At 44.6% G+C, this 144,179-nt stretch overlaps 1 protein-coding gene across 1 annotated transcript; it reads right to left on the bottom strand.

The window, feature by feature from the left end:
• Window positions 1–17,804: 17,804 nt before the first annotated feature.
• MXRA8 (matrix remodeling associated 8) lies at window positions 17,805–90,424 on the bottom strand. Its single transcript, XM_040427915.1, has 10 exons — window positions 90,083–90,424; window positions 48,333–48,356; window positions 43,633–43,938; window positions 42,108–42,209; window positions 40,874–41,335; window positions 39,135–39,293; window positions 38,786–38,816; window positions 37,799–37,875; window positions 30,492–30,569; window positions 17,805–18,574 (listed from the first exon to the last, which is right to left on the bottom strand). Exons 1-10 carry the CDS (start codon window positions 90,129–90,131, stop codon window positions 18,549–18,551), a joined length of 1,314 nt encoding a protein of 437 aa, XP_040283849.1. The 5' UTR covers window positions 90,132–90,424; the 3' UTR covers window positions 17,805–18,548.
• Between the last annotated feature and the right edge of the window lie 53,755 nt (window positions 90,425–144,179).

The raw sequence follows: 144,179 nt of genomic DNA on the forward strand, positions 1-144,179 counted from the left end.
GGGGGGGAGTAATTATAGATCCAAAAAAGCCATAATGATCCATATATCCATTGATCCATCCATTCATTCAACCAAAAAGAAAAACTTTACCAGAAGAAACTTGGATTATTCTTTTTGGATTACTAGGAAAGTTCTTCAGAACTGGTCCCATCTGAACTCTGTCTACCTTTGACCCGGTAGTCCCAGTTTAATCGCTAGGGCTCCGATCGGTTACCATGGCAGCCAAGACGCTACTGCAGTCCTGGCTACCATGGTTACTTAGCAATTTTAGAAGCATTATACTTACCTATGATGTCTGTGACCGCCCGGGCGCTCCTCCTACTGGTAAGTGAAAGGTCTGTGCGGCGCATTGCTTATAGCACACACCTTTCACTTACCAGTAGGAGGAGCGCCCGGCCGGTCACAGACATCGCAGGTAAGTATAATGCTTCTAAAATTGCTAAGTAACCATGGCAGCCAGGACTGCAGTAGCATCCTGGTTGCCATGGTTACCGATCGGAGTCCCAGCGATTAAACTGGGACTCCGATCGGAACTCTCCGCTGCCACTAATGATGGGGGTCGGCCGCACTGGCCAACAATGTGTTAAATGGGAGGGAGGGGGGCTGGCCACCAATGTGTTAAATGGGAGGGGGGGCTGGCCACCAATGTGTTAAATACAAGGGAGGGAGGGTGGGCCGGCCGCTCTGGCCACCAATGTGTTAAATACAAGGGAGGGAGGGGGGGCCGGCCGCACTGGCCACCAATGTGTTAAATACAAGGGTTTGGGGGAGGGGGGGCCGGCCGCACTGGCCACCAATGAGTTAAAAACAGGGGAGGGAGGGGGCTGCACTGGCCACCAATGAGTTAAATACAGGGGGGGGGAGGGGGGTGGTTTGATGGGTCATAGGAAAACAGAGTCAAGGGATAACAGTTATTTTCCTGTATATCCGTGTTTTTATTGTTATAGCCTGTTTGACAACAGAAGATCCTAAGTTTCTCTTGGTATATGAGTCTGTTTGTTAAGAGTATGACACTGGTTGTCATAAATCATTAAATCATACTGTGCTGATCAGATAGGGGTGTGTTAACACCACCGTGTGGTACATTTTGGGTATTATTTTATAACTTCACCATTTGTTTTGCAGTTGTATTGTTTTTATATTCTTTGTTTTAAGATAAACGATTATATATTTTTGCATATACAATTGTCCCTTTGTTTCACTGCTTGCACAAATCAAATTAAGATACCCGATAAAAAGAACTTAGAGGCGTGTTTATGTCCGCCTGAAGGATAATATAATTTTTTTATTTTTTTATATCCTCTCTTTTATATGAAGATATATGACAACCAATATCCATTTACTATTACTGCCAGAACATGTTTGGTGTAGTAGTTTCAGCCCAACTGGGCAGTCAGAGGTTGCAGGCTACAGAAATATAGCAGAGTTAGTTATAAAGCCATTGATAGGCCAATGAAGTATTTTACCATATGAAGGCAATACAGTAACATTGCCCAACTCTCAGCCCCCATCAGACCTCACTCTGAGTCTGAACTCACCATAAATGTGGTGAGCAATTATGAAGACCTTTTTTTTTACAAATCTTCCGGACCGGCTTCTTCGCGCGCTCTCCCTAAAACTTTTGCGCGCCTTCTCCCTGCTGCATCTCGGCGTCGTTGTGCGCCTGCGCAGGGAAACGCCATGTCCGGTGCAGCCGCCCAACAGGAAAGGACGAGGCACGCCGCACCCGCACGGAGAGAAGACTCAAGGGAGGGTAGGGCTGGCCTGGCCTGGCACTACAGCGCGGAAACACAACACTGGGCGGCTGCCCGGGTTATACAGGCACAGGCAGGCGCAGCACACAGCATGGGCGGGGCATATCCCCTTACAGTAATAATGGTCAGATATGTGCCCTCTTCACAGTAGTAATGCATGCACGTGCCATCTCCCATAAATAATAGCCAGATATGTGCCATGCTTTATGGATAATGCTCCAACAGCAGTAAACTTTGGAGATCCTATCAATAATACAGTTGTGTTCAAAATTATTCAACCCCCAATGCTGTAAAGGGTTTTAGAGAATTTAGTGTACATTTGTAATTGTGTTCAGAATGAAACCTTACAAGGACTTTTTAAAGAACCAAATGCAACTAAAATGACATCAATTTTTTTTGTAATACAGTATTAATTTTTTTTTGTGATTTCTTCATTGACACAATTATTCCACCCCTTAAAGACTACCACTCTTAACCACCTCCGGACCGCCTAACGCAGATTCGCGTTCCGGAGGTGGCAGCGCTGCGCACAGTCACGCATATACGCGTCATCTCGCGAGACGCGAGATTTCCTGTGAACGCGCGCACACAGGCGCGCGCGCTCACAGGATCGGAAGGTAAGCGAGTGGATCTCCAGCCTGCCAACGGCGATCGTTCGCTGGCAGGCTGGAGATGTGATTTTTTTAACCCCTAACAGGTATATTAGACGCTGTTTTGATAACAGCGTCTAATATACCTGCTACCTGGTCCTCTGGTGGTCCCCTTTGTTTGGATCGACCACCAGAGGACACAGGTAGCTCAGTAATATGTTGCACCACTACACTACACCCCCTCCCTGTCACTTATTAACCCCTTATTCACCCTTGATCACCCCTGATCACCCCATATAGACTCCCTGATCACCCCCCTGTCATTGATCACCCCCCTGTCATTGATTACCCCCCTGTAAAGCTCTATTCAGACGTCCGCATGATTTTTAAGGATCCACTGATAGATGGATCGGATCCGCAAAACGCATACGGACGTCTGAATGGAGCCTTACAGGGGCGTGATCAATGACTGTGGTGATCACCCCATATAGACTCCCTGATCACCCCCCTGTCAAGCTCCATTCAGATGTCCGCATGATTTTTACGGATTCACTGATAGATGGATCGGATCCGCAAAACGCATACGGACGTCTGAATGGAGCCTTACAGGGGCGTGATCAATGACTGTGGTGATCACCCCATATAGACTCCCTGATCACCCCCCTGTCATTGATTACCCCCCTGTAAAGCTCCATTCAGATGTCCGCATGATTTTTACGGATCCACTGATAGATGGATCGGATCCGCAAAACGCATACGGACGTCTGAATGGAGCCTTACAGGGGCGTGATCAATGACTGTGGTGATCACCCCATATAGACTCCCTGATCACCCCCCTGTCATTGATTACCCCCCTGTAAAGCTCCATTCAGACGTCCGCATGATTTTTACGGATCCACTGATGGATGGATCGGATCCGCAAAACGCATACGGACGTCTGAATGGAGCCTTACAGGGGCGTGATCAATGACTGTGGTGATCACCCCATATAGACTCCCTGATCACCCCCCCTGTCATTGATCACCCCCCCTGTAAAGCTCCATTCAGACGTCCGCATGATTTTTACGGATCCACTGATAGATGGATCGGATCCGCAAAACACATACAGGCGTCTCCCTGGAGCCTTCCAGGGGGGGTGATCACCCCATATAGACTCCCTGATCACCCCCCTGTCATTGATCACCCCCCCTGTCATTGATCACCCCCGTCAGGCTGCATTCAGATGCCCGTATGATTTTTACGGATCCACGGATACATGGATCGGATCCGCAAAACACATACGGACATCTGAATGGAGCCTTATAGGGGGGTGATCAATGACAGGGGGTGATCACCCCATATAGACTCCCTGATCACCCCCCTGTCATTGATCACCCCCCTGTCATTGATCACCCCCCTGTAAGGCTCCATTCAGACATTTTTTTGGCCCAAGTTAGCGGAAATTATTATTTTTTTCTTACAAAGTCTCATATTCCACTAACTTGTGTCAAAAAATAAAATCTCACATGAACTCACCATACCCCTCACGGAATCCAAATGCGTAATTTTTTTTAGAGATTTATATTCCAGACTTCTTCTCACGCTTTAGGGCCCCTAGAATGCCAGGGCAGTATAAATACCCCACATGTGACCCCATTTCGGAAAGAAGACAACCCAAGGTATTCCGTGAGGGGCATATTTAGTCCATGAAAGATTGAAATTTTTGTCCCAAGTTAGCGGAAAGGGAGAAAAAATAAATAAAATCAATTTCCGCTAACTTGTGCCAAAAAAAAAAAAAATTCTATGAACTCGCCATGCCCCTCATTGAATACCTTGGGGTGTCTTCTTTCCAAAATGGGGTCACATGTGGGGTATTTATACTGCCCTGGCATTCTAGGGGCCCTAAAGCGTGAGAAGAAGTCTGGGATCCAAATGTCTAAAAATGCCCTCATAAACATAGAATAAAAGGAATGTGGGCCCCTTTGCGCATCTAGTGCTGTAAGAAAAGTGTCACACACTCTGGTAATCGCCGTACTCAGGAGAAGTTGGGCAATGTGTTTTGGGGTGTCATTTACATATACCCATGCTGGGTGAGATAAATATCTTGGTCAAATGCCAACTTTGTATAAAAAAATGGAAAAGTTGTCTTTTGTCGAGATATTCTCACCCAGCACTGAGTATATGTAAAAGACACCACAAAACACAATTGCCCAACTTCTCTGAATACGGCGATACCACATGTGTGACACTTTTTCGCAGCCTAGGTGGCAAAGGGCCCACATTCCAAAGAGCACCTTTCGGATTTCACAGGTCATTACCTACTTACCACACATTAGGGCCCCTGGAAAATGCCAGGGCAGTATAACTACCCCACAAGTGACCCCATTTTGGAAAGAAGGACACCCCAAGGTATTCCGTGAGGGGCATGGCGAGTTCCTAGAATTTTATATTTTTTGTCACAAGTTAGCGGAAAATGATTATTTTTTAATTTATTTATTTTTTCCTTACAAAGTCTCATATTCCACTAACTTGTGACAAAAAATAAAAACTTCCATGAACTCACTATGCCCATCACGAAATACCTGGGGGTGTCTTCTTTCCAAAATGGGGTCACTTGTGGGGTAGTTCTACTGCCTGGCATTCTAGGTTGCCCAATGTGTGGTAAGAAGTTTGAAATCAAAATGTGTAAAAAATCACCAGTGAAATCCGAAAGGTGCTCTTTGGAATATGGGCCCCTTTGCCCACCTAGCTGCAAAAAAGTGTCACACAGACAACTTTTCCCATTTTTTTATACAAAGTTGGCATTTGACCAAGATAATTTATCTCACCCAGCATGGGTATATGTAAAATGACAACCCATTCCCCAAGCTTCTCCTGAGTACGGCGATACCACATGTGTGGCACTTTTTTGCAGCCTAGGTGGGCAAAGGGGCCCACATTCCAAAGAGCACCTTTCGGATTTCACCGGTCATTTTTTACACATTTTGATTTCAAACTCCTTACCACACATTTGGGCCCCTAGAATGCCAGGGCAGTATAACTACCCACAAGTGACCCCATTTTGGAAAGAAGGACACCCCAAGGTATTCCGTGAGGGGCATGGCGAGTCCTAGATTTTTTATATTTTTGTCACAAGTTAGCGGAAAAGGATTATTTTTTTAATTTATTTATTTTTTTCCTTACAAAGTCTCATATTCCACTAACTTGTGACAAAAAATAAAAACTTCCATGAACTCACTATGCCCATCACGAAATACCTGGGGGTGTCATCTTTCCAAATGGGGTCACTTGTGGGGTAGTTATACTGCCCTGGCATTCTAGGTGCCCAATGTGTGTAAGAAGTTTGAAATCAAATGTGTAAAAAATCACCAGTGAAATCCGAAAGGTGCTCTTGGAATATGGGCCCCTTTGCCCACCTAGGCTGCAAAAAAGTGTCACACAGACACTTTTCCCATTTTTTTATACAAAGTTGCATTGACCAAGATATTTATCTCACCCAGCATGGGTATATGTAAAATGACACCCCAAAACCCATTCCCCAACTTCTCCTGAGTACGGCGATACCACATGTGTGGCACTTTTTTGCAGCCTAGGTGGGCAAAGGGGCCCACATTCCAAAGAGCACCTTTCGGATTTCACCGGTCATTTTTTACACATTTGATTTCAAACTCCTTACCACACATTTGGGCCCCTAGAATGCCAGGGCAGTATAACTACCCCACAAGTGACCCCATTTTGGAAAGAAGACACACCCAAGGTATTCGCTGATGTGCATAGTAAGTTCATGGAAGTTTTATTTTTTGTCACAAGTTAGTGGAATATGAGACTTTGTAAGAAAAAAATAAAAAAAATCATCATTTTCCGCTAACTTTGTGACAAAAATAAAAAGTTCTATGAACTCACTATGCCCATCAGCGAATACCTTAGGGTGTCTACTTCCGAAATGGGGTCATTTGTGGGTGTTTGTACTGTCTGGCCATTGTAGAACCTCAGGAAACATGACAGGTGCTCAGAAAGTCAGAGCTGCTTCAAAAAGCGGAAATTCACATTTTTGTACCATAGTTTGTAAACGCTATAACTTTTACCCAAACATTTTTTTTTTTTTTAAAGACATGTAGAACAATAAATTTAGAGCAAAATTTTATATGGATGTAAAGTGAAAGTGAAAATGTCATTTTTTTGCAAAAAAAATCGTTAAATTTCGATAATAACAAAAAAAAAGTAAAAATGTCAGCAGCAATGAAATACCACCAAATGAAAGCTCTATTAGTGAGAAGAAAAGGAGTAAAATTCAATTGGGTGGTAAAGTTGCATGACCGAGCAATAAACAGTGAAAGTAGTGTAGGTCAGAAGTGTAAAAAGTGGCCTGGTCATTCAGGGTGTTTAAGCCATAGGGGCTGAGGTGGTTGAGAACAGAGGTTCATTCAAGTGTTTTCGATCAGGAATTGAAAACACCTGTGGATGTCAAGGAGCAGCAATCAAGCATAATAAGCACCAATTAGGCAGATTAAAAGGACTGTGATACTCAGCTCCTTCTAGACATTTACTGGTGTGTTTACAAACATGGTGAAGTCAAGAGAATGGTCCAGGAAGACAAGAGAAGAGGTGATTTCTCTTCACAGGAAGGGCAATGGCTATAAGAAGATTGCAAAGATGTTAAACATACCAAGAGACACCATAGGAAGCATCATTCGCAAATTCAAGCAAAGGGCACTGTTGAAACGCTACCTGGTCGTGGCAGAAAGAAGATGCTGACTTCGACTGCTGTGCGCTACCTGAAGCGCAAAGTGGAGAAAAGTCCCTGTGTGACTGCTGAGGAACTGAAAAAAGATTTGTCAGATGTGGGTACTGAAGTTACAGCTCAGACAATAAGGCGCACACTGCGTAATGAAGGCCTCCATGCCAGAACTCCCAGGCGCACCCCCTTGCTGTCTCCAAAGAATAAGAAGAGTCGACTGCAGTATGCCAAAAGTCATGTGGACAAACCACAAAAGTTTTGGAATAGTGTTCTGTGGACTGATGAAACAAAATTAGAACTGTTTGGGTTCATGGATCAACGCTATGTTTGGAGGAGGAAGAACAAGGCCTATGAAGAAAAGAACACCTTGCCTACTGTGAAGCATGGTGGGGGGTCAATCATGCTTTGGGGCTGTTTTGCTTCTACAGGTACAGGGAAGCTTCAGCATGTGCAAGGTACCATGAATTCTCTTCAGTACCAGGAGATATTGGACGAAAATGTGATGCAGTCCGTCACAAACCTGAGGCTTGGGAGACGTTGGACCTTTCAACAGGACAATGATCCCAAGCATACCTCCAAGTCCACTACAGCATGGTTGCAGATTAAAGGCTGGAACATTTTGAAGTGGCCATCGCAGTCACCAGACTTAAATCAGATTGAGAACCTCTGGTGGGACTTAAAGAAAGCAGTTGCAGCGCGCAAGCCTAAGAATGTAACTGAACTGGAGGCTTTTGCCCATGAAGAATGGGCGAAGATACCCGTAGATCGCTGCAAGACACTTGTGTCAAGCTATGCTTCACGTTTAAAAGCTGTTATAACTGGAAAAGGATGTTGTACTAAGTACTAAGATTGAATGTCACTTGGGGGTTGAATAAAACTGATAATGATGTGAGCACAGAAAAGACATTTGTGGTTATTTCATTATAAATGTTATGTTATATTTGTCTGACTTACAAGTGCCTCTTGATTAATTGTAAACAAGATGACTGAAATGATCAAATCAATGTCAATGTCAAACTGCCAAAACACTCAATTTCAGTGGGGGTTGAATAATTTTGAACACAACTGTATACGTTAGCCCGATGTGCTAATTTATTCCATAAGATACTCAATGCGGGACTTACATGCTTAATGTAGGTGGAACGCACGCCGACTATCAAGATGGCCGTGCGTTCCACCGTTAACCAATGGCCAATCAGTGCCGTGGACGTCATCACCCAGAGCTCAAGTCCGGTCACGTGAGGCGTCTAGATATGGCCGTGCGTTCCACCGCAGTTCAATCAAGACACTGCCCCTCACCGCTGTCAAACCGTGCAGTTAAGAGGTGGCAGTGTCCGGATACTTAAATCAAGAACCTCCGGAGGTTCCAGAGCGCGGAATCGGACAGACTGAATATAGCAGAAGCCGGCAAATGGAACGCACGTCCATCACAAAGATGGCCGTGTGCTCCAAAGCCCGAACCCGCCCGATTCATGCGGGATTCCATTCCGTGTGCAGAGGGTGTATTAGTAGATTCAATGCCCCATATTAGGGGCATGAATATGCTGGCACAGGGCTAAGTGAATATATATATATAGCCCCTAAAGGGGGATAACACGTCACATAAAGGTCAGGACTGGTAGGGACCGCATAGTTGTCCAAATGGTGCCTCCATAAAAATAAAAAAAAATACTGATTGCAGTAGCACCAGGGGAGGGGGGTTCTTTCTGGTGTGTCAGTGAACTTTCTACTGTTTATTGTCATAGAATAAGATTTAGAAAGATATAGATCAAATAGGCGCTCAGATGAAGAGAAGCCCTACAATATTGTGATGACACTTCATGTGTCGATAACGAATTCTGTCACAAGAGGATAGAATTTATGCAGATTAGGGGTTACCCCCAGGGCCCAGAAACAAAAGAGCATGGTGATTCACAAAAAGCATGAAAACGTTAGTTGTTCATTCAGGCCTCCTGGTGATTGCGACCGGAACCGGTAGATCCACTCTGTTTCCTTCTGGAGGGTCCTCCGTTCCCAGTCGCCCCTCCTAGGGGAAGGTCTGATCAACTCTAAGGCTGAGAATTTTATTAATTGCGGATCCCATTGTGGACTTCCCACATATGGTTCGCTATGCGGGTCTCCTTCTTCTTTCTGATGTCATTAATATGTTCTAGGATGCGCCTCCGGAACTCCCTAAAGGTTTTGCCCACATAATCCTTTGAGCATGTACAGGCGAGGTAGACCACCCCTTTGCTCCGACAATTAATGAAATCTCTGACATCGTAGGTTTTACCCATAACCGAACAGGTATTAGTCTTGGAGTTTCTTATATGGCTACAAGTCATACAAGACCCGCATCGGAACGTGCCCAGTGGTTTTCGGTCAAGCCACGTTCCTTCCGGAACTGGTCGCGAGTAGTGGCTGTGGACTAGCCGGTCGTGAAGGCATCTACCCCGTCTAAAAGTGATACTGGGTCTGGAGGGGAGTACATCTGACACACCCGGATCCATCAGGAGGATCGGCCAATACTTGCTGATGATGTCCCTAATCTCCTGATTCCTGGTGTCAAAGGTTGAGATGATTCTGATGATATCACCATCTTTCCCCTTAGATTCCCTTGGTACCAGGAGGGTGTTCCGTTCACAGGTGGCTGCATTTTGGAAGGCGTCCCTCAGGACGTGTTGTGGGTAGCCCCTCGTTCTAAATCTATTTTGTAGTTTTCTAGATTCATGATGAAAGCCCTCTCGGTTGGAACAGTTTCCTCATTCGCAAATATTGTCCACGAGGGATGCCTTTCTTCAAATTCGTTGGGTGATGACTGTCCCAGTGAAGTAGGCTATTTGTGGCAGTGGTCTTCCTGAAGGTGGAGGTGACAAGATTGTCCCCAATTTTTGTGACTCTGATGTCTAGAAATGTCAAGGACTCTGGATGGAATTCAGAGGTGAAAGAGAGCCCCAGCTCGTTGATATTTAGAGCTTTAACGAATGATTAAAATTCCTCTGCACCTCCGTTCCAGATGATGAAGACGTCATTATAACACCATGTTATAAGGGAAAATAATAATGATCGGGTCTCCATCCCGATCGTCTCCTAGCAACCGTGCATGAAAATCGCACCGGATCCGCACTTGCTTGCGATTTTCACACAGCCCCATTCACTTCTATGGGGCCTGCGTTGCGTGGAAAATGCACAAAGAGGAGCATGCTGCGATTTTGACGCAACGCACAGGTGATGCGTGAAAATCACTGCTCATCTGCACAGCCCCATAGAAATGAATGGGTCCGGGTTCACCTCACGCATTGCACCCGCGCGGAAATATCGCCCGTCTTAAAGAGGCCTTACAGAACTGTTTCGGTTCAGCAATATCCTTGGGATGTCTGGCGTGAATCGCTTTCTTGAGGTCATGCCACAGCATCTCAATCGGGTTGAGGTCAGGACTCTGACTGGGCCACACCAGAAGACGTATTTTCTTCTGTTTAAGCCATTCTGTTGTTGATTTACTTCTATGCTTTGGGTCGTTGTCCTGTTGCAACACCCATCTTCTGTTGAGCTTCAGCTGGTGGACAGATGGCCTTAAGTTCTCCTGCAAAATGTCTTGATAAACTTGGGAATTCATTTTTCCTTCGATGATCGCAATCCATCCAGGCCCTGACGCAGCAAAGCAGCCCCAAACCATGATGCCCCCACCACCATACTTCACAGTTGGGATGAGGTTTTGATGTTGGTGTGTTGTGCCTCTTTTTCGCCACACATAGTGTTGTGTGTTTCTTCCAAACAACTCAACTTTGGTTTCATCTGTCCACAGAATATTTTGCCAGTACTGCTGTGGAACATCCAGGTGCTCTTGTGCAAACTGTAAACGTGCAGCAATGTTTTTTTGCACAGCAGTGGCTTCCTCTGTGCTATCCTCCCATGAAATCCATTCTTATTTAGTGTTTTACGTATCGTAGATTTGCTAACAGGGATGTTAGCATATGCCAGATACTTTTGTAAGTCTTTAGCTGACACTCTAGGATTCTTCTTCACCTCATTGAGCAGTCTGCGCTGTGCTCTTGCAGTCATCTTTACAGGATGGCCACTCCTAGGGAGAGTGGCAGCAGTGCTGAACTTTCTCCATTTATAGACAATTTGTCTTACCGTGGACTAATGAACAGCAAGGCTTTTGGAGATACTCTTATAACCCTTTCCAGCTTTATGCAAGTCAAAAATTCTTAATCGTAGGTCTTCTGAGAGCTCTTTTGTGCGAGGCATCATTCACATCAGGCAATGCTTCTTGTGAAAAGCAAACCAAGAACTGGTGTGTTTTTTATAGGGCAGGGCAGCTGTAACCAACACCTCCAATCTCATCTCATTGATTGGACTTCAAGAGCTAATTGGAGTGAGCTGTCAGCCAACTGGAGATGTCATTAGTCTAGGGGTTCACATACTTTTTCCACCTGCACTGTGAATGTTTACATGGTGTGTTCAATAAAAACATGGTAACATTTAATTCTTTGTGTGTTATTAGTTTAAGCAGACTGTGATTGTTTATTGTTGTGACTTAGATGAAGATCAGATCACTTTTTTTGACCAATTTGTGCAGAAATCCATATCATTCCAAAGGGTTCACATACTTTTTCTTGCAACTGTACTTTGCCTGGAAAATAGGCTAGTGCAAATGATTACTGCTGGATGGATGTATCATCCATTAGGCCTCATCCACACGACCGTATGTATTTTGCGGTCTGCAAAAAATATGAATAAAATCCGTGTGCATTCCGCATTCTGCGGAACAGAGCAGCTTGCCCATGATACAACAGTACTATCCTTGTCCATAATGCGGATAATAATAGGACATGTTTTATTTCTTTGGGGAACGGAAATACAGAAACGGAATGCACACGGAGTAACTTTTTTTTTTTTTTTTGCAGACCCATTGAAGTGAATGGTTCTGCATACGGTCCGCAAAAAAAACCGGAACGGACACGGAAAGAAAATACGTTCGTGTGCATGAGCCTTTAGTGCTCGTCCTCCCTGAATATTGGGCTTTGTAACTTAACTTTACTAAAACTTTTTGTATTCTGTGTTTTATTATCTCTCTTTGCCAAACATTATATCTATCCTGTGTATAATCCCAAGCATTTCCTGGCCAACAGGTGATTTTGACCATGACACCTGTTGCACAACCAAAGATCGCTATGTACCAGGGCAGCCGTTAAACTGAATGGGCTTTGAGTGCAAATCGCTGCCATGACCCCAGAATCGCAGAAAATCCAGCAGTGTTGGATTCTTTTGCAATTCTGTGGTTGCGGCTGCGCTGTGACTCCAGCTCAATGGCTGCACTACAACACAACAATGTTTGGTCATACAACAGGTGTTGAGGCCAAGATTGCCATTTAGCCCCAGCTTAATGTGTGTTGAATTTAACCATTTGTTGATGGAGCTCAACTACTTTAAAATTTTCTAAACACAAATCATCATTTATTAAACTGCACACTACAAGGTCAAAAAATCTAAAGCGTTCATCAAAGTTTATTTTCAGATCAAGCACATGTCCATCTACAGTCTTTGTAATTTCACAAATGCAGTCATTCATATATTTGACATTACAATCTTATTTGGTTGTTTTTCTGCTAATGCCTGTTATATTGATAAAGATATAATAAAAATGCATACAAAAAAAAATCTGAAACAAATGTATGTCCATATTTAAGAGTGGATTCACACATGGCAGATTTTATGGCAAAAAAATTTGCACTATGTACTTGCTGCCAAAACTATTTCAGCATCAAAATCCGGCATGTGTGAATCTACTCTAAAGCCCCAATTAGGCCTCCTGCACACGAACGTATTTTTTTGCGGTCCGCAAAAACGGGTCCCGTTTTTCCGTGATCCGTGACCGTTTTTTTCGTCCGTGGGTCTTCCTTGATTTTTGGAGGATCCACGGACCTGACACCCGTTTTGGTGTCCGCCTGGCCGTGCGGAGCCAAACGGATCCGTCCTGAATTACAATGCAAGTCAATGGGGACGGATCCGTTTGACGTTGACACAATATGGTGCAATTTCAAACGGATCCGTCCCCCATTGACTTTCAATGTAAAGTCAGGAGTCAATATACCATCGGATCAGAGTTTTCTCCAATCCGATGGTATATTTTAACTTGAAGCGTCCCCATCACCATGGGAACGCCTCTATGTTAGAATATACCGTCGGATTTGAGTTACATCGTGAAACTCAAATCCGACAGTATATTCTAACACAGAGGCGTTCCCATGGTGATGGGGACGCTTCAGGTTAGAATATACTAAAATAACTGTGTACATGACTGCCCCCTGCTGCCTGGCAGGCGCTGCCAGGCAGCAGGGGGCAGCCCCCCCCCCTGTAGTTAACACATTGGTGGCCGCCCCCCTCCCTCCCCTGTAGTTAACTCATTGGTGGCCAGTGTGGCCGCCCCCCCCCCCTCCCCTGTAGTTAACTCATTGGTGGCCAGTGCAGGCGGCCCCCCCCCCTCCCCTGTAGTTAACTCATTGGTGGCCAGTGGGCCCTCCTCCCCTGTAGTTAACTCATTGGTGGCCAGTGCGGCCGGACCCCCCTCCCTCCCCTGTAGTTAACTCGTTGGTGGCCAGTGGGCCTTCTCCCCTCCCTCCCCCTCCTAATTAAAATCTCCCCCCTATCATTGGTGGCAGCGGAGTGTACTGATCGGAGTCCCAGTTTACTCGCTGGGGCTCCGATCGGTAACCATGGCAACCAGGACGCTACTGCAGTCCCGGTTGCCATGGTTACTTAAGCAATTTTGTAGAACCATTATACTTACCTGCGAGCTGCGATCTCTGCGTCCGGTCGGGAGCTCCTCCTACTGGTAAGTGACAGGTCCGGCCGGGAGCTCCTCCTACTGGTAAGTGACATGACTGTCACTTACCAGTAGGAGGAGCTCCCGGCCGGACCTGTCACTTACCAGTAGAGGAGCTCCCAGGCCGGACGCAGAGATCGCAGCTCGCAGGTAAGTATAATGGTTCTACAAATTGCTAAGTAACCATGGCAACCGGGACAGCAGTAGCGTCCTGGTTGCCATGGTTACCGATCGGAGCCCCAGCGATTAAACTGGGACTCCGATCAGTACACTCCGCTGCCACCAATGATGGGGGGGGGGGAGATTTTAATTAGGAGGGAGGGGAGAGGGCCCACTGGCCACCAACGAGTTAACTACAGGGGAGGGAGGGGGGCCCACTGGCCACCAACGAGTTAACTACAGGGGAGGGGACGGCCGGCCGCACTGGCCACCAATGTGTTAACTACAGGGGGGGGGCCCACTGGCCACTAATGTGTTAACTACAAGGGAGGGATGGGGGGGCCGGCCGCACTGGCCACCAATGTGTTAACTACAGGGGGGGCCCACTGGCCACTAATGTGTTAACTACAGGGGGGGGGCTGCCCCCTGCTGCCTGGCAGCACCTGCCAGGCAGCAGGGGGCAGTTATGTACACAGTTCTTTTAGTATATTCTAACTGAAGCGTCCCCATCACCATGGGGACACCTCTGTGTTAGAATATACTGTCGGTTCTGAGTTTTCACAAAGCTTTTATGCAGACGGATCTTCGGATCCGTCTGTATAAAAAGTAACCTACGGATCACGGACACGGATGCCAATCTTGTGTGCATCCGTGTTCTTTCACGGACCCATTGACTTGAATGGGTCCGTGAACCGTTGGCCGTGAAAAAAATAGGACAGGTCCTATTTTTTTCACGGCCAGGAAACATGGATCACGAATGCGGCTGCAAAACGGTGCATTTTCCGTTTTTTCCACGGACCCATTGAAAGTCAATGGGTCCGCGAAAAAAAACGGCACAACGGCCACGGGTGCACACAACGGTCGTGTGCAGGAGGCCTTACACGGCAGTCTTTTGGTCGGTGCTTCCCATTAGTGATTGTGAGCCAAAACCAGGAGTGTAGGCTTCACAGAGATCAGGTATAGTGGAATGATCTGAACCCGTTCTGTGTTTAGAGCCACACCTGGTTTTGGCTCTAAATCACTGATGGAAATCACTGACCAAAAAACACTGACGTGTGTACAACCCAAAAGTAGCAGAAATACATTGTATTACTACAAACAAGTCACCAAACCAGCGGCGCATAAAAATAATTATAGCTATATAGCATAAACCAGAACTGTGCTGGTTAAGGGTACTTTCACACTTGCGTTGCTGGATCCGGCAATCTGTATGCAAACGGAAACCATTTGTAGACGGATGCGGATCTGTCTCACAAATGCATTGCAATACCGGATCCGTCTCTCCGGTGTCATCGGATATATTTTTTTTACAGTTTTAAAGGTCTGAGCATGCGCAGATCGGAAGACCGGATCCGTCAATGCTGTGTTTTTTTTTTCTCCATCTAAATACCGTAAAAGGACTGATCTGAAGACATCCTGATGCATCCTGAACGGATTTCTCTCCATTCAGAATGCATTAGGATAAAACTGATCTGTTTTTTTCAGGTATTGAGCCCCTAGGACAGAACTTAATACCAGAAAACTTTGATGCAAGTGTGAAAGTACCCTTAGGAAAGAACATGTTAGAAACCATGTAAATAGCTGTTTCTACTGAATAGATTTTGTACATTGCAGTGATTTATATCTACGAGAAAACGCGAATGTTCTTAGGTACTTAGATTTGATGGCCTATTCTCAGGATAGATCATCAATATCAGATCAACCCAACCACAACCTGACCCATTGGCCGCTATGTCGCTGTGCCTGCAGCTCAACTTTAATTCAAGCGTGTTGGAAACTACACAGTGGATGGAGCCTTCAGAAGATGCACACTTGCTTGGCTGTTCTCAGAACTCCATAGAAATAAATGGAGCATGCTGGGAGTCGTAGTTTCACCACAGCTGGTGTGCCAGAGGTTAGCCATTACTTTCCTAGCCTAACCCTTCAAGTATTCCCCTTCACTTTCGAATTTAAACAGTTTCTCCATCTAAATTTATCTTTAGAAAATTCTATGGCCTGAGACGACAGCAAACACTATGGGCACCAAATGATAATGACACTTCCTATGGAATCACGCCTTGATATTTTGTAAGAAAAACAAATGAAGATATCTGCCCTAACGTTTTAAACATGATCTGAAGCAGGTAAGCAAAAGCTATTTTTCTCCATGTGAAGGCCCCATGCACACAACGATACGTTTTGCGGTCCGCAAAACATGGATACCAGCTACAGTATGTGCATGCTGCCATTTTTCTTGTCCGCAAATCATTGTGTGCTGTCTGCATTTTTTCGCGGCCCCACTGAACAAAATTACAGTCGTGCACATGGAGCCTAAAGGAGTTATCTCTGGCCTTGGAGATGACAACACCTCTCGTCCGGAACTGTGCCCCTGGACATAAAAAAGCAGACTGACCTGACCAAGGCCACACCACTGCTCTGTTCCTGGCCACTTCCAGTCCTCACAGAAGCAGCAAAACAGCTTGGTCCTGTGACCACTGCAGCCAATCACAGGCCTCAATGGTCACATCAGTTTAAATGGTACCTCACAGATGTGATGGCTGAGGCTGGTGACTGGCCATAGCAGTCACAGGACCCAGCTGCTTCCAGGTCCTGTAGGGACTGGAAATATATAATATTGATGATTTGTCCTGAGGATGTCATCAATTTCATGAAGCTGGAATACCCCTGTAAGTCTAAGGCCTCTTGCACACGACCGTATGGCTTTTTCAGTATTTTGCGGTCAGCAAAAAATACGGATGACGTCCGTGTGCATTCCGTTTTTTGCGTAACGGAACAGCTGGCCCCTGATAGAACAGTACTATCCTTGTCCGTTATGCGGACAATAATAGGACATGTTCTATCGTTGAACGGAAGGCATACAGAGTTTTTTTTTGCGGATCTATTGAAATGAATGGTTTCATATACGGAACGCAAAAAATGGAACGTAAACGGTAAAAAAAAGTCTGTGTGCAAGAGGCCTAAGGGAGTGAAGAGTCTGGTATATTTGGAAGCGGGTCAATAAAAGGTCATCTGACAGTTACATCTCCAATGACTTTGTATTCCCCTGAAATCAATTGGTGTGTCTAATGCCATTGGACATGATGCTTATGGTGTTTTTTAGCCTCTATGTAGGGTAATATGCTTGGCTCATTTGCCAGTTATAATCTTCTGGTGAATGGACTGCAAAAAGAACTGCAAAAAATCTGTCTATTCTATCTATAGCCTGAGCTTGAGTTGTGGCTAGACCAGCAAGCCCTACTATCCATCAGAACTCAGGCTAATGGTTTCCAAGTGTTACTGTATATTAAACTGATCACAAACTGTAACCACTTAACTACTTCAAAGGTTTATAATTACATATAAAGTGGTTCCCTGGGTCTTAAATATTGATGACCTATCCCCAGGATAGGTCACCATTATCAGAATGTGGGGGTTTGACTCCTGACACCATGCAATTCATCTGTTTGATGGAGTTGCGGCGCTCAGACGAGTGCCATGTGATCTCTTCACTGTACACCAAGCATTGTATAGTGGCAGCGCCTGGTATTGTAGCTTCACTTGAATGGGACTGAGCTGCAGAAAGGCTATGATTAATGGACGTGGACAAGCCAAGGAAGAGGTCACAGCGCTTGCCCAATCACCACAACCCCATTCAACATGGGGGTACCAGGAGTCGGACTCCCACTGATCTGAAATTGATGACCTAGGGATAGGTCACCACTATTTAAGTCTCAGAAAACCCCTAAAGTCTACTTGATATGAGCTTTATTCTGTATGTTCCTTTCTTTTCATTTGAGCATTCAATGTACTTGATTCAAGAGTAGAAGAGAGGGCTCTGGAAACACTTTATGCTCGTGGTCCCACAGTGATGGAACATTTTTCCCCGTTACCGAGTCCATTATAATTTACTCATTTTTATAACATGGCTCCATGAACTTCAACTACAAATATTCCTACAAGTCAACTTCATCTCTTCTGGGTTCTTATTTGTAAAATAGAGAGAAGAGCGAATATAATATTATAAAATGGCAGTCATGATCCTTTGGAGAATCCCATACATTGTGAATGCAGCTCCTTAGAGGGGAGTTTTCAATAGACTCTACATTAAACCTATAGACAATACTGGCATACAGACTCCTTCACAATGCCACAAATGTTGGTTTCATGAAATCCCAATAGATCATTAGAAGGCGTTTCCTGCTTCTTATATAAGGCAGCTCTACAAGCTATTGCAGCAAGCCATTACTACATTATCTTTTAATATGCTACCTGTAAATGTAATCATTTGCTTGAAATCCGTCTCTTGGACGTTACCACAGATAGAAAAACGGGAGAAGACAATGTGTCCATTTCATCATAAACGTCAATGTCTTTGTGAAAATGGTGCCACCACTTGGAACAGTGATCTGAATATACAGTAGCGCACGGCGGAAACGCAGGCAAAAGTAACAGCTTGGATGAAGACACAAGAGGAAGTGTTAGGGGCCCTCTTCCCAAGAGAAGATGGAGCTTCTGGGCCAGCCAGTAGCACAAGGAATGTCCTATTTACAATATTCTTTGCGAAGTTCTGTTGAGAAAAGATAATCAAACTATTATTTTATGGTTCAATATCTTTTTATTGAGATATAAGATACGTGGTAGCATAAATCAAAGAATGCTTCATGAAAATGACAAGTATGAGGAGTAGATCCTCTAAGGCAAACAAATTACAAAGCATGTAACAATAATTAGACCAGTTTTCTGAAATCTACATAGGTGGTCTCAAGGCTGATATTATCACTATAGAGAACCTAAGAGACCATCAAACTATTATTTTAATGACTGTTCCTGAAAAATAAGCAGAACATTTCACTTATTAGCTTCAGCCGTGCGGCAATCATTTCCATTTCTCTTACTGCAGAGAATTCTTTCAAATGCTGTTACTGTAAAAACGCTTTCCAAAACTGTTAGGCCTCTTTCACACGGGCGTTGCGGGAAAAGGTGCGGGTGCGTTGCGGGAACATGCACGATTTTTCCGCGCAAATGCAAAACATTGTAATGCGTTTTGCACTCGCATGAGAAAAATCGTGCATGTTTGGTACCCAAACCCGAAGTTCGGGCTTGGGATCGGTGTTCTGTAGATTGTATTATTTTCCCTTATAACATGGTTATAAGAGAAAATAATAGCATTCTGAATACAGAATGCATAGTAAAAGGGCTGGAGGGGTTAAAAAAAAATATATATATTTAACTCACGTCAATCCACTTGCTCGCGCAGCTCGGCATCTCTTCTGTCTTCTTTTTTGCTGTGTGCAGGAAAAGGACCTGTGGTGACGTCACTCCAGTCATCACATGGTCCATCACATGATCCATCACCATGGTAAAAGATCATGTGACGGACCATGTGATGACCGGAGTGACGTCACCACAGGTCCTTTTCCTGCACACAGCAAAAAAGAAGACAGAAGAGATGCCGGGCTGCGCGATCAAGTGGATTAAGGTGATGTGAGACAGTGACAGGTCTCACTCAGGTTAGAGGCAAGGAAGGGGTGGATAGTGCGGTCCACACCCCTGTTCCACCACAGGTGAGAGAAGCAGGAGGTAATCAGCCTGGCATAAGGCACCTCCCAGGGTGTCAGAAGGGGGGAGTGTGTTACCTGTGGACAGAGGCCTGGAGGCTCTGTCTGTGTGGTCTCAGCTGGGCAAGGCTGAGGGACCACAAGGCTGGGAGACAGCCTGGAGTTGGGGGACGCAGCGACGCCTGGGAGGGTCGCAGGGCCATAGTCAGGCAGACTACTGAGCCCCAATCCCCCACAAGAAATACTGAACTGGAGGCAGTGGGCGTACTGTGCTCTGTACAGCCAGGAGGCTGTGGGACATTGGCTGATAAAGCCGCATGAGTTCACTGGGTGTGAACTGGGACCTAGGTGAGTCAGGAAACTTTATGTTTAGTTAGAGCCTGGACGGGCGAGTGTTTATTATTTTATGTGGATGTCACATGTGTTAGGTGAAGCTGCGACTTCATGATAACCTGTATTAGTTGGAGTGTGCACAATAAATGCACGGTTTGGACCTGAAACCTGGTGTCCTAAAGGTGTATCTGTGAGAATGACCCCCGGTGAAGAGCTAACCCCCCCACAATTGGTGTCGGATGCGGGCAGGTGTCCCTGCTGATAAGTAAAAGTGCTGGAAGCCTGCTAGTTTGCAGAGCAGAGACTGCTGGTATTAAACTGGATTTTTTTGTTTCTGTGGTGCAAACAGTGCAGGATTTAAAGGGCCAGAAGCCCAATACAAGAGACTGAGCAGTGGAAATGGCTGCAAAATGGTATAGCCCGTGGGAGAAATCCTGCGAGTTAGTGATCGGCGGAATCCCGCTGGGGGTCATTCTAGACTCCCGCCAGCAAGTGTCTCGGGTCCTGCCTGAAATTCTGGACTTTGTGACAAGGGGGCCAGAGACAAAAACTACGGTGTCACTGACCTTTGTGACTGACTATGGCTCTGTGCAATGGGAGCTGTTAAAATGTGAGACACTGGAAGTGGAATTTGTACTGGGCAAGGACTTTCCATTGTTTGGGCAGTTGTGGAGCGGAGTTCCTGATAAAAGGCAAAGATATGCCGTTGCCAAGGGCAACTGTCGGGAAGACAAAGAGGTGGAGAGTGATGCGGTTCTCAGGAGTGCATATCTTCCCTGCCACTGTGTCCGGAGTCCTGGAGAGGGACTGCGGAGGTGCAGTAAAGCTGTTGCTAGGAGCAACCAAAACCTTGATGAGTCTGCGGGAGAGAATGTCACTGCTTTACCAGAATGGTTGATTACAAAGGGTAAGACTGTTCCTGTTATTAACGATGTAGCAGAGCCAGTGACAGTGAGCCGGCGGCAGGGGATACCTGCTGGGCCGGTAGGTAATAAGTCTGTGTCTGGACAGGCGGATCAGCCTGCTGTGATTGCTCCCTCGCAGAAATCTACAGGGGAGAAGGTTTCTGTGTTACCTCAGTTGCCCATGACCAAAGCTAGTTTTGGGATGACAAGGATCCGGGATCCCATGCTAGCCCGGGTAAGAGATAGCACAATATTGAAACCTGAGACTGGTAAAATATTAAAGGTGCTGGACAGTCGTGCGGATAAGGACTATCCGCTGATTTTCACTGAGCGTGAGACTCCAATGAGAACAGAGACTGATGAATTTGATGTTACAGATACGCTCATGCATGAGGGAGTGTTGGGCCGTGATATCGGTTTGTTGCTGTGGGGTAAGGTAGACACTTCTGTGGTGACAGTGATATAACTTTTCCATTGCAAATATGTGGTGACAGTGATATAACTTTTCCATTGCAGGTTGTGGTCAGGGGAGAAGCGCCCCCTGGTGGTAAAAATGTGAATGATGATAAAACTTTATTTTCTGCATCTGCTATGTTTCATGAAGCGCGATATGACGTATGTGCTGTGACCGATAGCAACCCAGAGAGTGAAGCTACCATGTCAAGGTCCTGTGAAACAAAGGTGGTTACTAGTAGCGACCAGACAGCTATATCTGACAAGATGAGAATTAAGTCGGGTGACATCAGCCTAGGGTCTGAAGCCCATATCCAGACAGCTGTAGATGACCTGACACGACAGTACAGCTGCAAACAGGAGGATGATCTCTCTCTCTCCTCACGCTCCCTAGAAACGTTAGAGACGGGACTAGCTGTCTTCACAGAGCAACTGAAGAAGGCTTCAGAAAGGGCAAAGAAGGAGAGCCAGAAAGAGAATGGTGATACTCCTACATCTGCTGCAGCAGAGCCGAGCAAGGAGCAGCTGGAACCGGAGGCCCAAAGGCGGGGCACTTCCCACAAGCTTGTGCAAAAAGCTGAAAAGAAACTGCTGAAAAACATGTAGTTGGCGGTTCAGCCCCTGGAGAAACAGGGTGTGACATACAAAAAGGTGGAGAAAACCAAGAACAAACTTCAGCGAGGATTGGATGATCTGATGGTGGACCTGGACCACCAGAAGCAAGTTATGTCTAATCCAGCGAAGAAACAGGAGAAGTGTGACTGGCTCCTAGCTGAAGAGAAATACATCTCGGCTCGATATGGTGAAAAAAGTGACCAAACAGAGACTGATGCTTGGGAAAAGGAGACCAAGGCCCTCTCCTTGGCTAAAGCCCTGGAAGAAGTGCTTGAGGAGCATGCTGAATTGGAGAGGCTGAACAAGCAACTCAGAGCAGAGACTGAAAATCTCATGAGCTTAAAAGATGAGTTGGAGAAATCTAAGTGTGCTCTCGAGCAGCAGGTGGAAGGTGAGAAACCTGAAGAGGAGAGTTCTCTGGAAGACGTCAAGAAGCCAGAGCCTGTTAAAAATGGGACTGGAGAGGGTGGCACTGTGGTGCTGGCTGTGGCAGAGAAAATGGAAGATGCTTCTGCTAAACCAGATGATGGGGCTGATGTGGATGCCGAAGACCACAGACCCATGGTAGCGTGTAGTGCAGCGTACTCAAGTTGTGTTTAATAGTGTTTCTGGGTGTAGTAGTGCAATAGACACTAACCTGAGACGGCTGACTCTCTGCATAGGCAGGTGATGGTAGGAAAATGTTCGTGACGCCAGTGCCAATTAAACGGTGGCACGCCGTTTGCTGATAGCAGGAATAAATGAGGAACACCGTGATGTTAAAACAGAACTCCAACTTTAGTAGTTTTCATAGAGACATTAATGGAAGCACAGTTCCTTTGCATACAGTTGATTTTTCAATACGGTCGATGCAGGCAATACAGATTGAGCAAGGTGACTACAGAGTGTTAAACACACAGGACTTGCAGTACAGGAGCTTGCACTCTATCTCTGACTGATCCTGGAACATAGCAAATCTTCTCCAAGGCCCAATACCTTAACTCTGGCGTATATCCTTGGTTCTCTCTTTATAAAGTACCTCCTCTGTTATCTTGAGTACCTCTTGCTTTTCTGCGCTTTGCCTCTGTCTCCCTCTGCTTCCTCAGACTCTAGAAGCTTCTGAACAGTGGTCTTCCTGCTTCTGCATATATATATATTCAGGAGGGGAACCTTCTCCTTGGATTTGGAACCCGGTTACAGGGACTGCCATACCCTCTCCTGGTCCGCAGGCTTCAGGCCTGGACTTGTCTCTGACATAGTCTAAGCTCCAGCTTCAGACTACAGGCTGCAGCTTTAGACAGACACTTAGACTAGACTCTCTTAGACTGACCTTCCTTTCCCTGACTGGGCCTTATATAAACTAGGGCTCCCTAGCTCCCTCTAGTGACTAAGAGCTGGAATGACACCCCTAGCAGGCCTGTACATGCAAGTTTCACAGTAACAGGGAAATACATAGCATTACATTACATGACATTTTTTAAAACTGACATATACCAACTTCCCATAATTAAGGAGGGACGACAGCACTCCAAGTGACACTTTTGTAGTGACGGGTATTACAGTCCCCGTACACTACATACCCCACTGCTTTAAGCTGAGTACGACCTCGTACTCCATCAGGGCTCGCCCAACTGGAATCTACCTGAAACAGAAAAAAGAGACACGCAGGCATACATACATGTAATTCATCTGCATTTACATTCATATCAGGTCCAATTGGCAAAGGTGAAGTGTGGTGACAAGGGGCGTCGTTCTCTTCTCTCAGGATAGTGGATGGAACTGGGGCGCTGACCTGGCACAGCGTAACATTAGAACCAGGATAGTCCATGACAATGAATAAGTCCATAATAGAACAGCAAAATAGATAAAACAGTATAAAAGTTCTTGGAGGCTCAAAGAACAAACATGAGTCCGTACCCAGGTTACTTTCCTATAAATCACAGAGGTTCTCGTGCGGTGGAGTCCATCTCTGGGCACATTCCCTTTTAAAAGAGCAAAAAAAATCTCAGAGGCTCAGGTTCTTTTGAGTCTGTCTCCGCGCACGGTTCCTTAGTATGAAGTTGCACAATAAAAGGACAGCAAAGACAAGTGCTGTAATACCCCTGATCAACCTGAAAAGGGGGTGAAGGGTAAAAGGTGCAACTAAGGAACAGGCACAACTTGGCGTGGGGGTAGCAAAAGCAGGCAGGAGGTCCTGAAAACAAACTTGGCCTTGTTGACTTTGTGATTTCAGTGGTCAACACCTACCACTGAGCCGTGGATGAACTGGCAGCCGCAACAAAGGACCAGGAAACGTAGGACTCCTGTCCTGGAAGGGTTAACACCATATTTCTTCAGTGAAATAAATCAAAGGCCTAGCAGGCTGATTCACAGTGGCATATCATAACCACTTGGTTCCGCTGGCAAATACGGCCTGTAGTAGTCCTCTACAGGAGGATGGGCCCACATAACTGCATTATGGGGCAGCTGCAAGGTGAAGGGGCCCCTAATAGGTATTGGCCCCCTGGGCCCAGGGGTAAACCCTTGGGTGGACCGTACCGGTCCCGGCATGATAATGGTGGGATGGAATGGAGCGGTTACCGCCGCCTCAAGCGGTCCAGTGGGCTCTGCGCAGCTATTCACAGCAACAGGAGGCCTTCTTTGGGGCACTGACGGAGCGGTGGCAGCAGAAGGTGGTCTACGGGTGGTGACAGGCACCCTTACCTTGTCCTTCTTTGGCGACGTCTGGATCCTGGCGGTCGCGATCTTGCGCAGCTCCCGCAACTTCTCCTCCAGCCGGACAATCTGTTCACCGATGCTCCCTGTGTCAGAGTCGCTGTCATCTGCTGGCGCCGCCGGCGCAGGTACAGTCACCGATGGCGCGGACTCGGCCTCTGCAGGTTCTGGCGATGCATCGGGTCTCCGACCCCTCCGGATGTTCTCAAAGGTATTTCGAAGTCCTTTTAAATTTTCCATCTCTTGCATGGTCTTCTCCCGACGAGGCAGCTCGGGGGAAGGGTAAGGGCTCACCCATTTTTCCAACACGGTTGGCTGCCAGAAGACGTTAGGCCCAATGAAGGAGCTCCGCTCCTGGAAGGCGTGATGGGCCGGCTCTGGAGAGCGTTCAGGTTCCCGCTCGCAGCCAGAGTAGTCTTCTTCTTCTGCCTCCCAGTCCTCAGGTACTCGCTTGGGACGGGTCACGGCAGTGGCATAAGGGCCTCTCAGGCTCTCGGCAGGGGTGAACTCCACTTCCTCTCCCTCGCGGAGGCTGTGCTGATAGGAAGGGAGGTAGTCTCTCTTGACAGACCTTCTATTAACGTATAGGTCTCTGCCAGTCAGATAGTCTTGGATGAACCCATAGCCACGGGTTTTGTCAAAGGACACCACCACTCCCTTTCTCCTTTCCAGGCGGGGTTGGGTGTCGGTGTGTCTTTCATGGATAGTCTTAGTCAATTCTTCATAGTAGATCTTGGTCTTGGTATTCCGCTTTATAGCGGCCTCCCGGATCTCCGCCATTAGTGAGGACCATTTGAAAGAGGGCTGAAAGAAGTCTCTCCACGAGCCATAGCAGGGCTCTGGTTCTTTCTCCCTTGGGCGGCAGGCGGGTTTCTCCGGTCCCGGAGAGTAGGCCGGTGGAGCCTCCTCTGGCTCTACACCAATATCAGACATCTTTGTAATCTCAGGTGTGGACGTTGCAGCAACGCTCTGTTCACTTTCCAACATGCTCGATCCTTCTCTGGAGAGCGATAGGGTCGCGTCAATTAAAGCAGCCAGCTCCTCCCATTGCACTGGGAGGCCGCCCCCCAGGTATTCCAGTATATGGAAGGCGGTGTCCATGCTGGCAGACATGCAAATGTCCAGATAAGCAGTGGCGCCTGACCTTGAACTCCTTCCCGCTTTTTCCTCAGAAAGACGCCAATTTTTCCCGCCTTTTCGAGATGAAGATGACGCAGCAGCTATTTCAGCAGCCTCAGCGGCCATCTTTGGGTATAAACGCTGTCCATTCACTGACAGCAAGCAGGATTGTAAAAAGTCCACAAAACCACACTCCAATGTGGCGATTTTCTTCCTCTTGATAGCGCAACACTGCACAGCGCTTTTTAGAGGTTTTTGGTACACTTTTGGTATGATTTTCAGTTCACAAAGTCCACTTTAAATAAACAGGCAATTTGTCACTTTGGTCACAGGGCAACTGTATAAGGCACAAAGTTCACGCTTCTTGCACTAGAAAGCGTGCGTATCCTGTTCGTGACGCCAAAAGAGAGGTGCAGCGTACTCAAGTTGTGTTTAATAGTGTTTCTGGGTGTAGTAGTGCAATAGACACTAACCTGAGACGGCTGACTCTCTGCATAGGCAGGTGATGGTAGGAAAATGTTCGTGACGCCAGTGCCAATTAAACGGTGGCACGCCGTTTGCTGATAGCAGGAATAAATGAGGAACACCGTGATGTTAAAACAGAACTCCAACTTTAGTAGTTTTCATAGAGACATTAATGGAAGCACAGTTCCTTTGCATACAGTTGATTTTTCAATACGGTCGATGCAGGCAATACAGATTGAGCAAGGTGACTACAGAGTGTTAAACACACAGGACTTGCAGTACAGGAGCTTGCACTCTATCTCTGACTGATCCTGGAACATAGCAAATCTTCTCCAAGGCCCAATACCTTAACTCTGGCGTATATCCTTGGTTCTCTCTTTATAAAGTACCTCCTCTGTTATCTTGAGTACCTCTTGCTTTTCTGCGCTTTGCCTCTGTCTCCCTCTGCTTCCTCAGACTCTAGAAGCTTCTGAACAGTGGTCTTCCTGCTTCTGCATATATATATATATATTCAGGAGGGGAACCTTCTCCTTGGATTTGGAACCCGGTTACAGGGACTGCCATACCCTCTCCTGGTCCGCAGGCTTCAGGCCTGGACTTGTCTCTGACATAGTCTAAGCTCCAGCTTCAGACCACAGGCTGCAGCTTTAGACAGACACTTAGACTAGACTCTCTTAGACTGACCTTCCTTTCCCTGACTGGGCCTTATATAAACTAGGGCTCCCTCTAGTGACCAAGAGCTGGAATGACACCCCTAGCAGGCCTGTACATGCAAGTTTCACAGTAACAGGGAAATACATAGCATTACATTACATGACATTTTATAAAACTGACATATACCAACTTCCCATAATTAAGGAGGGACGACAGCACTCCAAGTGACACTTTTGTAGTGACGGGTATTACAGTCCCCGTACACTACAGTAGTCTATGCCTGGAAGACGTCCCCTCTGCATACAAGGCCTTCCAAATAGCCAGCAGCCTGCTGGGGAAGAAGTACGAGGAGGTGAACGATCAGTTTTCAGATCCGGGCTATTACAATGGGCTGTATCTCCTGACTCCTCCACAAAATGAGAACAGGGTCCTGGGTGAGCCTCTGGAGAAAATGACAGAAGACGAGGAGTCTGCTGAAGACCCTGGTGCCTCCTGCCTCGATGAGAAAGAGGGGGAGGGGTTAGCAGGGCAAGTTTATGGTGCCATGTCCGAGAAGGATGAGAAGGCGGTCAAAGAGACTGGAGACTTCAAGAAGACAAAGACTGAAAAAGTTAAGGCCGATATGTTAGTTGACATGAAGTCCCCAGGTTCTACAGAGACCAAAGTTAAGCCAAAGGGAGCCGCGGCCGAAGTGGAAAAAGCCGCTAAAGAAGCAGAGGTCTCTAAAACTGTCATAGTAGCTGGAGTAACTACTGTTGGAAAGAAAGAAGAAGTGACCCAGATGCACGTAAAAGAAGCGAGTAGGGGCAAGTAATGCTCTGCTGAAGGAGCCCTGCAAAGCAAAGGAGAAAGTGTCGGGATATGACCATGACTCGGAACAGTTCAGGCAAGAGCTGCAGCAGTCCAAGAAAGGACGTGAGGCGCATGTACAGGAGCCAGAGGATCTAAAAAGAGAGAGAGAGATCAAAATATACAACAGCGCATCATCATCACTTGGGAAAGAGTAGGAAAAGAATATCTGGCCATGAGATGGGCACATGAGGCATTTAGGCAGTTTCGGTTAGGCAAGATGTTGGTTTTGGTGATAAACCAAGCTCTGCTGGCGTGGGTCTGGCAGAACAAAGGGAAGGTACGTGTCACCGAGGTTCCTGGCCTCGGTGAAATAAGAACTGGTAATTTTATGTGTCAGCGGCAGCTAGTGCTCGCTGACACTGGGTTACTTAGTGTGGCTGTAAAGCCAATCTGGGCCGGTTCTTATTGGGAGCAGCCAAAGAGCAGGGTGGGTGGCTGTTCCCCACGTCCAGGCCAGGTCGATACCCTCTCACCAGCCTCCCGTGGTTATGCAGGTGTTCACCCTCACGGGCTTGAACAAAGGGGGGGGATATGTGAGACAGTGACAGGTCTCACTCAGGTTGGAGGCAAGGAAGGGGTGGATAGTGTGGTCCACACCCCTGTTTCACCACAGGTGAGAGAAGCTGGAGGTAATCAGCCTGGCATAAGGCACCTCCCAGGGTGTCAGAAGGGGGGAGTGTGTTACCTGTGGACAGAGGCCTGGAGGCTGTCTGTGTGGTCTCAGCTGGGCAAGGCTGAGGGACCACAAGGCTGGAAGATAGCCTAGAGTTGGGGGACGCAGCGACGCCTGGGAGGGTCGCAGGGCCATAGTCAGGCAGACTACTGAGCTCCAATCCCCCACAAGAAATACTGAACTGGAGGCAGTGGGCGTACTGTGCTCTGTACAGCCAGGAGGCTGTGGGACATTGGCTGATAAAGCCGCATGAGTTCACAGGGTGTGAACTGGGACCTAGATGAGTCAGGAAACTTTATGTTTAGTTAGAGCCTGGACGGGCGAGTGTTTATTATTTTATGTGGATGTCACATGTGTTGCGACTTCATGATAACCTGTATTGGTTGGAGTGTGCACAATAAATGCACTGTTTGGACCTGAAACCTGGTGTCCTAAAGGTGTATCTGTGAGAATGACCCCCAGTGAAGAGCTAACCCCCCACAGTGAGTTTAATTATTTTATTAATTTTTTTAACCCCTCCAGCGCTATTGTACTATGCATTCTGTATTCAGAATGCTATAATTTTCCCTTATAACCATGTTATAAGGGAAAATAATAAAGATCGGGTCCCCATCCCGATCGTCTCCTAGCAACCGTGCGTGAAAATCGCACCGCATCCGCACTTGCTTGCGGATGCTTGCGATTTTCACGCAGTCCCATTCACTTCTATGGGGCCTGCGTTGCGTTAAAAACGCACATAATAGAGCTTGCTGCGATAGCATTCAGTATTTTTGCAGACCCATAGACTTCAATGGGGCCATGTCCTGATTTTCACGGACAAGTATAGGACATGTTTCATTTGTTTTGTGGAACCATGGAATAGAAAAGGGCCCCATAGAAGTGAATGGTTCAGCATCTAATCCGCAAAAAAACGGATCCGCATTTTTGCGGATAGCATAAGGCCGTCTGAATGAGCCCTAAAGGGGTTATCTAGTTTAGACAGCCCATTTCCATATACTCTACTAGAGAATACTGATTTAATAGATGAGTCAGGAGTGTCACATGGGTTGGCCACGTCTAGAGGATTTAGACCTCATGCACACGACCGTATGTATTTTGCGGTCCGCAAAAAAATATGGATGACGTCCATGTGCGTTCCGTATTTTGTGGAATGGAACAGCTGGCCCCATATAGAACAGTACTATCCTTGTCCATACTGCGGACAATAATAGGACATGTTCTATCTCTTTGCGGAATGGAAATATGGACATACAGAAACGGAATGCACACAGAGTAACTTCCGTTTTTCAGGCAGACTGATTGAAATGAATGGTTCCTCATACAGTCCACAAAAAAAAACAGAACTGTCACAGAAAGAAAATACGTTCGTGTGCATGAGCCCTAAGGGAAAGATCTGCTTCTGTTCTGTGCTTAGAGCCTCACCTGGTTGTGGCTCAAAATCACTGATGGAAATCACTGACCGAGCACTGAGATGTAAATGACGCATTATGTTACACGTATGCCGTTCGCCATAATTTGCGGCTTACGCGGCCTAAATGCCTTGATAAATGCCACTCTTTGTGTTTTTCCAAATTCCCTTTTATGGGACTGTATGGGATTACAAACAAAAATGTTTGCTTTTCCCCCTTAAAAACAGCGCTGTAGTCCATGGGCTGTGTTTTGCATTACAGTTCAGTCCCATTTAAGTGGATGGAGCAGAAATGTCAAACCAGACACATCCCATGGCAATGTCTCATATTTTATGCAAATTATAGCCTTCATATGGCTCCCATAATAACAGAGTTAAATAGCAAATCAAAATCTCGTTTGCAACAGTTATGTAATACTAAACCCATTGGTGTTGCATTGTATTATCATTAACCAAGATCAGGCTTGCTTTGAAAAGACTGCAGATTTCTTCTTTCATCTTCGATCCGTGTTTTTGGAGCCCACGCTCTATAAAATTTTTATCTGATCCCTGGCCAGATTCCTCCTCGTTTGTCCAGTGTGTCCCTGGAGAATGAGGTTTGTACATGTCTCCTCTAACTGTGGATTCCATGTGCTGTGGACATGTATTTACTTATTTCTCAGGGGCTGCCTTGTTGATGTAGCGGCATGTACCCTGTCATAATATCCGAGCCGCCAATTAGTGGGATGAGAAAATGGCAGTGTGACCTCACTTACCAAGGTCTAAGTCAATGTTCTTTGGCGTGAAGGTTCTTTCCATGGAGGCACGTTCCTTCAGTATGTTATTTTTGTAATCTGCAAAGCAGAGCAAAAAAATATTTTCAAATGCTTTTTGACTCATATAGAATTCTTCAAACAAATTTAGAGCAAAAAAAATAAAAATATTTAAAAAAAACTTAGATTGTGAGCCCCATTGGGGGCTTGATGCTAATGTCTGTAAAGTGCTGCGGACTATAGTAGCGCTATATAAGTACGTAAAATAAATAAATATAAAATAACTGTTAGTTGATACATTTAGGGTCCATTCACACGTCCGTTGTTTCTTTCCTGATCTGTTCCGTTTTTTGCTGAACAGATCTGGACCCATTCATTTTCAATGGGTCCTGAAAAAAAATCAGATATTGAGCTGTCCGTTTTTTTTCAGGACCCATTGAAAATGAATGGGTCCAGATCTGGTCCAGATCTGTTCAGCAAAAAACGGAACAGATCAGGAAAGAAACAACGGACGTGTGAATAAGGCCTAACTCTGCTCCCACATCCTGTATACTAGCATCTTTGTGGCTATGCAGAGTATATGGCAGTGGCATTGAAAGCACCTGGCACAAAATTCAGAACATGAGCAGCACAGCAAAAAAATTGCGTCAGAAGCCTGGGCTCCAAAAAAACACGTCAATCCAATGTGTCCACATTAGGAAGCAGCACACCAAAAATCTTCTCAAAATCATTAATTTACCCAATGAACAGCAACATTTCAGTCCCTCCATGAAACCAACCTCTATGGAGTGCTTGACAGCAGAGATCACCACATTCAATTATGTCTTTGTCACACCCCTCTCCCAATGCCCCAGTAATCTTAACGCTACCTGAACACTTTACGGATTCCGCGCATTTCTCTGCTAGGATTCTTGTGCGGAAAAACTGAAGCAAAATGTGTAAGATTAGACAAATCTCAATGACACTTTGGGGCACATTTATTAGGACCGGCATTTTAGACGCTGGTCTTAATAAAGCCCTATAGCTGGCGGCGGATCCCCGGAGTTATGACGAGGCACTGGCCTCTTCATAACTTCGGCGGATCCTCCGCCAGTTCTAAATGTAAGAGAGCTTCCGAGCTGTTTTGAATTAAGACCCTTTTCTACTAAAACAGGCGTAGAAAATGGTAAATGCGGCGGGCCGGCCGGCCCGTCCCCTTCCCCGCCCATGCCACACCCACAATTTTAGACCTGGCGTGAGTGGGGAGAAGTCGCAGAGTGTGACGCAACTAACCATTGGGTCACAATCTGCGCCTGAAATACTCCAAATTTAGGCATATTTCAGATTAATAAATGACCCCCTTTGCTTTTTCGTTCCATCTGGAAATCGACCAGATGACTTTTCTTTGAGTGGAATTTACCCTTTTATGCAAGGATGAGATCTGTAGCAAAACCGCATCAAATCCGCAAGTAACATGTTTTTGGTGCAGAAATGCACGCACTGAGATCCACACAAAATTTCTGGGAAACAGCCAGTACCTGTGTGCAGGTAGCCTAAGGGCTCATGCACACAAAATTGTGCCGCCCGTGCCATGCATTGGGGACCCCAATCCATGGGCACCGTCCATGTGGCCTACGCTGACACATGCGGAGCCATTCAACTTGACATGAGAACTTGGTGTTTGCACTTCCATCTCCTTTTCATGATCCTAGCATTAATTCCTCAAAAACCTATTTGCTTATATTGTAGGGCCTACAGTTGGAGATCGCTGTGTAAGATGGTGAGGGGTCTGGCAGAGAACCGCCTGACAGAGGAATGGTGCAACAATCAATGGACCACAGGCACAATTCATCTTTACTCACAAGAGGCACTAATACATAATGATTTTAATCAGCTAACAGAGCTGTTCCATTGAAGTGAATGGGGTGGAGTAGTTGTAATTACACTGCCTGCCATTTCAATGTCAATGGCGAGCAGGTAAACGGTGAACAGATGGCAGCACTCGTACGAGCGCTGCGTTCTCTTCTTACGGCTGATTGTCGGGGGTGCCGAGTCGGACTCCTGACGATCTGATATTGATGACCTATCCCGAGGATAAGTCATCAACAGGGCTGTCTTTAACGCGGGGCAAAAGGAGCAGCTGCCCCGGGCCCAGTTGCTCCTGGGGGGCCCAAGGCAGTTGCCTCTTGAGCACCACGTGACCCGGTGGGGGGGTGGGCCCACAGCCCCGCAAGTGCTTTTTTTTAAAGCAGTGGCGGGCCCTCCCTATATGTTAAGTGCGGCTGCGCTGCGCTCAATGTCAGCAAACCTACTTAACTCTACCTCTAACTACTTCTTCCCCTCCGTACTTGCGGGCTGCCCAGGTGTGAGTTCATTGCGCAACCCCGCGAGAGCAGTGAACTCCCACGGCGGGTCTCGCGGGAGCACGTGCCGATGGGGTTGCGCAACGAACTCCCGGCTGGGCAGCCCGCAAGTACGGAGGGGAAGAAGTAGTTAGAGGTAGTTGAGTTGATTTTTTTTTTGGCAATGTATGCACACACCGGCTTCACCTCGAGGGGGAAGGGGGGGGGCGATGATTGGGGGATCTGTGGTGCGGCCGGCAGTAACTCTGAATTCAGAAAGAAAGAATGGATAATGCGCACACACCGGCTTCATACCTGGGTGGGGGGGGCGTTGGATGATCTGTATTGCAGCCCGAACTAATGTCTGAATTCAGAAAGTCAAATTTTCTAAAGAGCACAACTGGGTGGCACTGCCCAAAACTTCCTATGCCGGGTTTTTCTCACTACAAATGGTGCTCTGCCTCCAAATCACAACAACTTATGTCATGAAGGAGAAAACAAATGTGGGCGGCACTTGCCAAAAAAGTAGCTTCTTTATTCAGACATCATTATTGCAGACATCAAACATTATTGTTGCAGACATGGAGCGGACTTGGAATAGCGCAGGCAACAAGGATCGTGGCGACGGCCGTTTCGCGCCTCAGTGCATTGCATGCTAGGGTGTGGAAGGCGGGATTCAGGGGGCCCAAGTAAATATTTGCCCAGGGTCCAATCAATATTAAAGACGGCCCTGGTCATCAATATAGGAAAAGCGGAGAACCCCTTTAGAGCGTTAACACAGCTTAGGCAAACATTTTCTCAGGATATGACAGTCAACTTAAAGAACATGTCCACACATTTTTATGGTTGCGTACTAGGCACACCCCACATCTGCATAAGTTCCTATTATGCATTATAGATGCAGCCAGCCTGAGCTGGGCTCCATGAAAGCGGCCATTGGTGGTATGGATGCCCTTGCAATAAGACATCATATAATCCTCAGCCTGTGGTTGAAAGGTTGTTTCATGCGTCTTCCCTATCCACAAAATAAAAAACATTTCTTTCTGTAAAGTCGCATTCACACAGTCAGTGTTTGGTCAGTGATTTCCATCAGTTATTGTTAGCCAAAAACAGGTGCGGGTCAAAGATACAGAACAGATACAAATAGATCTTATCATTATACCTTATTTCTCTGTAGCCAACACTCCTGGTTTTGGCTCACAATCACTAATCAAAATCACTGACCAAAACACTGATGTGTGAAAGAGGCCCAAGGCCTATTGCACACGGCCGTATGGCTTTTTCAGTGTTTTGCGGTCCGCAAAAAACGGATCCGCAAGAAATACGAATGACATCTGTGTGCATTACGTTTTTTGCGGAACGTAACAGCTGGCCCCTAATAGAACAGTACTATCCTTGTCTGTTATGCGGACAATAATAGGACATGTTCCATCTTTGAACGGAATGGAAATATGGAAACGGAATGCATACGGGAATACATTCAGTTTTTTTTGCGGACCCATTAAAATGAATGGTTCCGTATACGGACCGCAAAAAACGGAACGTTAACGGGAAAAAAAAGAACGTTCATGTGTAAGAGGCCTCAGGCCTAGCTCACACTACAGTGATTTGGTCAGTTATTTATATCAGTGATTGTTAGCCAATACCAGAAATGGAGCCTCCAAAGTGCTCAGGTATAATGACAAGATCGGCCCCTGTTCTGTATTTTTGACCCACTCCAGGTTTTGGCTAACAATCACTGATGGAAATAACCGATCACACACTGACCAAACACTGACTGTGTGAAAGTGGCCTAATGGCTTATGCACAAAAACATATTTTCTTTCTGTGTCTGTTCCGTTTTTGTGGACCGTATGCTGGACCATTCATTTCAATGGGTCTGCAAAAAAAAATGGAAGTTACTCCCTGTGAATTCCATTTCCGTATGTCTGTACCACAAAATGGTAGAACATGTCCTATTATTGTCCGCATTACGGATAAGGATAGGACTGTTCTATTAGGGGCCAGCTGTTCTGTTCCACTAAATACGTAATGCATACGGACATCATCTGCATTTTTTGTGGATCCGTTTTTTTTACGGACAGCAAAATACATACGGTCGTGTGCATGAGCCCTAAGGCCTAGTTTACAATTCAGTGTTTTGGTCGGTGATTTCCAACCAGAACCAGAAGTGGAACCTCTAAAGCAGGAGTGCACAACCTGCGGCCCCCAGAGCTAAGATTTGCGGCCCCCGTCCTCCTAGACAGAAACACAGCTGATCGTAAAATCAGCTGTGTTTCTGCCCGCAGCGCCACACAATGGATCATTACAGCTCCTGCCCCTGCACTGTAGCAGGACGGGTCGTCGGCTGTCAGTGACAGCGGGGGAGCCGAGGAGAAGGTAGAAGCAGTTATCAGCGCTTCTGCCTTCTCCTCACACAGGTGAGCGCTATGTAGGGTGGACCCGGCTTGGCGGCAGAGGAGCGCAGAGCTGCAGGGTTAGGAGACCTGATCAGCTCTGCCTGTGTACAATGCCCCCACCGCAGGCTGGTTTCCCCTGTAACTGGGGCTCCTTTAGATGCCCCAGTTACAGTGGAAATAGTGCAAAAAAAAGTCTGTGTCCCCAAAGGTCTTTCAGTGACCTCTTGGGGACAAATTATGGGGAAAAAATATATTAAACAAGTAAAAAAATAATTTGAAAAAATATAATAAATCACAAATAAAAAAAAAAAAATATGATGTGGCAAAAAAAAAAAAATATAAAAAAAATAAAATGCAAATTAAAGGAAAAAAATAAAAGGAAAAATTGCTAAGTAAAAGAGTGTTCACTGCCCCCTAACAGTCTTTTTATGATCCCTTGTCATTATATGGCAAAAATATATTTGAAATTTAAAAAAAAAATAAAAATAATTAAAAAAATAATAAAATACAAATAAAATTAAAAAAAATAAAAAAGTGCAAAATAGTAGTGTTCATTGTCCCCCAACAGTCTTTTTATGACCTCTTGGGGGAGATATTATGTGGCAAAAATATATTTAAATAATAAGTAATAAACCAATTATAAAAAAAAATACAATAAAATATTATTAAAATACAAATAAAAGTAATAAATAAAAGGGAAAGAGTGAAAAATTCACAAAAAGTGTCAGTGTCCCCCCAAAGGTCTTTTTATGACCTCTTGGGGGATATTATTTGTAGCAGAAATATATTAAAAATTAAGTTAAAAAAGATAAAAAAATAATACAATACATAAAAGAGAAAACACCCACACCAACCAAAACTGTTGCCATTATCGCCCATGTGAAACTAACTATACATATAAATATAACAAAACGACAGACACAAAATAGGGAATTAATTATAATAATTTATTTTGGTGTCACTTTGCATATTTAAAGAATAAGGAGCTATAGTTTGAAAAAAAAATACTTTTTAAAAATGTTTTGTGCAGTTTTCCCCAAATAAAACTAAAAAATAAATTATAAGGCCCTATCTGTCAAGGGAAAAATTGTTGCAAAAATTATTTTGGTAGTCCTAACACATAAAAAAGTTACAACCGTTCGAACCACCAGGTGCACAAAAACACAAAAAAGTGTCTTTTCAGGCCTGGTTATTAAAGTGTTAACCAATAAGCGCTTTCCCCACTAGTAAGAGAAAGTGATTACTGGTTATTGCAGGGCGACTGTAACTGGCAGGAGGCGGTAATAACCAGGGAGCACGGCCTCTGCAGTGAGGGAAATCACTGATTTATGAACAAGTTCCTGCAGCGTGACCCCTGAACCAGAAGATGCATACTTACCTGCTCCATGCCGCTCTGCCTCCCTGCTCCATGCCGCCCTGCGACTGGCTGCAGCAGTGACACGCTGCTTGTGGCCACATCACCGCTGAAGCCAGTGATTGGCTGCAGAGGTACATGTGGCCATGCACTGACAGGTGTAATCAGCGCCGGTAGCAGGTAAGTATAACTCTTCGGTTTCAGGGGCCATGCTGCAAGAGCTTGTTAAAAATAAATTTTTACTGGTAAATCCCTTTAAGCCAGGGGCGGATTAGCCATAGATCTCACAGGGAAATTTCCCGGGGGGGGGGGGGGGCCGTCTGGGCCCTCCTCACGGCCGGCCAGTGAGAGTTTTTGGTGATGTATAATGTGCTACAATATGGTATTGCTGGCCCGGACTTCCATCAATTTGTACCCGACTACAAAACGGGGCCACTGTTAGTATTTTTCCAGGGCCAGCAGCGAGATACTCAGGTCAATTACTAGAAACACGTCTTCATAGGGACACTCACTCATGATAACTGGCGGTATAATCGTGCCGCACATCTCTCTGTGATCAGGGATGTGCTACTGATAGTCAATGTAACTAAATGAAGGAGGAATGACTGTAATAGCGATCATTCCTCCCCAGTCACTTTACATCGGCCTGTGTACATTGCGGCCCCTTGAAATAGAGCGATGTGACAATGTGGCCCTCGGACCAAAAAGGTTGTGCACTCCTGCTCTAAAGAGATAAGGTGTAATGGAAAGATTTTCACCTGTTCAGTGGTTTTGACCCACTCCTGAAGTGTGAACTAACGCTGGGTTCACACCAGAGCGTACTGAACGTACGCTCTGTATGCGCGATTGTATGGGCGTTTGCAATCACGCATACAGAGACAAGGGAACGCCCAGTGTCGCGCGTTCCCGGAAGTCTATGTACGGGAACGCGCGACACTACGCCCCAAAGAAGCTCCTGAACTTCTTGGGGCGTCGGGCGTTTTACAGCGCGATCGTACGCGCTGTAAAACGCCCAGGTGAGAACCATACCGATAGGGAAGCATTGGTTTCTCCTTGTTGAGCGTTTTACAGCGCGTTGGAACGCGCTGTAAAACGCTCAGGTCTGAACCGGCTGTAAGCCTAAGAAGGTTCTGTCTGCTTGACTGTAAGCATGGTATAACATATTACAGATCTGTTCTTCACTTAAGAAAAGTATTTTAACACATAATTGAATTGCACATTATTATTTTTATTTACCGAATCGAACGTCTTCCATTTTGTATTCAATAAGGTCAGGAGGTCTCAAACAAATTTCCTTCATGTTAACGTCTTTCCTACAAAAAAATATATACCGTAGGAACATCAGTATCACTTGATAGAACACGCACAATTTTCTTTAAAGGGAGCCTGTCACCTAATCTGAGCGTTTTAGACTGCTCAGATCAGGTTATAGACTCTTTTGACCCTTATTACAATGGTACCTTTCTTTTCTGTGTCCCTCGTCGAGATCATGAAAAATAAAGTTTTTAAAAGTATGCAAATAAGCTTCTGCAAGTGCCAAGGGGGCGGCGTTACTGTCGCAAGTGCCCAGGCCCCTCGGCGATGTGCCCAGAAAACCACACGTATTTCAGCCCTCTGTCCTGCCCTTCTTTCCTATTATTACCTCCTCCTCTGCCTCCCAGATCTCGCCCACAGTAGGCCCACACATGCGCACTGCTTTGCCCATTATGGGCAGAGGAACAGCTTTTCATATTGCGCATGCGCCTGCCAACTAAAGAGCACTCCGCTGATACTTGCCGCCCCGCCGCCCTCTGGTGCTGCTCATAACTTCCGCCGGCTGGAGGTAGAGGAGGAGATAATAGGAAAGAAAGGCGGGCCAGAGGGCTGAAAGAGGTTTGTTTTTCTGGGCACATCACCGAGGGGCCTGGGCACTTGCGACAGTAACGCCGCCCCCTGGGCATTTGCAGAAGCTCATTTGCATATGCTTAAAAAGTGTCTTTTTCATGATCTCGACGAGGGACACAGAAAAGAAAGGTACCATTGTAATAAGGGTCAAAGAGTCTATACCCTGATCAGATTAGGTGACAGACTCCCTTTAAGGGTGTGTCCACATAGGAAGGAATTTGTGCAGGAAAAAGCCATGACATCCACAGGAAAATCCTCATTTCTCTCCTTTACAGCATTAGGATATTAATATTTCTTTTTCAGAATTTATCTATCAAGTAATAAAAACGGCATACGTACCGTTGAGATTTATTCAAGTTATATGCATAGCCTAGAAAGAAAAGAAAAAAAACAACTTTTTTTGACAGTTCCACTTTTTGGAGACTATTAAGCATTACACTGCACTGAAGAATTTTGGCACAATTTGCATCATTCCAATCGACTCATGCACCTTTTAACAATATTGATTTATTTTCTCTAGTATTTGTAGATTGCAGCCAATATTTGGACTTGGTTACATTGAAAATGATCTTTTCAAGCAGCATGTAGAGGTACAACGTATATCCTTGTACATAACACCTCAGACACTTGGCCCCATGAGGCCGCTCGCCTTAGGAGCTACGTGTCACATCTTGGAAGTCACACTTACCTTTCTTGCGATGTCTGCGAGTGATGAGGATCACAGCTGTGAGGAGGAGAAGGAACAGGGAAAGGGTTGCCAGGATATATCCGAGTTGTTGGAAGAAGTGATGTCTGTTTTCTGGAATTATTACATTGATCACTTTATGTTCCCGGATGGTATTGGAATCTGCGGATATGAAAATTAGACCTTAGAAATCAGTGAGAAAGAAGGGGGATCTATAGCATGGATGTACTATCACACTATTCTCTTAGACACCCATGACATTTATGGGACAGGGTGTTAAAGGGGTTATCTGCAAATTAATCCTGTGGATAGGTCATCAATATCATATTGTCGAGGGTCCAAATCCCAACACAACAGCTGATCAGCTGTTTCGGGAAGCGGTGAGTGCAGAAGCCTCTTGGGATCTTAGACCCCTTTCAGACAAGCGATACGGATTAGGTCCGGATGCGTTCCAGATGCATTCAGTTAAAAATGCGTGATTTTGCAAGCAAGTTCAGTCAGTTTTGTCTGCAATTGCGTTCAGTTTTTTTCCGCGCGGGTGCAATGCACATTGATGCGTTTTTCACGTGCGTGATAAAAAACTGAAGGTTTACAAACAACATCTCTTAGCAACCATCTGTGAAAAATGTATCGCTTCTGCACTTGCTTGCAGCCCCATCCACTTCTATGGAGCCAGCGTTGCGTGAAAAACGCAGAATATAGAACATGCTGTGATTTTCACGCAAGGCACAAGTGATGCGTGAAAAACAACGCTCATATACACAGACCCACTGAAATGAATGGGTCAGGATTCAGTGCCGGTGCTATGCGTTCACGTCACGCATTGCACCCGTGCGGAATACTCGCTCGTGTGAAAGGGGCCTTACCAAACAGCGCTAAAAATCGTATAGCAGCTGTGCTTCGTATTGCAACTCAGACCCTTCGACTTGAATGGAGCTGAGCCTTAACTAGACCATGTGACCGATGTACGGTGATGTTAGATGGCCTAGGAAGAGGTTTCAGCGCTGCATTTGTCTTTTCGGAAAGTTAATGAATAAATTCTACAGCCAGAGTGCGGATTCATCCTCGTATAAACTCACCCCCCATTCCCCACTGCATCAAGCACACACGTCTTGTCAGTCTCCCACCACTTGCATTTAGCACAAAACCAAAGGATTAAGCATGTTGAACCCACCATGTCCAATCCTTCTGTTTACTGATATTTGTTACATAGCTGTTAAGGTTGGAAAAGGACAAAAGTCCATCAAGTTGTCATGGGACAGTTAGGAAACCATCATATTTTAGATAGTTGGTCATCCCTCCGAAAATCAGTGGGTTCAGCTAACTTTCTTGTATTGTGTATGAGCACCTTAACAGTGATGGATTAAAGGGGTTGTCCCATCTGGGCTATTTATGGCGTAACAATAGGATATGCCATGACAATAGGTGCAGGTCCCACTTCTGGGACCTCTGCTATCTCAAAAACGGAGCTCTGAAGTGAACAGAGAGCAAACCGTGCATGCATAGGCACCATGGCATTTGCCGCTATAGGATTTCTGAAAATAACCAAGCGCCATATATTTTCAGAAGTGTCTTAGGGGTGAATGGGGGAGTGCCTGCGCTGGCTTGTCTTGCTCTCCATTTACTTCTGGGAATAGCTAAGTGCTTCATTCAGCTATTTTCTGAAGACCCATAATCATAAACGTACAGTATATGCCATAAGTAGATTTTTGTTACACATTTTGAATCATATGGTATATTACCTGCAGCAGGTGCTACGATAGTTTTCTTGGGTTCTTCTATTTTTGGGGGTTCTTTTGGTGGATCATAGACAGTTAAGTGAAAAATCCTGCGTTCATGGAGACCACAGTAGTGATGGTGTAGATGACAGGAGTAAGTTCCTTCATCTCCTTTTGTCAAGTCTGATATGAGAAGTGTGAAATCTCCATAAGCAAAAGCCATATCAGTCACATTCATTTTCCTCCTGATAAAGAGGGGACCATATGACCTTTTCTCCCCTGAAGCATACATGTCAATCAAACGGTCTGCTTTGTCATGAGAGATTCCTGGAGCTTGACGATCCCAATGCACCACTTGCTGGTCTTCTTCACGATGTCGGTCAGTCCATATGTGGTTCCAGTTCTCACAGGGAAGTACAACATTGGATCCAACAAGTGCAACAACAACAGCCTTTTCGCCATCCCAGTACATCTTCACCCTACGTTCTGAGAGAAGAAACATACACGATATCCTTGTAAAAGTACGATTATGATGTCTACAGCCGGTTTAGTCATGAGTCAGATACAATATCTCAACAGTGACGGTAATCCTAACTTATTCTGTCAGGCATTCAATGCTTGAGTGCAAGGAACTAACAACTGGAAGTATGGTGCACCTGCTAACAGAGCCCACTACTAAGCTTATCTTAAAGGGGTTCTCTGGGATTTTAATATTGATGACCTATCCTCAGAATAGGTCATGAATATCAGATCAGTGGGGGGGTCTGACACCCGGCACCCCCGCCGATCAGCTGGTTGAAGAAAAGGCCTCCTTTGTTTGTTTACCTGCTCGCCATGGACAGTTCGGTGGCGTGGAGGTATAACTACTGTACAAGCCATCCCATTCATTTCAATGGGACAGCTCCTTCCTATACAAGTGTATAGGAAGGAGCTGTCCCATAGAAGTGTATGGGATGGCATGTAGTTACACATGCTCACCGCTGCGCTGTCGACATCAAGCAAGTAAACATTGAAGGGAAGGCTGCGCTCGCATGGAGCGCGGACTTCTCTTTAACCAGCTGATCAGCCGGGGTGTCGGGTTTCGGACCCCCACTGATCTGATATTGATGACCTATCCTGAGGATAGGTCATCAATATTAAAATCCCGGAAAACCCCTTTAATGTGAAAAGGGAAATATCCCGATACTACAGCTTTAGTGTTGGAAAGAATGCATAAGAACTTGGATCCTGTGATGGATCAGTCCCTGTCCTTCCTTACCTGACTTTGTGATATTCAGCTGGACCCTGACCGTCTCATCCAGGTGACAGTAGTGATGATGTAGGTTACATGAATACAGTCCTTGATCGCTCATGGATACAGCTTTATGGAAGATCAAAATATAGTTGTTATGGTTAGTTGTTAATTTTCAGATATTTCTGTACTAAATAAATTTCTCAAATTAAAAAAATAAGTAATTTTTATCTAAAGGTTTATGGGTTTAGAACAATATGTCTGTTTTCTTCAACAAACAAAGCCATTGAGAAATACATGCAATACAACACAAAGTCACCACATCTGAAGACATCCACCTTGGAGATTATTTCTTTTTATATTGGATTAAAAACAAAAATGACTGCTGTTATGGAAACGGTCCGTGCCCACTGCCACTCCTCTCTGGCGGGTGGGCATGGCCTCGGCCTTGCTTACTGCTTCATAGTATCAAAGGCTCTGGCGTTCTGGTCTTATCAGCGTCTCTCTCTCCCTGATCCAGCCACTGCAGTAACACTGTCCTCCCATGCAAGTTGAGGCCTGCTTCTTGCCAGCATGCATCACACAGCCTGTAAGGCTGGTGTGTTCTCTCTTAAAGGGCCACTGTGCGCACCCTAATCTTCCCCAACCAATGGCTGCCTACCCTGGGGTACTTAAGGTGCCTGAGCAATAGGTTCATTTGCTTGTTCTGTGTACTGATTTCTGCCCCATTTCTGGAATTGACCCTTCGCAGCCTGACCTGACTTTAACTTGTTCTACATGCTGACCCTGAGCTGTCTGCCCTGACCTTTGGGTGTTTACTGGACTACAGTTTCACCTGTTCCCTCCACAACAATATCTCTGTGGGTCAGCTGTCACTTGAACACAGAGTACTCCAAGAGGTGATAGCCTGGTGATTCCCCTGCAGCGTCCAGACCTGTACAGGGTTAGAGGATGAAGACCGGGGGGCCACTTAGATAATGCCTTAGGAGCAGCCCCAAGCCACATCTGTTCAAGTGACACAGCGAATCCACATCCACTTTGTTATAACAACTTTCTTCCAAAAATACACTACACTTGCCTATAAGTTATTGTCTGGTATTGTGACTTAGCAAAGTCACACACAAACTTTGTACAGATATGTGTTAGTTTTTGGAAAAAAAAGTCCTACCACCTCCAGTCTCCACAAATTTGTTGACCTGACTGGCATAAAACCTTTTTTGCTAATCTGTCACCTAATTGTTGGCAAGGCAATGGGGTGATGTATGAAGGTACCATGTCAGTCTGATCATTAGCGGCATCAACCCAGTCCTATCAATAATGGAAATAGGTGATCTAGGTTTATAAGGAGGTGCCTAAAGGAGTTTTCTGGAAGTTAAATATTCATAACCTATCCTTAGGATAGGTCATCAATATAAGATCATTATGGGTCTGACTCCTGGTACCCCCATCTCAGCTGAAAGAAGGAACAGCGGAGCACCCAAACTAGCTCTTTTTGTACTCTGTGTATTTTGGGCAAAATAACAGATTCTTTCAGGATTAGATGCTGTCATACCTTTTATCACTAAAGAAAAATTGCCACTTTGGAAGGCCGAATTTGACACCATGATTCGTCCTTGGTTGTATCCACTGTAGATGCGTTGATCCCCTGCAGAAAACATGTCCAGAAGACGCTCTCCTCGGTACACTCCTTGACTGCTGTAGAGATCCCAGTGTACAACTCTCTGCCTGTCTTTAAGGCTGTCCTGTGTCCACACCATGCGGTTACTGTGGCATGATAAATGAGTCTGGGACCCAGATGGTGCACTGATGTTAGATACTGATATGACCACACTCTCGGGATTCTGTTGGCTGGCAGGCACTATAGAGACAATATTGAGGAATTAGTTCATTAAGATGTTTTGGTCTGTCTTTGTATGCAAGGGTAATTATTGCTTCTACCACTGGAAAACATTTCTAAATTAGATTCAAGTCTGCATTCTAGAGAGTACTTCTGTAGCTAATAGCACACACACGTTAAAGGGGTTATCCAAACTTGTAAACACCTCCCTTTCCAATATCTGGGCCCCTCATGCAGAGAATACTTACCTGGTCCCCAACGCCTGTGTCCTTCCGCATCCTTCCACAGACACACTGCATTTTCCTGTCATGCAGATCATAATATCTGGCGACGGAGGGTGCAGCCAATCGCAGGCCGTGCAGCCGACCTGCACCCCTTGCGTCATGGGTGACGTCACTCGTGACGCAATGGGGCAGGTCACCATCGTGGCCTACTATTGGCTGCGCGCCCCTGTCGGCTGATGTTGTGATCTGCTTCACAGAGATGCAGCGACGGACAGGGAGGGATCCGGAAGGACTCAAGTGTCGGGAACAGGTAAGTATTCTCTGTATGTGGGGCCTGGGCATTGTTGGGGGGGGATGGTTTACAGGTTTGGATAACCCCTTTAGGAAACATTAGAAGTTCTGTGCCCATTCTAGAGTGTCCAGTGCACTTTGTAGTAAGCTAAGACAACTTCAAAACGCGCTAATCTCTCTCTGTTATCTATAAAATCTTGAGTATTGGCATGCACAATGAGAGCTTGCCAAGAGCTGACCTGAAGCTAAGGGCACATTCACATGGCTGTAGTGCCACTGTGTCCGGGTCGTGGACTGCAAACCGCGGGTCCACAAAGCACAGGCACCAGCCGTGTGAACTCTGCATCATGGTGCAGACCCATGGACTTCGCTGGGTCAGTGATCTGCAAGGTACGGCGAAAGATAAGACTACCTTTTGCAGGGTGGAGTCACGGACCCAGAAGTCCACGAAAACACGCAGAAGCCCTTACATGGGCTTTTGGGTCCATGCTTCCATTTCACAAAAGATAGGACATGTTCTATCTTTTGCTGTATATCTTGCAGATCGCGGACCTATTGAAGTCAATGGGTTTGCACCATGTTGCGGAGTTCACATGGTTAGGGTCCATGTTTTGTGTATCTGCGGATTACAGTCGGCAGTCCGCAACAGGGGCACGGCGGCACCACGACCATGTGAATGGGCCCTAAGTGACTGTTTATTAACTCTGTATACATGTTATCTCTGCTTATTATCTGTAGACAATTACATATAGTGCTTTATTTTTCATATTATTCACTAAAATCACTATTAATCATTTAGCAATTATGTGTTAGCCTGATGTCGTTTTACAGTGGATTCTGGGATACGGGATAAATTAGTTGCAACCTGATTCTCCTGGACTCCAATGCAAAATCTGTGTCAGAAGGGCCTCTGAGCTCCCTCAAGCACCAGGGCCAAGGTGATACTGCTACCTCTACACCCTCTACAGTTACACCTCTTTGGTTTAAAGAAATTGATAGTTTTTTTTATGGCCAGGCTATGTTATGGGCCAGTGTTCGCCAACCTGTGGTAATCCAGCTGTTACAAAACTACAACTCCAAGAATACCCTGACAGCCTGCAGCTATCAGAGCATGATGAGAGTTGAAGTTTTGCAACATGACTGCTGCAGACTTTGCACATATCACTGCTACTTAAAACAGTGCAGTGCATTTTGTACCCAGATTTTCTTGCTGCACATCTAAAATCAATGGACTTTTGACAGTAATTTTTGACCGTGGATGTCAATGCATATGTCGGTGCAAGACATCACTCGGCTATAAATAATAGAGATTGGCCCCATTAGTGAGAGAACCCCTCTGTCAGCTTAAAGGAATTTTCATGTACAGTACTATCCTCAGGATAGGTCAGATCGGTGGAAGTACCGTTACCCCCATCAGTCTACTGACCCTGGAAACGATACAGTAGATGGAGCCGGAAGCACAGGATTCTGTTCACTGTGTATTGGTTGTGCTGTGGTACTGCAGCTCAGCTCCCATTCAAGGGAACGCCTAGAAACTACACAGTGGACAAAGGCTTCCATCCACTGTGTAGTTTTTGGTGCCGGCAACTGACCGAACCAGCTGATCAGTTTAATATAAGGCTACTTTCACATCTGCGACATGGAGATCCGCCGTCTGATCCAGCAGAGAATGCATGGAATTGCCCGGACACAAACCACAGCATGCAGGTTTGTGTCCAGACAATTCTCTGCATTTTTGCTAGAATGCGGCTGGATCTCCAGCAGACCCCGTGGGGCCGGCGGGCATTCGGTTTGCATCTGGCAATTCCAGTTCCGCAGATGTGAAAGTAGCCTTAGTTGTGTTGGAAACCCCCCCAGATATTCTATTGATGACCTATCCGAAGGAATGTTCTATGTTGGTTAATGCCGACAACCCATTTTAAATCCATATCCTGACTTTCATAGAAGAGGTTAACATCTCTAGGAAAACGTTCCAGGTCTAGCCAAGCTATAAAAATACTGAATTTGCCAATGCACATACTTTTGCTTTCTTCATCAAATTTTATTCCTGCAGTTATAAAGAAAAGATTTGGAATTGAAAAAGCTTAATCTAAAAAATCCTATGGAATTTCAACTACAAACACTACAGGACTGTGTATAACAAAGTGAAACAGATGGGTATTTGGGCTTTACGATGACTGAGTCTCCACCGATGCATAGAAGCTTCCTCTCAATTTCTGGTTCCAATTTAAACCTGGACACATGGCCAAAAAGTATTTGGAAAGGGGACTGGTAAATATGCAAAAGGTGGCAGGTCCCATATGAACTTTTGATATCAAACCCCTTCTCAAAGCGGATCCAGTTTTATTCACTTCTAAATGGGACGATAGATTACAAAAAACATTAAGGCACTTGCCATTTCTAGACAGTTATTTTAAAGGGTTTCTGTCACCCCGCAAAACTCATTATTTTTTTTTTGGATAGTTAGATTCCTCATAGTGCGATATAGTAGAATATAATGCTCTTACTTACTTTCATGCGGCCGATTCTTTATAAAACAAACTTTTATAATATGTAAATGAGGGCTCTACCAGCAAGTAGGGCGTCTACTTGCTGGTAGCTGCTGCAGAAATCCGCCCCCTCGCCGTGTTGATTGACAGGGCCAGCCGTGATCTCCTCCTCTGGCCGGCCCTGTCAGTAATTCAAAAATCGCGCGCCTCGCGTCATTCGGCGCAGGCGCTCTGAGATGAGGAGGCTCGTATCCTCAGCACTCCCTCAGTGCGCCTGCGCCGATGACATCACCGAAAGAGAAGACGTCATCGGCGCAGGCGCACTGAGGGAGTGCTGAGGAGACGAGCCTCCTCATCTCAGAGCGCCTGCGCCGAATGACGCGAGGCGCCTGATTTTTGAATTACTGACAGGGCCGGCCGGAGGAGGAGATCACGGCTGGCCCTGTCAATCAACACGGCGAGGGGGCGGATTTCTGCAGCAGCTACCAGCAAGTAGACGCCCTACTTGCTGGTAGAGCCCTCATTTACATATTATAAAAGTTCGTTTTATAAAGAATCGGCCGCATGAAAGTAAGTAAGAGCATTATATTCTCCTATATCGCACTATGAGGAATCTAACTATCAAAAAAAAAAAAAAAAGAGTTTTGCGGAGTGACAGAAACCCTTTAAGTTCAACCCATATAATACCACCATATAGGCTCAGGATTAGTCATGCCATATTCGATTTTGCAATATTTCGCGAATATTCGATTGAATATTTGTCTTATATTGGTCGAAATTGAATATTCATCATTATTCTATTTATCACAAATAATATGCGATTTAATTATTTGCGTATTGAGATTTTCTTTTAACTGTATAAGGCAACTTTCCTATTGGTTGGCTATGGCTATGGCTAATATGTGTATTTTACGAATATTTGCTATATTGCTATATATTTTTGTTTTAGAATATTACGAATATTCTAAAAAACAAAGTTATAGCAATATAGCAAATATTCGTAAAATACACATATAGACTGCAATTTAGCTAATATAGTGCTATAGTATTTTTTTTTTTGTCTGATTTTTTTTTGTCTCTTAAGTTCAGATTTGGAAAAAATGTACACTATAAAAAAAAATACTATAGCACTATATTAGCTAAATTGCAGTCTATATGTGTATTTCACAAATATTCGCTATATTGCTATAACTTCGTGTTTTAGAATATGACGAATATTCAAAAAAACAAAGTTATAGCAATATAGCGAATATATTCGTTATTTAGAATATTCGTATTCTCTATTCGAATATTCGCGCTCAACACTACTCAGGATGATATTACAATGTACCCTTTTCACATCACTTTTGAAAAGTGTCCAAAATATGAAGCCAATGTGGGATCAAACCAGTATTTTAAGGAAGGTTCTCACCTGAGTAGAGATATGCAACTGGACCTGAAAGGAAAAAAAAAACAGAGAAGTGTTAGGCCTTTTGTGTACATTTATCTCAAGTTTTTTACAATACATAAAGGGGGTTGTCCGGGCTTTTTTTTTTAAATCAGATACATTTTTATTATTTTGTAAAAATTAACAATATCATTTTACAAAATTCTTGTGTCATATATTATGCAACACAGTGCAAAAATACTCATTGTACAAAACAGGATATTGTCCGGGCTTTTAATATTGATGACCTATCCTCAGGTGCCGGGTGTTGGACCCCAGCTGGTCAGCTGTATGATGAGAACGGCATGCATGTGCACCGCTGCTGTATATGGCAAAGCAGTAGCAGAGCAGGAAGAGAAACGGGAGACGGCACTGCTCGTGCCGTTTCCTCCTACAGATTTCACGCTAGATCTTCAATCAAGATGGCGGCAGCTGGCTCTTCACGATCAAATGGATGAGGGTAATGGATTTATTTTTTATTTTACACTGTATTACTGCTATTAGATGCCGTGATCATGTATAAACACGCATTTGAGGGGTACAATGACAGGGAGCAGCACAATCACCGCTCCCTGTCATTTCATCCACTATTTACATAGAAATGTGCTTTGTGACGAAGTAGTTCGTCACAAAGTAAATTATTTTCTAAAATTCGGCAAAGCATCTCTACTCATAATACTTTACTGTGACAACCAGAGACGTAACGGTAAGCTCCCCCACTGCAAAATCCGTAACATAATGGGCTATTTATAATACTGGTGATTTCCTATGTAGTAGAGTGGCCCTTGAGTCTTCATCACGCACCAAGGCCAGGTGGGCCTGCTTCCCTTTAGCTATTTCCTGGCTACTCCACTGAAATCCATATAAATCGTCACAGTCACTTTTCAGCTTGTGCTGTGTACATCGGGGCCAGTCATAAGGAGACAGATAAAGTGTCAACCTATTTACAGCCGGGGACGGACACAGCTCTGCTCCACCTGCCTCCTTTCACTCCCTGCACAATGAATACTGCATATGGCACAGAGCATGCCCACAACACCCTCCCACAGAAATCAATGAAACATTTTTAGCTTTAAATTTATAAAGCCCGGATGCTGGCTTTAAAGGGAACCTGTCATGTGGATATTTGATTATAATCTAACTAAATTATATACAATCATTAACTACTAAAAAGTGCCTTAGATGTATTCACTTACTGGTGTGACAGATGGTTACCTCATAATATACACACAAAGATGCCGCATGCTAATGAGCTGATTTGAGTCCAGCGTGATGTCATTGAGTCCAGCGTTTATTTCATTCAGAACTATAGCCATTCCCCTGCCCACCTGCTGCTGATTCATATGGAAAATAACTATCAATCAGCAGCAGGTAGGCGGGAAGAGTCAGAAGCTCATAAATATTCATGGCTCATCATTATGAGCTGGAGCTTTTCAATACAAGATGTTGGCAGATTGACTGGGTCAATTAAAGAAAGTGACCCAGCATTTTGCTAAGAGAATCAGTCACTTATTTATGTTGCCCTTAGTTAGGACACCATAAAACTGGTGACAGGTTCCCTTTAAATTGAATGTCTGCAGTGGTTACTTTGCCATGTGCTGCAAGTTTATGATAAAATAATATTCACAGCTGCAAGAAACTGAGCTTTTACAATGTTAGGCTCAGCTGCCAAAATGTAGGGATGTGGTTGTAATTCTGTGGAGGGCAGAGTGGGCTGTAGAAAGTAAGATGATGCTGTACATTAGCTATCCTATAATTATATTTCATTAGCATTTTTCTGCAATGTGCTTACACTGCTATAATAAAGCATTGGGAAGACCGAGACGTAATAACAGAGCAGTCATTAACTGCTGGTTGTATAAGGAATGTCAATATGTATAGAAAAGAAAAAAATAGTGTTGATTCCTATGGCAACCAATTTGAACACAGTACTCAGACTCCTAATTGGTGCCATTGAGACCTTTATATGAATAGAAATGCAGGTCTTGCCTATAGCATCTAATCAAATTGCAGATATAATTCCTCTAGTTCATTTCGGGGAATGAACATAGTGACCTAATTGGCTGCTATGGACCATACCAATATTGTACTCTTCTTAATTATCAATACTGTTTAAGAAAAACTGGCCTTGTTACCTGTAGCAACCAATCACAGTGCAGCTTTCATTTTTCTAGAGCAGTTTGAAAAAAAACGAAAGCTATGCTGTGATTGGTTACTAAGGGCAACAAGGTCACACTTTCAATTTTAATAAATGAGGCCTATGTTTTTATTTTTCACCCTTTACTATATGAAATGGAATTGATTTGGATATATCTGTAAATGAAAATACTCAATATGAGTTTCAGGAATCTTACAGGATAGGCCATCGATACAAGATCAATAGGGTCCGACACCCTGCACCCCTGCCAATCGGCTGGTCCCAAGTAGCACTGCTTCCATTGAAGTGAATAAGAGCAGCGCTACAGTGACCAGCTCCATCCACTAGACCAGTGTTTCTCAACTCCAGGGCGCACCTGCCGGTCATGATTTGACAATATCCCACAGAATGAATACCCCCTTCAAGCGACATCCAGTTTTTTAAATCTGACGTGTCAGTTTATCTGGTGATAGCTTTGGAACACTTTTACTTATCCAAGCTATTCTGAGATGGTTTTCTCGTGACACATTGTGCTTCATGTTAGTGGTGAATTGGTGTTTATGCGTTTTACCTTTATGCATAAAAAAAAATCCAAAATTTGCAGAAAGTTTGGAAAAATTAGCTATTTTCAAAATTAGAATTTCTCTGCTTTTAAGACGGATAGTGATACTTCATAAAATAGTTATTACTACATATTCCCCATATGTCTACTTTATGTTGGCATCATTTTGTAAATGTCTTTTTTTTTTCAGGAAGTTAGAAGCAAACCCACTTTTTTAAGGACAAGTTCAGTCACTTTGTGGGACTTACATAGTGGAATGTAACAATAAGACAGCACTACTCACTGGATTTCCAGCTGTTCCAGTCTGTGGCGGTGCCGGTAGAGTCGAATCCCGGTCTCTTGGTCCCCGTAAACGTCAGAAAATGATATAAAGCCATGGCACTCCGATAGATATTGTTCTTTTCCTTATTTTATTGCACCTAGTCACAGCAACGTTTCGACCTTGCGGTCTTTATCAAGCTCACAATACAGTACCACCATAGTGAACATTTAAATACCATTATAGTACCTCTCATTGGTTACATCTTTCCCCGCCTCGTTAACCCCTCCTGCTTCTCAATCTGCAGTTACACCTTCATGCAGTTACTTATCATATTCACATACCGTGCCCCATGGTGCAGGAGCATCCCCTGGACTTTCATTCTCAAATTTCCTTTCGGCAAATTCTAAACGATTGGTGTCCTTCTATTCACAATGTGCATGCGTCCTGACATCATCCCACACTTCTGCCCTAAGGCGAACACTTTTTCTGGGTCCCGTCATCTCGCGGTTGTCTAGACACACCTCCGGTCACATGACCCAATCACCTGACCCCGTGTCACTATGACGCTGTATCTCACATGTTCTCTGCCGATCACCTGACTTCTGGTTGCCCAGTTACCAGATGCCAGATCATATTAGCAGCAAACCTTCTGGGAATCCACCAGCTAAAAATATACTTTAGACAGGGAGACAATGCGATCACTCCGGTATCCCTGTGGTCAGGGTACATCAATTTGGCATTCCTTTAATACTGTACCTTTAATGGGGTTTCAATGAACAAGTACCAATAGGCAATGAAATGATTCATAAAGAAATGATGACATTGAAAAATGTGGGCCTATTTCTAAAGAGTGATTTCCAGCCTCCTATATACAATAAGGCTATTGAGACCTTTGTCTCCCTTGTCAGGTCGGGGGTAGAGAGACTCAAGAAACATCCTGGGGGTCTTAATATCTCAAACCTGACGAGAGGTGAGAAGGTAGCTTTAACATCATTAAAGAACAGGAAAGAAATAACCATCAAGAGGGCAGGAGCCACTGTGGTGATGGATACTGAGAAATATAAATCAGAGGTTATGAGACAGGAACAAGATACAGAAGTTTACAGACCATTGAGTCAGGACCCGAAATGGGCTATTACACGCAAAATCAGGTTATCGGCAGATAATGCTTTTGCAAATGACCTGATAGATGAGAACTTGCATACCTATCTCGTACCACAGAATCCAGTGACTCCTCTACTATATGTCCTCCTGAAAATACATAAGGCATTAAGGGACCCCCCTGGACGCCCGATAGTGTCAGGTATAGGGTCCGTATTCTCCAATGCAGCCACCTTCCTGGATAAAGTATTAAGACCATATGCAGTAGAGGCTAAATCCTATGTGAGGGATACTACCGATTTCTTATCTAGGATTAGCACCATTGGATTTGAAGAGGAGGATGTGCTGGTATCTTTTGACGTTACCAGTCTCTATACCAGCATAGACCACTAGACCACAAACTAGGCTTGGAGGCAGTTTCTATTCCATAGTCTGATCCCTCTAGGGCTTTCTTTGTGTCCCTACTAGAAATTCTGCTGTACTGTAACTACTTTCTGTTTGAGGACTTGTTTTATGAGCAGTGTCGGGGTACCGCAATGGGGTCGGACGTGGCCGCGACATATGCTAATATATACATGTCCAATTTGGAGGAGTCATATATATATCAGTCCGCCCTCTACACAAATGTGAGAGGGTGGATGAGGTATATAGATGATTTTTTTGGGTTTGGAGTGGTACTGTGACTGATTTACATGCCTTCCATGAATATGTCAATCAGTTGCACGATCAGTTAAAATTTACTAAGGTTTTCGCTACAGAATCCCTGCAGTTTCTAGATATATTGGTCTATGTTAAGGAAGGCAAATTGGAGACCGATCTGTTTATTAAACTTACGGATCGGAATAGCATGTTACGTTTCGATAGTGCACATCCTAGGAGGAAACTGGAATCCCTACCATACAGCCAATTTTTACGAGCCAGAAGAATAGTGTCAGAGGAAGACCTGATAGATGACAGATTACAAAATATGGGACAAAGATTCAGGGATAGGAAGTATCCCAAAAATTTTATAGACCGACATCTTGAGAGGGCTAGACACAGTGAACAACAGGGAGAATAAAAGAACATAATTCTATTTGTGTCGACATATACGAGAATGACTAATAAGATATCTGATATATTGAGACACAACTGGCATATTCCAGGGAACTCAAGTCTCCCGGACGTTCAGGGAGTCTCCCGCTATTAGATAGCGGCTCCCTGACGCCCGCAAGTGAGACAATAGGTCCCGGAATCTTTCCAGCACCTGGAGCAGTGTTTCGTCGCGTGTGCACTTACAGTGCAAGAAGAAGCCGATGCAGTTCGCAACGGCGCATCTGAGCCTGTGCGCACGCGCGGGATAATGTCAAAGAGGGGAGGGAGGGGAGGCAGGGAGAGGCGGCACTGTCCTTTCCGACACCTGTAGCATGTGCAAGAGGAAGCCGATGGCAGTCCGCAACTAACTGGATGTCTGGTCTCAAAGAGGGGGGGAGGGAGGCGGGGAGAGGCAGCACTAAGAATCAGTCAGTGACTGTATTCCAAAGGGGGAGGAGGGGGAGGGGAGAGGCGGCACTAAGAATCAGTCAGTGACTGTATTCCAAAGAGGGAGGAGGGAGGGAGGCGGGGAGAGGCGGCACTAAGAATCAGTCAGTGACTGTTTGCCGAAAAGAGAGAGTGTCGTGAGGCAGAGTCAGTGACGCAGTGACTATCAATATATATCTGATCACTCAGCAGTAACAACTGAGCTCAGCACCATGGCAGAATCAGCAAGTAAAAAAAAGAAGTACCAAACACACTTAACCCCTGACTACACTAAAGTGTACCCTTGTCTAATAGGGGTAAAAAATAATGAAAGTGTAGCTCGCTGCACTGTTTGCAGCAGTGATTTTTCAATTTCCCATGGTGGGTTAAATGACTTTAAGAGACATGTTGAGGTGAGTAACTTTAATTATGTGTGACACTTTACCGTTAAAGGGCTTCTGTCACCCCCCAAAACTCATTTTTCATTTTTGGGCAATCCTTATTGGATGACTATCCCACGCCTGCACCTTACGTGTCTTCATTCGGCGCAGGCGCTCTGAGAGAAGGACGCTCACTTCCTCAGTGCGCCTGCGCCGATGACGTCACCTCTAAACCCGAAAGAGAAGACGTCATCGGCGCAGGCGCACTGAGGAAGTGCTGAGGAAGCGAGCGTCCTTCTCTCAGAGCGCCTGCGCCGAATGAAGACACGTAAGGTGCAGGCGCGGGATTTGAAATGCTGACAGGGCCAGCCGGAGGAGGAGAGCGCTCGCTGGCCCTGTCAATCAACAGGAGGAGGGGCGTTTTTTTGAAAGGAGGATGCGGCGGCTACCAGCAAGTAGACGCCCTACTTGCTGGTAGTGAAGTCATTTGCATATTTTAAAAGCTTGATTTTTTTATGAAACGAAGCCACAGACCAAAGTAAGAGCCCTATATAGGGAATAGTCGTCCAATAAGGATTTTAATATGCACAAAAATTAGTTTTGGGGGGGTGACAGAAGCCCTTTAACCCTTTAGGCAAAAAAGGAAAAAGAGTCCTTGGTCAGACTCTTTTTCCTTTTTTGCACCCATGTTATAATCCATTTTAGGCCTGAAAATTAGTTCAACCCCCAAAACATTGTATATTTTCTGAAAGCCAAGACCCTTTAGAATAAAATAGTGGCAGTTGCAAATTTGCATGTTGCACGATATTAGCGCAACGTATTATCAAAACCAAAACGTTTTTGAAAAATGCACTTAAGTTAAATGTAGTGCCCAACACACAATAAAATACAAATAGTTTTTACAAGATATAAAAGATAAGGTTATAATGAGTAAAAAGATACCCAACATGCACAGGTTAAAAATGGTGTGCCTCCGTGAAACTACGACAAAATTCAATACCCCCAAAAAGTCCATTACATAACACAATATAAAAAGGGTACACCTTATGCTTTTATTTCTTTTAGGGACTTCAGCATATTAGGAAGGCTAAGCACAGGGAAGGCTGCTCAAGTATTTCACAGTTCTTTTCAGCAGAAAACCAAAGTCTGACAGAGAAGTTCACTAGAGCTGAGGTATACTTTACATCTTTCGTTGTTGAGCATAACCTGCCATTCCAGGTGTGTAAGCACACAGGCAAGCTATTCAGGAAAATGTTTCCTGATTCAGAAATAGCAAAAAACGATGCCTGTTCATCAACAAAGACAGCAGCTATCATGAACATGGCACTGGAACCTGAATGTTCAGAGGAACTGTACAAGTTCATTAGGATAGAAAAAAGACCATATAGTATTTTGGTTGACGAAAGCAATGATATCATGTGTGAGAAGGAATGTGCCATTTTAGTCAGGTACTACCATGAAACACAGGGTAAGGTAACAGTTGGATTTGTAGACATGCCAGTGTGCAATGATGCCACAGCTGCAAATATATTCAACTCCATTGCATCATCCATGCATGACAAAGGCCTTGAATGGTCGAATTGTGTAGGATTTAGCAGTGATAACTGCAATGTTATGATTGGCAAAAACAACTCTGTATTGTAAAGAGTGAAAGCACAGGCCCCTCATATTTACAGTGTTGGCTGTCCAAGTCACCTGGTCAACATTTGTGCCAAAACTGCGGCTAAGGAGCTTTCAATGTCACCTGAAGAACTGCTCATTGACATCTATTACTACTTTGAGAAAAGTTCCAAGAGAAGAGAAGACCTAAAACAGTTTCAAGAGTTCTGCAATGTTGCCCAGCAGAGAGTACAAAAGCATTGTCCTACCCGCTGGCTTTCTTTAGGAAAAGGTTTGGACCATCTGCTCCACCAATGGCCAGCTTTTCTATAATTTTTTGAATCAAAAAGTGAGAATCTGAAGTCATCTAATATTCTGAAAAGGCTGAAAGATCCCCAAATGAAACTATATGCATGCTTTTTACATAATGTCACACAGTGCTTTGACAAATTCAATTTGATATTTCAAAATAAGGCACCTATCCTCTTCAAGTTGAATCAGAGCGTACAACAGCTCCTGCATGACATGGCGAGTAGATTTATTAAGTCGAAGGTATTGAGAGAAAACAACATTCGGGAAATAGATGTAAGCAACACTGAAATGTACCTTCAAGATGAAGAGCTATTTGTTGGGTACCTGGCCAGGATGCAGTTGCTAAGTGAGGAAGGACAAGAGATGCCCCCTTACAAGACAAAGCAGTTCTTTAAAGATGTCAGAGCATTCTATGTCAGGAGCATTAAAAAAATCTTGGAGAAGTTCCCAATGGGAGACCAAGTCTTGAAGAATCTGTCAGTGGTTAATATGGAAAACCAAGATGAGGTGAATCCAGAGCAAATTTTGATTTTGGCAGAGAGATTTCCAAATGTGATCAAGGCAGATGCCAGAGAACAGCTCCACTTGGAAGTCCTGGATTATATCTCAACAAATCTTGAGGGACTGGTGCCAAACTACAAAAGTTTACCAGTAGATGAATTCTGGGGGAAGCTGTCCAAAGTAAAATCTGTGAGCACAGGGCAGTTTAGGTTTAAAGAGCTCTGCCAGCTGGTGAAGTTGCTTTTGGTGCTGCCAAATTCTAATTGTGATGTGGAAAGGGCATTCAGCATTGTGCGTCACATTAAGACGGAATTCAGAAGTCAGCTGTCTCACAAAACTCTTGTGAATCTGATGTCTTGCAAAATTAACAAATTTATTGACACAGACTGCTACGAGTTTGAGACTTCCAGCAAAATGCTGAAATCTGCCAAACAAGCTACTAGACAGTGCAATGAAAGTTTGCAAAAGAATTAGAAAAGCTATTTCTTCCTGTGTCGTAACTGGATTTTGTAGATTGTTATAACACATGGCCAGACCTGGTGCGGTGTAATCTACACCTTGAGATGTTACTGTTCTTGTTTCTTTTTGGTCATACATTATATAATGTTATATATATGTTTGGAAAATGTAATAAAAAGTTTGTGAAAAGAAAAAAAAGAAAACCTCCCTGAAATAAGTTTTTGCAGGTTGGGATGTCTGATATTCTGACTCAATCTTTTCCAAGGGTAGAGGAGTCTCAGTCTCATCCCTTGATGTCATACAAGAAACCAAAGAATCTGAGTGATAGCTTGACATCTGCAGATGTAAAGGTGAAGATAAAGCAGGAAAGGAGAAATGGGTGTTACCCGTGCTTGGCCTGCTGCAATTGCAGCAGCCTAATCAGGGATGACTCCTTTTGCCACCCAAGAACGGGAAAAAAATATAACATCAATGATTACCACACCTGTAATTCAGACTTTGTTAAATATAGCTTTTAATGTCCGTGTGGCCTCCTATACATTGGGGAGACGACGCAGCCTTGCAAGAATAGGATCAACCAGCATAGATATACGATCCGAAAGATATTAACTAAGAAACAGAATCAACTGAATCAGGACTGTGGGGAAGAGTTACCTGTACCAGAACCCTTTTGGAGATATTGACATAATATCTCACAATTGAGATCTAGGATTATAGATAGTGTTCCCATACTTAGGAGAGGAGGTGATAGGGAAAAACTACTGAAAAGGAAGGAATTAAGATGGATCTTTGAATTAGATACCATGGAACCTAAAGGTTTGAATAGGGAATTTAAGGTGGGCTCTCTCTTCTGAACCCCATGTAAGATGTGTATTTTAGTAATTTAAGTAAAAGTACCCGGCTAATAGCCGTGTTTTTTAATTATAATGAACCCTTCTCTGTCTCCATTTTAGGAGGAACTGTGCACATGCTGCGGGAGGATCGAACTTGGACTATAGAATAGAGGACTTGGACCCTAGATGAGGGACTCTGGAGGAATACATTGATTATAAGTAAAAGCTATTAATGATATCTCTTTTGGGACACATGCTGCCACTGTGATATATACTGTGTAGATGGATGTATAGATAAGGAATAAGGCCTTATTCACACGTCCGTTGTTTCTTTCCTGATCTGTTCCATTTTTTTGCGGAACAGATCTGGACCCATTCATTTTCAATGGGTCCTGAAAAAAAATCAGACATTGAGCTGTCCGTTTTTTTTCAGGACCCATTGAAAATGAATGGGTCCAGATCTGGAAAGAAACAACGGACGTGTGAATAGAGCCTAATAGAAATATTTAGAATATGGGGAGATTCATTGGTTGCAGCACCTAAGGATGAACCAAATTAATGTTAAAAGTATTCATAGGTATTAAATGGGGATGCTGTGGTGGCAAGGCTGGATACATAAGGTACAGGTATATCCGCAAAGACCTGGAGGGACAGCTGAAGGGGAGGATTCCTCTCCAGTAAATGGACTGGAGCTCCCAGGCGGGTGAAGGTCCCCTATGTATGAATGGGATAATAGGACTGGATGACTCCAGGATCTGGGGGTGACCCCCGGAACATGGGGTCTATTCACCAGTCGAGTGGTGGATGGTGGACCACCTGTCATACAACCTAATAATAGCCCCACATGACCCAGTCCACATAAATGACGGATATGGGCTCCTGGAGATGCACCAATGAAACCCCATTAAAGGTACAGTATTAAAGGAATGCTAAATTGATGTACCCTGACCACAGGGATACTGGAGTGACCGCATTGTCTCCCTATCCAAAGTATATTTTTAGTTGGTGGATTCCCAGATGGTTTGCTGCTAATATGATCTGGCATCTAGTAACTGGGAAAACAGAAGTCAGGTGATCGGCAGAGAACATGTGAGATACAGCGTCATAGTGACGCAGGGTCAGGTGATTGGGTCACGTGACCAGAGGTGTGTCTAGATGACCGCGAGATGACGGGACCCAGAAAAAGTGTTCACCTTAGGGCGGAAGTGTGGGATGACGTCAGGACGCATGCGCAGTGTGAATAGAAGGACACCAATCATTTAGAATTTGCCGAAAGGAAATTTGAGAATGAAAGTCCAGGGGATGCTCCTGCAGCATGGGGCACGGTATGTGAATATGATAAGTAACTGCATGAAGGTTTAACCTCAGATTGAGAAGCAGGAGGGGTTAACGAGGCGGGCAAAGATGTAACCAATGAGAGGTACTATAATGGTATTTAAATGTTCACTATGGTGGTATTGTATTGTGAGCTTGAAAAAGACCGCAAGGTCGAAACATTGCTGTGACTAGGTGCAATAAAATAAGGAAAAGAACAAGACATATTGGAGTGCCGTGGCTTTATATAATTTTCTGACTTACATAGTAGAAACCACCCATAAATGACCCAATTTTAGAAACGACAAGTTATTCAAAATGGATTTTAAAAACTTTATTAACCCTTTAGGTGTTCTACAAGAATTAAAGCAAATTGGAGAGGAAATTTTTAAATTTCATTTTTTTTGTTCAGATTTTCGATTTAAATCCAATTTTCCTGTGACACAGCAAGGGTTAACAGTCAAAGAAACCTCAATATTTATTACCCTGATTCTGCAGTTTACAGAAACACCCCATATGTGGTCGTAACCTGCAGTATGGGCGCATGGCAGGGTGCAGAGGGAAAAGAGTGCCATATTGTTAACAGAAGGCAGATTTTGCTGGTATGGTTTTTAGGTGCCATGTCACATTTGAATAGACCCTGAGGTACCCCTAGAAAGAAAACCCCCAAAAAAGTGACCCCATTTTGGAAACTACACTCCTCAAGGGGTGAAGTGAATGCTTTGACCCAACAAGCGTTTCATAAAATTTAGAAACACATGGCTGTAAAAAAGAAAAATTAACTTTTATTTCAAATATAAAGTTGATATAGCCCCAAATTTTTCATTTTCACAAGGGGTAACAGGAGAAAATGCACCCTACAATTTGTCATGCATTTTTTCCAGAATACGGGAACACCCTATATGTGGTCATAAGCTGCTGTTTGGAGGCACGGCAGCATTCAGAAGGGAAGAAGCGGCATCTGGATTTTCTAACATGTAATTTGCTGAAATTAGTTTAGGGCCCATAACATTTTTATTTTTTCACCAATGTAGCTTTGTTATGGCTTGTTTTTTTGTAGGACGGGCTGTAGTTTTTATTGATACCCTTTTTGTTCACATATGTCTTTTTGATCACGTTTTATACCATTTTTTATGGAGGTGAAGTGGGCAAAAATGGCAATTCTTTCGTTGTTTTTCATTTTACTTTTTTATGGGGTTCCTCTTGCGGTAAATATTGTATGATTATTTTATTCTGTGGGTTGATACGGTTATGGCTATACTAAATTTATATAGTTTTTTTATGTTTTACTACTTTTTCAACATAAAATCCCTTTTGTGATATTTGGCGGAGACATCACCCTGCCGATAGGGAGTATTCTCACTACTCTTTCGCACAGAGATCTTGGTCCAGAATAGATTATGTATTGGTATCTCCAGATCTGATCCCCAAAATCCATAAAGCAGAATTAGAGGACATTTTGATCTCAGATCATGCTCCGCTATGGGTTGATATAGAAGAAAATATCCCTAGGGGTACAGACCGGATCTGGAGAATGCCAAGTCATTTGTTACTGGATGAAGACTTCAAAGACAGACTGAAGGGGTGGTGGTGGGAGTATGCCCAAGATAATGAAGCACATAAGCAGAATGCCGAGTTGTTTTGGGAAGCTGCGAAAGCAGTATTAAGGGGAAGAATCCTATCATATTCTATAGGGCAGAAAAAGAAGGTGCAGAAAGAATATGATCAAGCAATACAAGACGTGAGGTTGACATACACAAAATATCTTAATGATCCGACAGATGAAAATAAGGTGGCATGGGTCACAGCTAAACATAGCTACGATTATTATCAGGAAGGGAAAGCTAAGTGGTTCGCTGATTGTAAGCAGGCTACTTTTTTCAGGTATGGAAACAAGGCGGGAAAGTTACTGGCAAATGTAACGCGCCCTTATACCAAACGCTTGCAAATATATCCCATTCGAGATAAACAGGGAGTCTTGCAGTCTCACCCTAGAAAGATTTTAGATATTATGAAACATTATTTTGGTGTCATGTACTCCAACACGACATATGACCCGCGAAAAGCAGGGGAACTTCTAAATAAAGTGAAACTCCCCACACTATCACCGGAAATGTTAGAGAGTCTCAATTCTGATATAACGGAGTCTGAGGTTCAACAGACAATTAAAGCATTACATAATGGGAAGTCACCGGGCCCGGATGGATTCCCTGCGGAATTCTATAAGACATTAGGACCTGACATAGCCTCTACGCTAACTACCCTGTTTAATTCAGTTCTCAAAGGAGGGAGGATTCCTCCATCTGGTAATATGGCATATATTAAATTGATCCCGAAGCCAGGGAAAGATCTAACACAACCAGAATCTTTCAGGCCAATCTCCTTGATTAATCAGGACCTTAAGTTGGCGTCAAAGATCCTGGCCAATAGATTGGCATTACTCATGCCGGACCTGATAGGAGAACACCAGGTAGGATTTATCAAGGGACGTTCGGCGGTTACTAACATCAGAAAAGTGCTGGCAGTACAAGATAGCTTGCGAGGAAATGGAGCTCGTGGGTCGCAGGCCCTCTTAGCCATCGATGCCGAAAAGGCGTTTGACAATGTCAGCTGGCAATGGTTAAATGATGTCTTAAGCAAAATGGATATAGAAGGGGCGTTCAGGAAATATCTGTCAGCAATATACGCAGATCCTCGGGCAAGGGTACATGTTCCAGGCTTTCTGTCGGATGTTATTCGGCTTCATAGGGGGACAAGGCAAGGGTGTCCTTTGTCACCCTTATTGTTTGACATTGCTTTGGAGCCACTTGCACTGTTCCTCTGTGGGTCGAATGTGTACGAGGGGATTAAGGTGGGAAATGAGGTACTAAAGCTAACTTGTTTCGCAGACGACTTACTAATTTTTATGAATGCTCCGGGCCTACACCTAAAAGCGATACTGGAGATATTCCAGAAGTATGAGGGAATAACGGGCTACAAAATTAATGTGACCAAAAGTCAGTTATTTTTCTTGAAGGATAGAGATAGAGGGGAAGTTTCCCAATATGGGGTCGAGATACGGAAGGAATACATTACATATTTAGGAGTCAAAATAGGGAAAAATGCATCTTCAATGTATTCATTGAACTACTTACCACTTATAGCCAAGATCACTAAGGAACTTGAGAAGTGGAAAGATCTACCATTATCATTAATGGGGAGGGCATGTTTAATAAAAATGGTAAGTTTCCCGAAAATGCTATACCCTCTGCAGACAATTCCTATGCTTCTCAAACACGCAGATGTGAACAGAATACAGGCGGCGTTTGTGAAGTTCTTATGGAATAAAAAGAGACCACGCGTGGCCTATAAGAAACTCTGCTTGTTGAAATGGGAGGGGGGTTTAAATATGCCTGACATTAGACTATACAATCTAGCTGCACTTTTTCGTCACGTAAGAGATTGGGTGGGAAAAACAGACTATTTCTCTGCAGGAAAGGTGGAGCGGGAACTGGCTAAACCGTGGGAATTAGCGGCCCTTATTCACACTCGGTTAAAAGATCTTCCAAAGGAGGTAAAGCAATCTATTTGTCTTAGGGACACTATTATGGCGTGGAAAGCAATTAGAAAAATATACCGACTTCCGATATACTTGTCACCCCAGATGCCTTTATGGTCTCTGCCTGCTTTTCCGCAGGGGCGAGAAAATAAAATGTACAGGAAATGGAGAGAGAAAAATATCTATACACTAAGTGACCTACTAACTGGACCAGACTATAAGCAGATGTCGTGGGAGCAATTTGTTAATAAATATCAGTTGGAGACATCTCACCCTTTGGCATTTTACCAGCTCTCAGCCTATTGTAAAGCCCAGGCGGATTCCTTAGGAGAAGTGGACAGAATGACCTGGTTTGAAGCTCTAATGGGGAGGGGTGGGGGTATGATCTCCCTGGCAGAGACGTATAGACGTCTGAGAGATATCAGTCTTATGAACCTGGCGAAATCTGTTTTTAAGCATTGGGAGAGAGATGTGGAGGCAGAAGATTTGACCCTTAAAATGAGAGAGGGGTTAGAGTATGTCAGGAAAGCAGTCCACAGTGAACAATGGAGAGAATCGCAATGGAGGATCTTACATAAAGCGACATATGCATACAACCTCTCATATACTAATGCACCAGCACATTATCTGAGGGAATGCCCTAAATGTTCATTACCTAAAGCAGACCTTTTACATGGGCTGTGGAACTGTCAACGGCTTAGACCGTTATGGGAAGACGTGATCTCGCTTATTAAAGAGGTTTGGGATGTAGAGGTGAGAACAGATCCGCAACAGTGTGTGTTCCAATATATTCCTGTGGGTCAGGATGTCTCGTTGGGCAAAGGGGTGGCGGAACCAGGAGTCCATATTACCCTTATGGCAGTCAAAAAGTGTTTGCTACGACATTGGTTAGAGCCAGTCATTCCTACCAAAGAAGAGGTGGTGGGTCTCATTAAGAAAATTTTGTATCTAGAGAGATTAGAAGTAGGTAGGAACAAAGAGAAGGAAGTAGCAAAATTTTTTAAAAAATGGAAAAAACTGGTGGAGCATAGCCTAACAAGGGAAGAAATTGTGGAATTAGTAACCCCATTCAAGCAAACAAAGTGGTTTTTGGAGGCAAGTTTGAGAGGCACTCTAGGTTTATTGGAGATCTAGATAAGGATTTGGGTTTTTTATTTTCTATTCTTGTATGAAATCTGAAATATTAGAGGAAATGAACAAGATTGGTATGAGTAGCAGAAGTTGGGAGGGGTGAAGGGAGGGTGGGTAGTTAAGGTGGGGAAAAATAATGGGGAGAAAAAAGATGTATTAGAATGCAGATAGCAAGAAATATGATTGTATGTCTCTTAAGATGTATACTTATTGTAGTAAGTGACTGTATATCTTGTGCATCTGAATAAAGAAATGTTTTAAAAAAAAAAAAAAAAAAATCCCTTTTGTGTTAAAAATAAATTATATTTTGCAATGCCATATACTAAAGTCCATAACATTTTTATTTTTTCACCAATGTAGCTATATTGGGGCTAGTTTTTTGCAGGATACGCTGTAGTTTCTATTGGTATCATTTATGGGTACATATGTCTTTTTGATAACTTTTTATACAATTTTTTGTGGAGTGAAGTGGGCAAAATGGTAATTCTGTCTGTTTTTTATTTTTATTTTTTATGGAGTTCCTCTTGTGGTAAATATTGTATGATTATTTTCTCATTAAATGTTTTATTAAAGTTTTCATTATAATAGATGCAATTCAAGCTCTGTGTTGCATACATAAAGTCGAGTATCAGGAAGCATACCCGATGCATTAAGCATAAAACATAGTGGTCCACACAACCTCATGGAACCAAACATTAAATACAATAAGAACAAAAGAAAAAGTTAGAAGAAAAAGAGAAAAAAAAAAGGAGCATGGAAAGAGAAAAGACATTGGACAATAGGAGGAGGGGAGGAAAGGATTGATGGCGGTGAAGAGTAGGGGAGGACTTGCAGCTGAGGGATGTGGAGTGTACAATTGTGTGTTTCGGAAGGTTTCTGAGGAACGAAACGTGTCCCACGGGCCCCAGGTCTTCAGGTATCGGGAGACTTCCAAGGGTGTCACGCTTATAACTTATTCCTTTCTCTGGTATTGAGCAATCTCCTCAACCCATTCTTCCAGAGTGGGAGAAGAAGTGGATTTCCAATGTCGTGGAATTACCGCCTTTGCCGCCTAAATGATGTACTTCAGAAGGGAGTTCTTGTAGACAGAGATATTCAGGTCAAGCACAAATAATAATAGAGCTTCAGGGGCATTCTGGATGTGAAAGCCCATTCCCTCCCGATTATTCTGTGTACAAGGTTCCAGAAGGGGCGCAATATGGAGCAATGCCACCAAATATGAATCATCGTGCCCTCCTCCATCTGACACCTCCAGCATCGATCCGACACTGTGGGGAACCATTTATGGAGCAATGTAGGTACTCTGTACCACCTGGATAGGACTTTATAGCTTGTTTCTAGAGCCTTAGTGGAGATCAGTACTTTGTGTGATAGAAGGAAACATCTATTCCATTGGGAAGAGTTGAGTTGGATACCCAAGTCCTATTCCCAGGAGGAGATGCACATTTGTTCGAATGCAGACAGGGTTCGGGATACTGTGTGGGTTTTACACAAGGAGGAATGGAAATGCTTGAGTTGTATATACTCAAAGGAGTTGCGAGCTGTTGGAGTGGGGGTCCCAATCAGTTGAGACAGGGGTTTCACTGAGGAGCCCGATAAGACATGGTAAAATCTTAGCGGGCGGTTCCGCGTGCCCTAGAGAAAGGTCTGAGTTGAGCGGCCCGGAGGGAAGCAGGGATGATCAGTTATTGCGGTCAGGGAATCTCTGAGGTCGATTAGGGAGGCTTGGCGACTAATAGACGCTAATATCACAAGCATATGGTGAGTTGTGAAAGATAAATTAGAAGGAGTGGGACATGGGGTGCCTATCAGTGGCCATACAGAAGAAAATTTCTACAGTAAAGGATTAACTATTCTTATCGTCGAAAGCTGCACCAAAGGAAATTGCGGAACAGAGTGGTAACTCCCGCGATCTTTGGAACTCCCGCGAAATTTAAACCAGCTTGCTGTATGGAGCAACTGAATAAGCCGGCAAATATTTAAAGCTCCATTGAAGCAATAGGGAGACAGCAGACGCTAGACGGTAAGCCAAATATAGATTTAAAGTTTTCTTCAATTCAAAGCTCATATCGACCTTAAAAGGATATGCTATAAGTGACTTTTCACATTATCAGAATTCCTGTGGACACTTTATGAACATATTGCGCTCCCAGTGAATACACCTACAACATTTTCAGTGACATTCAGTTTCCTAAATTGGGATAGAGCGCTAGAAGATAATACCCCCTCTTTCCCAAATAACAGCATATACTTGAAGTTTTTTGGTGTGATATACACTCACCTAAAGAATTATTAGGAACACCATACTAATACGGTGTTGGACCCCCTTTTGCCTTCAGAACTGCCTTAATTCTACGTGGCATTTATTCAACAAGGTGCTGATAGCATTCTTTAGAAATGTTGGCCCATATTGATAGGATAGCATCTTGCAGTTGATGGAGATTTGAGGGATGCACATTCAGGGCACGAAGCTCCCGTTCCACCACATCCCAAAGATGCTCTATTGGGTTGAGATCTGGTGACTGTGGGGGTCATTTTAATACAGTGAACTCATTGTCATGTTCAAGAAACCAATTTGAAATGATTCGAGCTTTGTGACATGGTGCATTATCCTGCTGGAAGTAGCCATCAGAGGATGGATACATGTTCTCATTCTGTTTACGCCAAATTCGGACTCTACCATTTGAATGTCTCAACAGAAATCGAGACTCATTAGACCAGGCAACATTTTTCCAGTCTTCAACAGTCCAATTTTGGTGAGCTCGTGCAAATTGTAGCCTCTTTTTCCTATTTGTAGTGGAGATGAGAGGTACCCGGTGGGGTCTTCTGCTGTTGTAGCCCATCCGCCTCAAGGTTGTGCGTGTTGTGGCTTCACAAATGCTTTGCTGCATACCTCGGTTGTAACAAGTGGTTATTTCAGTCAACGTTGCTCTTCTATCAGCTTGAATCAGTCAGCCCATTCTTCTCTGACCTCTAGCATCCACAAGGCATTTTTGCCCACAGGACTGCCGCATACTGGATGTTTTTCCCTTTTCACACCATTCTTTGTAAACCCTAGAAATGGTTGTGCGTGAAAATCCCAGTAACTGAGCAGATTGTGAAATACTCAGACCGGCCCGTCTGGCACCAACAACCATGCCACGCTCAAAATTGCTTAAATCACCTTTCTTTCCCATTCTGACATTCAGTTTGGAGTTCAGGAGATTGTCTTGACCAGGACCACACCCCTAAATTCATTGAAGCAACTGCCATGTGATTGGTTGACTAGATAATTGCATTAATGAGAAATAGAACAGGTGTTCCTAATAATTCTTTAGGTAAGTGTATATTATTGAATTTATCTACACTATTGAGTGGTATCGAATATTCTATTGAATATTTCAACATTGAATTTTCTACCATTCAATTTATCGAATATTTCTATTGAATATATTTTTATTGAATATAGTATCGATCATATCTACCACAATATATGTGGCTGTAATGTTGTATATTATTGCTACATTGTTCTTATAAATTTTATTACTTGTATTTTATGGGGATTTAATAAATATTTTCTGCACATGTCAATCTGGTTGCCAAGTGTATGAGTGCTCCCTCATTTTCCTATTACTTCATATACTCAAAGGAGTTGCGAGCTGTTGGAGTGGGGGTCCCAATCAGTTGAGACAGGGGTTTCATTGAGGAGCCTGATAAGACATGGTAAAATCTTAGCGGGCGGTTCCGCGTGCCCTAGAGAAAGGTCTGAGTTGAGCGGCCCGGAGGGAAGCAGGGATGATCAGTTATTGCGGTCAGGGAATCTCTGGGGTCGATTAGGGAGGCTTGGCGACTAATAGACGCTAATATCACAAGCATATGGTGAGTTGTGAAGGATAGATTAGAAGGAGTGGGACATGGGGTGCCTATCAGTCATGGTACAACTGCTATAGAGCAAGGGGTGAGATAACGCGCAATGTGTACCCATGACTTAGATGTGTCAGTACGAATCAGGTCTAGGAGTCGGGCATAGGCAGTGGCATGGTAGTAAAGGCGGGAGTCCTATACCCCCCCCCTCCCGCGCATACTTGGAACGGGTCAGTATTTTCAATTTCCCATTTAATTCATGGCTTACCCGGTACCCACACAAATTGCGTGAAACATCGGCGTACAGTCGTGGCCAAAAGTTTTGAGAATGACACAAATATTAGTTTTCACAAAGTTTGCTGCTAAACTGCTTTTAGATCTTTGTTTCAGTTGTTTCTGTGATGTAGTGAAATATAATTACACGCACTTCATACGTTTCAAAGGCTTTTATCGACAATTACATGACATTTATGCAAAGAGTCAGTATTTGCAGTGTTGGCCCTTCTTTTTCAGGACCTCTGCAATTCGACTGGGCATGCTCTCAATCAACTTCTGGGCCAATTCCTGACTGATAGCAACCCATTCTTTCATAATCACTTCTTGGAGTTTGTCAGAATTAGTGGGTTTTTGTTTGTCCACCCGCCTCTTGAGGATTGACCACAAGTTCTCAATGGGATTAAGATCTGGGGAGTTTCCAGGCCATGGACCCAAAATGTCAACGTTTTGGTCCCCGAGCCACTTAGTTATCACTTTTGCCTTATGGCACGGTGCTCCATCGTGCTGGAAAATGCATTGTTCTTCACCAAACTGTTGTTGGATTGTTGGAAGAAGTTGCTGTTGGAGGGTGTTTTGGTACCATTCTTTATTCATGGCTGTGTTTTTGGGCAAAATTGTGAGTGAGCCCACTCCCTTGTATGAGACACAACCCCACACATGAATGGTCTCAGGATGCTTTACTGTTGACATGATACAGGACTGATGGTAGCGCTAACCTTTTCTTCTCCGGACAAGCCTTTTTCCAGATGCCCCAAGCAATCGGAAAGAGGCTTCATCGGATAATATGACTTTGCCCCAGTCCTCAGCAGTCCATTCACCAAACTTTCTGCAGAAGATAAATCTGTCCCTGATGTTTTTTTTGGAGAGAAGTGGCTTCTTTGCTGCCCTTCTTGACACCAGGCCATCTTCCAAAAGTCTTCGCCTCACTGTGCGTGCAGATGCGCTCACACCTGCCTGCTGCCATTCCTGAGCAAGCTCTGCACTAGTGGCACTCCGATCCCGCAGCTGAATCCTCTTTAGGAGACGATCCTGGCGCTTGCTGGACTTTCTTGGATGCCCTGAAGCCTTCTTAACAAGAATTGAACCTCTTTCCTTGAAGTTCTTGATGATCCTATAAATTGTTGTTTGAGGTGCAATCTTAGTAGCCACAATATCCTTGTCTGTGAAGCCATTTTTATGCAACGCAATGATGGCTGCACGCATTTCTTTGCAGGTCACCATGGTTAACAATGGAAGAACAATGATTTCAAGCATCACCCTCCTTTTAACATGTCAAGTCTGCCATTTTAACCCAATCAGCCTGACATAATGATCTCCAGCCTTGTGCTCGTCAACATTCTCACCTGAGTTAACAAGACGATTACTGAAATGATCTCAGCAGGTCCTTTAATGACAGTAATGAAATGCAGTGGAAAGGTTTTTTTTGGGATTAAGTTAATTTTCATGGCAAAGAAGGACTATGCAATTCATCTGATCACTCTTCATAACATTCTGGAGTATATGCAAATTGCTATTATAAAAACTTAAGCAGCAACTTTTCCAATTTCCAATATTTATGTAATTCTCAAAACTTTTGGCCACGACTGTATATGGGCCCAGAATGTGGTCGGGATACGGAGGGGGGTGGTCTGCAGGAGATAAAGTAACTTAGGGAGCATGGTCATTTTCAAGATGCTAATCCTGCCAAACCAGGAAAAGTCCCTGCGTCGCCATATCTCCAGGTCTTTCTGAAACTGTTGGAGAAGGGGGGTAAAGTTTAGTCTAAAGAGCTGCGTCAGATCAGCTGTCATTTTTATGCCTAGGTATGTTATTCCTTTTGGGGGCCATGCAAAGGGGAAGGAGATTTTAAGGGAGGAAACCATGGTGTTGGGCAGAGAGACATTTAAAGCCTCAGACTTGGACATGTTAAAATTGGTCCAAGCACCAAAAGAGGATATCTCGTGGAGCAAAGAAGGCAGGGAGATGCGGGGATTGGAAACATAGAGCAGGAGATCTGCAAACACCATGCATTTATGTTCGCATTCCCCAATCCTGATCCCCGAGCTGTCTGGATTGGCTCGTATAGAGGTCATAAGGTCTTTTATGACCAGAATGTAGAGCAAAGGTGACAGCGGGCAACCCTGACGCATCCCGTTAGGGATAGAAAAGGAGAAGGAAAGAGTGCCATTCATTTTTACTTGTGCCGAGGATTGCTAGTATAGACAGAGAACCTTGGACAGAAAACCTTTGCCTATGCCCAGCTAAGAGAGGGCAGTATGAATAGAGTGCAAGGAGATGCGGTCGAAGGCTTTCTCCACGTCTAGGGATAGGATCATAGGGGTAATTTTGCTTATTTTTGCATGATGGATGATGTCCAGTGTTTTAAGAGTGTTGTCCCGGGCCTCCCGTCCCGGCACAAACCCCACCTGGTCAGGGTGGATAATCGAGGGCAGAAATGCATTTAGTCTGTTGGCCAGTAACTTGGATACATAGATCAATATTCAGGAGGGAGATAGGCCAGTAGCTGGCGCAGAGGTGCAGGTCTTTACCCAATTTTGGGATCACCATGATATGAGCCTCAGTGGTCTGCGCCGGGAAGGGGAGACCTGGGAACACCGCATTGAACACCTGGAGCAGGAAGGGGGAGAGAGAGGTCGCAAGAGACTTGTAAAATCTGGCTGTGAGTCCGTCAGGGCCCGGACTCTTCCCCACTGGTAAGGATTTGAGGACTGCCTGAAGTTCTAACTCTGTAAATTGTGTTTCCAAGCTGGCCGATTCTAGTGCGGATAATTTGGGAAGCTGGGGAGGGGGTTCAAGCGTTTGACCCGACCGTGTTGGAGAAGCATGGGGCAGATTGTAGAGTTCTGAGTAGTAGGAATGAAAGGAGGATGCAACTTCCATGGTTGTGTGGACCATATGTGTCTTGGGGTTTTTAACAGCGGGGATATTCGAGGCAGCCAGTTTTCCCCTAAGAGCTCTTGCCAGCATACGCCCACTCTTTTTTCCATACTCGTAGAATTTGCAGGAAACATAGTTGGATCATACGTTTATAAGACGCTTCTAACAAACGTTTAGCGTCTAGCCGTGCATTTTGGAGGTCACGCATAGTTGGTAAAGAGTGTTTGTTTGTGGGCAAGTTCCAAGGAGACAACCCTCTGCAGGGCCAGTTTAAGGGAGTGCGCTTTCTCCTTTTTGAGACGGGAGCAATGTTTAATGAAAATTCCGCTCAGGACGCATTTCAGGGCCTCCCACTTCATTGGGAGAGTAATGGGGTCCTCACTGTGGTCAGCCAAAAAGTCTGACACAGTGGTTGTAAGATCAGCAGCACACACCGGGTCAAGAAGGAGTGATTCATTTAACCGCCATGTCCACTCAGTTTTAGTGAGAAACAGTCAGTTCAGGGAACAAAATATTGGGGCATGGTCCGACCACGGAATATTTCTGATTTGTGTGGATTCCAGCCACGTTAGGGCAGACTGTTGGAGGAGAATGTAGTCTATGCGGCTGTAGGAGGAGTGAGGGGCAGAATAAAAAGAGTAGTCTCTATCAGCCAGATGTTGGAGGTGCCAGGGATCGCATAGTTGCAATTGAAGTAATGCCCTTTTGACTTAATTGTGGAATAGGGGAGATATGCGTGTCCAGACGAGTTATCGAGCGTGGGATCTAGGGTAAGGTTAAAGTCGCCACAAAAAACGACCATTCCTTGGATCAATGGAAGGGCTGTGTCCACTAGGTCTGATAGGAAGGAGGCCTGGTTTTGGTTGTGGGCATAGGCGTTAAGCAAGGTGAATTCACATCCACCAATTAGTAATGAAAGTATCAGGTATCTGGCCCCAGTGTCGACGGTACAACCTAGCACCTGGTGAGGCAAGCACTTGTGAATTGCTATGGCGACCCCCTTCGTCTTGTTCACCGGATTATTTGCAAGGTGCCAGGTTGTGAAGTGTTTGTGTCGTATGCCAGGGGTAGCGCCCTCCTTAAAGTGTGTCTCCTGAAAACAAATGTATCTTTTAACGGTGGAAGTGGTGGAGTACCTGGGTTAATTTTTCCGGGGGTGTTGAGGCCCTTCGCCCCAGGGGAATGTCTTAAACTACGGGGGGGGGGGGGAGTAGTAGCCAGAGAAGAGCCGGCCTACCACATCCCATTTCAGATAACTGACAATTCTAAAACTGCGCCTACTAAAGGGAGGCACAAGAAACAAGAAATGGTGAAAGGCACAAAGAGGGGCAAAGCCATCATGGCTGTGAGCTAACGGCCCTCTTTTGGATCAGTAGGTAGTCCCTCAAGTGATGGCGGCAGAGAGGGATCCCCGTCCAGGGCCCGTGGGTCGTCGCTGTCTTCGTCCTCGAGGTGTCGGTGCGACCAGTCCAGAGGTCTTGATGTTTCTGTCATGGGCGAGCTCGGGCTGACTCTGCGCTTTGGGACCTGGTGGGAGGATAGTGGGCCACAAACCCAATTCAATTTGCGGAAGGTCCAATTGATGGAGAAAGTGAGGAAGGTCCCCAGGAGTACAGATGACAGCAGTATGTCCTTTGGGACCGGCAAATAGAGAAAAGGGGTAACCGCATCGGTAGGGGATGCCGCGGTCTTTGAGGAGATCCAGCAATGGGCGCAGGGCGGTTCTCTGTGACAAGGTGTGGCGTAAAAGGTCCTGCAGCAGTGCGATAGGAGCTCCCTCGTGCGTAAAGGGGGAGACTTGTGTGGCCTTAGACAGGATCTGGTCTTTGATGACATAAAAGTGGATTCTGCATATGACATCTCTTGGTTTAGCACCATCAGGATGAGGAGGTCTGAGAGCTCTATGAACTCTATAGATTTCTATATGAGAGTTTGGGGGGGGCGTCCCAGGATTCCATTGAATATTTACACAATCTTGGTCAGTAGGTTCGTTGACGAAACAGCCTCAGGGAGGCCTCTGATCCTTATGTTGTTTCGGCGACTACGGTTTTCTACATCGTCCAAATGTTGTTGCAGGGCATAAAATTGTGCATCATAAGTTTGGACCTTGTCTTGTAGGGCCTTGACTGTTGCCGACAGGTGGGCCTGATCTTGCGTGACAGATTCGAGTCTGGTGTCAAGTGTAGCCAACTCTGAGCGCACTTGGGAGTATTCCCGTTTGCATTCTTGTAATATGTCGGCAGCGAAGTTAGACAAGTCTGCCTTAGACGGTAAAGAGCATATAAGGGTATGCAAATCCGCCATCGTAGGCGGTCTAGAGTCCTCATCAAATAAAGGTGCAGAAGATAATGGCCTTGCTGAGAGAAATGCGGAGGATCCCTGAAGAGACACCGCTGCAGGGCCAGTCTGGGCCTCAAGGTCCGGTGGGGCTGCTCTGGATGGAAGTGGACGAGGGTCGTCCCACGGGGAGCCTGTTGACCAGCGCGGGGACGCTGCCCAGGATGGGCTTGGGAGTGAGAAGGAGGACGAAGGGGTTCCTGTGCAGCAGGAGGGAACGGCACATGAGGTTCAGGCTGGGTGGGTGACCTCTGGTAGTGGTCCAGGTACTGCTCCAGAGGAAGGGGTCCGGGCTCGGCTATTGTCGCCTGCACAGAGGCTCCTGGTGAATGGCTGGTGGGGCCCTTAGTTAATGGCTTCTGGGCCTAAAATGACCAGCTGAAGGCCTCAGGACATGGTCCCCTGAAGTGGCAGGGCTGGGAGCTGGCGATGCTGCTTCAGCTGGCATGTTGGGAGAGGACCCTGTTCTGACCTGTGATGTCCCTGGTAGCAGAGGGGCCGGAGGAGGGGATGAAGGCTCCAGTCTCCACCGGCTGACATGCCCGTCCTGCACTTGTTGGGCACTCCCTGTGTGTGCGTCCAAAGGGCTCCACTGCAGGCTGGTGTGCCACTCCTGTGGCTCCGTGCTTGGAGGCACGAATGCAGATCGGCGTCTGCCGGGTGGTGGAAAGAAGATCCCACACGCTTCAGGGAGTGCTGCTGTGGGCTGGGCGCTCTGGCTGACGGCTCCATCTTGGGAGCGCATGGTGCGCTGAACAGGAGGGGTGCCAGGTGAGGCAGTCTGGCGTGCAAAGCAGCGGGGCAGGTCGCCTTGAGATGATGCCAGGGTGTGGAGGAGCTCTGATAGACGGTGTCCTCACTCTTCCATGGCAGGCCACGCCCCCCCCGCCATTGTATGATTATTTTATTCTGTGGGTTGATACGGTTATGGCGATACCAAATTTATGTAGTTTTGTTTTATGTTTCACTACTTTTTCTGCACAAAATCCCTTTTTGTTTTAAAAATAAATAATATTTTGCATCACCTTATACTAAAATTAATAACATTTTTATTTTTTCACCAATGTAGATGTGTGTGAGCTTGTTTTTTGCGGGATGGGCTATAGTTTTTATTGGTATCATTTTTGGGTAGATATGTCTTTTTGATCAAAAACAGCAATTCCGTCTTGTTTTTAGTATTAGTAACATGATACTTTTATAGATCAGGTCATTATTGACGCGGCAATACCAATCATGTGTAGTTAAATTTTTTCATTTTTTAATCTATGCAATATGGATATAGATCGCATTTGTGATAACAATAAGTTTCTATTGTGGCCTGGAATCATGATTTTGATCCATAAGCGGTTCCGGTGCACTGGCACTGTGGGATCTCCGTTGCAACGCGATGCTTAGCTCTGGCACTGCGCGATGGAGTGGGCGTGATCTCTGCGCTGCTGCGTTCGGCTGACAGCTGACGTCAGCTATCACGGGATCTCGCTCCTGACGATCGTGCGAGACTTAGAGTAGAGCCGTTGTTGCCGAGACATGAGCAGTACGGAATGGAGGACGCAGACCACAATGAGAAACATGTTGTCGACAAGGTGAAGGAGAAGCACAGGTGATGATTAATTGAAGTATGGTAATAAAAGGAGGGTTGAGATCGACGCAAGGATAGGTAGTGAGATATATGGGTGTGTTTAGACTGAGTCTTGATTGGCTTTGACAATAGGAGGTGGACTGTGATTTTAGTATTTACAGTCATGTGAAAAAATTAGGACACCCTTTGAAAGCATGTGGTTTTTTGTAACATTTTTAATAAATGGTTATTTCATCTCCGTTTCAACAATACAGAGAGATTAAAGTAATCCAACTAAACAAAGAAAACTGAAGAAAAGTCTTTTCAAGATCTTCTGTAAATGTCATTCTACAAAAATGCCTATTCTAACTGAGGAAAAAGATAGGACACCCTCTCATGTATTCCCTCTTAAATTGGCTCAGATCTCACACAGGTATATCACACCAGGTGCACATAATTAGTAGATCGTTACTCTGCATGTTGAATGAGGCTTGCCCTATTTAAACCTCAGACATTTAGTTTGGTGTGCTCCTGACTGTTGAAGTGAGAGTGAGCACCATGGTGAGAGCAAAAGAGCTGTCAGAGGACTTCAGAAAAAAGATTGTAGCAGCCTATGAGTCTGGGAAGGGATTTAAAAAGATCTCAAAAGATTTTGAAATCAGCCATTCCACTGTCCGGAAGATAGTCTACAAGTGGAGGGCTTTCAAAACAACTGCCAACATGCCCAGGACTGGTCGCCCCAGCAAGTTCACCCCAAGAGCAGACCGCAAGATGCTAAAAGAGGTATCCAAAAACCCTAAAGTGTCATCTCGAGAACTACAGCAGGCTCTGGCTACTGTTGATGTAGAAGTACATGCCTCTACAATCAGAAAGAGACTGTACAAGTTTAACTTGCATGGGAGGTGTGCAAGGAGGAAACCTTTGCTTTCCAAGAGAAACATCGAGGCCAGACTGACATTTGCCAGCGATAAAGTTGACAAAGACCAGGACTTCTGGAATAATGTTCTTTGGACAGCAGAGGACATGTTTGGCGTAAACCAAACACAGCATTCCAAGAAAAGAACCTCATACCAACTGTGAAGCATGGAGGTGGAAGTGTCATGGTTTGGGGCTGCTTTGCTGCAGCAGGACCTGGTCAGCTCACCATCATAGAATCCACGATGAATTCTACTGTGTATCAGAAGGTGCTTGAAGAACATGTGAGACCATCAGTTAGAAAATTAAAGCTGAAGCGGAACTGGACCATGCAACATGACAATGACCCAAAACATACTAGTAAATCAACCAAAGATTGGCTGAAAAAGAAGAAATGGGGAGTCCTGGAATGGCCAAGTCAAAGTCCAGATTTGAATCCCATTGAGATGCTGTGGGGTGACTTGAAAAGGGCTGTACGTGCAAGAAACCCCTCAAACATCTCACAGCTGAAAAAGTTCTGCATTGAGGAGTGGGGTAAAATTTCCTCAGACCGATGTCGAAGACTGGTAGATGGCTACAAGAACCGTCTCACTGCAGTTATTTCAGCCAAAGGAGGTAACACTCGCTATTAGGGGCAAGGGTGTCCTATCTTTTTCCTCAGTTAGAATAGGCATTTTTGTAGAATGACATTTACAGAAGATCTTGAAAAGACTTTTCTTCAGTTTTCTTTGTTTAGTCGGATTACTTTAATCTCTCTGTATTGTTGAAACGGAGATGAAATAACCATTTATTAAAAATGTTACAAAAAACCACATGCTTTCAAAGGGTGTCCTAATTTTTTCACAAGACTGTATATACATATATGTTACATTGTTTTTATGCTTGATAAAGGCTGTTGTACAGCCGAAACGTTGCTCAGTTTTTTGTATGCTGTGAAGTCCTAATAAAGATGAAGTAATGGGAGATGCTGCCACCGCTGTTTGATTTCTACATATTTTCTGGCTTACTGGATCCACGGCTGGTGCGGGGCTGTTGCATCTTCCGGTTAGAAGTACGGACCGTTGTGTGCTGTTCCTGCATATTTATTTCTATTATATTTAATTGGGTCCCTGTATTTAAAGATGCCACAACTGGGGACATTTTATATAAAGAGGCCACTACCTGTGGGGGGGGGGGCATTATATGTAAAGAGGCCACTACTGGGGGCATTATATGTGAAGATGGCACTTCTGAGGGCATTATATGTACATAGGGCACTACTGGGGGGGGGGCATTATATATAAAGAGGCCACTACTGGGGGTCATTATATGTGAAGAAGGCACTACTTGTGGACATTATTAAAGAACTAGCTGACTGCCTCAATGAATATTTCTGTTCAGTTTTTACAAAGGAAAATGAAGGAGAAGGACCTCAGTTAGGAAAGAAGACTAATGAATCTTTTGATGCATGTCTCTTTACAGAGGAAGAGGTTCTAAGTCAGCTGTCTAAAATTAATACAAATAAGTCACAGGGGCCTGATGGGATACACCCAAAGCTATTAAAAGAGCTCAGCGTTGAACTAGCAAAACCATTAACAGATTTATTTAACCAATCGCTGGCAACAGGAGTCGTCCCAGAAGATTGGAAATTAGCAAATGTTGTGCCCATTCACAAGAAAGGTAGTAGGGAGGAATCGGGCAACTATAGGCCAGTAAGCCTGACATCAATAGTGGGGAGATTAATGGAAACCATACTTAAGGAGAGGATTGTGGAACATCTAAAATCCCATGGATTGAAAGATGAAAAACAGCATGGGTTTACTTCAGGGAGATCATGTCAAACTAATCTTATTGATTTTTTCGATTGGGTGACTAAAATAATAGATGGAGGAGGTGCAGTAGACATCGCTTATCTAGACTTTAGTAAGGCTTTTGATACTGTCCCACATAGAAAGCTTATCAATAAAGTGCAGTCTTTGGGCTTGGACTCCCATATTGTTGAATGGATTAGGCAGTGGCTGAGGGACAGGCAACAGAGGGTTGTAGTCAATGGAGTATATTCAGACCAAGGTCTTGTTACCAGTGGGGTACCTCAGGGATCTGTTCTGGGACCCATATTGTTTAATATCTTTATCAGCGAAATTGCAGAAGGCCTCGATGGTAAGGTGTGTCTTTTTGCTGATGACACAAAGATTTGTAACAGGGTTGATGTTCCTGGAGGGATACACCAAATGGAAAAGGACTTAGGAAAACTAGAGGAATGGTCAAAAATATGGCAACTAAAATTTAATGTTGATAAGTGCAAGATAATGCACTTACCAGGAAAGATTAAAGGACCTTAACATGTATAGCTTGGAAGAAAGACGAGACAGAGGGGATATGATAGAAACTTTTAAATACATAAAGGGAATCAACAAGGTAAAAGAGGAGAGAATATTTAAAAGAAGAAAAACTGCTACAAGAGGACATAGTTTTAAATTAGAGGGGCAAAGGTTTAAAAGTAATATCAGGAAGTATTACTTTACTGAGAGAGTAGTGGATGCATGGAATAGCCTTCCTGCAGAAGTGGTAGCTGCAAATACAGTGGAGGAGTTTAAGCATGCATGGCATAGGCATAAGGCCATCCTTCATATAAGATAGGGCCAGGGGCTATCCATAGTATTTAGTATATTGGGCAGACTGGATGGGCCGAATGGTTCTTATCTGCCGACACATTCTATGTTCTATTATATGTACATAGGGCACTACTGGGGCCTAAATTGGGGTAATTACTAAATAGGGGCATACATGGAGGCATTAATACTAAATAGGTGTGTTTAATTATGCAGAAACAAGTTGTGGTCAGGAAACGTCATCATGGTGATCTGTGCAGGACTGAGAAAAAAAAAGAAGAACGACTCCAGTCAGAGGAGACATCACCAGTAAGTCACTGAGTGGGGCCTAAACAGGATTATTAGCGACTAGGTCATGGTGTAGCGGTATTATTTGGCCTTTGTAAAATGTTATTATTGGCAATGTTGGACACATATGTGTAATTCATATTACACATATTTAATATGCACTTTACAGTGTTTTGTTATGTGCGTAATTAACCCCTACAACAAACCGCGGGTGATGGGAAGAAGGGCTATTTTAGAGGGGCTCCACAGGCTGTGTTGATGTGTTTGTGGGGTAACTTGAACTGCCCCTGCCCTCCCGGTTTAAATGTGTTCTTATGGTCAACGGTTTAGCTTGGGTACAAGTCATCCTAGGTTCGGATGGACTTTTTATTTATTAATATTGAAGACTGAGTTTATGACTGGGCTTATGGTTCTCGTGTAACATCTTACATTTAATAAAGTAGGCTGTGGCCATTTTTAACCTCTATATCTCCAGTGTATTTTATTGTTATTATTCTATTTAGGCAATTGTATTTTATATACTGTAATACATGAAAACCCCTTTAATCCTCTGTAACATTGTTGATACATAAGGCCGAATATTTCATCTCCTATTTAGTTCCTTAGTGCAATATGTACAGCTTTTGGGTTTTGACTTGTGAAACAACCCCCATGCTCTGACAGCTGCAGACCACTGCACATGGTTTCTGTATATACGACCTTGCAGACACATGGACACCACAGGTCAGCCATGTACAGTAAGAGAAATAAATGAGTCATATATACAGGTTTAATGGAAGAAAAATATCTCTGAAGCTGTGGGTATTCATTCTGCCAGTAACCTGTATTATGTGCAAATACTCCAAATTAGATGCAGATGGTTCTAAAACTGCTACTAATAAAATCTGTTTTTCTAAGCATCTCTTGGTTTTGCAGAAAACCTTTAAAAAATCCCCCTCCTCCATCGTTAAATACTTTATTAAACTACACCAGAGTAGATGAATTTTGTTTCGTTTCCATTTCCAAAAGCATCCGCCTGGGTTAGCTTAACGTAAATTCACAATTTATCATATAACACATAGTATACAAAACAAGCACACTATAGAAGCAGAGAAATGGTATGTAAAGGCTGTATTATACTGGCTGATATTTTGACCGATAACCTGATAAGCTGATTCATCTGGCAATTCTGATTTTGAAGCATACTTAAAAACCAGCGCTTGCCGGCGGCAGATCGTGCTGTCTAAAGCTGGATTTACACGGGCCGCCTGAGCGGCCGACTGTCAGGATGGAAGCGTTCCTTCCCGACAGTCGGCTGCTCGTTCAGTGAAGGAAACCGCTGCATTTACTAGCAGTGATCTTCTTGACTGTATGAGGACGAGGGATCACTATTGTGGTCTCTCATCCTCATACAGATTCATGGTTTCTGACCAGCAGATCGCTGTTTAGACCACACGATCTGCTGCCAAGAAACTATGATTGGTGGTGCCTGCATAAATGACAGGATCACCTGCTTTTCGCTCATTCATTGGGTGATCAGCGGCACATTTACATGGCCAGATTGTTGGGAACGGCCATTTGCACGAACAGTCGTTCCCGATAATCTGCCCGATTCTTGGGCCGTGTAATTGCACCTTAATCATTGGTAGGAGATTCTCTTGAAACAAATTTTCAGCCTAGCAGTGTCAATGGAATATGGATGACAAAAACGGACACACAAGCCAAACATGGATACTTAATGGACATCTTTATGGAAGAACCACTGTCCATGTTGTCACAGATGTCATTATGTACGTGTGAGAGATGCCTTATCTGTAAGGCTACTTTCACACCTGCGTTCAGGTGTCCGCTCGTGAGCTCCGTTTGAAGGGGCTCACGAGCGGTCCCGAACGCAGCCGTCCAGCCCTGATGCATTCTCAATGGAGACGGATCCACTGAGAATGCATCCGCCTGCCAGCGCTCAGCCTCCGCTCCGCTCAGTGAGCGGACACCTGAACGCTGCTTGCAGCGTTCGGGTGTACGCCTGGCCGTGCGGAGGCGAGCGGATCCGTCCAGACTTATAATGGAAGTCAATGAGGACGGATCCGTTTGAAGATGACACAGTATGGCTCAATTTTCAAACAGATCCGTCCCCCATTGACTTTCAATGTAAAGTCAAAACGGATCCGTTTGCATTATCATGAACAAAAAAAAAAATATATAAATATATATATATAAATATATATATTTTTTTTGTTCATGGTTATGCAAACAGATCCGTTCTGAACAGATGCAAGCGTTTGCATTATAGGAGCGGATCCGTCTGTGCAGACACCAGACGGATCCGCTCCTAACGCAAGTGTGAAAGTAGCCTAACCTGCACAAGCCTTCGCTCTGCAGAAAATTTTGACTGTGATAATAAGTGATTTCTCAGGGCAGTTTTACCAAGAAATAGACTGTCAGATTACATGCTGCTTTGTGTAAGGTTTTTGGCCTCCCTCCCTCTTATTATATTACACTACACTGACATTTTCCTGTTGAGCTTGATCGGTGTTCTGTCAGTCACCTTGTCTTGATCTCTTCTTTATTTGTTCCATCTGTTATTCAAGCCTAGACAAGTGTGAACTTGATTGAGCCCGTGTCCTGATTTTTTTTTTTTTCATGCTACATTTTGCTCATTTTCTCCCCTGATAAACACAATTCTGTCTGGTTAAATACATTCATGCACAATCCCACATTCCCAAATTCTCTCTGGCAGCTATCTCTGCCATTCTTGCATTCAAGCCATTTACAATTTGCCAAATCTCTGCCCACGGGGAAATAAAGACAGGTTTCTTCTTAATGTAGAAGAAATTATGTCATTTAGAATGAGTAGATATCATAGGAATGGACAGTTCCACCCAGTAGTTCTTAGCCATGCACCTGATATTCAAATGTCAGAACACATGGCATTAGAATTGACAGGACAAGGTACTTGGGCCCCTTGACCATAAGCTGAATAAGCGGATCACAAAGTGTCCCTCTACTTGGATTCCAGTGTCCCTCTACTTAGTCAGCCCAGTATCACATGGCATGTGCCATACAATACTCCTTGTGGGCGGTGGCACCGATGAACAGACTACATCTGCACAGCTTTTTGCACCAGTACGTGACCCTGGGATTAGTAGGTTACAAATAAAATAAAGTCCTGTTTCTACAAAGTAATGACTGACAACCTGAAATTGTAACAGGCAGTAGGTATGGACCAATGGGTGGTTTGACTTTGGGTTTTATGTTATCTTGGCAATCCCCAGGTTTTCACGATTTAAAACCTATACAGGAATCTGGCCTTCGCTGCAGGGGAACCACCAGGCCGCGGCCTCGTGGAATAATCCCGGTGTAGTTGGCAACTGACCCACGGGGGTCAGAGACATTGGTGTGAAGCACCAATGGGCCAGACAATACTAGTGGTCGATAGACCAAGGTCAGTTCAGGCAGGATTTGTGCCACACCATGAAACTGATTTGAGGGCAGGCAGTGGATGTAAAAGAGTCGGTAAACAGGCAGAAGTTCAGTACATTGGCAGACAGTGGTTACCTTCAGTGGTTAAACTAGTAAACTAGAAACCTAAGATCAGGCAAGGAGTCAGAGGGCAGACCAACTTTATAGCAGATTAACAATTATTAGAAGCAGCTGTGAAAATACACAGATCAAGCAGAGAGGTGATGGTGACAAAAATGGGAGAAGTAGTAGTTCAATTAATAATTTTATTAATAGAAGTAGCAGGGCAGCGATGGACACGGACCATCGCTGTAACATAAATATTCAGGAGCCCATACAAGACTGCACTGACCAATTAGAGACCAGATGATTGTGTATGGGGCCTCAGGTTCTGACGCTATAATGGTTCCTAGCGATAACGGAAAACGTTAGGTACAGCAGTCAACAGCACCATCAATAAAGGTATTCACATAGTGCTGCGGATAGGTCAGCATTGGTCGGGATCAGGCACCTAGCACCCCTGTCATTCAGCTATTTGAAGAGGTTGTGGCCTCATTGCTGCTTACCAAATACAGAGCTGACTACTGGATAGCGGCTGTGCTTGGTATCACAGCTCAGTCCTAGTCACTTAAATGGGACTGAGCTGCACCGTCCTAGACCACGTGGCTGGTAAATGTGATGTCACTGGCCTCTTCAAATAGCTGATTGGCGGGGTGCCGGGAGTCAGACTTCCACTGATCAGATAATGATGACCTATCCTGAGGATAGGTCCTCAGTTTTAAACACTCGGACAACCCCTTTAATACTATATATTTTAAAATATTTTAATAGTTTCAATTTGGACCACATACAGTGTTCTCCGCTGTAAAATGTAAAAAATGTATATTAGTATTCTGCCTTAAGGACATAAAATAATTAAAAGCTCAGCACATATGTAAGGTGAGGAACATGACAAATAACAGGAAAATGTGTAACATCAGCATAAACTCACCTGTGCGAGGTCTACTACAAAGTGTAAATTGTTTAGCAGTTTGCAGGTATAGACTTAGCCTCAAGACATAATTCTTCCTTCTACATGGAAACTCGTTAGAATTAGGCTACCTTCACACGAAAAAAAACAGCCCTTAAAAACGGGTATACTGTCATTTTTTTTCTTGGTCATTTTGCATTTTCTGGCTGTTTATCTGTTAACGTCCATTTTGCATCAGTTTTCAATAGTTGTTAAAAGCTCCCATTAAAAATGGATACATTTCAGATTTCCAACCCCTGCTGTGCCCTCAGTATATATAATGCACCCTTTCTGCCGCCAGTATTATAAAATGCCCCTTTAGCCCCCGACCCATTATAGTACAGGCAAAAAAACTAAAAATACTCACCTCATCCACTTGAACACGCAAGAAAAACTTGTTTCTCACTGGATACTGCAGGACCTGAATTTTCAGTGTGATCATGTGACATCATGCTGGGAGTGCAGGTCCTGCTGCATCCAGTGACGAGCAAGGGTTTGAGGAGTGAATGCTCCCGTGCATTCAAGTGGATGAACTATGTTTTTAATTTAACTCCTGAAAGTCCCTCGTAGCCATTTCTAACGGCTGTTGGATGGGTGCACTCCTGTTTATACAACCTCCTTTGAAGATCACGAAGTGGCGGTTTAAAGCCACGATCGGGACCTTCAGCGCTGCCTTACACTAAAAAAAATGGGAGACAGAAACAATGCAGCCGCCGGCCTAACTTCAGAAAATATGGAAATAGAAACCTTTGCGGCACATGGGTGTTCTTCAGACATACTGATTTCCCAAATTTCACAATGACTTGTTTTGACTGTGCTACATGGTTGTGCATGTGACTTTAATAAGAAAATTTATTTTACTGGTTAATGTGTGTCTTTTGGAATTTTATTGCTATCTAGATAACGTGATAAATAATAACATATAGACATAAAGTAGCTCAGAAGCAATTTAACCCAAATGTCAGGCTGTGAAATCTCATTCAGATTGGTCTCTACATGCATTTGTATACAGTCAGGTCCATAAATATTGGGACATGGACACAATTCTAACATTTTTGGCTCTATACACCACCACAATGGATTTGAAATGAAACGAACAAGATGTGCTTTAACTGCAGACTGTCAGCTTTAATTTGAGGGTATTTACATCCACATCAGGTGAACTGTGTAGGAATTACAACAGTTTGCATATGTGCCTCCCACTTATTAAGGGACCAAAAGTAATGGGACAGAATAATAATCATAAATCAAACTTTCACTTTTTAATACTTGGTTGCAAATCCTTTGCAGTCAATTACAGCCTGAAGTCTGGAACACATAGTCATCCCCAGACGCTGGGTTTCATCCCTGGTGATGCTCTGCCAGGGCTCTACTGCAACTGTCTTCAGTTCCTGCTTGTTCTTGGGGCATTTTCCCTTCAGTTTTGTCTTCAGCAAGTGAAATGCATGCTCAATCGGATTCAGGTCAGGTGATTGACTTGGCCATTGCATAACATTCCAATTCTTTCCCTTAAAAAACTCTTTGGTTTCTTTTGCAGTATGCTTTGGGTCATTGTCCATCTGCACTGTGAAGTGCCGTCCAATGAGTTCTGAAGCATTTGGCTGAATATCAGCAGATAATATTGCCCGAAACACTTCAGAATTCATCCTGCTGCTTTTGTCAGAAGTCACATCATCAATAAATACAAGAGAACCAGTTCCATTGGCAGCCATACATGCCCACGCCTTACACTATCACCACCATGCTTCACTGATGAGGTTGTATGCTTAGGATCATGAGCAGTTCCTTTCCTTCTCCATACTCTTCTCTTCCCATCACTCTGGTACAAGTTGATCTTGGTCTCATCTGTCCATAGGATGTTGTTCCAGAACTGTGAAGGATTTTTTAGATGTCGTTTGGCGAACTCTAATCTGGCCTTACTGTTTTTGAGGCTCACCAATGGTTTACAACTTGTGGTGAACCCTCTGTATTCACTCTGGTGAAGTCTTCTCTTGATTGTTGACTTTGACACACATACACCTACCTCCTGAAGAGTGTTCTTGATTGGGCCAACTGTTGTGAAGGGTGTTTTCTTCACCAGGGAAAGAATTCTTCGATCATCCACCATAGTTGTTTACCGTGGTCTTCCAGGTCTTCCAGGTCTTTTGGTGTTGCTGAGCTCACCGGTGCGTTCCTTCTTTTTAAGAATGTTCCAAACAGTTGTTTTGGCCACGCCTAATGTTTTTGCTATCTCTCTGATGGGTTTGTTGTGTTTTTTCAGCCTAATGATGGCTTGCTTCACTGATAGTGACAGCTCTTTGGATCTCATCTTGAGAGTTGACAGCAACAGATTCCAAATGCAAATAGCACACTTGAAATTAACTCTGGACCTTTTATCTGCCCATTGTAATTGGGATAATGAGGGAATAACACACACCTGGCCATGGAACAGCTGAGAAGCCAATTGCCCCATTACTTTTGGTCCCTTAACAAGTGGGAGGCACATATGCAAACTGTTGTAATTCCTACACCGTTCACCTGATTTGGATGTAAATACCCTCAAATTAAAGCTGACAGTCTGCAGTTAAAGCACATCTTGTTAGTTTCATTTTAAATCCATTGTGGTGGTGTATAGAGCCAAAAATGTTAGAATTGTGTCGATGTCCCAATATTTATGGACCTGACTGTATTTGTGTTGAATCTGAATCCTCTAGGCATTTGCCATTTAGGACAATCTACCTCCTTGCCCTAATATTTTGTCTTCTTGCTGTCTGATTCCTGCATTGTCTATGAAAAGTACAACCCCAATTCGAAAAAAGTTGGGATGCTGTAAAATGCTATTAAAAACAGAATGCAATGATCTGCAAATCTCATAGACCCATCCATATGTTTTTCACAATCGATCACAGACCATAAATCAGGTGGTGAAAGTCAGATATTTTACCATTTCTTGAAAAAATTACCTAAATTAGAGCTTGATGGACACAATGCATCTCAAAAAAGGGATCGGGACAATACAGGAGTGGAAAAGTAAAAAAACTGCTACAGGAGCAATTTGCAACTAAGTCACATGACTAGGTATGAAAAGAGAATGTTAGAGAGGCAGAGTCTCTCAGCAGAAAAAAATGGGCAGAGGTTCACCAATCTGCGAAAACTGCCTAAAAACTGTTGAACAATTTCAGAAAATGTTCTTCAACGTAAATCGTGAAGAGTTTAAATATCCCATCATCTACAGTACATAATATCAAAAGTTTTAGAGTATCTGGAGAAATCCATGCACCAAGATACAAGGCCGAGGATCAATAATGGACACGTGATCTATGGGTCTTTAGTCTGGCAGCTGGATTTTAGGACTGTTCTAGTACCTCTGGAGTGAGGAGCATTTGGCTGTTGACTCACTTGCAATATTCTGTCTGTAAATCGATAAGGAGTCAGGGTGCTCTATGAGCTGGTTTCCTCCGGAGGACTCCTGCTGCAGGATGGGGGCCTCCCCTCGCTACTACATCTTCACACATCTGCATCCCACACTAGCTTAGAACAACTAACTAGACGCTTCCTGCAGGCTTGGTAGGAAGCAGGACTGGCCCACATCCCGGCCAAAAGGGGTGAGAATAGAATGGTAAGTCCCATTCTATCTAAAGATCTCTCTGCCATATGTCGGCTGGGGTTATCACAGACCAAAGTACGCTGCCAGTCTATGATAAATCAGGGCCATGGGGTCTAAGGGGACCTATTGGCTCTACAATATTTGTTCAGGAGCTTTCTTCCGGTGCTTGGACATACATTGGAACATATTGAGTAAGAATATCCACATCCCACACTGTGGAAGCATGCATTGTTAGTACAACAACCTGTTAAAAAAAGGTGCAGACCTTAATCTGATGTTAGGGCCTGCCCTGAGGTTGCATTGCATTGCAAGAAAGTGGTGCACCCCCATTCCTGGATGCTTATGTGCAAGTCAGCTAGAGAAGTGCAGGTAGTTAATAGGAACATATTGGCCTATTAACTACCTGTACAGCCATGTCACCTGTAAGAACTCCCAAAAATACATTTCTGTAACACCTGTGAATCTATTGTATGCTGAGAACTATAACTAATGTGCCTAAACTTCTTTAGTGAAGAATTGTTTGCTGTTAACCTGGCTTCATTATTCCCTGCACCGTTACACTGCACCAACATCTACAGCAGCATCAAGGGACCTGCCTTGCACCTCAAGACCAACACTAACACCAAGGGTACCCAAACCTACACCATGCATGTGACATCAGGAACCAAGGTGTGGCCAGAAGGGAAGAACAGGTGCACCCTTACCATCACTGTACGACCCAGAGTAGCGTCAGAATGAGTATCGGAACTACCTTTCTTGCTACTATCATTCCTCTCCCCTCTCCTGATAATGGACTACACAACCCATGATTCCTGATTGTTGGCATGCTGGGTGCAGTAGTTGCAGGAGATCTGCTTGCTACAGACTACTATTCTATTCTGGAGTTTATTTGGCTCTGTAAAATATGCATATTTCTTGGTATTCATAAAAGAACAGCTTATGTTTCAAGTTGGAAATTTGCAGCCTTAACATTGCACCAAGGGCAGGAAGAAAACAGTGACTGCCAAATGCTTAAGGCTGTGCAAGCACATAATAGAACCTAGAGGAAAATGATACAAGCTGGACCAAAAATTACAGCCACAGGGAAAACAAGCAGGCAGCCGATGACGGCAATTACATTAATAGCTGGAGGACTCAGCTCCACAAACTAAGCCTCTCCCAGCAGGTATATATACTGTATACAGCTAGTGCTTTTTACTAACCATGTTTGGCAGCCTGTTACTGTGATCTTTCTGGTCTAATGTGTAACGCCCTATGCAGACACAACTCTACCTGTACAGGTATCGGAAAATCCAGCTACTTAAGTAGCTTAAAGAGGACCCGTCACCACTCTTTACATGTTTATTTTATGTATGCCCCATCAAAAACATTTTCCTAGAACTCTTTGTTGTCTCATTCCTCTATTATTCCCCATAGAAATGTACAGCTAAATTTACAACTGGGTGTTTACAGTGAAGGGGTGTCTCCAGTGCCCCATAACAGAGCCGGCCACAGTGCCCCATAACAGTTTCAACCAAAGTACTCCATAGCAGCAACAGCCACAGTGCCCCATAACAGAGCCGGCCACAGTGCCCCATAACAGTTTCAACCAAAGTACTCCATAGCAGCAACAGCCACGGTGCCACATAACAGCACCGGCCACAGTGCCCCATAACAGTTTCAGTCACAATGCTCCATAACAGTTTCAGAAAAATATTGATCGCTACCTCATCACCCAAATTAATGATAATCAAGATTCCTGCCACACTACCTCCTCTTTCCTGTCGAGGTCAGGGTTTTCAAATTTTAGTTAGGATTATTTTATTGTGTTTGTAATTGCTGTTGTACAAGAAAATGAAGATTCAGCTCACCTGTGTGCTTCTGTGCAGACCTGCAGCAATGTCCGTAGACAAAAAGAGAGGAGATTCCAGCTTCCATAAAAACACCATATTCTTTATTTGCTCCAGGAAATCCGACAGTACAGTACACTAGTCATAGTTATCCCATGGCTAGTCTACAGCCCGAAATGCATCAGTTGTGTATACATGTCTGTACTGTCGGATTTACTGGAGCCAATAAAGAATATGGTGTTTTTATGGAAGCTGGAATCTCCTCTCTTTTTGTAGATGCTGTTCTATGTTATGTGTATTACATTGTATGTAAGCTGCTGTAACTGCACGTTAACTTCCCTTTGGGATTAATAAGATTGTATTGTATTGTACACCAGTGGTTCAGTGCTGGTGGCAAGGACTGGTGTTTAACCCTGCTGCTCACAAAGAAGTGGGTGCAATGTACTCCTGCATGCACACGTAGTATACTGTGGCAGATATACTATGGGCTCAGGCCGTGGGGCAGCTGCATGAGGATTGCAGACCCATTCACTTGAATTTTTGCGGTGCGGTGGCACAGCCAGAAACACTACGGAAGCACTCTGTAGTGCTTTCCGTGGGGTTCCGATCCGTGCTTCCGCACCGCATCTCCGGATTTGTGGACCCTTTCAAGTGAATGGGTCCGCATCCGTGATGCGGAATGCACATGGCTGGTGACCCGTGTATTGCGGAACCGCAGCACGGGCATGGAGCCCTTACGTTCGTGGTCATGAGCCATAAGGCTGACGTAACACGCTCCATTCATAGTGAAAAATCTGAAGGCGTAAATTGTGCTAAATTAATTCAGATCCACAGGCCTCTTAATAAATTTGGTCTATGAGCTGGCATAGCTGGCATAGACTCAAACTATAATTTACTCCTGTACATCCCTAAGTCTGGGCTACGTTGAAGAACTTTACTCCACTTTCGCTACTCTCAACTTTTCAAAAGTGGTGAGAAGCAAAAGTGGAGTAAAGCTCTTCATATATCTGCCCTATTGCCCGATCTGCCCTATTGTATGCATTACTGTTCAGGGAGCAGGGGTCACACACTGGCATCACTCAACCACCAATGAAGCCAGGGTAAGGAGAAAGTCAATTTCTTTCATGAGCTCTCTCCTGTCCTGGGAAAGTAGACTTATATATAGTGTAATTTGCCATTTTGCAAGGTTAGTATAATGCTGACAGTTACAATACAGCCATGTTTGCATCCCTTCACTCCCAAGGTGAATATAGCTATTCTGGTATAACCTTTACATTGAGGAATTGCTATCTGAGCCGTAAATAGGTGCACTAAGACCCTCTCTGGTAGACGTGCATAGCCTAAACTCTGCAGCCAGCATCATGGCCCGTGTGGCGAGCGGTGCATGATGCGGTTGATCTACAGATCTCAGCAAAGCTGACCCACCACCATCCAGTTCTGTAACAGCTGGAAAGAGTTGCCTAGATCTTTTACAGAAGTCCATGAGATACGAAAATCACAGGCATACAAACACTACAGATGCTTTCAGAGAACTTGAGCTTAATTACAGAACATCTTACTGTGGAAAATAAGGATCTGGCACAGCAGCAGTTTGTGGATCACCCCCATTTCTTCTTCGTAGCCTTGCGATTGTCCAGAGTCACCTGCGCTTGACTTTAGCCGTGCTCTGATCTGCTTGTTATGATCCGAGGGGAATGACTCTCCTTAGTGGATACACACCATCTGCTTAAGAAAACAGTTTGGGTGTTTTGCTCCCTCCTTTCTAATAACTTACAGCCCTTTTCTTGTCCTCTTAGCCCTATCCTATATCCAGCAGCTTCGCTTGTTACAGCCTCTCTTTGTGACTTGCACACAGACCAAGAAACAACTCTGAACTCTAAAACCTCCTCTTTTTTTCCCTCCACCCTTCTCTGTCTTGATCTAAGCCTGGAATTCATATTCTTGAAGTCTGTACAAGTCCCAGCTGTGGAAGGCAGTTCCTGACACAACTCCAACCCCATCACATTGTTTTTGATGTCCCATTTATCTGCTTTATTTGCATTTGTTTTTATCTCGCCAAGTGCTGAGCAATGATGGAGCCACTCGACTTCGGTCATCAGAGATTTATGGTCCATCCAGATTAGAGAAGAGGTAAACAGTATGAAACTGTATAAAATAACAGTATAAAAGTATAGTAAGAATTTTTTAGGGGGTGATGGTTATTAAATGGAAGCTGGGCCTAATGCTTTGGCAAAAAGTATTGTTTCCTAGAAAGGGTCATTGAGTTTCCATAAAACTTTTGAAATATCATAGAGACATAGCAATGGTTTTGATCGGTGGAAGTCTGAGTGCTGAGATCCTCACTGAAAGCTAGAACAAGGAGAGAGAGAAGGTCTCGCATATCACACACTCTCCTCGTTGCAGGGGACGACTCAATAGAAGTCTATGGGCCTGTCTCCTGCAGTGAGGAGAGAGGGTGTGATATGTGAGCACCTCTCTCTCCTCGTTATAGGAATAAGTGGTGGTCACAGCATTTGGATCCCCAAGGTTTTATGAAAACTTAGTGACTCTTTAATAATGGAAGTAGCATACCTCTACATCAGAGGTTCCCCAATCTTTGTTAGCTCATGAACCACTTCCAAATATGAAGACGTGGCATGGTTGTTAACCTATTCTTAACTGATATGGTTTTTGAACTACTGGTAACTTCAGGGCTCTAGATGGTGGCCAATACGGTCACAATCGTGCCTAACAAAATGTGTCATGTAGTTATTTGCAACTTGTACTGCTGCCACAGTTCCATAACTGTAGACCTTCTAGACTTGATGCATGCCATGTAAACTAGTGGATCAGTATGGAATTTCTAGAAACCATGCTTTTCCTTTCTCTTTAGGTTACGCCCTCACTATGTGCATACAGTATGTGTCATGTGAGTGAGACCTAGAATGATGCCTGTTTCATTCCATAACAACTCAATAATACAAATTACACCACATTTACAGATATTTATGTTGGAATGTAACAGTTATGAGACTCTGATTTGGAGATATTGGAGAAGGGCTACTTTTCCGTGGGCCACCCTGTAGAAAGATTTCTCCCAAACTGCCTAATAGTAAATCAGAGCTCAGCTTTCATTTTTTCAGAGCCCTGTAGGAACTGAAAGCTGTGCTGACTGATTTATTATTCAGTTTGATAAAATTGGCCTATTGTGTCAGAAAGATGGTGTTCTCCTTGGGACATCGAACAGTGATTGTGGAAGGCTATATGCGAAGCAGATCCATTTAGGAAAGTACCCAGGAACAAAATAACCAGCTAAACATTGTATTCAGAGTCTGGTTCGGAAATGGCATCAAATTGGCTCTGTTAAAAACATTAAGAAACCAAGGCCTCCATCGATCAGGACGGCTGAAGTTGTGCATGAAATTTAGCAGCAGATTGCAAGTAGCCCCAAAAATCAATTCGAAGAAGACTGTCTCAGCAAGTTGGTGTATTACGAATGACGTGTCAGCGAGTGCTGAAATCTCTGAAGCTGAAACCGTACCGAATAACATGTGTGCATGAACTGAAAGAGTTGACCAAGCTAAACGTGTAAATTACTGGACTTGGTTGCTGACCGTGATTGCTGACAGACCTTTGGACCCATTGCTGTTCTTCATGATGGACGAAGCTTGGTTTCATTTATCAGGTCATGTTAATTCCCAGAATACGAGGTACTAGTCTGCTGAAAATCCCCATTTGACTCAAGAAACACCACTTCACGACCAGAAGATTGGTTTTTGGTACACAGTGTCAGGAACATGAATAGGGGGTCCAATTTTCTTCAAATCAACTGTGAATACCGCAATTTACCTGGACATCTTTGAACAGTTTTACAACCAACTAACAGAAGAAGAAAAAATGTCCTGCTATTTCCAATAAGCTGGGGCAACATGCCGCACCTTACGGAACTCACTGGCACGGGTTCATGAACTGTTTACGGAGGAGCGAACTGTGAGCCAGTAGTTATGGCCACCACGTTCCCCAGACTTGTCCTCATGCGATTTTTATCTGTGGTGGAATTTAAAACAGAAAGTGTCCGCTAATAATCCACATCCCCTGGATGAAAGAAAAACATCTCAAACACCATCTGCAGTATCAGCCAACATAATCCGATGTGCCCAAAGATGCAGAGACCTGAACGGGGACAACTTTCAGCATCTTTTGTGACTTGTAATTAATGTAATTCAGTTTTGCTTTTTCCCTTTGCTGGAAAGAAAAGCACCATAATCCCAGGTATGTTGTTTCAAAAACCTCATGTGTTTTTTTGCCGTATCCAAAACACAGAACAGCCGCAACATGTGGCAGCACTTTAGGCCTGATTCAGACGGGCTGCACACAAATAGCACATGGACCCATTAGAATAAGGCTACCTGGCAGCACTGGTCGCACAACGTTTTTCGTAGGGGCATCGCAAAGGAGTGGTGATCCCATAGAATTGAATAGAGTTGCATGTGTGCCGGGACTGCGACACTTGAATCCCCAAATTTCCAGCGACTCGCTCTGCAACCACACTCATTTCTGTGGGATCACTGCTACACTGCGATGTCCCTGCAATCCTGGCCGGGACAGCTTTCACGTAACCAGTGACGCCGTATAGCCGTACCCTTAAGATAAGTTGTTCAATTCACAGCTCTGTATTACGCCCCATCCATTGGTCTGTGCAGAGAAGCTCAAAGCATTCATTGTTCTTGTCTGTTTTCTTTCCGAGACTCATTCATTCAAGTGTGTTTGTCTGTCTTTTTGTGTACCCAGACACTCTACTATTAGAATGGCTGTCCTTAACCCATTCAGGACTGCTGCTGTACATGTACAGCGAATTTCCAGGGTTTAAAAATAGCGCCTGATCACGAGCGGAGTGGGCTCCATTGTCTTGGGGTTTCCGCTGTTATATACACAGAAGCTGGCTGGCAAATTTTAGCCTGGGGGGCAAGAACACAGTACTGGCCCATGTGTAGTGGCCCACACTGTATAAAGGCGGTATAGATAAATGGGCTTTAAATTGTAAAAAGTCAGCAGTTGGTTGCGTTTTCATGTTGGGATCGTACACACATGCGCAATCCCAGATACAGAACATGACTTATTTCATAGCAACAGCATGGTCATTAGAGGGACAATATTTACCAACTCCTGAGCTGAAGACACTCAATAGACTATAATGGGATCTGCTCAGGATGCTGCTTCTTTACCAGACAAAAAAGTCTTCCATGCAGGGCCTTTTTGTCCAGTCTTTTTGACAGAATCTGTGACAGTGGCCCGAACACAGATGTGAATGGTTAGTATTAGATCAAAGTATAGCATCAGATGCAATTTAACACACAAAAACAAAGCAAGAACAAGACCACTACATATATACAGCACCAGAACAAGCCTGTAAGTAAAACAAAGCACCAGAACCACATTCACTGCATGAATACAACACCAGAACCAAAGCAATAAGTCACATACAGCACCAGAACCAATTTCCCTGCATAAATACAGCACCGAAACCAAGATCATTACATAAATGCAGCACGAGAACTGGTTGCAGAACATATATACATTAGATACATCAGATTTTAAAAGTTCAGTACAGACAGCATTTGAGCAGCCAGGTCAGCCCTTAGCATATAAACCTGTACAGTGTTGTACTACAACTCCCAGTATGGCCTGAACAGCAGTAAAGGGATACTGGGAGTTGTTTCACAAAACAGCACAGTACAAAACAGCATTCATGGTTCCCTCAATGAACTGTAGCTCCCCACAGCCAGCAGCACTCATGCGGCCCCCCAAACCATGACACTCCCACCACCATGCTTGACTGTAGGCAAGACGCACTTGTCTTTGTACTCCTCACCCGGTTGCCGCCACACACGCTTGACACCATCTGAACCCAAAAAGTTTATCTTTGTCTCATCAGACCTGAAGACATGGTTCCAGTAATCCATGTCCTTAGTCTGCTTGTCTTGTGCATCATCTTTGTACTGTGTCTGTGTCTGTGACAACAGCCACGCAGACCAATTTAATGCAGTGTGCGGCGTATACAGGGAGTGCAGAATTATTAGGCAAATGAGTATTTTCACCACATCATCCTCTTTATGCATGTTGTCTTACTCCAAGCTGTATAGGCTCGAAAGCCTACTACCAATTAAGCATATTAGGTGATGTGCATCTCTGTAATGAGAAGGGGTGTGGTCTAATGACATCAACACCCTATATTAGGTGTGCATAATTATTAGGCAACTTCCTTTCCTTTGGCAAAATGGGTCAAAAGAAGGACTTGACAGGCTCAGAAAAGTCAAAAATAGTGAGATATCTTGCAGAGGGAAGCAGCACTCTTAAAATTGCAAAGCTTTTGAAGCGTGATCATCGAACAATCAAGCGTTTCATTCAAAATAGTCAACAGGGTCGCAAGAAGCGTGTGGAAAAACCAAGGCGCAAAATAACTGCCCATGAACTGAGAAAAGTCAAGCGTGCAGCTGCCAAGATGCCACTTGCCACCAGTTTGGCCATATTTCAGAGCTGCAACATCACTGGAGTGCCCAAAAGCACAAGGTGTGCAATACTCAGAGACATGGCCAAGGTAAGAAAGGCTGAAAGACGACCACCACTGAACAAGACACACAAGCTGAAACGTCAAGACTGGGCCAAGAAATATCTCAAGACTGATTTTTCTAAGGTTTTATGGACTGATGAAATGAGAGTGAGTCTTGATGGGCCAGATGGATGGGCCCGTGGCTGGATTGGTAAGGGGCAGAGAGCTCCAGTCCGACTCAGACGCCAGCAAGGTGGAGGTGGAGTACTGGTTTGGGCTGGTATCATCAAAGATGAGCTTGTGGGACCTTTTCGGGTTGAGGATGGAGTCAAGCTCAACTCCCAGTCCTACTGCCAGTTTCTGAAAGACACCTTCTTCAAGCAGTGGTACAGGAAGAAGTCTGCATCCTTCAAGAAAAACATGATTTTCATGCAGGACAATGCTCCATCACACGCGTCCAAGTACTCCACAGCGTGGCTGGCAAGAAAGGGTATAAAAGAAGAAAATCTAATGACATGGCCTCCTTGTTCACCTGATCTGAACCCCATTGAGAACCTGTGGTCCATCATCAAATGTGAGATTTACAAGGAGGGAAAACAGTACACCTCTCTGAACAGTGTCTGGGAGGCTGTGGTTGCTGCTGCACGCAATGTTGATGGTGAACAGATCAAAACACTGACAGAATCCATGGATGGCAGGCTTTTGAGTGTCCTTGCAAAGAAATGTGGCTATATTGGTCACTGATTTGTTTTTGTTTTGTTTTTGAATGTCAGAAATGTATATTTGTGAATGTTGAGATGTTATATTGGTTTCACTGGTAAAAATAAATAATTGAAATGGGTATATATTTGTTTTTTGTTAAGTTGCCTAATAATTATGCACAGTAATAGTCACCTGCACACACAGATATCCCCCTAAAATAGCTAAAACTAAAAACAAACTAAAAACTACTTCCAAAAATATTCAGCTTTGATATTAATGAGTTTTTTGGGTTCATTGAGAACATGGTTGTTGTTCAATAATAAAATTAATCCTCAAAAATACAACTTGCCTAATAATTCTGCACTCCCTGTATTGACTACGGACGCGTCCCTTCTAGGCTGGGGCGCCCATTTAGACGGATCCCCAGTTTGGGGATCTTGGTCTCCTCAGGAGAGGCATCTTTCCTCAAATCTCTGCGAGATGCGTGCTATCCGGCTAGCCCTCCTTCACTTCGCCCCTCAGATTCGGGGCAAAGCAGTAAAAGTCCAGTCAGACAACATGACTGCCGTGCTTTACATAAAATTAATCCTCAAAAATACAACTTGCCTAATAATTCTGCACTCCCTGTACTGTAGTCGGAGGTCTGACAGGCTGACCAGCCACCCCTTTAACCTCTGCACAGAAGGTTCAGCATGTCCGCAAAAAAACAGATTGTATTCCGCATTTTTGTGAACCCATAGACTTCAATGGGGCCACATACTGATTTTCACTGACAAGTATAGGACATGTATTTGTTTTGCGGGGCCGTGGAACGGAAGAAAAGATGCTGACAGCACACGGTGTGCTGTTCGCATCTTTTGGGGCCTCATAGGAGTGAATGGGTCCACATCTAATCCTCAAAATTTGGGATCATATGCGGAAAACAACATACGGCCGTCTAAATGAGTCCTTATGCTTAGTATTAGCATTAGAGCCAATAAATTAAGTAAGGAGGCAGTATTGGAGTTAAGGTCAGTATTAGAGTTAGGCATAGCATTAGAGCTAATGCTAAGTGTTTTGTAGTTCACAAATTGCAGATCCACAAAACATGGATACCGGCCATGTGTGTTCCAAATTTTGCGAAACGCAAAGGGCCAGTCCTATCTAGAAATGCCTATTCTTGCAGACAAAAATAGGGCATGCTCTATTGTTTTTGCAGGGCCACAGAGCGGAACTACAAATGTGGACAGCACACGGTGTGCTGTCCGCATCTTTTGCGGCCCCAAAATTGCAGAACGGATGTGGACCCTGAAATACAGTCGTCTAAATGCATCCTTAGGGCCAGTATTAGGATTAGGGTCAGTTTTAGAGTTAGGGGCCAGTATTGGGGTTAGGATCAGCATTAGGGTACATTCACATAACTCTATTTCTAATCACTTCAATGGGGCCGCAAAAGATGGGGACAGGACACAATGCGCTGTCCACATCCGTAGTTCTGTTCCGTGGCCAACAAAAAAGACCTATTATTGTCCACAACCGTAGACAAGACTAGGCGTTTCTATCATAGGGCTGGCCGCGTGTTAGCCGTGTGTGTTCCAGAAAATGCAGAACGCACACTGCCAGTATCCATGTTTTGCGGATCCGCAATTTGTAGACCGCACAACACATACGGTCATGTAAATGTAGCCTAAGCGTAAGGTGTCAGTATTATGGTTAGGAGTCAGTATGGCATACTAGGGTTAGGTCTTAGTACTAGGGTTAGGGCCAGTATTAGAGGTCAGAACTAGGGTTAAGGGTCAGTGTCCAGTAATAGGGGTCACGGGCGTGGTCCCACAATGCAGACCCAGCCTCTTCTGGTGGGCCTGCTTCTGAGCAACGTCTCAGATGGCGCGATGACGTCATTGTGACACCTATGTCACATCTATGCGCAGAGGATAGCGGGGCAGAGAACCAGTGGTTCCCTTGTCCCGACGGCGCTGCTGCAGTCTCAATTGTATCTGCGTCAAGTGGACGCAGATACAATTGAGTTCAGGAGCAGCACCGGCCTGGGGGCAAATGTCCTCCTGCCCCTGTATATACAGCAGACATCTGGAGCTAATATCTGCGATTGGCGATAACGCCGATTGCAGACATATATCCCCTGAATGGCTCACTTGCACGGAGATCAGGAAAGCTATTCATTCTCTGTAATAGCATGAGTCTCTCTGAAGGAACCCAGGCTATTAGAGCTGTAGTTTCTATGTACACCTGCAGGTGGCAGGGCTGCATAGGAATATAGCGAATCTCCCATACACTGCAATAGTAATTTATTGCAGTGTAAGGCCCCTTTCATACGGGCGTCATGTTTTTTGCCCGGATAAGATGCGGGTGCGTTATGGGAAAATGCACGATTTTTCCGCGCGAGTGCAAAACATTGTAATGCGTTTTGCACGCGCGTGAGAAAAATTGGCATGTTTGGTACCCAAACCTGTAGATTGTATTATTTTCCCTTATAACATGGTTATAAGGGAAAATAATAGCATTCTTAATACAGAATGCATAGTACAATAAGGCTGGAGGGGTTAAAAAAATAATAATAATAATTTAACTCCCCTTAATCCACTTGATCGTGCAGCACGTCTTCTGTTCTGTCTTCTTCTTTGCTGTGCACAGGAATAGGATCTTTGATGACATCACTGTGCTCATCACATGGTCCAATCACATGGTTCATCACCATGGTGATTGGATCATGTGATGTGACGTCACCACAGGTCCTTAGCCGGGAGCTCAACATTACAGAAGAAGACAGAGATCCGCAACTACGCGATCAAGTGGACTCGGTGAGTTAATTTTTTTTATATTTTTAACCCCTCCATCACTATTTTACTTTGCATTCTGTATTCAGAATGCTATTATTTTCCCTTATAACCATGTTATAAGGGAAAATTATACAGATCGGGTCCCCAGCCCGATCGTCACCTAGCAACCATGCGTGAAAATCGCACCGCATCCGCACTTGCTTGCGGATGCTTGCGATTTTCACGCGGCCCTATTCACTTCTATGGGGCCTGCGCTGTGTGAAAAACGCACAATATAGAGCATGCTGCGATTTTCACGCAACGCACAAGTGATTCGTGAAAATCACCGCTCGTGTGCACAGCCCCATAGAAATGAATGGGTCAAGATCCAGTGCGGGTGCAACTCACGCATTGCACCCGCGCAGAATACTCGCCCGTGTGAAAGGGGCCTAAGAGAGAAAGCATGAAGATCGCATATTCAAGTCCCCTAAGGGGTCTTAAAAATGGTAAAAAAATAAAAGTAAAAAAAAAGTTTTAAAAAACTCTGATAATGTCCGCATAATAAAAATAAACAATTAAAACAATGAAGTTCCTAGGCATCACTGTGTCTCAAAACACCTGTACTATTAAAATATTAATGTGTTTATCTCATACGGTAAATATCATAACAAAAAAATATATATCTAACTGGCCAAAAAATCATACACACTCCATGACTCTCAATGGTATCAAACAACAGATCGCCCTGCAAAAAATTAGCCCTCACACAGGCTCATAGATGTAAATACCGTATAAAAAAAGTTATAGGGGTCAGAATATGGCAATGCAAAGAAAAATGGATTAAAAGACTATATAAATGTATAAGAAAAATACAAATGTGGTATCGTCGTAATTGTACTGATCCCTAGAATGAATGTCAGTTTTACCGCATAGTGAAAGCCGTAAAAACAAAATCCATAAAAACTATGATGGTGTTTTTTTTCCCAATTCCGCCCCATTTGGAATTTTTTTACAGCCTCCCACTACATTGTATGCAATATTAAATGGTCTCATTAGAAAGTAAAACTTGTCCTGTAAAAAAGAAAGTCCTCATATTGCTGTGAACAGCAAAAATATAAATAATGTTATATGGCTCCAGGAAGGCAGGGAGTAAAAAAGTGGTTCTTAAGGGGTTAATCATGAGAACTCATGGGTATAAGGACGATCTTCATATGGACCTAGTTGATGAGGTCATGAAAGGTGCTGTTCTCGCCAAATGCGAGAAAGACATATGCTCAAGTCATTTGATGAGCTAGTTGCCTGTCCAAGCGTTCAGCAGAGGAGTAGACTGTGACAGTGCTGGAGACTGAGGCTGTGGGCACATAGTTGGGAAGCTGGGTGCCACGCCTGCTCTATGTGGAATATGTGCCACGTGGAGACAGGAGGAGGAGGTTGAGTAGTGACCCCTGACTGCAACGGAAGCAGCTCCCTGCGCCATTTGTGACTTGCCTGCATCTGACCTTAGATACACAGGAGGTCATTTATCAAACTGGTATAAAGTAGAACTGGCTTAGTTGCCCAAAGAATCCAATCAGATTCCATCTTTCATTTTGGACAGCTCTTTTGGAAAATGAAAGGAGGAATCTGATTGGTTGCTATGGGTAAATACGCCAGTTGTACCTTACACCAGTTTGATAAATGACTCCCACAGTTGTTACCAGCTAGCAGCATATAATATATGCCCCTTCCACTGTGTGTATACACATAAGTATATGTATTATATGTATATGATATTCCTTCTACGCTCACTTCTCTCCAATTGTCCTATAACGGCATACACACGTTGGCAGCGCTCTGCAGTACTCTGGACAGACAGACGGATGAACCGGACAATCAGAAAGAAGAGGAGGCTTTAATAGCTTGTGTTCAACTGTCTAAAAGGAAAACATGCCTCCATGTCTATAGTAACCAATCACAGCCCTGCTTACATTTTTCCACAGCAGTCTAAAAAATAAAAGCTGAGCGCTAATTGGTTGCTATGGGCGAATATATGAGGTTCGTTGCACACAATGGACACAAGGAAAACAGACTTTGTTGCCCATAGCTGCCATTCCTGCCAATCACAGAATAGCTTTCATTTTTCACATGAAATGAAAGCTGTGGTATCATTGGTTGACACGGACCTCAAAGACAGTTTTTCTTAGACTACATTCACACGACTGTATGCGTAACAGATGCGGACAGGGTCCATTCACACGTCCGTTTTTTTTCCTATCCAGATATACGTTCTGTGTTTTTGCGGATCCGTGTTTCCGCAAAAACCTTCCGTTTGTACCAAAGTGGTTCCAAATCCGAATAAAAAAAAAAGGAGGACAAATAGATGTTGCTAGGGTACCAAACAACAAAAAAAAATGATGTTTAAAACCGAGGACATGTGCTAGTACAGGTGCCATTTTTATGTGCTTTTGGTGTCTTTTGGAGCTGTGTAAGAAACCTCTGCTTGGCTAGCATAGTTTTCTACCGTTTTCTCAGCGATCATCATGGCAGAAGACCTAATGGATAATGTACTACTCCACTGGCCTACTTCTCGGCGATTCAGACGGCAATCAGCAATGCTGGACGAAGAATCGGGGAGGAAGAGGAGACGGCAGTGGGTTCATCCGATAGTTGCTCAGCGCCTACAGAAAGGACAATTCCACACCTTGTTTAATGATCTGCGACAGGACCCCAATAAGTTCAAAACTTACTGCCGGATGTCCATGGAAACATTCGACCATCTCCTGGTCTCTCTTCATCCTGACCTCAGTTTCCGGGACACTAGTATGCGGTGCTGCATCTCTCCTGAGCAAAGGCTGATAGTCACCTTGAGGCAGGACCGGACTGGCCATAGGGCGTTTTTTTTATTTTTTTATAAATGTGGCAGCAGCCGGGCAGGAGTGGAGATGAGCGCTTCCATTGTGGAAGCGCTCATCTCCATATTCATCTGTATCGCCCTCCTCAGGACAGCGATACAGATGAATGGAGCAGGGGTGAGGCGTCTCCCTTGCCCATTCCTCTGATAGGCTACAGGCCTAGTGCCTGTAGCCTATCAGAGGCCGGTGCAGGCGGAGCGATGACGTCATCGCGCGCGCCGCCCAAGCCGTACAGAGCGGGACACAGGCCGGAAGAGGCCTGCATCACATCGCTGACAGCAGCATGGAGGTAAGTATATGAGTTTATTGTTTTTATTATTTAATTTTATACTATACTGTGGCAAGAAGGGGGGTGGGGGCCCTATATACTGGCACAATATAGGGAAGGGGGGTCGGCACTATGGAGAAGAGGGGAAGCACTATGGGGCCATATATACTGGCACAATATGGGGGGGGGGCACTATGGGGCCCTATATACTGGCACAATATGGGGGGGACACTATGCAGAAGAGGGGAAGCACTATGGGGCCCTATATACTGGCACAATATGGGGGGTCGGCACTATGGAGAAGAGGGGAAGCACTATGGGGCCATATATACTGGCACAATATGGGGGGGGCCTATATACTGGCACAACATGGGGGGGCACTATGGAGAATAGGGGAAGCACTATGGGGCCCTATATACCGGCACAACATGGGGGGGGCACTATGGAGAAGAGGAGAAGCACTATGGGGCCCTATATACTGGCACAATATGGGGCGGCACTATGGGGCTCTATATACTGGCACAATATGGGGGGGACACTATGCAGAAGAGGGTAAGCACTATGGGGCCTTATATACTGGCACAATATGGAGGGAGGTCGGCACTATGGAGAAGAGGGGAAGCACTATGGGGCCATATATACTGGCACAATATGGGGGGGCCTATATACTGGCACAATACGGGGGCACTATGGAGAAGAGAAGAAGCACTATGGGGGGCCCTATATACTGGCATATTATGGGGGGGCACTATGGAGAAGAGGGGAAGGAGCACTATGGGGGCATCTACTGGGGGCCCTATATACTGGCACGCATTATAGGTGGGCACTATGGAGAAGTGGGGGACAAGAGCACTATGAGGGCATTATATAGGGGCATTTAATACTGGCACCCATTTTGATGCCAATATGGGGAAAGGAGCATTATGGGGGTATCTATGTGGGGCAGTCTATAGGGGCATTTTATAGTGCCACATTATGGAGGGCACTATGGAGACGGGGAAGGAGCACTATGGGGGCATCTTCTGGGGGGACTATATAGGAGTATTTTATACTGGCACAAATTATAAGCTCAACTGGTGGCACTAAGTGTTTTTTGTAGTGGCACACAGTACGGGTCATTGGAACACATGAGGGCACTCTGGGGACATTGGCTCTACTAGGGGCACTAAGAGGAGGTATTTTTTTTTTTATTGCCACACAACGGGGCATTTTTTGTACTGGTGCACATTATAAGGGGGGGGGGTTCTACTGTCACACATTATAAGGGGGGTTTCTACTGTCACATTATAAAGAGAATTATTACTATTGGGGCATTATGGTGGGCTTTATTACAACTGGGGGACTATGGGAGCATTATTACTTGTGGGACACAATTACTGTTGGGGGCACTGTAGGAGCACTATTACTACTAAATGAACTCTGGCAAATAAATAATTACTATTGTTGGGACTTTGGGAGCACCATTACTGTGGAGGCACCCTGGCACAGCATCAGCTTAGCACAGTTCTTTTTGCAGTATAGTTTTGGGGAGCACAGCTTCTCAGTATTGGGGGTGCATGATGGGATGTTAATTGGAGGATGATGGAAAAGTAGGAAACTAAGATGTCTGTCAAACTCTGCAGAGACGTGAGATGGCTGAAAGAAATTATCACGGTGGTCTGGTCTGAATGGAGAAGATGAAGAAAGAGAACATCTACATCAGAGGAGACGTCACTGGATATAAGAGGTATGGGGCGCTGTATTAGGCTACTTTCACATCTGCGTTAGTGATCCTGGCGGCTGTTCCAGCTGAGAATTCACTGGATCCGGCACTGCTGGATGCAGACAGAATGCCCGCCAGCCCCATTAACTATAATGGGGTACGGCAGAGATCCGGCCACAATCTGGGAAAAATGCAGAGAATCAGCGGGACATAAACCGCTGCATGCTGTGCTCTGTGTCCAGTCGATTCCTTGCATTTTCTGCCGGATTAGGTGGCCGGATTGTACTAAGACCCCTAATGTCACCTGAGGACCCCCAAAGAAGCTTGTGTGTTGGCTGAAGCCTTCCTATCTTACTGGTGGCTGGCCCTGGCTCTCAATTGTGCTTCCGGTTTTGGCTCCACCCCTAGACTGCAAGGGGGTGGAGCCTGTTGGGGGTCATGTGATTGGGCTGCTCAGTCAAAAATGCCCGGGCCTATTTTTTGTCCCAGTCCGGCCCTGCCTTGAGGTAAGTGAATTTTTTCCATGTGAAACACTATATATTGCTTAATAATATATGAAAATGATTGTTAGAAAATTAAATACTCTTTCTTTTCTTTTTTTATATTTTTCAGATTCCTTGCTACTGGGAACTCATTTGCTTCCTTGCATTTTGTGTTTCTCCTTGGAATCTCTACAATCTCTGGGATTGTCTGCCATACCTGCAAAGTTATATGGCAGCGTCTCAGAGAAGCGGTGATGCCCACCCCCAAGGCGGAAGATTGGCTACGTATCGCCGAGGGATTTTACCAATCTGCGTAATTTCCTAACTGCATTGGGGCACTGGACGGTAAGCATATCTGTATAAAGAAGCCGCCTCACTCAGGGTCCCGGTACTTCAATTACAAACAATATTTTTCTGTAGTACTGATGGCCTTGGCTGACAGTAACTACAGGTTTGTAATTGTGGATATCGGGGCCTATGGGAGCACTTCAGACGCCCGCAACTTTAGTGCTTCCAGAATGGGTGAACGGCTTCAGACAAACCAGCTTGCCCTGCCAGAGCCCAGTAGACTACCCGGATCTGCAGGTCCGCCGGCTCCATTTGTGATCGTGGCAGACGAAGGATTCATGGATTGTCACCCCACATGATGCGGCCCTTCCCTAGACGTGATCTGGATAACAGGAAGCGCATCTTCAACTATCTATTGACTCGCGCCCGTCGGTATGTGGAGTGCGCTTTCGGAATACTGTCCACTAAGTGGAGAGAATTCTTGTCATCTATACAGATGAATCCGGACAATGCCACCCTGGTGATACAGGCTTGTGTACTGCTACACAACTTCACCAGGATCCACGATGCCTCCACAGATGCAGAATTGGGCCTAAATATGACATCTCCTGTCAGTTTAGACCTGAGCCGAACTGGAACAGCTGGACTAGCTGTTCGGGAACTCTATGCCGACTACTTCTGCAGCCCTGAGGGGGCATTGTCGTGGCAGTTGGATGCCATCCGTGGAAGACGCTGATTTCAGCTGGAATCTGGTTTAAATAAAAAAATATATAATAATTCTTAGTTTAGATTAGGGACTCGCAAGAGAATGAGGACCCTTGACGTGGGCTTGCGGGCTGAGGTATTTTGTAAAATGGGCTTGGTGAAAATACCTTCTAATACCTCATTTAAAAGCAGCATAGAAAATGTTCTAATGAGCCCCCAAATATCACTGACACTCAAATGTACACTTTCTATGCTGTTCCAGGACAAATAGGACACAAAAAAACGGACCTTATATCAAATCTGTACACAAAAATTACACATTACATATTATAATATATAATACTCACTAATTTTATCACGTTTGGCAATATTAGCGGACTCCCAGGCCGAGGTCATCAATTCTGTTGCGATCTCTTCCCAACAGCGGTCCTTCAAAGCACGGTCTTGATATTGTTCCTTCCTTGTATCCCAAGGATGGGCGCTCCTGGATCATGATGATCAACCTTTCCACTTCATATGCCATTTTTTGACCAACTGTTCACTGAGGAGACACTCAGCAGAGCAGACAGGATACAGCTTTCCTTGGTACTGAAAGCACATGGCACAGGGGGCTGGCCTTTTTTTTTTTATTTCCTGTCAACGGATCCAAAAATGTGGATGACATGCGGATGCTTTTAGCATGTCTTCCGACTTTTTTGGGGATCCATTGACTACAATGGGATGACGGAATGGAAATTCGGACAAATAGTAGGACAAGGTATATTTTTTTCCAGGATCCGCATGCACGGAATCCACGGAACGCAATCACGGATGCGGAGAGCACCATGAGTGCTGTCCGCATATTTGCGGAAGCCATTGAAAATGAATGAATCCGAATAACGTTCCGCTTTTTTGCAGAACAGATGCGGAATACAAAAACGGACGTGTGAATGGACCCTAAGTCTTTTTATTACAACATTAATTCCATACTGTATAGAGGGACCTTTGTGATCTCTGAGGCACCAGGCCCAGGTGTGATTGCTGCTTAGGTACAGTGCTATAGCAGTAGTGGCAAACCTATGCACGGGTGCCACAGGCGGCACTCAGAGCCCTCTCTGTGGGCTCCCGCACCCTGGATAAAGTCTATGGTGCACCAATATGCCTTAGACTTTTTCTGCCATTTTTTTCAGCACAGGGCACGCTATGTATGGCACAGGCAGAGCATTGAATGTAGTAGGTTATTATAGCTAAATGATGGAAGATATACTATATTGGTGTTTAGGTTAAATTGCTGTTTTGGCACTTTGCAATAAATAAGTGGTTTTGGGTTGCAGTTTGGGCACTCGGTCTCTAAAAGGTTCGCCACCACTGCCCTATAGCAACTCCATGTTTTCATCTGGAACTAAGAAAACGCTTTGTGATAAGTGCGTGAAATCAGGAGAATGTTTTTCTGCATCTCTTCATGACAGTCAGGGGCAGATTATAAAGCTGAAGAAAACTATTGTCCTTGAAATCACATCCAGACCCAGCAAGTCAGACATGGTTTTTCATGTGCACTGCTGAGGGTTATACAATAGTCATTTGTTACTCATCCATTCACACTAGAGCACACGGTAGATCAGAGCACTGATGCATTTCTTTCAAGGTCCAATCCATCATCTCCTCTCTAATTAATTCTCAGTTTTTTCAAGAAATAATACTGCAATATACTGGTAAAAAATATTTTAAAGGGTTTTCCCAACTGTAGATACTAATGACCCATCCTAAGGATAGGTCATCAATATCAGGGGTCCAAAATCTGGCAGTCCCACTGATCAGCTTTTTTCGGCATGTCCCGGCACCAGAGGATGTATCTGGAAGTGGAAAGCTCTGTCCACTGTGTAGTGGCCGTACCTATGTACTACAGTTCACCTCTTATTCCGTCAGCGGTTACACAAAACAGTGGATCAGTGGGGGTGTTGATCCCTTTCGGGGTATTATTCATGTTGCATATGTTGCCTTATCATGGCGATTTTTGTCATGTCTGATGCTATATGTTTGTATACCACAGGTCAAGGTACAACTCCGAGCTTGAGGATTATATCCTCCCCCCCCCCCAGCTCACTTGCTCACTCCCTCTACCTCTCTTTGCACACACTCTTATCCCCCCCTCCGCCACCCACGCACCCTTTTCCTCCGTCCATTCTCCCCCAATCCCTTCCCACAGCACACAGAAGTTATCTCAGTCCTTTCTTGTCTCTCTTTTCTCAATTTCTTTCTCTTCTATCACTATATTTTCTTCTTCCACTTTTCCTCTCCTCACAAGTTCCCCCACTTCACTACACTCCTCTGGTGGTAAGAGACCCCACTGACATGGGTGAGATTGGCTGCACTACCTTTAATGTGCGCAGGTTGAATACCCCCAACAAGAGATACCATGTCCTATACATCCTCAGGAAACTTAAGGCATCTATTATCTTCTTGCAGGAGACCTACTTTAAACAGAACAAAGTACCCAAACTACCCACTAGACACTTTGCCAACTGGTACCACTCATGCCACGCTACCTCAGCCTCTAAGGGGGTCTCCATTGCAATCCACCGATCTTTGCCACTCAAGGTTCTACAACAATATGCGGACTCAGAGGGTAGAATACTCTTTCTGAGGGCTCAAATCTATTCGACTAAACTCACCCTAGCTAACATATATGCCCACAATCATGCACAGGTTCCGTGGCTACTGGATGCCTTGGATAGGCTCAAGCTTTTTGCCGATGTCCAATCATACTGGGAGGTGACTTAAATGTAACTCTTGACCCTCTGCTGGACTCCTCAACCACCAAATCCACTACCTCTCAACGTGCCTTAGCCAAATTACGATCTAAACTCTCAGATTTCTCCCTTCCAGATGTCTGGCGCCTCCAGAATCCCTCCATTCGGGACTATTCCTATTTTTCTACAGTTCATAATTCGCACCAAAGACTGGATTTTCTACTGATCCACAACTCCTTACTGCTGCACCTCTCGGGCACAGGTATTTCTATCATCTCTATCTCAGACCACGCTCCGGTCCACCTTTCTATTACCCTGTCTGACGCTCCTCTTAAAGTGTGGAGGTGGCGCCTCAATGAACAAATACTTGAAAACACTAAGGCCTTCTCCGACATCCAAACTTGTCCTCCTTCTTTGAATTGAATAAGGACTCTGCCCCTTCAAACCCAACGATCTGGGAGTCACATAAAGTCTTCGTTAGAGGCATATTCATTTCTTAGGGGTCTAAGCTCAAGAAGGACAGACAAAAGGAGACTGATGCACTCCTTTCACAGATAGCACTCTTGGAAAGAGAACATAAACGCACCAGATTGATAGAAACACAGCTAGAACTGCGATCCTTACGAGACAAACTCCACCTGCAGAATAAGTCGGCTAAAGCTTACCTTCACTTCCGACAGAGGCTATACGCCCATGGGAATAAGGGAGGGAAGCTTATGTTTTCCCTACTTAGAAAAGAAAGAGCAAAGCAACACATACATGCAATCAGGGACCATACAGGTTCGGTTACTTCTTCACAGCCAGAAATGGCAGCAGCCTTCCATAAGTTCTATTCAGCTTTGTACAACATTGAGGAAACACCCACCGCACAGGGAACACACTCTAAGCAAGCACTGATTGATGATTATTTGAAGGGCATATCATTGGCCCACTTAGATCAGGCCATGATAAACTCCCTTCTTTCCCCTGTCACGCTAGAAGAGGCACGCTTGGTCCTTTTCCCCGGGGAAGAGTCCAGGCCCAGATGGCCTCCCCTTGCTTTACTATAAAAAATTCCAAGATGTCCTGTTGCCCCATCTCACCGAATTTTGCTCCTCTTTGTTTAAAGGTGATTCTCTCCCTAGACAGTCACAGGAGGCTCATATTACTCTCATTGCTAAGGAGGGGGAAAACCTGGAAGAATGTGGAAGCTATAGACCCATCTCGCTCCTCAACTTAGACCTTAAAATATGGGCTAAGATTCTATCTGTAACGGGGTTCCGAAGGTACACTCGGTCCCCCATTAGCCGCAGACCTGTTGCTTAGCTTTGGGAACGAGGATCTGTGTTTTACCTCGTTCCCAGGGCGGCTTTACTAGCTGGGTGGCTCCCTGCTCCTAAGTCTGCCTTGAGCGCTGAGCTGATCACTCGGTGCTCGACTGGTTGGTCTGTCGGTCATGTGACGCTGGCCACGTCACATGACCCTCACTCCCCACTATAAATACAGGCAGCCTGCTGGCCACAGGTTGCCTGTTAATTTAGGTTCCACCTGTGATTTGGTCTTTCCTGGCGTACTTACCTCCTGCTGAATTCCTGACGATCCTCTGCCTGCTCCTTGTGTACTTTGCTGCTCTCCTGGTATTCTGACCCCGGTCTCCTCCTGGCGATCCTCTGCTGACTCCTTTGGTACTTCACGTCTCTCCTGGTATTTATGACCCCGGCTTCTCCTGACAATTCTCTGCTTGTCCATTTGTACTTTGTAGCTTTCCTGGTATTGACTCGGTCCGTTCACGTCCTGTTGTTTGTCTGTCTGTCATCCCTGCACTTATTCCAAGTTAGGGATTGCCGTCCAGTTGTCCCCTGTCATTAGGACTCGCGAGGCAAGTAGGCAGGGCCAGGGGTAAGGGTGGAGCGCAGTGGTCACTTCCCTCCCCCCTGTGTGTGTGTGTACGTGACCGTTACACTATCCCTTCGCATAAAGAAACTCCTACCCCACCTTATAGGGGAAGAACAATCAGGGTTTGTCCCGGGGAGAGAGGGACGGACCAACACGACCAAACTATTGACAGCAATTCACCAAGCCCATACCACAGGCACATCACTGGTCCTTCTCGGAGTTGACGCCGAGAAGGCCTTTGATAGGGTCAGCTGGCTCTTCATGCAATCTATACTACTGAAATTTGGTTTCCCAGCTCCCTTTGTAAAGGCTATATTCTCGCTTTACTCTCAGCCATCAGCTTCCGTTTTAGTAAATGACTATCTATCGCCGCCCTTTACGATCACGAACGGGAGCAGGCAAGGCTGCCCGCTCTCTCCCACCCTATTTGTACTGGTTATGGAAGCCTTATTGCAGCAAGTTAGACAACAATCAGACATAAGGGGATTCCCTACGCCTAGTGGCGAGCTGAAAGTACTAGCCTTTGCAGATGACCTCCTTTTTTTGCTGCCTGATCCAATAGTCGGGCTCCCCTTCCTGGTCAAGCTGTTTGAACAATTTGGGGAGGCTTCGAACTTTAAAGTCAACATCATGAAGTCAGAAATCCTAAATATCTCCCTCTCCCGCTAGAGTTTCCAGACACTCAAGGAAGCCTCTCCTTTCGCGTGGGCCCCTTCTTCACTCAAATATTTGGGAGTCTAAATCCCTTCCTCCATACCCAAGGTGTATGACACAAACTTTCGCCCCCTTCTTACTGAGGTTCAAAAATATCTCATAGATTACGACATCCCCCTGATCTCATGGATCGGCAGGAAAAATGTTCTACAAACATATGTCCTTCCAAAGATCTTATATAAGCTACACATGTTACCGATAGCCTTGCCGCACACTTTCTTTACCACACTACGCTCCTTTTTCTCCCGCTACCTCTGGAAGCAGAAACTTCCCCGCATGGTCCATACGCTCTTGACCAGACCGATCAGGAAGGTAGGCATTGGCTTGCCGGATGTCCAAATAATATATAGAGCGATCCAGCTGAGAAGGTGGATTAACTTATCTACTGTTTCTGGCTCGCAGACTGACTATCAATGGGCTTAATACGGGATGTGTGGCTGCCCACCAAAGCACATAAAACATATAAGGCTACAGACACCAATTTGCTCTTCAGAGGTGCCTCTCGCACTTGGTCTCTGCTTTCTCCTTCTCTTTCTCCTACTCTCTCTCCGCTACTTTCCTCTAGCCTAATACCTGTGGTCGTGGGAAGGGACTCTTTGACCTTCAAGCCTATGTGGGATCAGCTTGCTCACATTTTAGCCTTGAATATGTTCCTGAATGGAGAGATTCCTCGTCTGGCTGACCTGAAACAATTGCTCCAAAACTTCTCGCTCACGTTCCTACATGTTTCCCACTTTACTAGGTGCTGTAAAGACTTCTTCCGGCTCCATTATTCCTTCAAGGATTTAACTGAATTTAAATCTGACCTATCATCGCCAGTCTTCAAAATCAGAAAACTATCTAAGTTACTAAATATTTGCAGGAACGTGAACCTCTTGAATAGTCCAGGGTATATTGCCTCTTGGGAGAAAGGACTGGGGCTCTCTCTCACTTAGATAGAGGTAACCCATATACTCCCAAACTCCCATGGATGCTCAAGGTGCGTTCGCCTGCAAGAGTCCCACTTCAAGATTATCTCTAGGTGGTACAAAACACCAGAATTTCTCCACCCACATGGGCTATCCCCCACTAACCTCTGCAGGCACGCATGCTCACATATGGTGGGATTGCCCTGACATACGCCCCTTCTGGTCTGAAGTAGAGCGTATAATAAAAGAAATCACGGGGAAAACGCTACCACTAACTCCCTCCTCAGTGTTACTGGGTTGCCCTACACCTAATTATAAACCGTCCCCCTCGTCCTTAGTCACCCATTTCCTAGCTGCTGCCAAGTTCTTAGTTCCCTTGAAGTAGCTCAATACCGCACCTCCCACTATAGCTGAATGGATTGAAAAGTTGCATCAAATATGCACATTTTTACATTTGAGGAGATGTTCAGCAGATCTAACCGCACACACCACAGGTTTCTCTCAGTATGGTCTCCCTGGCTGAGTGTCCTGGCTTACTGTCCACCATGGCTGACTAACTCCAACAAATTCCAACACTATCTAACCCTTACCATTACTTTGGGATCCTCCTCCCTGATCTTTTCCCTCGTATTTCCTTATGTCCATCCTTCTTCCACCCCCTTCTTCTTTTTCTCTCCGGCCTTGCCCTCCTGATCTCTCTCCCCCCCCGCCTCTTACTGTACTTCTGTGCCCATGTTTTATTATTTGTTTTATTATTAGTTTACTGTTTTGAGTTTCTCCATACGCTTGAAATACATACATGTGTGCCGGTCTTCTGGTATACCGGATATTGACCATTGTCCTGTAATTATTTATCGTTCGCCCCATGTTGGGGTCTCTTATGGACTGCCTGTTACCAGTTTTATAATTGATCCTTGCAAATCCAATAAAAACACAGTTGACAAAAAAAAGGGAGTTACCCCATCCTTGTAGTGCATTTCACTTACAGCAAAAAACGCTAGAAAAACTTAGCAAGAACCCTTAATAACCCTGTGTGCTGGCGGTGGATCTGCCAAAGTTATAAAGAGGCGCAGGCCTCTACATAACTTCCCCGAATTCACCAAACTTAAGCCAGGAAGGAAGCTGGCGTAAATTTAGACCTTTTTCTACAGGTATCTACAGCCTACAGGTATCTAAAATGATAAATGAGACGGGCCTGCCGGCCTGTCCACCTTCACTGCAAGACCCCTTTTTTAGACCTGGCGTGAGTGGAGAAAAGCCACAGATTGTGGCACAACTAACATTTAAGCTGCAATCTGCGCCAGACATACGGCAAAAATAGGCAAATTTCTGTTAGTAAATGACCCCCACAGCGTTTTCCTAAAAAGACTATTCTTTTAAAGCAATGTAAAGCATTTGTCCAGGATTTTTATTTATTTATTTACTTTATTTATTTATTTTCAACAACCCCCCCACTTATGGCTATAGACTGACAGCTGACAGACTGACAGCTTAGACACTAACATAATGCTGTCAGTGTTATCCAAGTGTTAAATAGTGCAGCGTCCCACTTATGTGTGTGTATAAGTGGTCCCCTTAATTTCTGTATATGTATTTAATGTATTGAATTTCCTAATATCAGGCTGGCAGTGTCATTCTATTATTTCGCCCCTAGGTGGTGTATGGAGGAGCAGAGCAGGCTTAATCCAAGATGTAGCTACTTTTCTTTCCTCTGGGCCCTGATCAAGCCTGGAGAGGACAGACCAAGTAGTCACAGCAGCCCAGCACAGACAAGTGAATCTATGTACGAATATAAGGCAAGTCTAGTGAAGATTAGAGCTGAGTCTAGCCAAGGGACTTCACACGCACCAGTGACCAGGAGGAACCTAAAGGTACCTGGACACAACTGGATGATTAGTGCGCAGAATTATCCTTTCTCACTAAATGCCTTCTGGGACATAGTGAGCCTCAATATTTCAGGAGAGCATCCTGCATAAAAATTATGTAGCAGAGGGTTTGCCTGCCATGAGGGAGAATTGGATTGCTCAATATAAGTAGGAAATCATTATATTCAATATCTGAGTGCTAGAGATTGGACTTGTAGAACTATCTAAGAAGAGAACTTTTGTCTTGCCTGTAAAGTAACAGCATTAGAAAAAACTCCTCAATTGACAATTGCCAGACCTGTTGTAAGGATTACAGCTCAACTAATTTCTGAATCATTCTTTGTGTCATATAAGTGCACTGTACTGATGAACTGTACCAACGGTCCTGAGACATTTGATTTAAGTATATGTTCAGCTGTTTTACTACAACTGACTTCTCATCCTTTCTACTACCCTTAACATTTGCACCTTTCGGTGCTGGTGTCACGAACACAGGGGCTAAGCCACCAAAGCACCCTAAGCATACCCATTACCATCAAGGGCACCTAAACTTCCATCTGGCTGGTGTTCCCTGCAATAGAGCGTGCCCCGGAGGATTTAGCGCTGTCTTCTCCATCACAGCACGCCGGCCCAGTGAGGCTCTGCTAACCTTGAGTAAATAAACTACTACCCCCATCGGCCCACCGTAGCCTCATGTGTTGCCCCTATGGACCCGGTCGCTGCAATAGCATCATAAATCAATATAATGCAATGCGACCCCAGCAGTTCTGGGACATCAGGACGGAAGCTGTCTTATACTCACACTCCAAGTCCTGAGTGTGCAACTCGCTCGTCTGAAAGCAGCCACTGGGGGAAATTTATCAAACTGGTGTAAAGTAGAACTGGCTAAGTTGGCCATAGCAACCAATCAGATTCCACCTTTCATTTTTCACAGTTCCTTTGGAAAATGATAGGTAGAATCTAATTGGTTGCTATAGGCAATCAAGACAGTTTTACTTTGCACCAGTTTGAGAAATGACCCCCAACTGTTTTAATATGATCAAGCTATATAGAATGTATTTACAATATAAAAACATCTCTGTATATAGCGCACAGTAGAACCTCAGACTGAAACCACAGTCGCAGAGAGTCAGATTAAAATGCAGGGCTGCTAAAATCTAAAAAAAAATTCTTTTTAATTGGGAGCTGATGTGTTTAGTTATCTGGCTGGGACATAAACTCTGATTCCAATGCAGTAAGTATACATGCATCATTATATACTTCTGCAGAATTTATGTTTTGATTCTTAAAGAGGTTGTACTAATCTCCTCTCCGCCCTTCTGGATCCCTAGGTTTCTGGCTCCCTTCAGCTGTCTTCCAAACCCTGTTCTGTAAACTTCCAGATGGATGGAGTTACATGCACCGCTCCAGCCAATGGCCGCCCTCAACAGTAACGTGTCCCCAAGGGACAGTTCTCTGCTGGATCACGTGCAGCTTGAGTATGCATCACTCCTCATGGCCAGTCATACCACTAAGGGCTCATGCCCACGAACGTAAGGGCTCCGTGCCCGTGCTGTGGACCGCATACGGCCGTTCCGCAATACACAGGTTACCAGCCGTGTGCATTCCACATCACGGATGTGGACCCATTCACTTGACCCAAGCACGGATCAGAACTCCACGGAAGCACTACGGAGTGCTTCTGTGGTGTTTCTTGCCATGCACTACTTTTTTGCGGTGGGGACCGTAGGATGCGCTACTTTTTTGCGGTGCAGACCGTAGGATGCGCATCGCGGACCCCATTCAAATGAAGTCAGTGCCTGTGCATTGCGAACCACAAATTGCGGTCCGCAGCACGGGCAGGGATCCCTTACGTTCGTGGGCATGAGCTGTTAAAGGGGTTTTCCAGCAGAAAAGTAATGGTGCCACTCTTTTTCTGATACTGCCTGCGTCCCCACTGGCCTCTACTTCCACGTCCCATCTTGAAACGCAGGGAATGCCTGGAGATGCCAATCAATGGCTGCAGTGGTGACTGGTCTCAGCCAGTGATGGTCTAAGCAGGCATTTCCTGTGTGTCAAAACACGACTAGAAAGTAGAGGTCAGCGAGGACATGGACAGCATCAGAACAGGAGTGGCAGCAGATTGGTGAGGTAAGTATTGGTTCTTTTATCTTTCTAACCCACTCTGAGCTTGTTTGTCAGCAGTTTTGTTCCCGCTGGAATATCCCTTTAAAGAGTGACTGTAATCAGAGTCTTTCCTTTCACAGCCTACATCTATTTTCCTTGGCAGGGTGGCATAAATTCCCCAGACCCCCCTCCCTCAGTTATGCTCCAGCCTGTCCGTATAAAACCGTCTAGTGATCCATGGAACGTTCCTGCTGGAGCGGGTAGACTGCACCTTCACATTACTTTTGTCAACATGTTTATTTTTGCAACAAATATTTTCCCCAAATATAAATTTTATGTCGCAAGTATCCGGATATATAAGGACAGATGCAGCAAGGATCCGTTCTAATCATGTGACTGAGCATCTGTTTTACACAATTCTGTACTAATAAACAGGTACCGTACATTGCACATTTTTCTTGGAATCGAGCACATATGGATTGCAAAAGAGATAAAAGCCAGTGCCAAACATTACTCTTTCTTACACTGGACTCCATCCTTTAACTCTTTCTGTTCTTTCTTGCGTCGTTTATAGAAATCAGCAACAAAACAGATGTCACCAGTAAATATAATCCAGATACTGGAGTGGGGGGGATGGTATTTTTCTTAACTGTAACGGAAGTCTTATATGACAATGGAAAGGCACTGACGTCAGCAACATTTTTCACATGATGGAAACTGAACTGTTGGGCATAATCTACCCGATTGGTAAAAAAGACAACCTACCTTCTAAAATAGATGATGAAGCCAATCTGGGCTCGACCTATCCTTCCAGCTGTGATGCATGGGCTACTATGATGGTACATACCCCCTTGCTAGCTCATGAACTGAGTGACACGCTGTACTGAAACCCCCGCGGAATCCCCTACTTCCTGCAGCACAACAGGTAAATACCAAGGTAGCTTCAGACCTGCCAACCAATATGTTGGCTGCTGCTGTCTGTGACACCCACTACAACTAACCTGACAGCTACACAGAGTCTAATAGGTGGATGAGAGTTTACTTCACCATTGGTCTCAAGACCTCTGTAGAAGTCTAGGAAGACTCTCTGCTCAGTGTGTTCCCAAGCATAGGTCAATTGCTCCAGTCTCCAGCCCACCAACTCTCTCTCAATGGACAAGGGGCTCCAGGCCTCCAGCCCACAAGTACTCTTTTATTGGATAAGCAGAAGCCTTAGGCAAATAACAGGTTCTCCAAGCACCACACAAGGTCCAAATGCACTCTGCAGCTTGGCAACAAACTACCCCCCTACATTCACTCCTCTTTACTTAAAGGGAACATGTCACCAGTTTTATGGTGTCCTAACTAAGGGCAACATAAATAAGTGATTGATTCTCTTAGCACAATGCTGGGTCACTTTCTTTAATTGACCCAGTCAATCTGCCAACATCTTGTATTGAAAAGCTCCAGCTGATAATGATGAGTCCTGAATATTCATGAGCTCCTGACTCTTCCCGCCTACCTACTGCTGATTGACAGTTATGTTCCATATGAACCAGCAGCAGGTGGGCAGGGGAGTGTCTATAGCTCTGAATTAAATATACGCTGGACTCACTGACATCACGCTGGACTCAAATCAGCTCATTAGCATGCGGCATCTTTGTGTGTATATTATGAGTTAACCATCTGTCACACCAGTAAGTGAATACATCTAAGGTACTTTTTAGTAGTTAATGATTGTATATAATTAGTTAGATTATAATCAAATATCCACATGACAGGTTCCCTTTAAAGGGGTTGTCCGGTTTCAGAAGGAAACTGGACAATACAGAGGATTCGACTGCAATAAAGAAGTGATCATAACATACCTACTAAATCGTGGTTCTCCCTACCAGGATCTGTTGACCACTGCAGCTAATCATTGGCCTCATCATTGTACTGCAGCAGGGTAAACAGATCCCAGCCAGGATAGGTCATGATTATCACATCGGCAGGGGTCCGAATCCTGACACTTGTAAACGCAGCTAGCTCCTATTTGCTCTCCAAGCAAAGGGCCCCATTCACTTCAACTAGGCCATGTGACCAATGTACAGTGACCACATGGCCTAGGAAAAGTCAGCGGTGCTCATGGAGCGCCCGCCTCTTCTAAGAGCTGATCGCGGGGGTCCCAGGTGTCGGACCCCCGCCTATCTGATATTGATGACCTATCCAAAGGATAGGTCATCAGTAATTATTACCAGATAACCACTTTAAGTCATCAGTGTTGTGGAGCAGTACTTCAGCACATCTATCTCAGCGTCAGGCTCTTCCTGGGCCCACGCTGATGCTCCCCCTGTTAGCTGGCATGTAGGAAACCAACATACCTGCTGTCAGCTATGACGGTGCGCCCGCCGTGCAATGTGACCCACCAGTCCATGGAACCCTGGACCCCAAGGTGCTCAGACATTAATGTATGTGGATATCTTGTGTTGTTCTTTGGGTTATTGTGTTCATCATATCAACAACATACGCATAAGGCAATTAAATAACACCACAAGGCGGTTTCTTAAAGTGTTACACGCAGTCTTCACCTCAAGGTTATGTTTCCATGTGGTGGATTTGTGGTGCAGATTCCATGCCACAAATCCACAGCAATTTACAATACAAGTGTATGGGGTTTCTAATAGAAAATTTCCACACAAACAGACCATGCCACAAATCTTCAAATCCACAGTATATTTATTCTTGTGCAGAAAGGCCACCAAATTTCACCATGGATTAATAATGTGGATAGTACTGTACGCTAACAGTATCTATATTCTGCAGCCCGCAAAATACTCATGGCCATGTGCATGAGGCCTTTATATAGGAGGGAACTCTGCACAGGTTCAACTTCTCACCACCGAATAGCAAAGAAATGGGATCAACTCTCCATCAAAGCTGTATACCTTGCCTCTACGGTAGATGAGCCCTTGATAATTAGGGTCTTTTCACGCCGCATCTGCAGTATACATTTACAGTATTTGGTGGGAAAGCTTCCACAGCATGCATTAAAGAGGTTATCCAAGACTAATAAAGACCTCCCAGAGTGGTGGGCCACTGCTGGTTTCAGTCACTTTCACTTCCGGGCCAACTCTCCCTCTCCCTGCAGCTCTGAAAACAACATCCATCAACATGGGGACACTTGACCGCTGCAGCCATCTACTGAACCCAGCGGCAGGGACCAGGTAAGCAACGTTGATCAGCCACTTTGCAACAGACCCCTAGGTCCCCGTTATACCAACGAACACCAGCTATTCCATGCCATACCATTCAGTAAAAATACATATATCACTCAGTATCTGTTTTTAGTTTTAACATGGTCAGTTATGGGTGATGGACAGTGTTTTCAATTAATGTGCCATAGGGCGGACACTGCATACGCAATGTGAATTGAGTCTTAGTCTATCGTATAGTGTGCTCACAGTTTCCGGTAAAAATATTCTTGATTATTATTCACAAAAAACAGACACTGTAAATATGACATATCCTATCTGGGATCACAACCCCCTACAGACCCAGCAATCAGGGTGCCAGGTCCCATAGCTACACTCCTGCATACTGTATACCAGATATGAGATATACTGGCATTGGGGATTATCGAATAGGGAGTATACCCTATATTATCCTAGGTCACTGGTGGGTCACTGACGACAGCGGAGGTGACACAATGCTCTTGTATAGCATCCAGACCACAGGAGTATTCTATCTGATTGTGCCGTGTACAGTCACTATGCGTCACCGATGCTCCTGTGCCAGCTTCAATGAGTCAAGTGCATCTGCTAAACTTCACAGCAAAGAGATGAAGGTGGAGACAGATATATTTGTGCTCGGGACACACATCCAGATTCTCAGTATAATATACTGTATGTGCTACAATAATGGTTATTATGAGATATATATTAATGGATTGCACACAGGCAGAACACACACCTAAGTCGTGCTATTCACACCACCCTAGTTCAGTGAGAAGCTGACCTGGAGACCATTGGAGACAATAGGCTTCAGCAGTCGCATAGTCCATGTTCTACATGGACATATGGGCCTCACTACCGTGCTAAAATAAACTGTGTGTTGCGGCCAAAACAGCCATCTTTTCATCTCACTTTCTGCATCTCTCTCTCTTTTCATATCTTTCACCATCACTCTCTCTTTCTCCTTCTCTCTCTTTCTCTTCATCTTTCTCCATTAGTTTTTTTTTTCAACTTATTATCCATCTCATTCGCTATTATCATCTCTCTTTCTTTGTCTTTTCATCTCTCATTCTCCCTCTCTCGCTCTTTATTTTTACTCCATCTCTCTCCATTTCCCTCTTTTTTTTCATCTCTTTTTGCCATCTATTTTCATCTCTTTCTCCATCCCTCGCTCTTGTTCGCTATCGTTCTCTCTTTTTTCATTTCATTCTTTCTCCATGTTTTTCCAAACAGCCAAACAACAAAGGGCGTCATGTATGAAACATAAATATGCCTAAATTAGGCATATTTCTGGCGTAGATTGCAGAGCAAAGGTCCTTTGCACCACAAGCTGCTACTTCTCCCCACTCACGCCAGGTCTAAAAAAAAAGTGGCCGTTGTGTGGGCGGGGACGGGCCGTGAGGCCAGTCTCATTTACAATTTTCTACGCCTTTTAGGCGTAGCTTAGCAAGGAAGCTATCTTACATTTACAACTGGCGGTGGATCCGCCGAAGTTATGTAGAGGTATGTGTCTGTACATAACTCTGGCAGATCCGCCACCAGGTATAGGGCTTATTTAGGGTACTTTCACACTAGCGTTTTTCTTTTCCAGCATAGAGTTCCGTCCTAGGGGCTCTATACCGGAAAAGAACTGATCAGGCATATCCCCATGCATTCTGAATGGAGAGTAATCCATTCAGAATGCATCAGGATGTCTTCAGTTCAGTCATTTGGACTGATCAGGCAAAAGATAAAACCGCAGCATGCTACGGTTTTATCTCCGGCAAAAAAAAACTGAAGACTTGCCTGAATGCCGGATCCGGCATTTTTCTTCATAGGAATGTATTAGTGCATTCAAAATACCGGAATGCCGGATCCGTCCTTCCGGCCTGCGCATGCGCAGACCGGTAAAAATGTGAAAAAAGATACAAGACGGATCCGTCTGTCCACATGACAAGCGGAGAGACGGATCCGTTCTTGCAATGCATTTGTGAGACGGATCCGCATCCAGATCCGTCTCACAAATGCTTTCAGTCACAGCCAGATCGGCGGATCCGGCGGGCAGTTCCGACGTCACACTGCCGCAAGTGTGAAAGTAGCCTTAGACTGGCGCCTAAAGCGCCGGTCTTAATAAATGTGCCCCATAGTATTCTAATGGACTATAAAATCAATGGATGAGAGTGATCTCGTACAGTTTCTGATATTTCCCATATATAACACAAATATGTGTCCAGTTTTCCTGAGACTGTATATGAATGAGCAGTAAACAGTCATAACTCATTTTTAGAATATGCCAAGAATGAATCCGTTCAGTCTAATGATGTCCCCGAGGACTCTACCAGCGAATGAGTGGCTTCCAGTTGTGCCAAACATTAAGTGCCATTACCCAATTATTAGTGTAAACTGGACACCAATATATTTCATGCAGGAATAGGAGACAGACTGGAAAAAACTCACAAGAGCCCAAAGTAGTCCAAAAAATTGATTTATAATTGATCATGTTTTAGGCTCTTAATAAATGTGCCCCAAAGTCTTTCTGTTGCTCCGATAAATTAAAAAAATATTTTATGGGGGAATGTCCTGTACATGAGGTGAGGTGGTTTACACAGAGAAAAAAGTCACAGAAGAAAAACATTTCTTCCCAAAAAGTGCCACCCGTCCATAGGCTGCCTCTGGTTCTTGCAGTTCATCCTCAAGCAAATGAGCCGCTATATCTAATGCCACACGGGCACGAATGGCACTGCTTTTGGGGAAAAGCAGACCTTTTTTTTCTAATCCTGGACAGCCCCTTTATGTTTGGAGTTCAGAAGAGGATGCTACAGTATTCTCCTTGTATGAATAGCTCCTTCGAGGGCTGCTTGGAGCAGTCTGCTTCCAACTATAGAAAATTGTGTTCTTCTCTGAAGAATCTTGGATATGAGAGAAGATTATTCTATTCCTCTTATATTCTGCAGTAGGGGATAACTGGATTTCAGCCATGCATGGGGTGAAAATATCTATTTATACCAGATAGAGAGGAGAGCGAGGTCATTCTTAAAACCACAGCCAAAAAAAACAGACAAAACTGATTACAGAAGGAGTTGGTTTAGGAATGAGTGAGGGAGAGGCGTAGGAAAACACTAAAACCATGTGTTATCTGGTCTCCTCATCCTTCCTGGGGTTTCAAGAATTGTTTTTAAAGGGGTAAGGGCACCTGGATAATAACAATTCATTAACAAAGAAGTAATAATATCATGAGGCAATCATTGCCACTAAGCTGTAGAACCAGAAAAAACAGGAATGACATTTGCTTTGTGTCACAGCAAATATTTGCATATTTCAGTTTTTCAGATGCAATACAGCATCTTGTAGGACGTAGTAAATATTATCCAGCACTTAAGAGATTAAATACTTACCTCCTTTATTTACCAAATATTAAAGGGGTTGTCCTGGTTCAGAGCTGACCCCGGACATGTCTCCTTTGTCACCCAGGCAGACCCTGTGAATCGCACAGGTCAAAGTATTTTTTTTTTGGGAGAACCAGTTACTTACCGGGCTCTCCATGTGTAAAGCTAGGCAGAGGCTTTTGCCTAGCTGTGTTGCCGGTGACGTCACCAGCATTGATGGGCGGTCTTTAACGCTGCCCTAGCCTGTAAAACGGCTAGGGCAGCGCTAAAGCCCGCCCGTCAGTGCCGGTGACGTCTCCGGAAACACTACTAAGCGTAAGCCTCCGCCTAGCAGTGTAAAAATTTAAACAAAAAAGCCCTTGCCCTGCGCGATACAGCACAGGGAGAGCATCGGAGCATGAAATGCTCTGATGCTCATATCAGAGGGGCTGCCTGGGTGAAGAAGGACATATGTCCGGGTTCCGCTCTGAACCCAGACAAGCCCTTTAAACATAGACTCCAATGGCATAATGGAGGTATACAGTCATGGCGTTGGTATGTCATGAGTATGGTTGTTTAACTGAATTGCGTTGACTAGAGATGAGCGATTTCGATTCAGCCGGTTCGCCGAATTTTTAGAAAAAAATTGGTTCGATCCGAATTTATTTGCGGCGAATCGGGTAAAAAAAACTGATATTTTCTGGCTGCAGAGAGCCTTTATAGTGTTGTAGAACATTGTGCCTTGCAGTAACACGCATAAGGAGTCTGCTATGGTAGTGAAACAATACTGTGAGTCACTGCACACTTCATGTCACGGGGTTCCGAAGGTGCACTCGGTCCCCCATTGCCCGCAGACCTGTTGCTTAGCTTTGGGAATGAGGATCTGTGTTTGACCTCATTGCCAGGGCGGCTTTACTAGCTGGGTGGCTCCCTGCTCCCAGTCTGCCTTGAGCGCCGAGCTGATCACTCGGTGCTCGACTGGTTGGTCTGTCGGTCATGTGACGCTGGCCACGTCACATGACCCTCACTCCCCACTATAAATACAGGCAGCCTGCTGGCTACAGGTTGCCTGTTAATTTCTAGGTTCCTGGCTATTTGTTGGACTGCTGAATACTTACCTGATCCTGTTCCCTGACCATCCTTTTGCCTGCTCCTCCTGTACTGCGCATCCGTCCTGGTATTGTGACCTCGGCTCCCACCTGACTACTCTCTTAGGACTCCTCTTGTACTTCTCTGCTCTCCTGGTATTTGACCCCGGCTTCTCCTGACCATTCTTTGCTTAATCCTTTGTACTGCGTAGCTCTCTTGGTTCTGACCCGGTCCGTTCATGTTCCGTATTTTGTTTTGTCTTTCTTCCCTGCACATATCCTAAGTTAGGGACTGTCGTCCAGTTGTCCCCTGTCATCAGGACTCGTGAGGCAAGTAGGCAGGGCCAGGGGTGAGGGTGGAGCGCAGTGGTCACTATCCTTCCCCCTGTGTGTGTGTGGACGTGACCGTTACAGATTAACACGGCTCAATAACCACTGTATCATGAATCCGCTTACTACCCTGACTGACCATGTCTCTAGTTTGACACAGGTGTTGCAGGAGCTAGGAGAGAAACTCTGTTCTTTTGAGTTAGGGCAAGGTTCTTCCACTCCTCTGCCCTCCAGTCCACATTTTGAACCTCAGATCAAGCTCCCAGAACCCTTTTCTGGAGACCGGAAGAGGTTTCTCTCCTTTAAGGAGAGTTGCAAACTCTACTTCCGTTTGTACCCCGTGTCCTCCGGTCCCGAGAGCCAACGTGTGGGGATTATCATTTCTCTTCTACAGGGGGATCCCCAGGCCTGGGCATTCTCGTTACCTCCTGGGGCCAGTTGTCTGACTTCTGTGGAGGGTTTTTTTCAGGCCCTGGGTACCCTCTATGACGAACCAGACAGGGCCCTGGTAGCCGAGACGGCTCTTAGGGCACTGGTTCAGGACCATCTCCCTGCAGAGGAGTATTGCACCCAATTCAGACGGTGGTGTGTCCCCTCAGGATGGAATGAACCAGCCCTGAAGAGTCAGTTTAGGTCTGGTCTGTCTGATAAATTAAAAGATCTATTAGTCAGTTATCAAATTCCAGAGACCTTAGAGGAGATGATGACCCTAGTTGTCCGACTTGACCGATGAGTTAGAGAGAGACGACAAGAGCGACAGTTCTGTTCTCAGATGGTGTCGAAGCCAGAGGCCTTTTCCAGGGACAACACTGAGGCCTCCACCGAGGAACCCATGCAGGTTGGCATGACCCGGGGTAATCTTCGTCGCAGACGCGGAGAGTGCTTCTACTATGGAGATCCTGGCCATTGGATCAACAAGTGTCCTTAGAGGGTCCTCTCTGACAAATCTCCTAAGGCAAGACAACCTAAAGACCAGGTACACCCTGATTTTTCTAAATATAAGCTTTTGGTACCCATAACAATTTCTCTGGGGGTTAATAAGTGGCCGGGTAAGGCCTTTATTGATTCCGGTTCAGCAGCCAGCTTTATTGACTTTGAATTTGCTAGTAAATTGGGTATTCCAATGTTTGCTTTACCTACACCTATCCATGTCATGGCTATTGATGCTACTCCCCTGATGGGTGGTACGGTGAGGTCATGTACCTCTGAAATTTCTCTGACCGTGGGTGTGTGCCACTCGGAGAGATGTTCTCTTTTAGTCCTGGAGAACCTACCGGTTGAGGTGGTACTAGGGTTGCCTTGGCTCCGTTTACATAACCCCACAATTGATTGGTCCAAAGGAGAGATGGTGAAATGGGGACCTAAGTGTGACTCATGCTTGTCCGTGGTCCAGGCTGGGGTTTCAGTAAGGTCTAATACATTACCCTCAGTTATTAAAGAATTTTCTGATGTATTCTCATCCCCTACTCCAGAGGTTCTACCCCCCCATAGACCTTATGATTGCACCATAGAGCTAATAGAGGGTGCCGAATTTCCTAAAGGGCGAATTTATAATCTTTCAGGGCCCGAACGCAAGGCTATGGAAGATTATATTAAGGAGAGCCTTGCTAAAGGGCATATTAGACCTTCAGTCTCTCCTATGGGAGCAGGGTTTTTCTTTGTTAAAAAGAAGGATGGTGCGCCATGATCAAAAAACGAACTGAGCAGACCTTTATTAAGCAAATGGTGACTCAATCAGGGAAGACCACAGTGGACCCTGGAGAAATTTCCAGTGTTTTCACTAAATATTATCATGAACTGTATAATCTGAGGAAGGGAGAGACTATTGAGGAACAGCAAATTAGACAGGGGAGGATAGATGTCTTTTTGAAGGAACTGGGTTTGCCATCGTTGTCTGCAGAGGAAAGTGAGAACTTAATTTCCCCAATAACACTACAAGAAGTAGAGAAAGTCCTAAAATCAACACCAAAAGGGAAAAGCCCAGGACCTGACGGACTGACGGTAGCGTATTATAAAAAGTTTTTCCCAATATTAGGCCCTCATATTGTTTCTCTCTTTAACTCACTGTTAAATGGAACCCCACTTCCTAAACAGACACTAGAAGCCCACATTACAATTTTACCAAAACCGGGGAAGGACCCTGACCTGCCGTCTAGCTACAGGCCAATTTCATTGCTTAACGCGGATGTTAAGTTATGGGCAAAGGTCTTGGCATACAGAATATCCCCTCTTCTCAAGAACTTGATCTCGCCAGAGCAGTCAGGCTTTGTGGGTGGAAGGGAGTGCAGGGATAGCACCTTTCGGGTTATAATGGCACAACAATACGCTTTGTCACATGGACATGGTATCACGCTGTTAAGCACTGACGCTGAAAAAGCGTTTGACAGAGTGGACTGGCAGTTTATGGCGGCCTCTCTACACAGGTTTGGTTTTCCTCCCCAATTTGTGACTGCTGTGCTATCCCTTTACTCCTCCCCCACGGCAAGAATACGCGTAAATGGTATCCTTTCCGCCCACTTTGATATAAGGAATGGGACACGACAAGGCTGCCCATTGTCGCCAACTTTGTTTATCCTTTGTTTAGAAACCTTCCTGCAAGCGATAAGACAGGATAATGAGATACAGGGACTTAAAGTAGGTCAACAGATGCATAAAGTTGCGGCGTTTGCCGACGATATGCTCCTGCTGCTGTCAAATCCTAAGGCCGCATTCCCTGCATTATTGAGGCAATTAGATAAATTTGGGTACTTGTCTAACTTTAAAATAAATTTAGCTAAATGTGTAGCATTGGGGGTTAACACTCCACAGTCTACAGTGACTCATCTTAAAGCACACTACCCCTTCCAGTGGAAAGTGGAGAGTTTAGATTACCTTGGAGTTCAAATAACGAGGCACCCAGATCAACTCTTCTCCCAGAATTACCCCAAATTACTAGAGAGCATTAAGCTGCAACTAAAAGAACTTAAAATTCCTTTTCTGACATGGTTAGGGAGAAAAAACGTTATTAAAACTTATATTCTGCCCAAATTACTATACTTAATGCAGACTTTACCAATAGCTCTACCCTGTCAGTTTCTAGGCCAAATAAGAAGAATCTTTACCTCGTTCGTATGGAATCAGGCTAAACCCAGGATTGCTTATAAGCAATTAATACTTCCCAAACATAAAGGTGGGTTTGGATTACCGGATGGGAATAGTTATTATAGAGCAATTCAAATGAGGTTACATTCTGAGATCATAAATCTAAAAGTGGACAAGATGGGCTGTCAAATAGCGAGGAAGCTGTTGGGACCCAAAGGGATAGCTATGTTGTGGGCCGTAGGCCAAAAACACCAGAAGGGTTTTAAGGTTCCTACAATACTAAAAGGGGTGGCTGACTCTTGGCATAAAATGTCGGAATTTCTGCATCCCACTGGTTGTATCTCCCCCTTGACGCCCATTAAATTTCTACCTTACCTGGTTAGAGAGGACTTCAGTGACGAAATGGGAATGTGGGCTGCTTTGGGGGATGTAGCAATAGGAGATCTGTTAGTAAAACGTGAGATCCCAGACCTGTCATCTATGAAAGACACCTTCCGGCGGGTACCTTGGACCTTGTCACAATACTCGCAATTTAACAACATATGTCGACAATATTTAGGCACTACACCTAGTAACTATGATCCTTCGTGGTATGATGGGATATGGTCACAGACAGTCAGCAGGAAGGGGGCAATTTCCCGGATTTATAATAAAATTATGGAAAAAGGTTCTGGGGCTAGACCTAGATTTATAGACCAATGGGCTACTGAGATGGAAATCACAATTAGTGATGCTTCCTTAGAGAACATATTAAAACACTCGCACGGCTATTCACGCTGTATAAAAATACAAGAGAATGCTTTTAAAGTTACCACTAGATGGTATAAAACACCGGATAAGTTACATACCATCACGCCCGCCTATTCTGCTGACTGTTGGAGATGTGGGGAAAACAAAGGGACCATGTTCCATATTTGGTGGACCTGTCCAAAAATCAAAAAGTTCTGGGATATGGTGTCGGAGAAGGTGCAAAGTATATGTAAGATCAAATTTCCTATCACCCCCTTAGTAGCTATACTAAATATGACAGACAGCAATTATAAACTGACAACACATTCTTTGGTGGCACAGCTGATAGCAGCAGCAAAATTACTAATACCAAAATATTGGTTATCAAAGGAAGTGCCGACTTTGAGAGAATGGATGTATAAGGTTCAGGAGATATGCCAGTTAGAAGAAATGACAAGTTGGAAATCCTTATCTCACGATAGGTTCCTTGCGAACTGGAGTAACTGGAAAGAATGGTATAATTCCGCTGCGATTTCTGATCCGTGAGAGAAGAAATGGCCCAAAAACTAGAGTCTAATAGAAATGTGTAAGATTTTGGCCCAGTGGAATAAAGGTTTAATTGGGGAGTTAGATATAAAATCTGTATTGGTATGGGTAGGAAAAGAAGTTAGCAGAAGGATGGATATATCGCAGTGCACAGTGTACTTTAAAACAGTAGGCGTATTTTCAAGGGCCTTCATAATGGTGCCAACTTTCATAAAGAATTAATTAATGCACTTTATTCACTTTAAAGTCTAGATGTGATGCTCATTCCTTGCATGTATAACTGCATTACTCATGTGACCAGATATGTTTTGTTATGGAGCAATTATTGTTTCTGTGGTATTCACTTGTACTTGTCATACGATGGAATCTCTAATAAATAAAGATTTGATAAAAAGAAGGATGGTGGTCTTAGGCCTTGTATTGATTACCGGAGATTGAATAAGATCACTGTCCAAAATAGATACTCTCTCCCATTGATTCCGGATTTATTTAACCAGGTTCTGGGGGCAATCTGGTTTTCCAAGATTGACCTGAAAGGGGCATACAATCTAATCCGAATCAAGGAGGGAGACGAATGGAAGACAGCGTTCAATACTCCGATAGGACACTTTGAATATCAGGTGATGCCTTTTGGACTCAGCAATGCCCCAGCTGTGTTCCAAAACTTAATGAACGATATTCTCAGGGAGTTCTTAGGTAAATTTATTATTGTCTATCTTGACGACATTTTGATATTCTCTCCAGATTTCGAATCTCATGTGTCTAATGTCAAATAAGTATTAGAGGTGTTGAGGGAGAACCAGCTATCCGCTAAGCAAGAGAAATGTGTCTTTGGTGTACAGGAGATACTGTTTCTAGGGCATGTTTTGACTCCTCACGCCTTTAAGATGGATCCTGGTAAGGTTTTAGCAATTAAGGAATGGGTAAGGCCTTCATCCTTAAAGGCTTTACAACGTTTTTTGGGTTTCGTAAATTACTATAGGTATTTACTATCGTAAATTTATCATGAATTTTTCTGTAATTGCTAAGCCATTGACCGACCTTACGAAGAAAGGGGCGGATTTGGAGAATTGGTCTACCAAGGCCATCTCTTCATTTGAAACCTTAAAAAAGGCATTTAGTAGCGCTCCCATTCTGATCCAGCTTGATCAGGAGAAACCTTTTATTGTGGAGGTGGATGCGTCCGAGGATGGCGCAGGAGCAGTACTTTCACAAGGTCCTGCTAGCCTCACTAACCTAAGACTGTGTGCCTTCTTCTCCAGGAAATTCTCTCCCATAGAGAGAAACTACGACATAGGGAATAGGGAGCTGCTGGCTATTAAATGGGCATTTGAGGAGTGGAGGCATTTTTTGGAGGGGGCAAGGCATCGAGTAACTGTTGTCACTGATCATAAAAACCTAATGTTTCTCGAGTCAGCTAAGAGGTTGAATCCCCGACAAACCCGATGGGCTCTGTTTTTTACCCGTTTTGATTTCTCCATTACGTTCAGGCCGGGAAGTAAAAATGTGAAAGCAGACGCATTATCTCGGAGCTTCCATGCTTTTCAACCCACTGAGAAGCCGCCTGAATCCATCCTACCAACAAACATCTTCTTAGCAGCTCTAACCCAGGATATCTCGGCTCGCATTAAGGCTGAACAACATCTGGCACCGGCATCCACCCCAATAGATAAGTTGTTTGTTCCCGTACAATTTTGTCTCGAGCTGTTGGGGGAGTGTCACGATTCTGCCTTTTGTGGACATCCGGGTGTTGAGGGCACTAAGGATCTGGTTTCTAGATCTTATTGGTGGCCCACTCTGACCAGGGATGTTAAGTCCTACGTGTCAGCCTGTGAGGTTTGTGCCAGGTCTAAGACACCTAGGACTCGCCCTGCTGGTAACCTACGACCCCTACCCATTCCCAGTAGACCCTGGTCCCATATCTCGATGGACTTTATAACTGACCTACCGCTGGCGGAGAGTAAGACTGTGGTTTGGGTAGTGGTCGATAGGTTTAGCAAGATGGTTCATTTCATTCCCCTGTCTAAACTTCAGAATGCTAAAACCCTGGCGTCTATTTTTGTGAGAGAGATTGTTCGTTTACATGGCATCCCGGAAAATATTGTTTCTGACAGGGGTGTGCAGTTTGTGTCCAAATTCTGGAGGGCCTTCTGTCAAAGATGTAAAATTTCATTGTCTTTTTCTTCCGCCTACCATCCTGAGAGTAATGGGCAGACTGAACGCCTTAATCAGTCTGTGGAACAATTCTTGAGGTTGTATGTTGCTGATGACCAGCAATTATGGGTCAAATTCCTTCCGTTGGCTGAATTTGCTTTGAATAACCGTGTCAATTCTTCCGCTGGGGTCTCCCCTTTCTTTTGTAACCATGGTTTTCATCCCCGTTTTCATTCTGGGTCGTCCGTCTCCTCCTCTAACCCTAAAGCGGATAAACTCTCCTCCGAACTGTGCACAGTTTGGGCCCGGGTTCAATCGAACCTAGAAAAGGCTCAATGTTCTCAAAAACTCAAGGCCGATAGGAGACGTTCAAGGGGGGTAAACTTTCAGGTTGGGGATAAAGTATGGTTGTCCTCCAAGAATCTATCTCTCAAGGTAACTTCTAAAAAATTTGCTCCTCGTTTTATTGGACCATATAAGATCACGGAAGTGATTAACCCGGTATCTTTTAGTTTGGAGCTGCCCGAGTCATTCCACATTCATAATGTGTTCCATAAATCTCTGCTTAAAAAATATTTTGAACCGGTAGTACCATCAAAAGCCTCGCCTCCGCCGGTTCTTGTTAATGATGCTGTCGAGTATGTGGTGTCTAAAATAGTGGATGTCAGGAAGGTGCGTAATTCCTTGCAGTACCTGATTCACTGGAAGGGGTATGGACCTGAAGAGAGATCTTGGGTACCTGCCAGGGAGGTTCATGCTCCTAGACTTGTTCGTAAATTTCATTTAGAACACCCTGAAAAGCCATCGCCTGAAGTCTTGGGTCCGGTGGCCCCTCGTAAAAGGGGGGGTACTGTCACAGGGTTCCGAAGGTGCACTCGGTCCCCCATTGCCCGCAGACCTGTTGCTTAGCTTTGGGAATGAGGATCTGTGTTTGACCTCATTGCCAGGGCAGCTTTACTAGCTGGGTGGCTCCCTGCTCCCAGTCTGCCTTGAGGGCCGAGCTGATCACTCGATGCTCGACTGGTTGGTCTGTCGGTCATGTGACGCTGGCCACGTCACATGACCCTCACTCCCCACTATAAATACAGGCAGCCTGCTGGCTACAGGTTGCCTGTTAATTTCTAGGTTCCTGGCTATTTGTTGGACTGCTGAATACTTACCTGATCCTGTTCCCTGACCATCCTTTTGCCTGCTCCTCCTGTACTGCGCATCCGTCCTGGTATTGTGACCTCGGCTCCCACCTGACTACTCTCTTAGGACTCCTCTTGTACTTCTCTGCTCTCCTGGTATTTGACCCCGGCTTCTCCTGACCATTCTTTGCTTAATCCTTTGTACTGCGTAGCTCTCTTGGTTCTGACCTGGTCCGTTCATGTTCTGTATTTTGTTTTGTCTGTCTTCCCTGCACATATCCTAAGTTAGGGACTGTCGTCCAGTTGTCCCCTGTCATCAGGACTCGTGAGGCAAGTAGGCAGGGCCAGGGGTGAGGGTGGAGCGCAGTGGTCACTATCCTTCCCCCTGTGTGTGTGTGGACGTGACCGTTACACTTCACTTATTTGGGGCCAAAGCTGACCAAATAACTCAAGTGTGAACTCTGCCTTACAGGTCAATGTTAGCATCAAGAAGAAGCACACTCCTTTTACATCATCGTCAGCTGATTCCACATAGATGTCTACAGAACCTGTTCAATTAAAGGCTTATACATGTAGAGCCCCCTCCGACAGAGTGGAGAGGGTGTCAGCAGTAAGTTTGTGTTGACATCACTGATTATTTTGCCCTTCCTCTGATCCGTCAGAACAATAACCCCCAAAAAACAGATCCTGTCTGTGGTGCATCCGCCTTCACTCGGTCAGCATTTGATCAGTAATCCATCAGTATTGCTAAAGCCAAAAAAAACAGGAGTGGATTCAAAACAGAGATGACACGTGAAAGGAATATTTGCATGTCTTCTGTGTTTTGTACCCACTCCTGCTTTTGGCTACCAAATCATAAGCCAATTCTGATGCAATATAGGGACCATGTCATGCAGGCCTTACTGTGTTACATAGACAGGATCCGTTCTGCATCTCATTTTTCCTTCCTTCTGACATATCATAAGGGTCAAATAATTGATGATGTCAGCCAAGCCAAAAGGCAATATAGTGGCTCAGTCATGAAGTGGGAAGGGTGGGGACAGCATGAGAAGTCCACAGAGTGGCCCTATGACATAGTGGTGAGGTTGAAGCAGCATGAGGAGACCACAGAGTGGCCCGAAGGCAGAGTCTGGAGGTGGCAGCAGCATCAGGAGGCCACAGAGTGATAAGGTGACATATTGTGGAGGTGGCAGCAGCATCAGGAGACCACAGAGTGGCAAGGTGACTTAGTGTGGAGGTGGCAGCAGCATCAGGAGACCACAGAGTGGCAAGGTGACATAGTGTGGAGGTGGCAGCAGCATCAGGAGACCACAGAGTGGCACAATGACAGAGTGTGGAGGTGGCGGCAGCAGCATCAGGAGGAGGTCACAGGGTGGCACAAAGACAGTGTGCAGGTGGCATCAGCAGCATCAGGAGACCACAGAGTGACCCAGTGACAGTGGGGAGGTGAGTGGCAATACCAGTACGAGCTGAAGATGGTGGGTGAAAGAAGGAGCACTTGGCATCAGATGTGTGGCATCAGGCGGGTGGCAGCATCAGAGTAGTAGCTGAGGCAGGTAGCCAGAAGAAACCAGTCTCTTTTGTCAGTGTTGGTGTGGCACCATGGATGATCTAGTCTGATGCATCAGGCATTGGTGGGTGGAAATCCTGGCTGATCCACTCCTGATTAATCTTGACAAAGGTCAGTCTCTCCACATTTTGGGTGGACAGGCGAGTTCTTCTTGGGGTAACTATGGCCCCCGCCACACTAAACACCCGCTCTGATGCCACACTACTGGCCAGGAAGAACAGATTTTCAAGGACAAACTCTGTCAGTTTCGGCCACAAATCCAGTTTGGCTGCCCAGTAGTCCAGCGGATCTTCAATGTGGGGTGGCAGGGTGCTGTAAAAGTATGCCACCACCTGCTGGTTCAGGTCCTGCTCCAGGTCTAGCTGCTGCTGCTGCTGGTGAGTAGTTTCTTTACATCAGCGACTCTAGACTCAAGTTGCTGCTGATGGATCTGGAACTGCTCCTACCCCCCACCTTGCCAGAGCAGCCATGGAAAGAGAGCACAGAGGGTCCCCCCAGTCAGACCTGCGAAAGGATGGACAATAGCGCAGATAGGCAGCGGCCAACTGACTACATAGGATGTCTCTATAGTAGTTCAGTTTGTCCTCCCTCTCAGCAGGTGTAAAAAAGGCCCCCATTTTGGACCGATAGTGAGGGTCCAACAAGGTGGAGAGCCAGAAGTCATTCCTCTGCCGAATGGTGACAGTTTGGCTGTCACTACACAAGCAAGTGAGCATGCATCGTTCCATTTGTGCAAGTCACTCGGACAGGCTCCCTGCCTCCATCTCCACTGCATACTGCCATGGTGCGTCTGGGTCCTCTGCCTCGTCTTCCTCATCGCCCTGTAGCTCCTCTGGCTGCTCCTGCTCCTCCTCTCCTGTCATCTATGTAGAAAAACCACCTATTTCGCTACACATTGCTTTTGCTCTAATGTCCTCCTCCTCCAGTTCAGCCCCCACAAGTCTCATATGGTCATGAGATCTAGGCGCCACGTCTTCAGTCCCCTTACCAGCCAGATTTACCAGCATCTGTTCCAGGACATGAAGCATTGGAATGACGTTCTTCATCCTGTAGTCCTGGCGACTGACAAATAACGTGGCCTTCTCAAAGGGCCTGAACAAAAGGCAGATGTCACTCATGAGCTGCCACTGGCTGACATCCAAGTTACACAGGGAAGTACTCCTGTCCGCTTGGATCATCAAGAAATCGTTTATAGCCTTTCTCTGTTAGTATAGTCCAGGGATGGCCAACCTGAGGCTCTCCAGATGTTGCAAAACTACAACTCCCAGCATGCCCAGACTGCCAACAGCTATCAGCCTACAGCATGGCATGGTGGGAATTGTAGTTTTACAACAGCTGGAGAGCCACAGGTTGGCCATGCCTGGTATAGTCGGTCCAACATATGGAGTGTGGAATTCCAACGGGTTGAAACGTCACATATCAGCCTATGTTGGTGGATGCTGTTCTGCCGCTGCAGCTCAAGGAGGATATGCTTTGCGATGTACAAGTGGCTGAAGTGCATGCAAAGTTTCCTGGCCATTTTTAGGATGTTTTGCAGATGGGTGAAATATTTCAGGAACCGCTTGACAACCAGATTGAACACGCGCGCCATGCAGGGCGCATGGCTCAGCCCTCTTTGATGCATCGCCAACACCATGTTCTTCCCGTTGTCGGTCACCATGGTTCCGATTTTAAGTTGTCGCGGAGAAAGCCAGGATTCGATTTCTTAATCAAGGACATGGAGCAGTTCCTCCCCTGTGTGACTCCATTCGCCCAGGCAAACGAGGTGCAGAACAGCGTGACGCCGCCGTGCCCTGCACATGTGGTATGCTGGAGGGGCACTGTGAATTGTCCCTGCAGTGGAGGCTGAGGACAGGGTGGAGGAATACGAGGCAGAGGTGTACATTGTCGCAGGACCAACGGCATGAGAACGTGGAGGCGGAAGCGGTGTCACCTGGCCAAGTTGCTGGTGTGGCTGTGCAGGAACCACATTGACCTAGTGGGCCATAAAGGACATGTATTGTCCCTGACCATAGTTACAGCTCCACATGTGGGCGCTGCCGTTGTTGTGCATTTTCATAGGTATATACATTGATATCCAATTATTCTAGTCAAGATGGATGTTCATTGCCTTTAAGAGCCATGCTCGACTATATTTACAATTTTGCATGTCGAGCAAAGGTCGCACAAAGGTTTCTGTGTAAAAAGGTTTCTGCTCTTTAGTACTAGTCTGAGAAGAGGCCTCCTTGTCTACTTATAAATTTATGACGGGAGAAAAAGATAAGCTCTATGCAGCTGGTGATAATTACCTATACAATTAGGTACTTATTAATGAAGCAAAATATATAATATTCATGTATTCATTTAATAAGCCTTAGTCCTTAGCATAAGACAATCAGTAGGACATATATATATATATATATATTACTTTATATTATATTGTTGTATGTTATAAAGACAAAATGCATCCAGTATATATATATATATATATATATATATATTTATTTATTTATTTCTCATTAGGAGAATATTCGTCTCTAAAAGAGTGTCTGTAAAGATGTGTGTTTTGTAACAATTAATCACATCTTTGGTATGACAGAGGAGGTACTGATATCTCTGTGAGAAAACAAGGCCCATTCATATCAGTACGGTCCATAAATCAACAGTGTGAGAAACATTCAGAGAGACGCCTAGAGGTCTGTCTCTAATTGCTACAAGTGTCAGAATTAATCCCTATAGCTTTGAATTAAAGCTTCTAAGGTCAAATGTGTAGAATACCTTTTAATCAGACTTACGTAAATTAACCCTTTATACTATGATGCAAATAGCTTACACAGCAGTGCCACCTAGGTATGAGTAGGTGACATTACAACAGTAGCAAAAGTGCATTCTAGGTAAGGTTATGATGTCATATTTCTTATCAATAGTCACACCCATCCAACAATGATTGGAAAGTTCCAAACTAGGAAGGTGTGTCTAACTGATAAGTTTCTGTTCATAAACCAAACACAGGGGGAGAAGAAAAAGATTTAGAGGGAGAGAAAGACAAGTGGAGCTCTCTAGAGGGGTCTATCAAGATGAAAGCCATGGTGAGATGCACTATGATGGACCACCCAGCTTTCCTAGGAGCAGAAGTGAGATTCCTACTAGGACTTGGTAAGAGACACAGAGAATGATATTTCATTTTATTAAGACTAATTAGATAGTGTGGGTGAAATTATACCGTCTAGATTGGCAAATAAATAAATAAATTAATTAATTGATCATCTTCACATTAAGATGTAGTCTTAAGATATTGTGAGACTTCATTCTACCTGCAGAAGAATCAAGACTCATAATCTAGCAAAGCATTAAATGATTGCTTTTATATATATATATATATTGATAGAACATTCTTCGCCAAGCTAAATGATGGGTTCCCACAGGAAAGACTTATTTTAAGTCCTTCCCATTTAAGATATGGTCTAGCAAGAGATGCTAGTTCCCTGTTATTTGTCTTAATATTCTTACCAAAGTTATATATGTGAAAATAGTCCAGGATGGGGCGGAAGGATACAGTTATCTCTTCTAAGTTATATCCTTGGATGGATTTGCCCATCTTGAGGTCATGTGATGTTGGTTAGAAGGGGCCGGAATGTATTTAGCATTCCATATTGATGTCTAGGATTAGACATGCCCATCTTGATATCATGAGGTTTTCTCTGAACAGAAGTAATGTATATAACTTATGTTGCCATTTTGATATCCTAACCTAATAATAGCTTGGTTATAATGTGACAAGTTATTTTCACTCACATGTATTGTTAAGCTTGTAATGCTTTATATTAACGCTATATATATTAATTTGCATGTATCATTGTGTTTATTTACTTATTTATGTTTATAACCATGTAACCAATAAATCTGCATATTTTTATAATACCTGTGTATTATTGTATAATGCAGGACTACATGTTTATCATTAATGTCATCTCACGTCAAAAGAAGTTATTTATATGAGGAAATAGTCAGACTCAGATGTGAATTGTATCGATTAGTTTGTCTACAATTCACCAGGTCATGATTTTAAGAATTGATGACAAATTTTATAATTTTTATTTTTTTATGGTTAATTATTTTTATGACCATAATTAATAATTCTTAATTGAATTATTGCCGCCTGACACCGTGCACTTTGGCAGACACCAACAGGCTCAAGGACTGGCCCACCTTCTGTTCTACGTGTGCATGGCTGGTACTGCCTTTTTGGCAAAGAAATGACGGCATGGGATTCGGCACAAGCCATCAGTTCTCTGAAAGGTGCAGAGTCCACCACTTGGAAAGGGAGGGACTGCAGCACCAGCAACTTGGCCAGGAGCACATTCAGCTTCTGCGCCGCTGGATGAGTGCACGCATACTGTTGTCTCTTGCCAATCGCTTTGGTTATCGATTGCTGATGGAATGACTGACGAGGAGGAGGAGCAGGAGCATCAGGACCAGCAGATGATGGGAAGGGCAGATAGCTCCCTTCGGCTGAGGTGGTGGAGCCTTGACTGCCTGAAATCGGGTGCGTGCCACTGGGTGATGTAGCAGTAGCTGCGGCAGGCTGATCCACCACATCGCAGCCACGGTTCTCCCAGGCCACCTTATGGTGACGCTGCATATGTTGACGCAGGGCCGTGGTGCCAACATTGGCACCCTGGCCACGCTTCACCTTCTGCCCACAGATTCTACAAATGGCCATGTTCACCTCCTCCGGCGGCTTAACAAAAAACTGCCACACTGCCGAGTAGGTGATTTTACTCCTGACACTCTGTACTGACTGACTGCTACCGCCGCTGCTTCCATGAACCCCTGCACCACTACTTTCAGGTCAGGTAGGCTCCTGCAAAGCGGGTGGTCTATCCCAGGCACGTTTGGCACCCGACCTCCCACTGCTGCCACCCTGCTGACTCTCGACCGCGCTAGTGACTTGCTGGCTCCGCCGCTGCCTCACAGGCAAGCTTCCACCCTCTCCTCCCGATGATGATGAAGCCCCTAATTCACCCGGCTCCCAAGTACGATCAGCTACATCATCATCGAGTACTGTCTGCACGTCACTGATGTCCTCCTCAACGGTCTCTGTGTCAGGAGCCTGACCGCTCGCAACACCAGCTCCCACTCCACTCTCCTCATCACTTCTTGCCCACCTACCGTAGGAAGCGGCGGATGTCTCCTCCACATCTTGGCTGGCCAGTAGCTGCTGAATTTCCTTGGCTGGCCAGTAGCTCGTCCTCGCTGTATAGTGGAGCTGAGCCCACAGCATATAATACTTCTCTGGCTGAGGGAACAGAAAAGGACAGAGGCAAGTTAAAGACAGGTGAGGGCACAGGGCCTGCTCCCGGGCCATGCCAACTAAGGGTTGTGTCTGACGAACCCACTGACAATTGTCTGATGTCACTTGGGATGAAGTGGATGACCGAGTCAACCATTTAAGAACCGCTGGGTTGCTGGTCAAGACACAACCACTAGATGAAACCGGGAGCTCAGGCCTCTAACTGCGACTCCTGCTGCAATGCCCCCTTACTCTGCTGCGACCTGTGCCTGCGCCAGAAACATTTAGGCCTCTGCCACTCCTCTGTGCAGGGCCTGGCACTTCTCTGTCTGACATACTGTTAGATCAAATAAATAAATAAAAAGGAAATTAAAACACCCCAAAAAAGTCTGTAATTTTCTCACTTCACCACACAACGGCTAATACTTTTTTTGTGGCACTAATACGCGCAAAAAGGGCGCTTTAGAACATATAACTGCACCGCTGAATGGCAAATATATTTTTCTTTTTTCCACTTATACACTCCACAAAGGGCTTTAGAACATATAACTGCACCGCTGAACGGCAAATATATTTCTGTTTTGCACTAATACACGACAAAAAGGGCTTTAGAACATATAACTGCACCGCTGAACGGCAAATAGGCCCTTATTTTTTTTCACTTGTACACGACACAAAAGGTTTTAGAATATATATCTGCACTGCTAAACGGCAAATATATTTTTCTTTTTTCCACTTATACACTTCACAAAAGGCTTTAGAACATATAACTGCACCGCTGAACGACAAATATATTTTCTTTTGCCACTAATACACGACACAAAAGGTTTTAGAATATATATCTGCACCGCTGAACGGCAAATATATTTTTCTTTCGCCACTATTACACACCAAAAAGGGCTTTAGAACATATAACTGCACCGCTGAACGGCAAATAAAAACATTTTTTGTGCCACTAATACACGCCAAAAAGGCCTGTAATTTTCGCACTTCACCGCACAACAGCTAATAAGCCCTTTTTTCCCACTAATACAAGCTGTAGGAAGGCGCAGGGGTCGGTCATTGACGAAAGGTACGTGTCACCGAGGTTCCTCGGTGAGATAAGAACCGGTAATTTTCTGTGTCAGCGGCAGCTAGTGCTCGCTGACACTGTTGTACTTAGTATGACTGTAAAGCCAATCCGGGCCGGTTCTTATTGGGAGCAGCCAAAGAGCAGGGTGGGTGGCTGTTCCCCACATCCAGGCAAGGTTTTGGGCTGGGGTTTAAAAACCCAGCCAGCAGCTCAGCTGGGTGTGGTGTGATTCTCCAAGTGATACTGGAGCTGTGGAATCTCTGTGTTTTGGGAGCTGAGGAGACCCGCATGAGAGCAGCCTGCTGTGGACTGCCAGGTGATTTGTGGAATCTTGCTGTGTGAATTAACACCAAGACCCTGTAAAGTGTTGTTTTTCCTTTTCTGCTTGTTTTGCTGTGAATAAACACTGGACTTTTGTTTTTCAACCGTGGTCTTGCCTCTGTGTTGCGTCCGCTTACCCTGCCTACCAGAGCAAATCCCTACAAAGCCAAAAAATGCTTTAGAATATATAACTGCAAAAAAAGGGGGTTAGTTAGCACCTCCCAGTGCGCAGGTGCACACCGCCATGGCAAAGACCTAGAGGAAAAAAGAGACAATGCAGCAGCATCCTGCAAATCAGATAAAGTACAACAATGCCATAGTCACAAAAATTATAGCGATAATGCTACGCTTAAAACAGCTTGCTATATTACCTCTGTAAGGCCCCTTTCACACGAGCGAGTATTCCGCGCGGATGCGATGCGGGAGGTGAACGCATTGCACCCGCACTGAATACTGACCCATTCATTTCTATGGGGCTGTGCACACGAGCGGTGATTTTCACGCATCACTTTTGCGTTGCGTGAAAATCGCAGCATGCTCCTCTTTGTGCGTTTTTCACGTAACGCAGGCCCCATAGAAATGAATGGGGTTGCGTGAAAATCGCAAGCATCCGCAAGCAAGTGCGGATGCGGTGCCATTTTCACGCACGGTTGCTAGGAGACGATCGGGATGGAGACCCGAACCTTATTATTTTCCCTTATAACATGGTTATAAGGGAAAATAATAGCATTCTGAATACAGAATGCTAAGTAAAACAGGGCTGGAGGGGTTAAAAAAAAATAAAAAATCATTTAACTCACCTTAATCCACTTGCTCGCGATGCCCGGCATCTCCGTCTGACTCTTTTACTGTATAGGACCTGTGGAGAGCATTAACTATAGTTTAAGGACCTGGGATGACGTCACTCCGGTCATCACATGGTACGTCACATGATCTTTTACCATGGTGATTCACCATGGTAAAAGATCATGTGACGTACCATGTGATGACCGGAGTGACGTCATCGAAGGTCCTTTAGCCAGGTCCTAAAGAAAAGAATACAGAAGCAGATGCCGGCTGCGCTATCAAGTGGATTAAGGTGAGTTAAATTATTTTTTATTTTTTTTAACCCCTCCAGTGCTATTTTACTTTTCATTCTGTATTCAGAATGCTATTATTTTCCCTTATAACCATGTTATAAGGGAAAATAATACAATCCACAGAACACCGATCCCAAGCCCGAACTTCTGTGAAGAAGTTCGGGTTTGGGTAACAAACACGCACGATTTTTCTCACGCGAGTGCAAAACGCATTACAATGTATTGCACTCGCGCGGAAAAATCGCGGGTGTTCCCGCAACGCACCCGCACATTTTTCAGCAACGCCCGTGTGAAAGAGGCCTAACAGTACTAGACACAATGGGGCCGATTTACTAAACAGAATGTGGCAGAATTCCGGTGTACATGCCATGCACCAAATTAATTAATGCTTTCAGATGCTTTTCACACCACTAGGCTCTTTAGTAAAGCGTCTATAGAAGGCTGTGTAGTTAGGTGTCTAACGCCATGAAAAGTATTGTGACGAATTTGGTGCATCTTGTGATTGTATGGTCTAAGGTTATGCTGTCAAACTACTAGTCTAGGGCCACATATCACACAGCCAAAGATCTCAGTGTAGTGTTGCCTACATCACATCTAATGAAAGTGAACCTGGCTGCATTGAGATCTGTACGTTGCTGCGACCACAACACGTATCTGGTAAGAAGCCTTGTAGGCTTGGACTTACTGCAGACACCGTGCTGCGGCAGAAGCACCTTACAGGTCGTACTGCTATCACATGTATCGTGGACAAAGTCGCTGTGTAGTCAGACAGCATTAATGAATGTACATAACACAGCCTGCAATGAAATGTATGTTTGTATGAGAGAAGTCATTTAAAAGCCCTATTACACAAGCCAGTGATCAGAAGGATAAGCATTCATTTGCGGCATACAAATTTCACACATTATGTTGCACGCCATGTGTGTGGCATAATTTGCGACAAAATAGGCTTTGCGCTATTTTTCCGAAGTGGCAAGGAAAAGGGCGGGTTTAGCGGAAGGGGGCGGGGTTTTGTACAGCCAACCGGATTTACTATAACTTACGCCAGAAACTGCCATTCATTAAAGCTGAGGTCTGCACCAGTTCCTGGCCGGCGAAGACTTCTGGTGCACGGACAGGACATATTATCAATAAGATCTAATTATTTGTGACTCATAGACCCTTGAGACAAGTATCACCTCCAAATGGAGTTTCCTTCTACTGTACATTTGTGACCAGTCCTTAGTCCAAATATATTTTTAATTTATGTTATTCACTGGCATATTCTGCAGCGCTTTACAGACATTATCATCACTTGCTGTCCCCAGGTTCCCTATCACTATGTCTTTCGAGTGTGGGAGGAAACCCACGTAAACATGGGGAGAACATTTAACTTCCATGCAGATGGACCCCAGAGCTGGTAACCACTGAGCTACTAGCCCAGTCTCAGACTGTACTCAGCAAGCATAGTGTCTGTGTAGTGACATCTGTGTCCTCCATGGGAACACAGATGTTTGGTATAATTTTTCTTTCATTTACTTTTTCTCCTGTCTCATTGCGGAGGAAGAGCGTGGGAATATTTGGGAGGAACCAGTGAGGTGAATGGTCATGTTTGAGGTAATAGAGGGGAGTCCCTTTTTTAGGATCCTCAGAGTGAAGAGTGGTAACAAAGAGTTAGGATCCCTCTGGAAGATCTGTACTGTCCTACACCTCACAGACAACCCATTGATTTAGAGAACTGTGTAATGCTTAATATACCCTGTGGTGGCGCTGCAAAGAAAGTGAACATTTTGTGCCATAAATAACAGCTGATCATGAGGAGTCAAGACGGGGGCAAATTATGAAGTCTGAAAATGAGAGCCCTCTTTAAGCTGGTAAAGACTTAGCTATGTTTTCATTACCTGCTCGTGCAATTTTAACAGCTTACAAAAGACTCACATTAATTTTAGTTTATAGCCAGAATAAATTTAGCCTTCTCAGGGACCTAGAGCGGAGTATATATGATAGCAATAGCTATAACAAATATTTAGCTATGTGCCTAGTGAGTAGAGATGGCCTTGTGGTTCGCCCGGCAGTCATTTCATGGCAAACTTTGCTCGTTCACGATTCGCCGAACATATGGCGCCATATTTTTTTGCATAGCGTCAAACTTTGACACATCCATCAGGTGGGACAGGACAGCCAATTGAGACGTTTCAGCACATGGACACACCCCAACCCTACAGGGAGTGCAGAATTATTAGGCAAGTTGTATTTTTGAGGATTAATTTTATTATTGAACAACAACCATGTTCTCAATGAACCCAAAAAACTCATTAATATCAAAGCTGAATATTTTTGGAAGTAGTTTTTAGTTTGTTTTTAGTTTTAGCTATTTTAGGGGGATATCTGTGTGTGCAGGGGACTATTACTGTGCATAATTATTAGGCAACTTAACAAAAAACAAATATATACCCATTTCAATTATTTATTTTTACCAGTGAAACCAATATAACATCTCAACATTCACAAATATACATTTCTGACATTCAAAAACAAAACAAAAACAAATCAGTGACCAATATAGCCACCTTTCTTTGCAAGGACACTCAAAAGCCTGCCATCCATGGATTCTGTCAGTGTTTTGATCTGTTCACCATCAACATTGTGTGCAGCAGCAACCACAGCCTCCCAGACACTGTTCAGAGAGGTGTACTGTTTTCCCTCCTTGTAAATCTCACATTTGATGATGGACCACAGGTTCTCAATGGGGCTCAGATCAGGTGAACAAGGAGGCCATGTCATTAGATTTTCTTCTTTTATACCCTTTCTTGCCAGCCACGCTGTGGAGTACTTGGACGCGTGTGATGGAGCATTGTCCTGCATGAAAATCATGTTTTTCTTGAAGGATGCAGACTTCTTCCTGTACCACTGCTTGAAGAAGGTGTCTTCCAGAAACTGGCAGTAGGACTGGGAGTTGAGCTTGACTCCATCCTCAACCCGAAAAGGCCCCACAAGCTCATCTTTGATGATACCAGCCCAAACCAGTACTCCACCTCCACCTTGCTGGCGTCTGAGTCGGACTGGAGCTCTCTGCCCTTTACCAATCCAGCCACGGGCCCATCCATCTGGCCCATCAAGACTCACTCTCATTTCATCAGTCCAGAAAACCTTAGAAAAATCATTCTTGAGATATTTCTTGGTCCAGTCTTGACGTTTCAGCTTGTGTGTCTTGTTCAGTGGTGGTCGTCTTTCAGCCTTTCTTACCTTGGCCATGTCTCTGAGTATTGCACACCTTGTGCTTTTGGGCACTCCAGTGATGTTGCAGCTCTGAAATATGGCCAAACTGGTGGCAGGTGGCATCTTGGCAGCTGCACGGTTGACTTTTCTCAGTTCATGGGCAGTTATTTTGCGCCTTGGTTTTTCCACACGCTTCTTGTGACCCTGTTGACTATTTTGAATGAAACGCTTGATTGTTTGATGATCACGCTTCAGAAGCTTTGCAATTTTAAGAGTGCTGCATCCCTCTGCAAGATATCTCACTATTTTTGACTTTTCTGAGCCTGTCAAGTCCTTCTTTTGACCCATTTTGCCAAAGGAAAGGAAGTTGCCTAATAATTATGCACACCTAATATAGGGTGTTGATGTCATTAGACCACACCCCTTCTCATTACAGAGATGCACATCACCTAATATGCTTAATTGGTAGTAGGCTTTCGAGCCTATACAGCTTGGAGTAAGACAACATGCATAAAGAGGATGATGTGGTCAAAATACTCATTTGCCTAATAATTCTGCACGCAGTGTATAGCAGAACCCGATCTGGCAGCCATTTTACATTATGTGTTTTGCCAGTGCAGGGAGAGGTTGCATTTTGGAGCAGGGACAGTTAGTGACACCAAACACTAGCTAATAGGACCACAAAAGTCCTGTTAAGGACTGGTGTAGGTGTGCTATCGATAGGTGTGATAAAGAGGGGTGTGATATACTTATAATATACTTTCTAACATGGAAATTATATTATAGTGTATTTGTATTGTGCAGTAGTTGTGTGCGGTTCTGCTGCGATACCGCAGCTATATAGAGGGACAAACGCTATTGGAGTAACTAATTGCAACGGGTGTGATATACCTGTTGCCCCAAAACACTGCTTGAGGGCTGCCATATACCTTCTTCCACAAAATCCTGATTGAGGGGTGCTATATATCTGTTTCCGCCAAATACTGATTGAGGGGTGCCATATACCAGTTTCCGCCAAATACTGATTGAGG

The sequence above is a fragment of the Bufo bufo genome, chromosome 1 (assembly GCF_905171765.1).
Source record: "Bufo bufo chromosome 1, aBufBuf1.1, whole genome shotgun sequence".
In the NCBI taxonomy this organism is placed as follows: domain Eukaryota; kingdom Metazoa; phylum Chordata; class Amphibia; order Anura; family Bufonidae; genus Bufo; species Bufo bufo.

What these genes read in the sequence shown, in the direction of transcription:
- MXRA8 (XM_040427915.1), bottom strand. Translation starts at nt 90,131, where the DNA reads ATGGGGGTGATCCACAAACTGCTGCTGTGCCAGATCCTTATTTTCCAC. An exon ending in GCTGAATATCACAAAGTCAG is followed by an intron (nt 41,336 to 42,107) that starts GTAAGGAAGGAC and finishes TTCTTCTCTCAG; the next exon opens with AACGTAGGGTGAAGATGTAC. An exon ending in AACTTGAATAAATCTCAACG is followed by an intron (nt 37,876 to 38,785) that starts GTACGTATGCCG and finishes ATTTTTTTGTAG; the next exon opens with GAAAGACGTTAACATGAAGG.